This window comes from Channa argus, chromosome 9, assembly GCF_033026475.1.
Source record: "Channa argus isolate prfri chromosome 9, Channa argus male v1.0, whole genome shotgun sequence".
Classification (NCBI taxonomy): Eukaryota; Metazoa; Chordata; class Actinopteri; order Anabantiformes; family Channidae; genus Channa; species Channa argus.
The window spans coordinates 6625880-6770058 of record NC_090205.1 but is presented as its reverse complement, the minus strand read 5'-3'; the positions used below and the strand labels follow the sequence as shown (position 1 = coordinate 6770058).

Genomic DNA, 144179 nt, shown 5'->3' with positions numbered 1-144179 from the left:
GTTAGATTCCTGCTGTATTTTTCTCCCTGGGCTTTTTTTCCCGGCCGCCCTTAGTCACCACCACCGCTCTGCACTCTGGCAAAGTAAGATTCTAGTTACGCCCCAATCTTTCCTCATGTCATAGATGGTTTTGCTCACCTCTGTTTTCTCTTCCCCCCTCAGATCGCTCTACCACTTCCTGGCCATCTCCTTCACTCACTCCTGCCCCGAGTCACCACCCCGGCTACCCCATCCATTACTCATTCTCTTAATAAATTAACATTGCCTACCACTCCTCTGTGTTCTGCTCCTTTTGGGTCCTGCTGATTTCTAATCCTGATACCTTAGCTGTTCCTAGGACTGCACTCTTCAGCACAGAGATCTCAGATGTTGTTCCTGGAATCTGCTGGAGCCCCTCTCTGTTTCGGGGGGTCACAGCCCCCAATGTTTTTATTATCACAGGGACCACTTGTGCCTTCACCTTCCATATCTTCCAGTCTGTCCTTGGCACAGATGTTTCTGTATACTACGTTAGTCACTTGGTCATGGCGTTCCATGTATGCCCTGCCTGCTAGTATCTTGCACTCCGTTGTTATGTGCTGGATTGTCTCAGGGGCATCTTTGCACAGCCTGAAACTGGAGTCCTGCTTGATATGGTAGACTTCTGCCTCTATTGACCTTGTATTTAGAGCCTGTTTCTGAATTCCAAGGATTAGTGCCTCTGTGCTGTATTTCAGTCCATCTTAGTCCAGCCACTGATTTTTATTTATATCAGCCACTTTCTCTATCTGATGCTGACACATACCATGCAGGGGATTTGTCCTTCCAGGAGGGTTCCCGCTCCTCTGGTTTCTGCTGCATGAGGTATTCACTAAGCACGTCATCACTTGGGGCCATCTTCTGGATGTAATCGCAGATCTTTGTTTCATCCTGGATAATGGTTCTAATGCTCACTAATCTAACCCTGATCATCACCTGTCGGCCAGTGAAGCCTGTCCCCCTGGTTGTACTTACTGGAAGAAGACGAGCACTGGCCATGATGGTGACCTGGTGGTAATGCACTTTAATGAAATGAAAGTGTCTCCTTGCCACTACTGGACTTTCTAAACCACACACAGCACTTTGATCTCCCCCCACACACCAGAGGGCTCCCTCTAAACACTTCTGTCATCACAGAGTCATGACCTTGATGTGTTCAGTCATAAAGTAATTTCTCTGCAACAGCCATTTTTGTCTCCCCATTCTAAGCTAAAACACCGAATTCAGTTTCAGAATCTTACAAATATATACCTAGACCTCAGATCTCCAGCGTTTCACCTCTGAGAACTTCTCATCAGTCAGAGAATCCATGGACTTTTATAACAAATCTCTCTGCAGCCTTCTAGATAGTCACAGCTCCATCAAAACTAGAACACTTACAATCACTCGCTCAGCCCCGTAGTAAACATGTGAGTTGTGAGGCTGTGCCCTCGAGCAGAGTTTCAAAACATCTGAGTGCTCTGTGTTCAAGCTTGCTTACCAGGGACACCAAAAGACCTACGCAAAATCACTTAAAGATGCACGAACACAGTACTATTCCAAAAACATAAGCAACAGCCCTGGAAACTCTCAGCAGTTGTTTTCCACAATAAACCATCTCCTTAAACCCCAGTTTTAAATTTATAGCCTGGGCTCTCTGTTCTCTCTCTCTTCACAGCTTCTCTGACGTTTCACAGAGTGAATTTGAGGCCATCGTGAGAAAGAAATCATCCACCTGTGCCCGCTCAAAACGGCTGTTATCCATCCACTTCTCAAAAAACCCACTCTGGACCCAGACCTGCCTGCCAACTATAGACCCATCTCCAACCTCCCAAGTGCTGGATGAAGCTGTTGCCACTCAGCTTCAGGACCATCTACACCACAATCTACTTAAAAATTTGAGTCAGGCTTCCTCTTTACACACAGCACTGAATCAGCTCTGGTCAGGATCACAAATGACCTTTTGATGACTGCAGATGATGACTGTCCCTCTCAACTTATTCTCCTTGACCTAACTGCAGCCTTTGACACAGTGGATCACCACATCCTCCTCAGTCGACTCCACTGTGATGTTGGTCTGTCTGATACCGTCTTGGACTGGTTCACCTATCTTTCTGGGAGAACAGAATATGTCAGCCTAGTCAGTGCTAAGTCCCAGATATATCCTGTCACCTGTGGTGTCCCTCTAGGTTCCATTCTGGGGCTGATCCATTTATATTATATATTCTCCCACTCATTTGTGTCCTCCACCGACATGGAATCTTTTCATTCCTATGCTGATAACATACAGCTTTACATCACCACTGTCCATCCTGATCACCTGCCTGAACGAGATAAAGGCATGGATGAGCTAAAATTCCCCCAGTTAAACAGTTCCAAAAATGAAGCCACACTGGTTGGCACCCCACAGGACCAATGACAGGACCACTGACATGCTTATATTAAGCATGCACACACAGCATCCCCACTGCCACCAATGGGGAAGTCCGACCACAATCTGATTTGCCTGTCGCCCCAATTTGTACCTTTGGTTAAGAGACAGCCTATAAAAACTTTCTCTTTCAGGAAGCAGCAAAGTGGTGCTGAGCGAGATCCTCTGAGACTGTTTTGAAACAGTGACATGTACCGCTGGATTCAGATGGAGATGACATTAAAGGTTCTACTGCCTTACGGACTATTTACACTTTTGTCAAACCAGCAACCTTAATGACTACAGACCAGTAGCACTCACTGGAGCGGTTATTTCTGCACCTTAAGTGCAGCGGGCCCAGCATCCCCTCCACCTTGCCTATCGGAAAAAAGTAGGGGTGGAGGAAGCTGTTCTGTTCCTCCTGCACCGGGTTTAAATACACCTCGATTGTGAGGGTGGAGTTGAGAGGATTCCTTTAATAGATTTCTTCAGTACTTTTAACACTATACAGTCTCTCCGTCTAAAGGACAGACTCACCACCATGCAGGTCGACCCACCCCTCATGTCCTGGATTTATGATTATCTCACTGGCAGATCACAATTTGTCAGGTTGGGAACTATTACATTTGACACAGTGACCAGTAGCATGGGGACACCACAGGGGACCATACTGGCCCTAATCCTTTTCACCCTTTACACAGCTGACTTCATGTATAGCACCAAACTATGTCAGGTGCAAAACTTTTCAGATGGCACTGTCATCATCGGGTGTATCAGAGGGGAGGTGAGAGGGATTATAGGTCACTTGTAAAAGACTTTTCCAAGTGGAGTTACCTGAACCACCTGCAGCTAAACACTTTAAGACAAAGGACATGGTCCTGGATTTTAGGAGGTGCCTCCCATCTCCTCTGCCTATCAACATCAACAGTGAGGAGACTGAGGTGGTTGCCTCCTATAAGTACCTTGGGTTCCAAGTCGATGAAAAGCTGGACTGTTCAGTTAACACTGACCATGTCTACAAGAAGTTGCTGAATAGATTGTTTTTTATAAGGGGGTTTGCATCCTTCAACATCAGACTGGGGCTGCTTTTAAAAAGTGCTTGAAGACGTACCTCTTCTAGAAAACAACTGCTACTTGTTTGTTTAGTTATAAAAGTTATATGTTTTTATGCTCTTTTTATGTTTTTATACTCCTTTTTCCTGTAGCACAATTTCTTTTGTGTACCTCTTAAGCCGAGTAGGTTTTGCTTGGCAGTCTCCAGGGTTTCAGCTATGGACAGTTTGTTGTACTTCTTTGCTAATTCTTTCTTCATCTTGCCTTTCTGCAATTTTGACTAACTTCTCTCCATGTTTTCTTGATCTTAGCCTCCAACGCCTTCTTCAAGAAGGATACTGCTCCTTATGGCTTATGTTGAACTTATAGGGAAGCATCTCAAGGATCACAGTGGCTGTGGTGTAAATCTGCTTGTTGGTCTCAGTGATTGTCATAGTAGGGATTCTTCGTAGTGCTGCATTTACTTCCTCAAGTAAACTTTCAGAAGACCCTTCACTTTTTCTTGGTAACAGGCCACGGAGGTTCCATCTTAGTCAGCTGCTCTTGCATTATGCTCATTTGGGCTTGTTATTGGGTGATGTTGATATCTCCCCCCTGACCATTCATCCTGGCTCCCCCTTGCTGTGTCATTTGTGCTGTACCTTGTCAATCTCTCGTCTCTAGTCAAGGTGTTGCTTGTGGATACTAGAACACTGAGATACAAGTGGTTTCGATGTTAGTCTAGATGTTGGTTTTCGAAGCATCCATAGGTCCCACATGGTCTGAATGTAACCCGTCCCACTGGTGTTACTTGTATAGTATGATTTTAATAGTTCCTTATTCTCATCTCTCATCCATGAATGTCTTGTTATTTCTCTCTCTCTCTCTCTCTCTCTCTCTCTCTTTCTCTCTCTCTCTCTCTCTCGAAATAAATATAGATATAAATATACACACACACCTGTTTTTTACTGGTTCCATAGTATGATAGAAAGTTAAGCAAATAAACATAACTGTCATAGAAAAAAAAAACACCACTGCTATAGTGACTTTAATGTCATAGTCCACATTTACATGCATAAAATAGTTTGAATATGTTGGTAAAATTTTAGTGCAGAGGAAATTCTTGTTTGTCCGTTGCTGAAAAGCTGCATGAATTATTCCTGATTAAGTTTGAAATGTATCTTTTTAGTCAATGTTGCAATTTCTAAAACCTTATACAGTATATTTTCGAAAATAAAGTAGCAATAACAAACAAGAAGATTTGAATCTTTAAAACTAAATATGAAAACGTTTGTTTCAGTTTGTCTTATTATATTTTATAGTTGATTATTTGTTTTTACATTTAAAACAACATTTGTGCCAGATTTTAAATCTAAAAACAACACATGTTAAACTTAAACCAGATTTTTAAAGCTCTTTCAATTTGGGAAAATGGTTGTGAAAATCAGTTGATTCAGATTTTAACTAATGAAAACCAGACTCACAGTGGACACCGAGGCTGATGAGTCCAACCAGCAGGAAAACACTGAGCAGCCCCAGACAGAGAACAGCAGCTCTATAAAACCTCCTCTCTGAGCTCCTGGGACCTGAACAGAGACAAGACCAGTGAACACAGTCAATGATGTGACAGTAAGACAAGATGATCATGTATATTTAGGCTCAGCTCAGTCTGCCACCCTGTGTCCTACCAAACAAACAGTCAATGATTCATTAGTAATAACAGATGATAACAGATTTATTTTTCACTCCGTGTGTCAGCATCAATTCTGATTGAACATTCTCACCTGTCTGATTTGTTGAAGATCTTGGGTGAACGGACTTGTCATATTCAACATTGACATATATTTCCTCCATTAATCATAGAGCAGACGACTGTCTCCTGGAAGGCAAACTCTGCATTTCACGTAAACGATGAAGGTTTAGCTGCTTTTAGTGTCTCAGAGGAAGTGACAAGTTTCAATTCTCCACCCACCAGCATTATTTTAGGACATAACATATTTAGTTCATTCTTTGTCTTGTGATCTTCGCTCAAACATTATTCATCAGTCAAAAGAATAGAAAAGCTGCCTACTTTGATGCAGCATCAGTAGGTTGGTAGCATTGATATTTCCTTCAGACTAATGATTCCTGAATAATGCACAACTTGAAACTCAGATATACTTTGATGACGTGAAGCCACAATAATTAATTTGTTTTAAAATGTGTGGCCACATGTCCTGCAGAGGACACACAGCTTCATGGTGACTTTGCAGCTCTGAATGACTGAAGTTTATTAAAATTCTGAAATTAAGTTTCGGTTGTAGAAGATGATCTTTTGAGGACGTTTTTATGCTCATTTTTCTTTCAAGAAACATTATTTTTAGACACACCCCATTACAAACATACTATAAATTATGGTTAGTTCAGGCAGTTGAGAAAACACTTAATTCAGACCAACACACATCAGAAAAAAGCAACAAGACAACAAAAAATACAGCAAATTCAAAACAAGCATCTAACAAACCCTATAGAATTTACAGAGGATTATGTGCCTACAAATTACTAGTTAACTCTAAATATTAATTTACAAAACTACAAGTAAAGCTGTCACATCATTTTCATCTCTTTTTAATCCTTTTTGTTTGTTTTAATTGGGAGTGTGCCCATTTTCTCTTAAGGGGAATTTTCATCTTATTTCATCACATCCCTCTATAACCATTGTGATCATTTAATGGTAATTTGAGTTTATTGAGGTATTTTTTTCCCCAAGACGTGTAATAGATTATTGTTTACCATCATGTCTCATTTCTCTGATCTGATTCAGTTCTGCAAATTTGTGTCATTTGAGATTTAAGCAATTATATTAAGAATAATAAATATAAAATCAGTCAAATTGTTTTGCTGTTCTTCACTTTCCATTGGTCACTCGTCTTTTTGCGGAGTTTCTAATAAAATGAAAGATTTGTCTGACTTTACTCCTCTGTCCTCTTTACACTATAAGGAGCATTTTTAAGTTGCCTCTGCATATTGTAATATTTCTTCTTCATAAGACCAAAGAAAAACATTCAACAAGATTATAATCATCCAAAACTATTTAATGGTATATTCTGAATCTTTTAGAGTTCATACACTACTTCTCCTGCTCTTCTACAGCAGTTTAATCTGTTTGTCAAGTATTCTCACAAATGTGAGACAAGGCAAAGAGCACACAGAGTAACACTTTATTCAAGAGTTAACAGAGGAAACAAAGAAGGTTCCATATATAATTAACACAAAAGCAAACAACCATTAGGAATAAGAGCAAAACACTAACTGGGGGAAGTTTGCTGAAAATATAACTAAAGCAGAGCAGCACACAGCTATGAAATCATCAGCAACACGTACATGTGGCCAAATGCTTGCTGAACATAACCAAGGAAACTAGGAAACACAAGAAACTATGACACAAAAGTCTTTAACAGGTTTAAAAGTGATAGAGATGGAAATGCAGCCCCAGCAGCAGGGTAACAAGGAAAGAGCATGAACAGAAGCTGCTCAGGGGGCAGATAGGAGTTTAACATGAGGCAGCTGATAACAACCTTTGTGGTACCAGTTATCCAGGATGATCTATGTCAGGGTTGTCGGGCTTCACTGAGACTAAGAAACCCAGACCAAGCAGAACTGGCCCCTGTTCTGTAATTTTAAAAGTTGGTCTTTTGTGTCTTTTACTGTGTTTTGCATCTACAGAAACAAATTATCACGTGATGTTACCACAGAGAGATAAGTCTATAAATACCATGACAGAGGCCACACACACGCAAACACACACAGATTGTATGACATCAGCACATTTGTTTCTCGCAGATCCATCGCAGAGAAGTTTCACAGGGCAGGTCATTCCACTTTGCAGTGTTAGCTTTGATATGTGCACAGTCCTCTTCAATCCGTGGATTTCCCCCATTATCAGGCTGATTCTCACTCCAGTACCTGAACGAAACAGGACAATATTGTAATTTTTGGACAAACACTGTTCCTCTGTGACACTTGATTGTCTCTAGGTTGATGACTGGTGTTGTCAGCAGTAAAAATGACAGCAGTGGTACAGTCTGAGTGAAACAAAGAAAAACTTTACAACACAGAAATGCAGCAAATGTAAAAGCCCCTGTAAAGGAACTGAACTGGCCGTCATCTCAACAGCTCGCAGCCTGAGACCTGAAGTGACCCGGTCAGTGTTGCATCCTCTCATCACTTCCCCAAGCGAAACATGCTTTTGCTTTAAGTTGTGCTGATGATTCTACATGCACATTATGAACTGGGATCCATGAATGAGAGCTCAGATCTGTCTTACTCTAAAGTCACTGTGGTTCCATTGATCCATTTCCAGGTCCCCTCTTCATCTCTGTCACTCAAACCAATCCACGCTGCCAAATTGGTGAATTCAGAGATGAAATTCTGTTCAATACAAACAAAGGTTTAGACTTCTTTATAGGTAATATTTCTTAGGTTAGAGATAGTTTTAATCACATTACAGTTTGATAATAATTATAACCACTTTATTATGGTGTCCCTGAGAGATCACAGCACTGCAAACTGAGAAAACACATGCAAATACATAAAACACAAGCTAATTTAACAAAACAACAAAGGCACAGCATTAAGAAACACGCTACAAACACGACAACACAGTGGAAATTAACAGTTAACAGTGCAATAAAAACTTTTGAACAATAAAAGAATGAACCACCTCACTAATAAAAAAAAACCACAATAAATATAAAGCCAACAAAAAGTATTAAAACAATTTACACAGTAATGACTGTAAATGTGACGAACAAAAATACTTTGTGTTCAATTTCTGTCTGATATAAACATAGATGAAAACTCTGCACCTGTTCATCAGCACTGTCTATAACCACCAGAACTGCTTCTCTGCTTCTGCAGTCCTCACTACACTTTGTCCAAGAACCAGACTCACTGGAGAGGAGATAAAAGTCTGATCTGAAAAGTGTCCATCCTCCAGGACAAGTTTAATGTAAAACAAAAGAAGTTAGAAATAATTTAAGACACAGCTCCAATTTGAATTTTGAACTTTTGTAGGGAATTATTACAACAAGAATACCAACTGCTGGTTTAAAATGTTATGGTGACCGGGGGTCAGCATGGACACTTTCAGCGGTCTTTGATGTAGAAACGTTTTCCAGGAGGATGTTGGCGGGGTCAACAAAGCAAAGCAGAAATGTATTCTGGTCTACACTTACTCTGACTGGACAAATGCTGAAACCTCTCCCTGTCTTTAGTCATTTCAATAAGTGTGGCATTCAGCTGGTCCTTCTGTGCAGTCAGTGAAGACACTCTGGCATTCAGCTGGTCCTTCTCTGCAGTCAGCGTAGACATTTTGTTCTTACTGTCCTGGAGAAGTTCAGTCAGGTTGGCTTTGATAGTGAAGAGTTCTGCAGCTGAATCACTTACTGAGTAATGATCTGAAACAACCGAGAGTCACATTGAGTGAGACCAAGATTCTGACACTGGTGGTTCAGTGGGAGGGTTGCGGCAGGAAGGAAATCCGATAAACATGTTCCGCTGTGGAGATCCCTGAAGGGACAAACTGAAAGCTGTTGGGTTTTTTTTTTGACATGCAATGTCATTGTATGATATTACACCTTCAGTCAGTGAATTCTCCTACTTCCTGAATCGTGTTAAAGCATCAGACCATCAGCATCAAACTTAGATTGAATGTGAATGTGATACAGAAATTTAGTTCCTCTTTGTCTAATTTTACAATACCTACAAGCATTGTAGGGTTAGGAAGTCAACTATGCAGCTTGGACTGCAGTTCATGTAAGTGAGAATAAGTGGTTTTAGTCTTTCGAGGAAGCTGAGCTTCAGAGAAAGTAACATGTTTTGATGATGATTTCTCTGAATTAATGCTCTTGTGCCAACAGTCTTTCAAACAGCACAAAGGAGATTTCTTAGCCACAGGGATGATGAAGGTTAACTTGAATGTGGGGATGACATCTCCGGCCAGAGATGAGATGTTGCAGATGTCAAGAAAGACTTGCTGAGTCAGTTTAGGTTTCTGGAAGCTGTTCTGGTCACTAAAAATCATATTTGAAGTATGAAGAATTTCCTCTTTCTGTTTGCTCTTGTGCAACAAATTTAGCAACTCACCAGGTTCCTCAGAAGTTAAAATTCAAATGCAGAACTTAAAATTTTTTTGTTTACTTGTGAAGCTTGTTCCAAAGAGCATTTTTAATATCTGTGTGAGCAATGGAAGATGTATATGTTAATGTTGAATATGCCATGTCTGGTGACTCAGTTTCAACTAACAAGACAGGTAACAATCCTAATCTAGAACGAGTATGAGTTGGGCCCAACTATATACAGTATTATCATGTTGTCCTGGTGTCATGATTCTACGTTCAGGCCCAAGAATCCCAGAGAAGAGGTTTTATGAAGCTGTTGTTTTCTGTCTGGGCCTGTTGAGTGTTTTCCTGCTGGCTGGACTCATCAGCCTCAGTATCTACTGTAAGTCTGGTTTTCATAAGTTATTTTTTCCAAAATCGTATCTTCTGTAATCTGAAATTTGTGTTAGATGTTCAAAACGATCCGTGTTGCTGTACAGGCTTGACCAAATGCCCAAATGACAATGACCAAAACATCAATTGAGACAATTAATTTAGACATCATCCAATTCAACTTTTCTGACCTTTTCTGCCTCTTGAGTCAGCAAAAGCTTCTATGGATGCAATGATATTCACTCACATGACTTACTGTTAAACAACTTGGTCACATTGAACTGATAGCACTTTAAAACTCATCAAGTCTCTCTTTAAGTAAACATTCATAATTTTAAATAGGAAGTCTCTACATTTTCATGATTTAATATCCTGAGTAAGTATAACATTTTAGACTGAACCAGTTATCAGACGTTATTTTGTGTCTGTATTGTTTTTAAGGTTTTGAATGCTCTTGCTCTTCCACCCTAACAGGATTCATACTGTAATAACTATGGACACTGTATAATACCATGGTGTAGGACTAAATTTAGCCAAATGGTGGTGTCGGTCAGACGCACAGATTTATGAATTACACTTCCAGCTCATACCAGGAATTCTGACAACTATTCAATCTTTTATAAAATTGTTAAACATTGGTTGAATCAGTCATGTACCCACATATAAATTACTTACTTTTGTGTTCATGGTGGCCTTTTGACCTGTTGACTTTTATGTATTTATCATTTATTGTAGCTGGTTCAGTGTAATATGTCTGCACATGTAATGTTATGTCTGTAAGTGTTTAGTATGATATGATATGGTACCTATTCCTGTCTTAGGACAATGGAAGACATTTAGCTATTGTGCTAGTTCTGGCATATTTACATTGATGCTCACTGCCGATATATTGATTAAGATAGATAAAGCCTCTTATGAACATACCAGTTAACTAGTGTGGCTAAAAGTGTCTACCAGCTGAACTAGTGAAGACCAAAATCCCCACTATCTTCACAAAACGCTAATGACGAGGTGAGGAACGTGTGTGGATTGAGGCATCCTATTGGCTCTCACCTTTAAAAATACAAAAGAGAAACCAATCAGCACTCAGCATTTTCTCATCGACCCACCCATCCATTTGCATGCTGGCCACTAAAATTGTTACCCTGAGAAACGTCAGCTAGTGACACTAGTGGCTGCTGTTGCCGCTTACATGCTAACGAGTTAAAGAAAAAATGGAGACTAGTTCACAAACTCAGGCCTCTTTGGTCTTATTAGTTTGTTAGTAGGGGCGTACAAGTTTTAAATGGTAAATAGTTGCTTATATAGTGCTTTTATCCAAAGCGCTTTACAATGTTGCTTCCCATTCACCCATTCACACACACGCACACACACACACAGATGGTGGTGGCTGCCATACAAGGTGCTCACCTGACCCACCGGGAGCAACTTGGGGTTCAGTGTCTTGCCCAAGGACACTTTGACTTGTAGCCAGGAGCGGGGATTGAACCACTGACCCTGTAGTCGACTGCCTTACCAACTGAGCTACAGCCGCCCCAGTTTTACTGATAGTCACAGTGAGATCCCAAACATTGTACTGGTGAGGTGCAAAATTGTTTTACCAGCATGTCACAATGTGAACAAGTTAACTTGAGAGGTATAAAAAGTTCACCAGTTAACAAAGGCCAAAATGCCCACTAGTCTCACTACTCCAGGGAATTAAGGCCTTACTAATTAACTAGTAAGAGCCTCGCTTGTTAACTTAGTGCATGGTGGCCTTGATAAGCATGTCTACATGAAGCTTGTACAAGAAAGTTTTCATGTGGAAGCTGCAGAACGTCAGGAGCCCCGTTGTCATCGGGTTAACAACACTTCTCTTGTCTTGGTCAGGTTTTTTATTGGAGTGAGAACCATCTGGAAGTCCAGCCCCCCCCCGCCCCCCTACATAGGGGCACAAAACAGTCCTGTGGGTCATATGAGAGGGTAGGAGCAAGGGATCTATATGGACATTAAGGTTGGAGGACTTGTTGAACATACAGAGAATATGTTGAAGTACAGAGAATCTGATTTTGTATTTGAGGACATTTAAGTGTACCGTGCAAACACAAGCGTGACTCAGATTAATGAGTCTGGTTTTCAGCTGGTTCTTTGTTCTTACTGTCCTGGAGAAGCTCAGTCAGGTTGTTTCTGATGGAGGAGACTTCTGCAGCTGCAAGAAGTTCCCCCAATTTAATCTCGATACATGTAATATCATTGTACAACATTAAACCTTCAGTCAGTGCATTTTTCTATGTCCTGGATTGTGTGAAGCAACAGACCATCAGCATCCACTGTCACACTTGCGAAGTGCAGTCGATGGTAGTGGACCCAGAAAGAGAGACAGAACCAGGTTATTTAGGAAGGTGAGAATGGTTTATTGGGGGGAGGGTAGGTAGCACGGGTGTAGACAGGGATAAGGAGAGGGCCGATGGGGAGAAATGTCCGGGGGAGGAGAGCCTGATTGGAGGAGCTTGAACCCAGTGCAGGGAAGAGGCGTAAAGGTGGTGACCGTGGAATTAGGTGCCCTGGAGACGAGGAGTTGAAGGGAATTGTTTGGACGCGGCAGGGCGGCCGGAGGTTCATGGCAGTTACTGAGATGATCTGGCGACTTGTGGTGTGAAGGAGACTGGTATAAGAGCTGCTGTCATTAAGGCGGATGATTGCATGCAGGTGTGGCCGCTGCCGCAGTCCAGGTGCACTGGGGAGAAACAAACACACAAAACAGACAGAGAGAGAGAGAAAGAGGGGAGTGGAGGATGGGAGAGCAGGTGCTGTGACAGTACCCCCCCCCTCAAGGGTCGACCGGCCAGGCTTATCAGGATGAGCTTGGTGGAAGCGCCTGACATGTTCGGGGTCCAGGATCCAAGCCCGCGGGACCCAGGAGCGTTTCTCTGGGCCGTAACCTTCCCAGTCAACTAAATATTGGAGACCCCGGCCCCGGCGGCGAACGTCCAAGATGCAGCACATCGTGTAGGCGGGATGATTGTCGATGAGCCGGGCGGGAGGCGGGGGGTCGGCCGGAGGGCACAGAGGACTGGAAGAGACTGGTTTTAACTGGGACACGTGGAACACGGGATGCACCTTCATATTCCCGGGGAGTTTGAGCTTAACTGCGGATAGGTTAATGATCTTTTCAATAGGGAAGGGGCCAGTATACCGGGGGGGCCCAAATTACTGCCACTGGCCGGGGTTCTCTGACGGTCGGCAAGCCGCTTGTTTCTCTGTGCAGTCCAGAGGAGGGCTGCCCGGGCCTCTCTCCACAGCCTATGGCAGCGGCGGATGTGTGCATGGACAGACGGAACTGCGATCTCCGTCTCCTGGTTTGGAAACATAGGTGGCTGGTACCCTAGGGAGCACATAAAGGGCGAGAGACCTGTGGCAGAGGAAGTGAGAGAGTTATGAGCATATTCAATCCAGGGTATAAATGAGCTCCAGGTAGAGGGGTTAGATGAGGTGACGCATCTGAGGGTGGTTTCCAGACTCTGATTTGCACGCTCAGTTTGACTGCTGGACTGGGGATGGAAACCAGAGGACAAACTGACGGTTGCCCCCAGAGCGTTACAGAATGCTTTCCAAACCTGGGAGACAAACTGTGGGCCTCTATCCGAGACACTATCATGGGGAATACCATGGAGACGGAGAACATGCTGGGTGAGAAGCTGAGCAGTTTCCGTGGCCGTAGGTAATTTTGGCAGGGGGACAAAATGGACAGCTTTTGAGAAGCGGTCAACGATTGTGAGAATAGTGGTATTTTCATGAGATGGTGGGAGTCCAGTGACGAAGTCCAGGGCAATGTGCGACCATGGGCGACTAGGTATGGGAAGGGGTTTGAGGAGGCCATTTTGGGGTGTCTTGGGGGTTTTTCCTCGGGCGCAGGTGGCACAAGCAGCCACAAATTCCCGGGTGTCCTTAACTAGAGACGGCCACAAGAAGTGTCTCCGGAGGAGGTTTATGGAACGGTCAGCCCCAGGATGAAAAGAGAACTTGGAGCAATGGGCCCACTGGAGGACCTGGGAGCGACCTGGGGCAAATAGGAGACCAGGGGGTCCGGTGCCGGGGTCAGGTTCCTGCTGCTGGGCTGTTCGCACCGTCTGTTCAATCTCCCAGGTGAGGGCCCCCAGCACACATGACGGGCGGAGGATGGGTTCGGGGTCATTGGAAGATGTATCAGGGGCGTGGATGCGAGACAAAGCGTCAGGTTTGACGTTCTTTGACCCGGGGCGATAGGTAAGGGAAAAATCGAAATGGTCAAAGAAAAGGGACCATCGGGCTTGGGGGGAGTTGAGTCGTTTGGCAGTCCTGAGGTGAGCGAGATTTTTATGGTCGGTCCAAATGATAAATGGTTGCGGCGCCCCTTCGAGCCAATGGCGCCACTCCTCCAGTGCCAGCTTGATCGCCAGGAGCTCGCGATCACCCACAGAATAGTTCCTCTCCACAGGGGATAATTGACGTGAGAAGAAGGCGCAGGGCCGCAGCTTCTGGTCGCCCTTCACTGCGTTCAGAGAGAACGGCACCCACGCCGATTTCTGAGGCATCCACCTCGACTATGAACTGGCGAGAAGTGTCAGGCTGAGACAAGATGGGTGGAGAGGTGAACAGTTCATTCAGTCGGGTGAAAGCCCCCTCTGCTTTCTCAGTCCAGTGGAACGGGGCGACAGGGGACGTTAGTTTGGTCAGGGGGGCGGCGACTGTGCTGTAGTTTTTAATGAATCGGCGATAGAAGTTGGCGAAGCCCAGGAAACGTTGCAGCTGTTTCCTGGTTCCAGGTCTTGGCCACTCTGTGACAGTGGGCGTTTTCTCGGGGTCGGGCCTCACCTCTCCCTCACCTATAATGAATCCTAAGAATGACACGGTTTTGACATGAAACTCGCATTTTTCAAAGAGTCTGTTTTCCAGTAGCCTCTGTAAAACCTGACAGACGTGCTGTTGGTGTTCATGGAGATTGCGTGAGAAAATCAGTATGTCATCTAAGTAAACAAAAACAAACCTGTAGATGAAGTCTCGAAGCACACTGTTGATTAGGGACTGAAAAACAGCTGGGGCATTAGTCAGACCAAAAGGAATTACCAAATACTCGAACTGACCCAGTGGTGTGTTGAACGCTGTCTTCCACTTATCCCCCTCGCGGATTTGGACCAGATGGTAGGCATTGCGGAGGTCTAGCTTAGTGAATATGGCTGCATCCTGCAGGGACTCAAAGTTAAGCAGAGGGAGAGGGTATTTGTTCTTGATTGTTATGTTGTTTAATCCCCCGTAATCTATGCACAGGCGGAGGGTCTTATCCTTCTTACTAACAAAGAAAAACCCAGCTGGACCAGGGGAGGAAGAGGGGCGGATGAGGCCGGCCTGTAGAGACTCCCTTATGTATTTCTCCATGGCTTCCCTTTCGGGGCGAGAGAGGTTATACAGGCGACCGGTGGGTAATGGCGCTCCAGCCAGGAGATCGATAGCACAGTTGAATGGGCGGTGGGGAGGAAGTGACAGGGCTTTTTCTTTATTGAAGACTGGGGCGATGTCATGATAGGCAGGGGGAATGAGAGACATGTCCAGTGTGGGGGAGGTGTCCGTGGGAGGAGAGCGGCATTTGGGGAATGGAGCTGAGAGGAGACACGAGTTGTGGCAAGAGGTTCCCCAGCCAATTATTTTATTGGAGGACCAGTCAATGTGGGGGTTGTGGTGACAGTCAGCTGGGTCTGGGAACCGCTGGTGGAAGCTGCCCCGCTCATCAGGGCAACCAGGCGCCCTGATGAGCCCCTCTTTGTCCGTAAAGGACATAGTGTGATAAAGTGTCTGGAGGAACCACAATAAATGCACTCACCAGCTTGAAACCGCCGTTGTCGCTCGGTGGGGGACAGGCGAGCACGAGCCAGCTCCATAGGCTCCGCGGGAGCCTCCGGAGGCACTGAAGAGCTGATCCCAGGGGAAACGGGGTTCTCGAGAAGAGGGGGAGTGCGAAAGGTTCTGGGGAGCGGGTGCTGGTTTCTGTTCTCTCTCTCTCCGCCGCTCATGGATACGGTTGTCCACATGGATGGCTCGGGAGAGGCAGCAGAGAGGGTTACGTGAGAGCACAGAGCTTTAAGTGTGTCACCCACCTGGGAGAGCTGTTGAGTGTAGCATACATCCCCCTTCTCGATCCGCCACAACTGCTGGTCATGCTGGCCCAGAAGAGCACCCTGGCTGGAGACCGCGCGTTGCAGGTGGTTCTTGTCTGCTGGATCCATTTTAGGGGCCAGATCGTTTTGTCACACCTGCGAAGTGCAGTCGATGGTAGTGGACCCAGAAAGAGAGACAGAACCAGGTTATTTAGGAAGGTGAGAATGGTTTATTGGGGGGAGGGTAGGTAGCACGGGTGGAGACAGGGATAAGGATAGGGCCGATGGGGAGCGATGTCCGGGGGAGGAGAGCCTGATCGGAGGAGCTTGAACCCAGTGCGGGTAAGAGGCGTAAAGGAAGACAAATGGTGACCTTGGAATTAGGTGCCGTGGAGACAAGGAGTTGAAGGGAATTGTTTGGACGCGGCAGGGCGGCTGGAGGTTCATGGCAGGTACTGAGACGATCAGGCGACTTGTGGTGTGAAGGAGACTGGTATAAGAGCTGCTGTCATTAAGGCGGATGAGTGCATGCAGGTGTGGCCTCTACCGCAGTCCAGGTGCACTGGGGAGAAACAAACACACAAAACAGACAGAGAGAGAGAGAAAGAGGGGAGTGGAGGATGGGAGAGCAGGTGCTGTGACATCCACCTTAGATTACATCTGAGTGTGAGACAGAATTTCAGTTCCTCTTTGTCTAATTTTATACGCACTACATGCATTTTTCTGTTCTGTATGTTGTGGTCAATGTTGTGTTTTTACAATAGTTTAAAAACTAGGAAAAACTCTTATACAGATATAACATTAAAACCACATAAGACTAAGACACAGCAGAATAAATCCACGGCAACAGAGAAAAAATGAAACTCTTAAATAAACATGTGATACATTTTTTACAGTCTAAAAAGGAAAATGTTCTTGAAAATCATTCTTACCGCTGATGTTGACTGAAGAAAACCAGACTCACAGTGGACACCGAGGCTGATGAGTCCAACCAACAGGACAACACTCAGCAGCCCCAGACAGAGAACAACAGCTCCGTGAAATCTCCTCTCAGAACTTCTGGGAGCTGGAAAGTAAAATGATCAGTGAATCTTACAACAGAAATAACAGATTAACAGAAAAACAAATCAGCATCTAAATCTGACTGAAGAGTTTCACCTGTCTGATCAGTTGAAGGTTTTAAGTTAACTGACTTGTCATATTCAATATTGACAGATATTTCCTCTATTTATTAATTGTAGAGTGGACGAGAGAAACTCTGCACAATGAAGGTTTATTTGGTTTCAGTCTCTTTGTGCTTTAGCTTCAGAGGAAGTGACACATTTCAGGGGTTGTAACTGTGGGCAATTCTCCACCAAACAGCATTATTTAAGACATGACACACAAGGTTCAGTCTGTGTCTTTTTTTCAGACATTTATTCATAAATAAAAAGAAAACAAAGTCACATTAAGAGGCTTTGTAGCATTGAAATTTCCATCAGATTTTCAGTATTAGTAAGTACAGTGAGGTCATTTTTATGCTGCTTTCATTTCAGCTGTTCCCTCTCAGGGGTCGTCACAGTGAATTATGTAAATGACTAATAACACAACTTCATTGTTTGGTTCATCAGCTTTATTCCTCTGTAGTTGCCACAGCTCTTCACATCTCCCTTGTTCTTAAAAATGGGCACCAGTACACTTCTCCTCCAGTCCTCAGCATCCTCTCACTCTCCAAGATCTTGTTAAACAAACTAGTCAGAAACTCTACTGCCACCTCTCCTAGACACTTCCATACCTCCACAGGTATGTCATCAGGACCAACTGCCTTTCCACTCTTCATCCTCTTCAACGTCCTCCTCACTTCACTCTTACTAATCTTTGCTACTTCCTGCTCCACACCAGTCACCTCTTCTACTTCCATCTTCCCATCACACTCCTGGCACCTGTCAATACATTTCCATGCTTATCTATAATTAGTCTAAATTGTGAGTGGAAATGATTGTCTGTCTGTGTATGTGTCTCTGTCTTGGAGCTGAGACAGACTGGAGACCTGTACAGGATGTAGCCTGCCTCTCGCCCTATGATAATTGGGATTCGCTTTGTCTTTCCCAACTCCAAACTCTTTTGAGATGGTATCTTCCAGCTTCCGATTGACTGAACACACCTGAACGAAACAATCACCAACAAGTATGATTTCATGTAAGGAGAAAGGATGGTAGGGAATTAGGGAAACGTATAGTCTCTAGGTAGATTTCCTTTGGAGAACTTTAATTTCTTTGCCATATATACACATAAACTCTCGTCTTCACTTCTGCACATATAACCAAAGAAAACGGCGAGTTGTCACAGAAGTTGTCATCGACATAAACAGTTACGATTTTCAAAATGATGAACCAGCACCTACTGAAAGAATTTCAGTGTGAATCATATGAATAGAGAAAAACAAACATATCTTTGCTCTGCAGTAGCTACAGTGTCCTGCAATGGTGGCAGACGTACAGTAGCATCTGTAAACTCAATATTCAAGTAGCCTGAAGATGCACTTGTGTAAAAGTAAAAATTTCACTAAGAAATACATTTTTGTGATTATCAGTCTGAGTTACTGACAGAGAAAAAAAAAGAATCTGTTTGTATTTTAAACACTTCAGTAAAAGTGCTAATAAACAAATATACTTAAAGTACCAAAAGTAAAATAACTCATGCAGAAAGAGATGACTAAATTATAATTATTCATGTATTAACAGAAAAAATGACTAATGTTTCAGCGGGTAAAGATGATTTTAACCACTTTATGTGCTGAAAACTCTCTCATCCATAATAACACATCAGCTTTCATAGGTCATTTAATTCGGTTTTACCAATTTGCATCTGCAATGTGACTATGACCACATCCATCCAATGTTTTTTAAGTCATAATTTTACTCTCTATTGTTGTGACATATCACTACAGCAGTGTAAAACATTTCATATTTCATAAAACATATTACATTTCAAGAATAAAATCAGGAAAAAGTGTTTGGGCACAAGAGATGAATGAACCCCTACCTCTGATTTACACTAACTTACAGACTGAGTACAGAAAATTCTTTATGTTATTAGACCTGTTCTTTTATTATATTTGATTTACTAGATAAATGTCATGTTTGCAGCTAATGCTGCAGATAATTAAGAGACAAACAAAAAACAATATTTAAGTGCTTAAATTAAAAATGTAGAGATGGAGTTCAGGACATATTCTGTTTAGTCACAGCTAGTAATTACACTTAGAAATGTAGCTAGGGAATTTTTTTAAACGTGCTTTAAAGATATTGTCAGATTAACAGTGTTTAGCTGTGCTAACAATGAGTTTATTAGTAGTTAAAATCACTAAAATGATATATGAGCATGTTCTGTTGGGTTTGAATGTTCATGTTGGACTTTATGTGAATGCTAATAAAACCGTGGACGTGCAGTGATTCTACAAAACATTATCACCACAACACTATTTGTGTCAATATTATTAGAGAAACTTTGGACCTATTCTGTATGTACTAAATATTTTATTACATAGTTTTTATTATATTAAGTTATTAAAATTGTGTATTTAAATATATTTCAGTGCACTTTAATGGTGTCGCAGAATAGCAAAGTAAAGTCCAGTTAAGTGTATTTTAGTAGATTTATATTTGCATTTATTGTAATTATGTCAAAACTACAACATTCAAAATCCATTTATCATAATTGAATGGAAGAACATATGTGTTTTAATTTACAAAAGTACACTAAACTTGTTTTTAATTAGGTACTGTACCTTTAGCCAGACAGAAGTCAAGTGATAAGCAACAGTTACTTACAGTTTGCTTCATTTTAAGGCAGCAGTCATTACAGTGTTGTGATTCTCTTGTTTTATCTGTTAGTAACTGGGAAAAACAGCAGCCTGACAATGGTAGTGGAGATGTACAGTGGGGTGAGGAAGACTGTGCACAGATCAGAACTGGAAGGTAACCAGAAGAAAACTGGAACGACCGGTCATGTGACGCATCTATGAACTGGATCTGTGAGAAAAAGGCTCAGCAGTAGGTTATGTATAATGCTTTATCATTCAAAATGATATTATTCATGCATTAACAGTGAACATCACTAATGTAGCAGCGGGTAAAGATGATTTTAACCACATTATGTGCTCAAAAAGCTTCATCCACAAAAACACATCAGCATTTAAAAGATCATTAAATTTAGTTAAAATAAGACTAAATACAGAAGTAAAGTCCATCAAATTTGTTGGCTGTATTTGAGTAAAGTAAGTGAAGAGAAAGATTATTTGCAGAAGGCTGCAGGTTTGAATCCAGCCATCAAGGGCTGAGCCCTGATAAAATGGGAGGGATGTGGCAGGAAGACCATCCAGTGTAAAAACGTGCAGAACACCTTTCACTGTGTCAGCGACTGAAGGGAAAAGCCGGAAGCACTTTTTGTGATGTCATGCTAAAGAAATGATGCAGCATTGGAAGCAAGACATAAACTATGTTTTTGGAACTCGGCCTTTTGTGCAGCAATTTTTCTAAACTTTCTGATAGTCTACCAAACATTGAGTCACCAATAAACACCATAATTAACTGTCTAATTTTGTGTTCTCACGTCTTTATTACGTATCTTTTATCTCGTAAATGAAACAACAGCAGTGTTTGTTCTAAAAACTGTTTGTCTGTAACAGGGACCTCTTGTGACCATGTGAATTCTGACTTGTGTGTCAGAAGAAAAGTCTTTTATAATGATGCCACAAAACATTTTAAGGAGAATGTCAAACTATGTTTAATGTGAATGAAACTGTGTGAAGCCTTGATGTGTAGTAAAGAACTGCCCACAGCTGAAACTTCCTCAAAAGCTAAAGAAGTTTCAGACTGAAACCAAAAACCAACAAGCCCTTCATCACTTACAGGAAGTCCAGTCAATGCTGCAGAGCTGATCTGCCAGACACAAAAAAAAGTCCTGACATGCTTTGCATTTGTCCAGACTTGGGACTGGCACAAGAAGACGCTGGCTTATGTTATACTGTCACTATGTGGCAGATGGAGTTTTATCTTGTCTGACTGATGTCTGTTTTCTCTTATAGATGAAACGTGTTTTACAGGATGGACAATGTTGCATTTTTCCTGTTACTTCATCCCCCGTGAGTTTGGTCCTTTGGAAAGAGGCAGACAGGACTGCAAAGACAGAAATGGATCTAGTTGTGATAGACAGTGCTGCAGAACAGGTACAATGTGAACATTATAGGAAACTGAGGTCAATGACAAAGCTAAACACTGAATTTTGATTATTTATTTGTATTGATGCAGAAATTCCTCTCAGGCATCATGTCATGATCTGACACTCTCATTCACTTCCTGTTCTGGACTTTTATTTTATTCTCCTTTTTCTCCACTTCCTGTCCCCAGTTTATTTCTTCAACTTTACCACTTGTCATCACCGCTCTCAATTGTTTTCACCTGTTCCTCTGCCCTTTTTAAACCCGTCTCTCCCCCTGTTTCTGGTTGGATCGTGGTCTTTGTTTGTCCTTGTCATCAGTTTAACATGGTGCCTTCTGAGTTACCTGACTCATGGTTCTTGGATTCCTGACTCTGTTCAAATGGACTCTGTTCCCTGTATCTTTGGTTTGAGGTTCGATTTGTTTTTGATGCCCGTGTCTCAGTCGTTTCCTCTATTGTCGCTTAACATTTGGATATTATTTGTCTTCTAATGTGAGTTAGTCTGGTTTTGATTTTACGTTCAAGTCTTGCTCTTCCCAGTGTTTGTTTTCCTGGTGTCTTCATTTAGTTTCACTGTCCCGGGTCTTTAGGTTACCACTTGTTTAACCCATGTTTATCTTATGTTCTGCCTCCTAGTTTGTCATTTACTGCCCTTGTTAAATTCCTTTGTGATTATGTCTCAGTTAATTCCTTGTTTCCTGAGTTTATGTTGGTTGTTTTTCCCTGTCCTGTGTTAAAATCTTTAATAAAACATATTTCATCTAACCGAACCCGTCTCGCCTTGTTGCTCTTGGGTCCACCTAAGAAAAACTATCTCCGATACATCACAACAGCAGAAGCCTGGATTTGTTTGACTGACACGAAGGAAGAAGGCACCTGGAAATGGCTTAATGGATCTTCACTGACTCTGAGGTTTGACCTTTTAATCGGCTAACGTTATCTGCTGTAGTACAGAAACACTAGAAACACTGTTTGGCTGAGCAGGACAAAGTCAAAGGTAAAGGTGAGACTCACCTGAGGGACTGTGGAGGCGGTTTGGCTCTCCTCAGTACTGAAGCCTGAATGCAGACTGTAAGGCAAACTGTGAGCTGAACCGTATTCTGCCTGTAAGGCTGAGCCTGGGAGCCCGAGCTGAGGGCAAGAGAAACCTTCCAATACTGATAAAACTCGCAGACGGGGGACAATAGCAAAAATCCACCGGTAAAAAGAGCCAATTGTGAGGCTTTTCAGCACTTTTAGTTAAAACTTAAGCATTTTATCAGATAATTAGACATTTACTTTTAGTTCTTTGAGGGAATACATTTACACATTATTTTACAGACACATACATAATATTTACCATTACAGATTTGTATACAGACAATGCAACCGCAAGGGGGCACAAGCCAGTGTCTTCTTGTGCCAGTCCCAAGTCTGGATAAATGCAGAGGGTTGTGGCAGGAAGGGCATCCGACGTAAAACACATGCCAAACCAAACATGCGAATCGTGGCAAAGACTTCCATACCGGATCGGTCGGGGCCCGGGTTAACAACGACCGCCACCGGTGCTGTTGACCTACAGGGTACCGGTGGAAATTGGACTACTGTTGGTCGAAGACGAAGAAGAAGAGGAGGAAGGTGTGTTCGTAGGCAGAGAGAGAAGAGGAAAGCTAAGAATGTAGGAATGACAGTAGGGACTTTGAATGTTGGTACTATGACAGGGAAGGCTAGGGAGTTGATCGACATGATGCAGAGAAGGAAGGTGGACATACTGTGTGTCCAGGAGACCAGGTGGAAAGGTAGCAAGGCTAGAAGCTTAGGAGCAGGGTTTAAGTTGTTTTACCATGGGTCAGATAGGAAGAGAAATGGAGTTGGAGTTATATTGAAAGAGGATTTTGTGAGGAATGTTCTAGAGGTGAAAAGAGTATCAGACAGGTTGATGAGTCTGAAGCTGGAAGTTGAAGGGGTGATGTTCAATGTTGTGAGTGGTTATGCCCCGCAGGTAGGATGTGAGTTAGAAGAGAAGGAGAAATTCTGGAGTGAGTTAGATGAAGTGATGCAGAGCATCCCCAGAGGTGAGAGAGTTGTCATTGGTGCAGATTTCAATGGGCATGTAGGTGAAGGGAACAGAGGTGATGAGACAGTTATGGGCAGGTTTGGTGTTCAGGACAGGAACGCAGAAGGTCAGATGGTGGTTGACTTTGCAAAGAGGATGGAAATGGCTGTAGTAAACACTTTCTTTCAGAAGAGGCAGGAACATAGGGTGACGTACAAGAGCGGAGGGAGAAGCACTCAGGTAGACTACATCTTGTGTAGACGTTGTAATCTGAAAGAGATCAGTGACTGTAAAGCATTGGTAGGGGAGAGTGTAGCCAGACAACACAGGATGGTGGTGTGTAAAATGATGCTGGTGGTGAGGAAGATAAGGAGGACTAAGGCAGAGCAGAGGACAAAGTGGTGGAAGTTGAAAAAGGAAGAATGTCGTTTAGTTTTCAGGGAGGAGCTGAGACAGACTCTGGGTGGTTTGGAGGTGCTTCCAGATGACTGGACTACTACAGCTAATTTGATCAGGGAGACAGGTAGGAGGGTACTCGGTGTGTCATCTGGAAAGAGGAAAGCGGACAAGGAGACTTGGTGGTGGAACGAGGAAGTTCAGGAGTGTATACAGAGAAAGAGGTTAGCTAAGAAGAAGTGGGACACTGAGAGGACTGAAGAGAGTAGACAGGAGTACAGGGAGATACAGCGTAAGGTGAAGATAGAGGTGGCAAAGGCCAAACAAAGAGCATATGAGGACTTGTATGCTAGGTTGGACACTAAAGAGGGAGAGGTGGATTTGTACAGGTTGGCCAGACAAAGAGATAGAGATGGGAAGGATGTGCAGCAGGTTAGTGTGATTAAAGATAAGGATGGAAATGTATTGACAGGTGCCAGGAGTGTGATGGGAAGATGGAAGGAGAACTTTGAAGAGTTGATGAACGAGGAAAATGAAAGGGAACGAAGAGTAGAAGAGGTGACTGGTGTGGAGCAGGAAGTAGCAAAGATTAGTAAGAGTGAAGTGAGGAGGACATTGAAGAGGATGAAGAGCGGAAAGGCAGTTGGTCCTGATGACATACCTGTGGAGGTATGGAAGTGTCTAGGAGAGGTGGCAGTAGAGTTTTTGACTAGTTTGTTTAACAAGATCTTGGAGAGTGAGAGGATGCCAGAGGACTGGAGGAAAAGTGTACTGGTACCAATTTTTAAGAACAAGGGAGATGTGCAGAGCTGTGGCAACTACAGAGGAATAAAGCTGATGAGTCACACAATGAAGTTGTGTGAAAGAGTAGTGGAAGCTCGGCTAAGGGCAGAGGTGAACATTTGTGAGCAGCAATGTGGTTTCATGCCTAGAAAGAGTACAACAGATGCAGTATTTGCTTTGAGGACGCTGATGGAGAAGTACAGAGAAGGTCATAGGGAGTTGCATTGTGTCTTCGTAGATTTAGAAAAAGCGTATGACAGGGTGCCGAGAGAGGAGCTGTGGTATTGTATGAGGACGTCTGGAGTGGCAGAGAAGTATGTTAGAGTGGTGCAGGACATGTATGAGAGCTGTAAGACAGTGGTGAGGTGCTGTAGGTGTGACAGAGGAGTTCAAGGTGGAGGTGGGTCTGCATCAAGGATCGGCTCTGAGCCCCTTCTTGTTTGCTCTGGTGATGGACAGACTGACAGATGAGGTTAGACAAGAATCTCCCTGGACTATGATGTTTGCAGATGACATTGTTATTTGTAGTGAGAGCAGGGAGCAGGTGGAGGAAAATCTAGAGAGGTGGAGGTCTGCTCTGGAAAACAGAGGAATGAAGCTTAGCCGCAGCAAGACAGAATACATGTGTGTCAATGAGAGGGACCCAGGTGGAACAGTGAGGTTACAGGGAGCAGAGGTGAAGAAGGTGCAGGACTTTAAGTACTTAGGGTCAATGGTTCAGAGCAACGGCGAGTGTGGAAAAGAGGTGAAGAGGCGAGTGCAGGCAGGTTGGAACGGGTGGAGAAAAGTGTCAGGTGTGTTGTGTGATAAAAGAATATCAGCGAGAATGAAAGGAAAGGTGTTCAAGACGGTGGTGAGACCAGCAATGTTGTTCGGCTTAGAGACAGTGGCACTGAAGAAAAGACAGGAGGCAGAGCTGGAGGTAGGAGAGCTTAAGATGTTGAGGTTCTCTTTGGGAGTGACGAGGATGGACAGGATCAGGAATGAGGACATCAGAGGGACAGCTCATGTTAGATGTTTTGGAGATAAAGTCAGAGAGGCCAGATTGAGGTGGTTTGGACACGTTCAGAGGAGAAACTGTGAATATATCGGTAGAAGGATGCTGAGGTTGGAGCTGCCAGGCAGGAGGTCTAGAGGAAGACCAAAGAGGAGATTTATGGATGTAGTGAGGGAGGACATGAAGTTAGTTGGTGTGAGTGAAGAGGATGCAGAGGATAGAGTTAGATGGAGGCACATGATTCGCTGTGGCGACTCCTGAAAGGGAGCAGCCGAAAGGAAAAGAAGAAGACAGATTTGTATACAGACACACAAGCAGACTGAAATACAAATTCCAGCATGAATGCACGCACAAATCCCTGTACATATAAAAGAATTAAGCTGCTATTCTACTCCCATACACTGTTGCACGTGATGATTTAATGATTTGCATAATGACTGGGATTAGAGTGGGTGCAACTGCTTAAAGGACCCTGGAGGAGACGGGATCCAGAGAACAGAAAAGATATAAGAAGTGGGGGAAGGATAAACATTACTCAGGCACCTGACTACAGAGAAATCTAAAATGAAATGTTTTATATAATATTGCTAAGAAACATGCAGAAATGGAGGACAGCAGCCTGATTTCTGATTAGTCTATTGTTTGTATATATGTTAAGAACCTTTTGCCAGCTGTGTTATAATGCTGCACCTAATATAATAATGTGTTCTATTTTTCCTTTCTAGTCCTTTGTATGTGGCAGATTGAGCTGAATATGTTCTGTTAAAAAATGAATCTTATTTCCCAACTATTTGACTTCTAATTTAACAATAGACATAATTGCTGGGTTGTATTATTAGACATTACCATGTATTCAAAGTATCATCAATGTGGAAGAAATCACAAAACTAGAAGTGTTGTTTTTATGGAGTTTATACTTTGCATGAAATGATTTTTCAACAGAGAACATGTTTGTAAATAAATGAAACATAAATGACAGAGGTGGTGGACAGAGACAAGTCATATTCGTGTTTTACATAAAACATTTCTATATGTATGATGTCAAAACATTTATCAGTTTTCCACTTTTTTCTCACAGATCCATTTCATAGAATATCTACATGACACGTCATTCCACTTGTGACCTTTTTGAACATTAATTTCTGCACAGTCCTCTCCAATAAATGAATACCTAGCCACATTATTGGGTTCTCCCTCATCCCAGTAAGAGGTGAATGAACAAAACAAAAAACAATCGTGAAATTGTGAATATCTGACATAAAAAGACTCTTGATGGTCTCTATGTTGATAACTTATTAAATGTTATGACAGCAGTGGTGCAGTCAGAGCCAACAGTACTGAAACAGACATGAAGTGTGTCAGCAGTCATTCTAGCAGCTCTGAGAGTCTCCAGTCAGTGGTGTTCAGAGCCAAATCCTAACTGACACTGTGCAGTGTGAAAGTCAGAAGGTGGCGACAGATACTGTTGTATTAGAGTCACTAAGTAAGTAACAGTAAGAGCAGCAGAATGTACTGCAATACTCTCAGTGAAGTAAATACGTTTAAGAATCTTCACAGATGGTGTCAGACTCAAATTAACCAATGGATGATAATGAACATCAGAAATCACCATCATTAGTAAAAAACATAATACTAATTGAAATAATAGTTTATTTACATAGGACATTTGAAACAGCAAGAGGCTGCACTAAAGTGCTTCACAAACAGATACAAATAGTAATTAAACATCAAAAATGTAAAAGTCACAAAAAAGGATAAAAAGGCCAATTTTTTAACAAGCAAAAATAAAATTTGAAGGACACCAATAAAAGAAGACAATACTGATAAACTGTCCATTTACTGCTGAAGGGTGAATGCAACTTTAAATAGCTGTGTACTGAGCATAGATTTAAAAGACTATTAATGTGTAGAACAAGTGGATCCTCACACTGGTTTACACAGTTACACAGCACAGAAACTGGTGAGAAAGAGCCGTACGCTACACTTACTGTCTCAGACACAAGATACCAAAGACTTTTTGTGGAATAATATCTGACTTTCTAAAAGAACATGTTACTGCTGCTGAAGCTTTTTCTCACAGATCCAGTGATGAGAAGCATCACATGACTGATCGTTCCAATTAATTTCCAAATCCCTGCCACCTCGGATGTGTGCACAGTCTTCCTCACCCCACTTTATGTCTCCACCACCGTTGTCAGGCTGATTTGGCTCCCACTGTCTAAACGACAAGAGAATCACAGTACTTATACACATGACTACTGCCTTAAAATGAAGCAAAAGTAGCTGTTTCTTATTTCTTTACATCTGTCTGACCAAAGGCACCTAATTAAAAACAGAAAACTTCTACTAAAGTGCAATTTAGATATATCTAGTATACTTCCATTCATTCATGATAAATGTATTTCAAGTGAGCTACTGTCAGTGGTGTTCAGAGCCAAATCCTAACTCTGACACTGTGCAGGTGAAACAGTGTGAAAAGGTTGTCGGCTTCTATTTCTGTCATTTTTGTTCCTCAGTAAAACCACGAAGGCCTTTATGAGCTCTTTCTAGAAACCTCTTTGTTTCAGTTGTGTTGGTCCAAACATACATTTACAGAGATATTTGGATTTAAAGAAGGTGAAGCACATTTCTGTCTTACTTAAAAGTCAGTGGAGATCCATCGACCCATTTCCAGGTTCCCTCTTCAGCTCTGTCACTTAAACCGATCCATGCTGACTGATTGGTGAATCCAGAGACAAATTCCTGTTCAATACAGAGAAAGAATTTCACAGTTTTTTTGTTCTAGTTTTAACCACACTACACCTACAGTATGTGTGTTAGGGCAGAAGTACAGAGATGGATAACACACACTTTCAATATTAGAAAAAATTAAATATAACAAATTGAGATCCACAACAGACCAATAGGTTAAAAAGTTAGAGTTATTCCATTTATGTTATGATGGATTCAGAGAACAATCAAATGCTAAAATATCTTCCTAATATAAAATTACAATTATTAAATTGGCTTATTGCCAAGAACAACAACTTAGGAGCTGGAACTGAAACCTTTTGACTATAACTAGATTCAGGCAGAAAAAATATCCATCCATTATCTGTAACCACCTCTTCTGCGTAAGGCTGCAGGGGGCTGGAGCCCATCCCAGCTTTCATAGGGTGAGAGGTGGGTAAACTCTGGACAGGTCTCCAGCCGACCTCCTTCCTATTAAAACTTCACTAGTCACCTTTAAATTGTGTCAGCAAATGCAGCTCCACTGCTGAGTTCCCTAGTCTCAGTCATGGTCCATGGTTGTAGGTGGCTATAAATGCACTGGTTTCAACATCAGATTTGGCCCTTTATGTCCTTTAATCTCATTCCTTGTTCAGTCACATAAATGTGGACACTAACACTCTACCTGTTCTTCTGCACTGTTTATTATCACCAGATCTGCTCCTTTATTTTGGCAGTTGCTGCTTCCATTTGTCCAAGAGTCCGACCTACTCGAGAGAATATAGCAGGACCAGCTGAACTGTGTCCATCCTGCAGGACAAGTTTTCTCTGTAACATATAAGACAGAAGACAATAGAAGTCAGTCAAGACAAAATAAAGACACCATGAGGTAAAACATGCAAATGTGGCACCGAGGTGATTTGTAGTGTCTGACTCCTGTTTAGAATTACATAACAATAACCTCAACATGTTAACATTAGTTTATTAACTTGCACTTAGAATCTGAACAATGCTTTCAAAGTCTTTGGGAAACATTATTTGTGCAAACATAAGTGTCTAAACTGTCTTATATGGACGATTGTACTGTGTACTATTGTGTACAGCTGTGTATAGTTTTTTTGGCATCAGTTAGGTGTCATGTGCCTTGTCCCTTACTGCCCATACTCACTGGACAAACTGTCAAGCCTGTCTCTGTCTTTAGTCATTTCACTGAGTTTGGCAGTCAGGGAAGACACAATGGAATTCAGCTGGTCTTTGTCTTTAGTCAAGGAAGACACTCTGGAATTTAGCTGGTCTTTGTCTTTAGTCAGGGAGGACACTCTGGAATTCAGCTGGTCTTTGTCTTTAGTCAGGGAGGACACTCTGGAATTCAGCTGGTCTTTGTCTTTAGTCAGGGAGGACACTCTGGAATTCAGCTGGTCTTTCTCTTTAGTCAGGGAGGACACTCTGGAATCCAGCAGGTCTTTCTCTTTAGTCAGGGAAGACACTCTGGAATTCAGGCGGTCTCTCTCTGCAGTCAGGGAAGACACTTTGGTATTAAGCTGATCTCTCTCTGCAGTCAGGGAGGACACTCTGGAATTCAGCCGGTCTTTTTCTTTAGTCAGGGAGGACACTCTGGAATTTGCCTGGTCTTTGTCTTTAGTCAGGGAAGACACTCGGGAATTCAGCCGGTCTCTCTCTGCAGTCAGGGAAGACACTCTGGTATTAAGCTGATCTCTCTCTGCAGTCAGGGAGGACACTCTGGAATTCAGCTGGTCTGTCTCTGCATTTAGGGAAGACACTCTAGAATTCAGCTGGTCTTTCTCTTTTGTCAGGGAAGACACTCTGGAATTCAGCTGGTCTCTCTCTGCATTCAGGAAAGACAGACTGGAATTCAGCTGGTCTCTCTCTGCAGTTAGGGAAGACACTCTGGAAGTCAGCTGGTCTCTCTCTGCTGTCAGGGAAGACACTCTGGAAGTCAGCTGGTCTCTCTCTGCATTCAGGAAAGACAGACTGGAATTCAGCTGGTCTCTCTCTGCAGTTAGGGAAGACACTCTGGAAGTCAGCTGGTCTCTCTCTGCATTCAGGAAAGACAGACTGGAATTCAGCTGGTCTCTCTCTGCAGTTAGGGAAGACACTCTGGAAGTCAGCTGGTCTCTCTCTGCATTCAGGAAAGACAGACTGGAATTCAGCTGGTCTCTCTCTGCAGTTAGGGAAGACACTCTGGAAGTCAGCTGGTCTCTCTCTGCTGTCAGGGAAGACAGACTGGAATTCAGCTGGTCTCTCTCTGCAGTCAGGGAAGGCACTTTGGAATTCAGCTGGTCTCTCTCTGCATTCAGGAAAGACAGACTGGAATTCAGCTGGTCTCTCTCTGCAGTCAGGGAAGACACTCTGGAAGTCAGCTGGTCTCTCTCTGCAGTCAGGGAAGACAGACTGGAATTCAGACGATCCTTCTTTGTAGTTAGGGAAGACAGTTTGGCATTCAGCTGGTCCTTCTCTGCAGTCAGCAAAGACACTCTGAAATTCAGCTGGTCTCTCTCTGCAGTCAGGGAAGACAGAGTGGAATTCAGCTGGTCTCTCTCTGCAGTCAGGGAAGACACTCTGGAATTTAACTGGTCCTTATCTGTAGACAGGGAAGACAGACTGGAATTCAGCCGGTGTCTCTCTGAAGTCAGGGAAGACAGACTGGAATTCAGACGATCCTTCTTTGTAGTTAGGGAAGACAGTTTGGCATTCAGCTGGTCCTTCTCTGCAGTCAGCAAAGACACTCTGAAATTCAGCGAGTCTCTCTCTGCATTCAGGAAAGACAGACTGGAATTCAGCCGGTCTCTCTCTGCAGTCAGGGAAGGCACTTTGGAATTCAGCTGGTCTCTCTCTGCAGTCAGGGAAGACAGACTGGAATTCAGACGATCCTTCTTTGTAGTTAGGGAAGACAGTTTGGCATTCAGCTGGTCCTTCTCTGCAGTCAGCAAAGACACTCTGAAATTCAGCTGGTCTCTCTCTGCAGTCAGGGAAGACAGAGTGGAATTCAGCTGGTCTCTCTCTGCAGTCAGGGAAGACACTCTGGAATTTAACTGGTCCTTATCTGTAGACAGGGAAGACAGACTGGAATTCAGCCGGTGTCTCTCTGAAGTCAGGGAAGACAGACTGGAATTCAGACGATCCTTCTTTGTAGTTAGGGAAGACAGTTTGGCATTCAGCTGGTCCTTCTCTGCAGTCAGCAAAGACACTCTGGAATTCAGCTGGTCTCTCTCTGCAGTCAGGGAAGACAGAGTGGAATTCAGCTGGTCTCTCTCTGCAGTCAGGAAGGACACTTCTTTCTCACTGTCCTGGAGAAGCTTGGTCATGTTGGCTTTGATAGTGGAGAGTTCTCCTGCTGCACCATGTGCTGTGCTATGATCTGAAATAAAGCATGAGTGGGTGAAACACAGGTACCATTATTAGACTATTCAGTTATATTTTCCCCATGAATACAATACTACAATAAACCAATGCTCACAATTTAAGTACCATGGATGAAATATCATTACTATTACCTAATGAGTGAGAGAGAGTAATAGACACATACACACACACACACACACACACACACACACACACACACACACACACACACACACACACACACACACACACACACACACACACACAACTGCTATAGTGACTTTAATGTCATAGTCCACATTTACATGCATAAAAATAGTTTAAACATGTTGGTAAAATTTAAGTGCAGATGAAATTCCTGTTTATCTTATTGTATTTTAACTTTGTATTTTATAGTCGATTATTTGTTTTTATATTTAAAACAACATTTGTGCCAGATTTTCTAAATGTAAAAATAACATATTGAACGTAAACAAGATTTTTAAAGCTCTTTCAATTTGGGAAAATGGTTGTGAAAATTGGTTGATTCAGATTTTAACTAATGAAAACCAGACTCACAGTGGACACCGAGGATGATGAGTCCAACGAGCAGGAAAACACTGAGCAGCCCCAGACAGAGAACAGCAGCTCTATAAAACCTCCTCTCTGAGCTCCTGGGACCTGAACAGAGACAAGACCAGTGAACACAGTCAATGATGTGACAGTAAGACCAGATGATCATGTATATTTAGACACAGCTCAGTCTGCCACCCTGTGTCCTACCAAACATACAGTCAATGATTCATTAGTAATAACAGATGATAACAGATTCATTCTTCACTCTGTGTGTCAGCATCAATTCTGATTGAACATTCTCACCTGTCTGATTTGTTGAAGATCTCGAATGAACAGACTTGTCATTTTTAACATTCATACATATTTCCTCCATTGATCATAAGGTGGTCAGCTCTCACTTGAAAGTCAGCTCTGCAGCTGGGACTGAGGTTCATTAAGTGAGAAAAATGGTTTTACTTCCTCTGAGGCTTCACAGGAAGTGACGAGTTCTGATGATTAATTCTCTACCAAGCAAGATTATCATTAGACAAATTACAGTAAATGTATGAAAAACTGAATCGGTAAGTTTCGTCTGTCTCTAATGACAAGAAGTCACTATTAGAGACAAACAAACAAATCAATAAAATTCATCCATCCATCATCTGTTCACACCTAACCTGTGAAAGGTCACAGGGGGGATGGGGATATCCCAGCTGTCAAAGGGTGAGACGTGAAAATAAATGTACATGATGCACCAAAGTGCACTTTTCCACATGTTGACGGACAACGAGGAGGGAGGCACCTGGAAGCTGGAGGAACATGGAGCTTTATGGACTTAAATGTGTTTTTGCTGCTCAAACTGCCACTGAAATGAGCCGCTTGTTGAATGAAGACCTTACTGAAACAATTTCAGAAACGTGAATTATAGGCATATTTTCAACTGAATTCAATTTATTGAAGACTGATGAAGTGTTGAGATCATTTAAAACTGAATTTTCAAGCAACTGACTCTAAGAGAATAGAAATGCAGTTGGCTGCAAAAGTTTACTTCCCTTTATTTTGGAAAGATCTCTCATGTGATGCTTCTCTGAATCTTGGAGAAAAAGGATTAGCACTGTTGTACATTATGCATATATGTTTTTAGAAAGATAAGATTCAATTAAAGGTATTTGGTGGCCGTGTAAATATTCATCTATATGGTTAAATAAAAATGACATGGTCGATTAAAGAAGACCCATGAAAATAGCAAATTACACAGTTAATTATGAGGTTAAATTGTGACTGGATGCTTGAATATCATGAGATTTACATTTTCACTGCAAAAAAAAAAAAAAAACAGTGCCAGAAAAAAAGACAATAGCACTTCAGTAGAAACAGTGTGAGTGCTGTTGTGCCAACAGCCTTTCAAACAGCACAAAGGAGATTTCTTAGCCATGAAGGTTAACTTGAATGTGGGGATGACATCTCGGGCCAGAGATGAGATGTTGCAGATGTCAACAACTACATTGGCTGAGTCAGTTTAGGTTTCTGGAAGCTGTTGTGGTTGTGAGAGAAATTTTCCTTCAAGTGCAAAATGCCTGTTTATGGTGACCAAATGGTACATTCACACCGCAGCCGACCTACTGTCTTTAGACTAGAGCTTCATCAGGAAGCTGTCCTAGCAGGGAACACATAGGAGACGAGTGGTCTCAGATACTTGCTAATTAGATTCCTGACCACTGTGTGTATTTTCTGTAAGGTTGATTTGCATTGAGTCATTCCTTTGTGCTTTTATGTAAATTCAGCTGCAGAGCTGAGAGGTTAAAAGAAACTAATAACCTGTAAAACCTGGTCAATCTGATTGACCCACTCATGAGTGTAGTTCTGTTCTGCTCTGCATGTTTCTCCATTTTGCTGATTAAATTCACCATTATCATTCACTTGTGAGTTGCCTTTTGCCTCCTAACTTGCCTTACAGTTTTGCCACATCAGTGGTCACAAAAATGAATCACAATTGAAGTATGAGGAATTTCCTCTTTCTGTTTTCTCTTGTGTAAAAGGATTTAACAACTCAGCAGGTTCATCAGAAGTTAAAATTCAAATGCAGAACTTACACTTTTTTAGTTTACTTGTGAAGCTTGTGCCAAAGAGCACAATTAATACCTGTGTGAGCAATGGAAGATGTATATGTTAATGTTGAATATTCCAAGTCTGGTGACTCAGTTTCAACTAACAAGACAGGTAACAATCCTAATCTAGAACGAGTATGAGTTGTGCCCAACTATATATAGTATTATCATGTTGTCCTGGTGTCATGATTCTATGTTCAGGCCCAAGAATCCCAGAGAAGGGGTTTTATAAAGCTGTTGTTTTCTGTCTGGGCCTGTTGAGTGTTTTCCTGCTGGCTAGACTCATCAGCCTCAGTATCTACTGTAAGTCTGGTTTTCATAAGTAATTTTTTTTTTCAGAAATCTTATCTTCTACAATCTGAAATTTGTCTTAAATGTCCAAAACTATCTGTGTTTCGGTACAGGCTTAATTGAGATGTGCAGGTCTTAATTTAATGTATTTGTCCAATTTACTGAATACAGATGTAGGTTTTCAAAGCCTCATAATTTTCACTGTGGAATGAAAAGTATTATTAAACCCAAGAGTGTGCAGAAACAGGAGGTGATGCGCAGAATTTCCAAAGGTAGAATGGGAGGCAGAGCCTTTAGCTATCAAGCTCCTCTACTGTGGAACCAGCTCCCAGTTCAGATACTAGAAGCAGACACCCTCTCTACTATTAAGTCTAGGCTCAAAACCTTCCTCTTTGATAAAGCATATAGTTAGTTATAGTTATGCTGCTATAGACTTAGACTGCTGGGGGACCCACCCCCCGATGCACTGAGCTGCTTTCCTCCTCTTGACCCTCTCTCTTCTCCTCTCACCCCAAAATTGTCAAACAATCCCTATGTAACTGCAAATCACTGTAATTCCAAAAAGGAAATTCTTTTTATGGGTGACCTAAACATCAAATGGGTCAATTAATTTAGACATCATCTAATTCAACTTTTTAGACTTTTCTTCCTCTTGAGTCAGCAAAAACTTCTATGGATGCAATGATATTCACTCACATGACTTACTGTCATACAACTTGGTCACATTGAACTGACAGCACTTTAAAACTCATCAAGTCTTTCTTTAAGAAAACATTCACTAATATGTATAACATTTTAGACTTAACCAGTTATCAGACGTTATTTTGTATCTGTTTTGTTTTTAAGGTTTTGAATGCTCTTGCCCTTCCACCCAACAGGATTTATACATAAAAACTAACAATGGATTAAATATTAGAGGATTAACTATGGAGACTGTATAATGTAATAAAATGTAGTAGAAGTACTGATAAGGTCCAAACCATCCACTTGTTAAAGAGTTAAAACCACTTATGAACATACCAGTTAACTAGTGTGGCTAAAAGTGTCTACCAGCTGAACTAGTGAAGACCAAAATCCCCACTATCTTCACAAAACGCTAATGACGAGGTGAGGAACGTGTGTGGATTGAGGCATCCTATTTGCTCTCCGCTTTAAAAATACAAAAGAGAACCTCGTTGGCCTCTTTGGTCTTACTAGTTTGTTAGTAGGGGCGTACAAGTTTTACTGAAAGTCATAGTGAGATCCAAAACATTGTACTGGTGAGGTGCAAAATTGTTTTACTTGCTGGTAAGAGTCAAAAATTTCATGTCCCAATTTGAACAAGTTAACTTGAGAGGCATAAAAAGTTCACCAGTAAACAAAGGCCAAAATGCCCACTAGTCTCACTACTCCAGGGAATTAAGGCCTTACTAATTAACTAGTAAGAGCCTCGCTTGTTAACTTAAAGTGCATGGTGGCCTTGACTAGAGAACTATCAAGCATTTTGGACTTCACTAGTTAACTAGTAGGAAAAAATGTCTCTTACTAGTTAATAAGTGGATTATTTTGACCTTACTAAGTTAAGATCAAACTTTATCGATTATTACTAACACCACTAATAAAGATGTTGAGCCTCACTAATTAATAAGGTCAAAGAGGCTAAAACTAGTTAACAAGTCCTGCATTTTGCTCTAACTAGTGAACTAGTAAGAAAAATACACGTAATTGTTGGAATTGTGTGCAGTGGAGTAGTGTGTGTAAATACGTTTTCTTAATGTTACAGGAGTTGCTTGGATTTGCTGAGTAACATAGGTTAGTTATATAGTCATAAGCTGACTGAGGTACAGACCTCATATATTTTTCATTGTTACCCCTACCCTGGAGATAACTATATATCCAAACAATAAAAGGTGGATTACTAAGGACATGAAAACTTGCTTGATTCAAACGAAAAAGGCTTTTTTATTAAGGGAAAAATTAAGGGTGAGTCAAATGGAGAAAGAGTTCAGGAGGAACACCAAGCTGGCTAAGGTTAATTTTAAGAACAGGGTGGTGCAGAAATTAACATCAGGTAATGTGAGGGAGGCATGGCAGGAGTTAAATATCATGATGGGCAGAGCCACTAAAGTTGCAAAGGCTGACTGCCCAGATCCTGCCTCCTTCACAGAGCAGTTAAATAATTACTTCACCAGGTTCAATAGCCAAAGCAGACCTCATACTTGGGCCTCTGTAACCCCTAGCTCCTCCATCCAAGCCTTCACTATCAGCAAACAACTTGTCACATCCATCTTAGGCAAAGTCAACCCCAACAAGGCTGCTGGACCAGAAGGTCTCAGAGGCTGAGTGCTTAAAGGGCTGGGTGGGGTTCTTACCAGGCTCTTTCAGCACCTTCTGGATTCCAGCTGTTTAGCAACACAGTGGAAGGAATCCATAATAATTCCAATCCCTAGGAAGACACCTGCTACGGACTTCTAGGACTATAGACCAGTTGCTTTGACATCGTTGCTCTGCAAGTGTATGGAAAGATTGGTGTGTCAGCAGCTGTCAAATATGCTGCAAGACAAATTGGACCCACTTCAGTTTGCCTACAAGGCAGGGCGTGGTGTAGAGGATGCATGTCTCCCACTTCTAGATACCGTTACCAAACAGCTGGATGCTGCACATCTGCATACCAACCTTCATGTACACCCTACATTGATTTTATGGATAGAGGAGTTCTTACAGGACAGGCCCCAACATGTGCGTTTTAATGGTTTTAAATCCAGTACATTGGTTTTAAACACAGGACTGTGTTTTGTCTCCTACGCTCTTCTCTTTCTACACAAACAGCATCTGTTGCAACAGGGGAGAAATGAAACTTCTAAAGTATGCAGACGACATAGCCCCGGTGGCTCACGTGACTGACACCCTTACTTGTCTCCATACCAGCAGGAAGTCAACAGGATGGCTCAGATATTTTCTGAGAACTCATTGGAGCTGAATATTAAAAAAACAAAAAAAATGTGTTTTAGGGTTAGAGGAAAAACCTCCCCATTCCTGACCCAACCATAGAGTATTCAGGGCCAGTGGGTGGAGCAAGTACAATCTTTTAAGTACTTAGAGATTGACATGTGCTTGTAAGTCTGGTTTACAGCTCACTCATCGATTCCATTCTCATTTTCAATATTACAACTTGGAATAATTTTCTTACCATTAAACACAAAACAAACTTTCACGCATAATTAATCAGGCCAGCAAGATAACTGGATCACTACAGACTCCTCTATCTGAACTTTCTAGCTGATCAGTGGATAAGAAAGCCTCCCAGATTATTAAAGACCCCTCACATCCTCTACATAGTTCCTTCACACTGCTGCCATCAGGAAGGCGTTGGCCCCGAAAAACATCTACAAGAAATCATTCTTCACAGTGCAATAACTATTCTAAATAGTAAAAAATAGACATTTTTATTATGTTGCTGCTGTTGTTGTTGTTTTCAACTGTCAACTGTATTGGTTATTGTACGTAGTACGTGTGATTTGTGGAGCCTGTCAAAGATGAATTTCTGTCACTGATGGGGACAAACAATAAAGTTAATCTTAATCTTAATCTTATTAAATTAGTTTTTATTTATCATAGACTGCTGCCATGTTTTCCGCACGAGTGAATGGTTTTGGTGTCAGATCAGCTTCTCTGCAGCCTCTCTCAGCTTAACACTGACCATACTGACTTCCATGCAATGAGAAATGATTAATTAAAAAATTGTTATAAATTATTTTTATTATAACACTAGAGGGGGGCTGTAGCTTTTCCTGAAGTGTGTCCTGGTTCCCGTTGTAGGCTAACACGTTGTTTCTGCCTCTTTTCTCTCTCTGATTTCCTACTGTACTGTTTCCTCCCCCAGTGTGTCAGTGTCATGGTTCTGACTTTTTGTTTTGAGAATGCAGCTTCCTGTTTTCATGGCAGATAAACCTTTAACTGCTTCTTACTGCTGTTGCTCTGTTGGTTCATTGCCAGTCACTTGCACCTCTGGCTCAGTGCTGTGCTTCCCCTCAGTGCCACATTGTCAACTGCTTCTGTCTTGTTTTTCTAGCCTTTGTTTCTGGTCTCAATTGTCTGTTTGATCTATTTTTTAAGTGCATAGGAACAGAAAACACTGCTTCCCAACTTTTCCTTGTGTATGTGTGTGTGTGTGTGTGTGTGTGTGTGTGTGTGTGTCTGTGTGTCTGTGTGTTAGAGCAGAGTGACAGCACAGACAGAGAAAGGGGAAAATAAGGGGAGACACATGCAGCTGACCCACAACAGGAACTGTCTGAATTCAAAAAATCGGCAGGGGAAAGTGACTGATTTAGATTTCTGCAAGGCACTTTGTGCTGGTTCCATTTCCTGTCAGGTTGTCGGTGGACTTTAGGTGGCCCCATTAATGATCTCTCCATTCATTCATTCTTTCACTCCTCCTGTCTGTAGCCTTTTGATACGCACATGCACAGTTGGAGAAAGCCATTAGAAACCTGGCTGCACGTACACATGGCAAAGTAGTCAGCATACTCTGACAGAAATCTACCTGGGGAACCAGGTTACTCTGATTTTCCCAAGAAAGTCCATGTAAACACACACATTGTCCTACTTTCTAGGGGGTTGAAATACACCTGGATGATTGGCTGCTTTGCAAACTTGTGACTCTGCCATAGAAAGAGTCGCTATGAGCTCCTGAGCTTCTGCTTGCAAGAGACAAGCAGTATGTGCAAGTACAATACACTGAGGGTGGAAATGTCTGTGCCCCACATCACACAGCCTGTGTTTGTTTACACCAGCTTTTATCTTCCAAATTAATTACAGCATTTTCAAATGCTATGAACACGGATCAGCAGTAAATTATCACGTTTGCTGAAATAAATGTAGTTGAAGTCGGGTCTCTGAAACTTGCCTTACAGTGATTGGTGCTGAAACAGTTTATGTTGATGTTAGAAAAATTGTTACTCAAACATGACAGAGTCACTGGAGTCTCGTTAAAAGTTTTTTACTTGCAGCAAGTACAGGATTTACTGCCGAATGAAATAATAATAGTAAAATGAAATAATAATGAATTATTTATTATATTAATAATAAGTAAAATAATAAAATACATTCAGGTGAACACACCTGAGTGTAGAGGACAAGTAGGGACGTGACAAAGAGATGTATAAGATGTATTAGGCAAAGTCAACTTATCCGGGCTGACAGTGAACAGACACTCACTGACACATATTTCCTCAACTGCTCGTAAAGTGACCAACTGTCTCCTGGAAGATCAGCTCTGCAGCATTGACTGGACTTCCTGTAAGTGATGAAGGGCTTGTTGGTTTTTGGTTTCAGTCTGAAACTTCTTTAGCTTTTGAGGAAGTTTCAGCTGTGGACAGTTCTTTACTACACAACAAGGCTTCACACAGTTTCATTCTCATTAAACATAGTTTGACATTCTCCTTAAAATGGTTTGTGGCATCATTATAAAAGACTTTTCTTCTGACACACAAGTCAGAATCCACATGGTAACAAGAGGTCCCTGTTACACACAAACAGTTTTTAGACATTTGAACAAACACTGCTGTTGTTTCATTTACAAGATAAAAGATACGTAATAAAGACGTGAGAACATAAAATTAGACAGTTAATTATGCTGTTTATTGGTGACCCAATGTTTGGTAGACTATCAGAAAGTTTAGAAAAATTGCTGCACAAAAGGCCGAGTTCCAAAAACATAGTTTATGTCTTGCTTCCAATGCTGCATCATTTCTTTAGCATGACATCACAAAAAGTGCTAGAAAGTCTGCACAAGTACCACAGCAAATGTTTTACTCAAGTACTAAGCAGAATATTTATATTTTACTCACAGTACAAACATATGTCAATGTTAAGTATGTCAATACCCGACGGTGGTCTGGGAACTTATGTAACCATGACACTTTGTGTTGACAGTACAAACATACCATTACTGTGTGTATATACTGCCATTAAGAAACAAGGCCAGAAAGCATGAACTTTATCCACATATATTATTCAACAGTGATATGAGGTTATAGTGACACAATGAAAAAGAATGAACAAGAAGAAGTCATATTTCATTATTTTAAATGATTTATTCTTATTTGTTGCATTATTATTCATTACATTGCTGGTTTTCTTAGAATTTTCACAAGACAACTTTAATGCATTATGTCACTGATAAAAATAGGTTGACAAACAGATAAACATCACCAGCCATCAGCCAGTCTGTGCACTGTTCACTTAACCAACCAAGATGTGGACTCACCAGGCACAAGGCTACAGAGAAATCTAGAATGAAGCCTTGTTCCCTGCAAATCAAACATGCAGAAATGGAGCCTGCTCTCTGATTAGTCCATGGTGTTTGTATATATGTCAAGGACCTATTGCTAGCAGTTTGTTCAACACAGAAAATGTTTGTATGTAAATGAAATATAAATGACAGAGGTGGTGGACAGAGACAGGACATATTCATGTCTTATATAAAATATTTCCATATGTATGATGTCAAAACATTTAGCAGTGTTAGATGTTTTTCTCACAGATCCATTGCAGAGACTGTTCACAGGACAGATCATTCCACCAATGACCTTTTTGAACTTTAATTTCTGCACAGTCCTTTCCAATAACCAAATACCCAGTGTCATCATTGTGTTCTCGGTCATCTGAGTACCTAACGGGTGAATGAACAAAACAAAAAACAATCGTGAAATTGTGAATATCTGACATAAAAATACTCTTGATGGTCTCTATGCTGATAACTTATTAAATGTTATGACAGCAGTGGTGCAGTCAGAGCCAACAGTACTGAAACAGACAGGAAGTGTGTCAGCAGTCATTCTAGCAGCTCTGAGAGTCTCCAGTCAGTGGTGTTCAGAGCCAAATCCTAACTGACACTGTGCAGGTCAAACAGTGTCAAAAGGTTGTTGGCTTCAATTTCTGTTATTTTTGTTCCTCAGTAAAACCACGAGCTCTTTCTAGAAACCTCTTTGTTTCAGTTGTGTTGGTCCAAACATACATTTACAGAGATATTTGGATTTAAAGAAGGTGAAGCACATTTCTGTCTTACTTAAAAGTCAGTGGAGATCCATCGATCCATTTCCAGGTTCCCTCTTCAGCTCTGTCACTTAAACCGATCCATGCTGACTGATTGGTGAATCCAGAGAGAAATTCCTGTTCAATACAGAGACAGAATTCCACAGTTTCTATGTTCTAGTTTTAACCACATTACACCTACAGTATGTGTGTTAGGGCAGAGGTACAGAGATGGATAACACACACTTTCAATCTTAGAAAAAATAAAGCATAAATATAACAAATTGAGATCCACAACAACCACATAAGGTAAAAAGTTGGAGTTATTCCATTTATGTTATGATGGATTCAGAGAACAATCAAATGCTAAAATATCTTCCTAATATAAAATTACAATTATTAAATTGGCTTATAGCCAAGAACAACAACTTAGGAGCTGGAACTGAAACCTTTTGACTATAACTAGATTCAGGCAGAAAAAATATCCATCCATTATCTGTAACCACCTCTTCTGCGTAAGGCTGCAGGGGGCTGGAGCCTATCCCAGCTTTCATAGGGTGAGAGGTGGGTAAACTCTGGACAGGTCTCCAGCCGACCTCCTTCCTATTAAAACTTCACTAGTCACCTTTAAATTGTGTCAGCAAATGCAGCTCCACTGCTGAGTTCCCTAGTCTCAGTCATGGTCCATGGTTGTAGGTGGCTATAAATGCACTGGTTTCAACATCAGATTTGGCCCTTTATGTCCTTTAATCTCATTCCTTGTTCAGTCACATAAATGTGGACACTAACACTCTACCTGTTCTTCTTTGCTGTTTATTATCACCAGATCTGCTCCTTTATTTTGGCAGTTGCTGCTTCCATTTGTCCAAGAGTCCGACCTACTCGAGAGAATATAGCAGGACCAGCTGAACTGTGTCCATCCTGCAGGACAAGTTTTCTCTGTAACATATAAGACAGAAGACAATAGAAATCGACACCATGAGGTAAAACATGCAAATGTGGCACAGAGGTGATTTGTAGTGTCTGACTCCTGTTTAGAATTACATAACAATAACCTCAACATGTTAACATTAGTTTATTAACTTGCACTTAGAATCTGACCAATGCTTTCAAAGTCTTTGGGAAACATTATTTGTGCAAACATAAGTGTCTAAACTGTCTTATATGGACGATTGTACTGTGTACTATTGTGTACAGCTGTGTATGGTATTGTTTGGCATCAGTTAGGTGTCATGTGCCTTGTCCCTTACTGCCCATACTCACTGGACAAACTGTCAAGCCTGTCTCTGTCTTTAGTCATTTCACTGAGTTTGGCAGTCAGGGAGGACACTCTGGAATTCAGCTGGTCTTTGTCTTTAGTCAGGGAGGACACTCTGGAATTCAGCTGGTCTCTCTCTGCCGTCAGGAAGGACACTTCTTTCTCACTGTCCTGGAGAAGCTCGTCATTTTGGCTTTGATAGTGGAGAGTTCTCCTGCTGCACCATGTGCTGTGCTATGATCTGAAATAAAGAATGAGTGGGTGAAACACAGGTACCATTATTAGACTATTCAGTTATATTTTCCCCATGAATACAATACTACAATAAACCAATGCTGACAATTTAAGTACCATGGATGAAATATCACTACAATTAACTAATGAGTGAATGAGACAGTAATAGACACACACACACACACACACACACACACACACACACACACACACACACACACACACACACACACACACACACACACACACACACACACACACACACACACACACACACACACACACACACACACACACACACACACACACACACACACTTTTTTCTCACTGGTTCCATAGTATCATAGAAAGTTAAGCAAATAAACTCTCATAGAAACAAAAACAACAACTGCTATAGTGACTTTAATGTCATAGTCCACATTTACATGCATAGTAAATAGTTTGAATATGTTGGTAAAATTTGAGTGCAGATGAAATTGCTTTGTCTTATTGTATTTTAACTTTGTATTTTATAGTCGATTATTTGTTTTTATATTTAAAACAACATTTGTGCCAGATTTTCTAAATCGAAAAATAACATATTGAACGTAAAAAAGATTTTTAAAGCTCTTTCAATTTGGGAAAATGTTTGTGAAAATCAGTTGATTCAGATTTTAACTAATGAAAACCAGACTCACAGTGGACACCGAGGCTGATGAGTCCAACCAACAGGACAACACTCAGCAGCCCCAGACAGAGAACAACAGCTCCGTGAAATCTCCTCTCAGAACTTCTGGGAGCTGGAAAGTAAAATGATCAGTGAATCTTATAACAGAAATAACAGATTAACAGAAAAACAAATCAGCATCTAAATCTGACTGAAGAGTTTCACCTGTCTGATCAGTTGAAGGTTTTGAGTTAACAGACTTGTCATATTCAACATTGGCATATATTTCCTCTATTAATTGTAGAGTGGACGAGAGAAACTCTGCACAATGAAGGTTTATTTGGTTTCAGTCTCTTTGTGCTTTAGCTTCAGAGGAAGTGACACATTTCAGGGGTTGTAACTGTGGGCAATTCTCCACCAAACAGCATTATTTAAGACATGACACACAAGGTTCAGTCTGTGTCTTTTTTCAGACATTTATTCATAAATAAAAAGAAAACAAAGTCACATTAAGAGGTTTGTAGCATTGAAATTTCCATCAGATTTTCAGTATTCGTTAGTACAGTGAGGTCATTTTTATGCTGCTTTCATTTCAGCTGTTCCCTCTCAGGGGTCGTCACAGTGAATTATGTAAATGACTAATGACACAACTTCATTGTTTGGTTCATCAGCTTTATTCCTCTGTAGTTGCCACAGCTCTGCACATCTCCCTTGTTCTGAAAAATGGGCACCAGTACACTTCTCCTCCAGTCCTCAGCATCCTCTCACTCTCCAAGATCTTGTTAAACAAACTAGTCAGAAACTCTACTGCCACCTCTCCTAGACACTTCCATACCTCCACAGGTATGTCATCAGGACCAACTGCCTTTCCACTCTTCATCCTCTTCAACGTCCTCCTCACTTCACTCTTACTAATCTTTGCTACTTCCTGCTCCACACCAGTCACCTCTTCTACTTCCATCTATGGTATGATTTCATATAAGCAGAAAGGATGGTAGGGAATTAGAGAAACCTATAGTCTCTAGGTAGATTTCTTTCAAAGAACTTTAATTTCTTTGCCATATATACACATAAACTCTCGTCTTCACTTCTGCACATATAACCAGAGAAAACAGCGAGTTGTCACAGAAGTTGTCATCGACATAAACAGTTACGATTTTCAACATGGTGAACCAGCACCTTACTGAAAGAATTTCAGTGTGAATCATATGAATAGAGAAAAACAAACATATCTTTGCTCTGCAGTAGCTACATTTTCTTGCAATGGTGGCAGATGTACAGTAGCATCTGTAAACTATATTACAGATGATATATATTTACTACTATAAATATTCAAGTAGCCTGAAGATGCACTTGTGTAAAAGTAGTAATTTCATTTCAGAAATACATTTGTGTGGCCCTTAGTCTGAGTTACTGACAGAAAAAAAAAAATCTGTTTGTATTTTAAACACTTTAGTAAAAGTGCTGATAAACAAAATATACTTATTATATACTTAACTCATGCAGAAAGAGATGATTAAATTCTAATTATTCATGCATTAACAGTGAACATCACTACATCACATTTCTGTATCAGTCCTACAGCAGCAGGTTCAATATCTGATTATTTTTCAATTACTGCTAAGCCTCCAAAACAGGATGGAGGCCTCCTTCAGAGACCCTGAGGCCTGCTGTGCCATAGCTCAGCAAATGGAGGAGATAATACGGTCTAGATCTTGGCTACTGGACTGGGAGCCTGTACCTGAAGTACTGGCCTCCTTAGTTAGGGGCCTTCAGGGCCAAGTATGGATGGGAACAACCTCCCTTAGCCCAGGACTGACCTGTCCACAAATCGTGGTCCCCTATGAGCCTGCCTTTGGTCCTGGGTCAAGTAACACTCCCTCTTCCCTTGCTCCTGTCTCTGAGCAGGTCAACACACCTCCGGTTCGGGCCCCGGCCCACTTCCTGCACCTGCTTCTGCTCCTGCTCGCCCAGCTCCTGCTCCTGCACACGCTCCTGCTCCTAGCAGAGGTTCAGGGTCGGCTGAGGTCTGGCCTGGTTCTGATCCTGTTCCTGTCGCTGGGCCCGACGTGGTTGCCAACCCCTCTCCTGGAGATGGTCATCGCATCCCCTCTTTTCCAGCTGACCAGCGCAGCAACTGTTCCTGTTCATGGGTCCAGCTCCTGGTCCTCCATTACTGGGGTCCAGCCGCCATCGCAGGCCTCCCAACCAGCTCCCGGAGGGCTTCAGCCTCTGTTGCCGACCTCCTGCCAGACCTCCTGCCAGGCCCCCGGAGGGCTTCAGCTGTCGTCGTCTGTCTCCTGCCCAGTCTCCTGCTTAACCTAATCTATATTTTACAATCATCTAGATCAACATATTGGTTGGGAAAACGCTACTGTGTGTAAAACACTTCTGCTAAATCTCTAATTGATTTTACAATGAGAGATTTATGAGTTTAAAATGTGAGACTGTGTGAATGACCTACATCAAATAAACACTCGTCAAAAGATAAAATGGAAAAATAAGTTCTTAGTCAGAGACTGTGTAGAAAAACCAATTCTGTGCTGATTAAGTGCATTTTTACTTTGGCACAGACGGACTAACTTTTTATGTATGTTTCAGAGAAAATGTGTGCTGCAAGATGGAGCATGTTCAGTTTCACTGGTAGTAGAGTTTCTATTATGAAAGTCTTCTAAAGATCTGAAACTCGAGTTTGAAGGGTTAACAGTGAGGGAGAGGTAGATTAAATTCACTTTCTGGGGTTGAAACTCTAATCTGCTGTAGCTGTTGTTGCTCTTGGACTTTTCCCAAGACATTAGAACATTGAAACATTAGTTCTCGTAGATTTTCTGAAACCCCAGATGTGAGAAATCAGCATAATCTGTGAATTTGTTTCGTATCATGTTTAAAACTTAATTTGAAATGTAAGTATGGTAATGTTCTCCCCTTAGATTCTATTTTTTTGACAATTTAGGAATATGTTTCATAATTTTCTAGACCAATGAGATTAAGCACTTCTGCTATCAAAACAATTATATAACTGCTCAAATAAAAGATTAAAAACATGAAGCTTAAGATAAAATCTTTGTATTTGAATTGATGGGGGAACTGGGGAAAGATAAATGGGGAAGTACAACTCAGACCAGATTGGGCAGATAGATGGTTTCCAATAAACATCTACCACAGTGTGTTTGCAGTATTTCTGTGGACGATGACTTGCAGTGACTCAGTTAAGAGGGAACAGCACGCTGTGCTTCACTGGTGTCTGTTAGTGTAGAGTCCTTGCTCTTTATGTATGTTTATGTAATAGTTAAGGTTCTAACTTTGGAGGTTTGTTATAATAGATGGTTATTAGGATAAGAAAACTGCCAAATCATTTCCCATGTTGTCATTTAAAGTTTTCACTTTTCTCCCACTGTTGTCAATGTATGTACACGCTACAAGTTAGTTTTAAAGGAAATGCATCAGCTGTACGTAGCTCCTTAACCTGTTAAGGTGGATGATTCACGTGGTTGGCAACTAGTACTTCTGCAGGTACAGACACTGACAGGGAAGCACAGGTCCAGGTGGAGCAGAGCATTCAGGCAGCAGAGGGATCGTGCAGGGAGGGAAAAACACAGGCGATAAACCCACAGTTCACAAAAATCAAACAGGTTAGCTGGGATACTCACTGACGAGGACAACAGAGAGATGATTCAATTCAATTCAATTCAACTTTATTTATATAGCGCCAATTCACAACAAAGTCATCTCAGGGCACTTTACAGAATAAAGTCAAGATTTTAAAGATGTATAAAGAGAACCCAACAATTCCCCCTGGAGCAAGCCATAGGCAACAGTGGAGAGGAAAAACTCCCTTTAACGGAAGAAACCTCCAGCAGAACCAGGCTCAGGATGGACGGCCATCTGCCTCGACCGGTTGGGGTGAGTGGAAAGGGGAGAGAGAAAAGAACAGAGCAACAAAAAGCAACAACAAAACATCGGGCAGATTGGTAGGACCAGTAGCTGCACGCTGGAAGACACACAGCAGAAAGGGACAGAGAGAGGGGGACAGAGGAGGACAAAGACATCTAAGGGAGAGAACACACAGAGTTAATGACATACAGTGGTGACAATTGTGGGGTGAGAGGAGAGGAGAGATGGTCAAGAGGAGGAAAGGAGCTCAGTGCATCGGGGGGTGGGTCCCCCAGCAGTCTAAGCCTATGGCAGCATAACTATAACTAACTATATGCTTTATTAAAAAGGAAGGTTTTAAGCCTGGACTTAAAAGTAGAGAGGGTGTCTGCTTCCCGAATCTGTACTGGGAGCTGGTTCCACAAGAGAGGAGCTTGATAGCTAAAGGCTCTACCTCCCATTCTACCTTTGAAAATTCTGGGAACCACAAGTAGGCCTGCATTCTGAGATCGAAGTGGTCTACTGGGATGATATGGTGCTATGAGATCTTCTATATATGATGGAGCCTGAACATTCAGAGCTTTATATGTAAGAAGCAGGGTTTAAAATTCTATTCTAAATTTAATGGGAAGCCAATGGAGAGAAGCTAGTGAAGGTGAAATATGATCTCTCTTGCTAGTTCCAGTCAGCACTCTTGCTGCAGCATTTTGGATTAATTGCAGGCTCTTTAGGGAGTTACTGGGACATCCTGAAAGTAGGGAATTACAGTAGTCCAACCTAGAAGTAACAAATGCATGGACCAGTTTTTCGGCATCACTTTGAGACAGGATGCTCCTAATTTTGGCAATGTTCTGTAGGTGGAAGAAGGCTGTTCTAGAGATTTGTTTTATATGTGACTTAAAGGACAGATCCTGATCAAAAATAACTCCAAGGTTCCTTGCAGTAGTACTGGAGGCCAGACTTATGCCATCTAGAGTAACAATATGGTTGGACATCATATCTCTGAGATTTTTGGGCCCAAATACTATGACTTCAGTTTTGTCTCAGTTTAAAAGTAAAAAATTGTGGGACATCCAGGCCTTTATGTGTTGTGGGCTTGAAGCTTTATTAACTGATTATTTTCATCTGGTTCCATAGATAAATATAGCTGGGTATCATCAGCATAACAGTGGAAATTTATGGAGTGTTTTCTAATAATGTTGCCTAAAGGAGACATATATAAAGTAAAATGTATTGGTCCTAATGATCTGGCAGTGTGGGGAGAGCTGGGTATAAATAGGCAGGTGAACAGGTAAAAGTAATCAGGCTTGAAGATCAGAAGTAAAGTTGCTGGAGAAGAGTTTGGAAACAGGAAGTGAACCACAGGGATTACAAAATAAAAAACAAGTACAGGATGTGAAGCTGGTGGTTGTGACAGTGGAAGAGTGGACCACATCCTTACCCTTGCAAGTCTACTGGAGGGGTCACGGGAGCCTGACTATCCAGTCAACATGTCTTTTGGGAACTTGGAGAAGGCTCATGACTGTGCTCCTCAGTAGGGTTTTGTGAGGGATACTGCAGAGAAAAGATGGTGGCCAGCTGTTGTTAATATATAACATGTCCTGAGATGATGCTGGTCTCCATCAGAGTTGTCCTTTGTCACGATCCTGTTTGTGATTTTCATGTAGAGGCTTTCACATAAAATATGTGCCAGTCTTATTTATATTGTAATTGATTTGTTTTTTCATTCATATGATCACTGATTCTGAGGTTGGACTTTAATGTGTTTTGTAGAAAATGTTACAGCTTCTGAAATTAGCATACTGTGTCATCACCTTACTCAAACAGTTCAAGAAAAAAACTCAACATGTGTGAATTATAGATATAAATTTTCTACTAAATTATAACAGACTTTGACTTCTTCAGACAATTTAAAACCACAAGGCCAAGCCTCTGAGAATGAATTGAAGAAGAGGTCAAAGTTAACTGTATGAATAAATTAACCCGGTTTAGCTTCGAGCTCTATAAGTAGGACACATGAATATTTGGGTAGTCTGGAGTCCACCACTGGAGGTGACATTATGTAGTTAACCAGTTCTAAAAAGCATGAGAAGCGTGTACAGATATGTATCTGATAAGTACTTTGGTAACTGGGCCTTCATCATTTTTCTTTAAGTTAGACTAAATTATAGTTAATGGACACAAAAGTAACTTAAAACTATGACGTTACTGTCATAGAAACTAACAGTGTCCTTAGTTTGAGTGAACTCCCTGAACTGCTGGGTGGCTGCTGATACACAACCTTTGTGGTTGACTCCGTTTGAGGAACTGTAATGAAGTCAGCTACTATTAGATACTTAGATAGTCACTTTGTCATACACAAAGCAAAGAACAACAGTGGTCAACACAACACAGTGCAAATTTCCATGAGAAACCGCAATAAAAAAATACAACTTTTATAAAAATCAACTTTTTATGTGTATATGTAATAATAAGGATGTGACCAGGGTCACTGTGGATGGTTGTTACTCATGTGCACAACATCCACTCTTGTTTTCATCTAGAAGACCCTCTAGAAAATCTGGACTGCTCTAATTTGGAAGGCAAAGTGTCTTTATCATTTACATGTACTGTGCTGCAAAGCTGACCAGAGCTCTGAGGCAGTTAACAAACCTGTGATCAATGGAGGAAATGTATGTCAATGTTGAACATGACAAATCTGTTCACTCAAGTCCTTCAACAAATCAGACAGGTAAGAATGTTTAATTAGTTGCTGAGTGGAGATTAAATCTGTTTTAATCATATGTTATTTCTGATCTAAGACTGTGTTTACTGGTCTTTTTCTGTTCAGGTCCCAGGAGCTCAGACAGCAGATGTCATGGAGCTGTTGTTCTCTGTCTGGGCCTGCTGAGTGTTTTCCTGTTGGCTGGACTCATCGTCCTCGGTGTCCACCGTGAGTCTATGTTTTATAAGTTAATACCAGAGTCACTTTATGAGTTTCAGAAGTATTGTCATATAGTTTGACTAATTTTACTTCTCAAGTTTCTTACTTAAGTTTTTCTAACTAAAAAATTGAATTATTTTTAGAATAGTTAGTTTTGAGAAAAAAAGTTTAGCAGGAAAAGTGGATGTAGCTATTCAGCACCAAACAAACAGCAACTTCACTATCACTTATTCTCTATTATTAGATTAGCATTATGTCTGTATGCAAATGTGTTTTATTACATCATATTTTTTGCACATGGAACTTAAATTATGGGCATCAGTTCATTGTAAAGATTGGGGTGAAAATAGGAAATAATCTGATCTGGCTAAATAGTATGTGGTATTACATTATATGAAATCATGTGGTTTCAGATTATAACTCAGCACATGGTGCAGCTGCAGAACTCTCCAGCATCAAAGACAAGCTGACTGAGCTTCTCCAGGACAGAATACCAGAGCAGAGTGAGTGAGTGTTGGCAGTGAGGGACAGGACATTTGATCTTGTCAAGGATTTAGACTTGTGAACTCTTTACTATATGTTTAGGATTAAGGACACGTTCACATTCTGTGAGCACATTAAAATGTTAAGATGTGAAGACACTTAAAACTCCTCTGTTTGCATGTTTTACTTCATACCATCTTTCTCTGGCAGTAGATGGAGTTGTGTCTTGATACATTTCTAATATCTATTGTTTTACGTTGCAGAGAAAACTTGTCCTGCAGGATGGATGATGTTCAGCTACTCCTGTTATCTCCTGTCCACTGAGTCTGGTTCATGGACAAAAGGCAGAGAGGACTGCAGAAAGAGAGGAGCAGACCTGGTGGTCATTAACAGTGCTGAAGAACAGGTGCAGTGTGTCCAGACAAAGAATGATGAACATGATCAGGATTTTTTACATATGTTTTATTAAAGTGACAACATGTAAAGTGATAGTTTTGCACAAAAATGATTTCTGAAATTTAGATGATGCTTTAATAGTTTCTTCTGCTAATTTCAGATCTAAAATAATCTTCAATCATAATTAAATGAATCTGTACTTTATATTTTATACATTGTTGATGTTGCAGGCCAATCTAATAGTTATGCCACTATTATAATAAATGTGGATAATATGGACATGAGGAAGACATATGAGCATGTGATTGCTTTCTGAATCCACTGTATCATGAATGGAAGTGTTTCAGCTTTTTTTGTGGATATGAATGTGTGTGTGCTGTGTCTTTGTGTCTCACTCCTGCTGGTTACAACTAAAATATAATTGCAGCGATTGTCTTTTGTTTCAATTGAACAGACATTTCTCTCTCCATTCACCAGAATGAGATCTTGGATTGGTTTGAGTGACAGAGATGAAGAGGGGACCTGGAGATGGATCGATGGAACTCTGCTGACTCTTACGTAAGACAGAAATATGCTTCATTTTGTTTAAATCTAAATACATCTGGAAATAATGTGTGTTTGGTTCAATACAACTGAAACATGTGAGTGAAAAGAGACAAACAGATAAAAGAGATTAAATAGAACATAGTAAGCATAAAAGGGAAATAAGACATAAAAGCTGAAGTTAGGATTTGGCTCTGAACACCACTGACTGGAGACTCTCAGAGCTGCTAGAATGACTGCTGACACACTTCCTGTCTGTTTCAGTACTGTTGGCTCTGACTGCACCACTGCTGTCATAACATTTAATAAGTTATCAACATAGAGACCATCAAGAGTCTTTTTATGTCAGATATTCACAATTTCACCATTGTTTTTTTGTTTTGTTCATTCACCTGTTAGGAACTGGGATGAGGGAGAACCCAATGATAATGGGGCTAGTGGAGAGGACTGTGCAGAAATTAACTTTCAAAAACGTTATAGGTGGAATGATCTGTCCTGTGAAGTATCTCTTCAATGGATCTGTGAGAAAAAAGTGCAATACTTTTAAATGTTTTGACATCATACATATAAGACATATATAAGACATGAATATGTCCTGTCTCTGTCCACCACCTCTGTCATTTATATTTCAGTTACATACAAACATTTTCTGTGTTGAACAAACTGCTAGCAATAGGTCCTTGACATATATACAAACACCATGGACTAATCAGAGAGCAGGCTCCATTTCTGCATGTTTGATTTGCAGGGAACAATGCTTCATTCTAGATTTCTCTGTAGCCTTGTGCCTGGTGAGTCCACATCTTGGTTGGTTAAGTGAACAGTGCACAGACTGGCTGATGGCTGGTGATGTTTATCTGTTTGTCAACCTATTTTTATCAGTGACATAATGCATTAAAGTTGTCTTGTGAAAATTCTAAGAAAACCAGCAATGTAATGAATAATAATGCAACAAATAAGAATAAATCATTTAAAATAATGAAATATGACTTCTTCTTGTTCATTCTTTTTCATTGTGTCACTATAACCTCATATCACTGTTGAATAATATATGTGGATAAAGTTCATGCTTTCTGGCCTTGTTTCTTAATGGCAGTATATACACACAGTAATGCTATGTTTGTACTGTCAACACAAAGTGTCCAGTTCAATCTAGTCAGTTGTAGACATGGTTACCTAAGTTCCCAGACCACCGTCGGGTATTGACATACTTAACATTGACATATGTTTGTACTGTGAGTAAAATATAAATATTCTGCTTAGTACTTGAGTAAAACATTTGCTGTGGTACTTGTGCAGACTTTCTAGCACTTTTTGTGATGTCATGCTAAAGAAATGATGCAGCATTGGAAGCAAGACATAAACTATGTTTTTGGAACTCGGCCTTTTGTGCAGCAATTTTTCTAAACTTTCTGATAGTCTACCAAACATTGGGTCACCAATAAACAGCATAATTAACTGTCTAATTTTATGTTCTCACGTCTTTATTACGTATCTTTTATCTCGTAAATGAAACAACAGCAGTGTTTGTTCAAATGTCTAAAAACTGTTTGTGTGTAACAGGGACCTCTTGTTACCATGTGGATTCTGACTTGTGTGTCAGAAGAAAAGTCTTTTATAATGATGCCACAAACCATTTTAAGGAGAATGTCAAACTATGTTTAATGAGAATGAAACTGTGTGAAGCCTTGTTGTGTAGTAAAGAACTGTCCACAGCTGAAACTTCCTCAAAAGCTAAAGAAGTGTCAGACTGAAACCAAAAACCAACAAGCCCTTCATCACTTACAGGAAGTCCAGTCAATGCTGCAGAGCTGATCTTCCAGGAGACAGTTGGTCACTTTACGAGCAGTTGAGGAAATATGTGTCAGTGAGTTTCTGTTCACTGTCAGCCCGGATAAGTTGACTTTGCCTAATACATCTTATACATCTCTTTGTCACGTCCCTACTTGTCCTCTACACTCAGGTGTGTTCACCTGAATGTATTTTATTATTTTACTTATTTTTAATATAATAAATAATTCATTATTATTTCATTTTACTATTATTATTTCATTCGGCAGTAAATCCTGTACTTGCTGCAAGTAAAAAACTTTTAACGAGACTCCAGTGACTCTGTCATGTTTGAGTAACAATTTTTCTAACATCAACATAAACTGTTTCAGCACCAATCACTGTAAGGCAAGTTTCAGAGACCCGACTTCAACTACATTTATTTCAGCAAACGTGATAATTTACTGCTGATCCGTGTTCATAGCATTTGAAAATGCTGTAATTAATTTGGAAGATAAAAGCTGGTGTAAACAAACACAGGCTGTGTGATGTGGGGCACAGACATTTCCACCCTCAGTGTATTGTACTTGCACATACTGCTTGTCTCTTGCAAGCAGAAGCTCAGGAGCTCATAGCGACTCTTTCTATGGCAGAGTCACAAGTTTGCAAAGCAGCCAATCATCCAGGTGTATTTCAACCCCCTAGAAAGTAGGACAATGTGTGTGTTTACATGGACTTTCTTGGGAAAATCAGAGTAACCTGGTTCCCCAGGTAGATTTCTGTCAGAGTATGCTGACTACTTTGCCATGTGTACGTGCAGCCAGGTTTCTAATGGCTTTCTCCAACTGTGCATGTGCGTATCAAAAGGCTACAGACAGGAGGAGTGAAAGAATGAATGAATGGAGAGATCATTAATGGGGCCACCTAAAGTCCACCGAGAACCTGACAGGAAATGGAACCAGCACAAAGTGCCTTGCAGAAATCTAAATCAGTCACTTTCCCCTGCCGATTTTTTGAATTCAGACAGTTCCTGTTGTGGGTCAGCTGCATGTGTCTCCCCTTATTTTCCCCTTTCTCTGTCTGTGCTGTCACTCTGCTCTAACACACACACACACACACACACACACACACACACACACACACATACACAAGGAAAAGTTGGGAAGCAGTGTTTTCTGTTCCTATGCACTTAAAAAATAGATCAAACAGACAATTGAGACCAGAAACAAAGGCTAGAAAAACAAGACAGAAGCAGTTGACAATGTGGCACTGAGGGGAAGCACAGCACTGAGCCAGAGGTGCAAGTGACTGGCAATGAACCAACAGAGCAACAGCAACTGCCATGAAAACAGGAAGCTGCATTCTCAAAACAGAAAGTCAGAATCATGACACTGACACACTGGGGGAGGAAACAGTACAGCAGGAAATCAGAGAGAGAAAAGAGGCAGAAACAACGTGTTAGCCTACAACGGGAACCAGGACACACTTCAGGAAAAGCTACAGCCCCCTCTAGTGTTATAATAAAAATAATTTATAACAATTTTTTAATTAATCATTTCTCATTGCATGGAAGTCAGTATGGTCAGTGTTAAGCTGAGAGAGGCTGCAGAGAAGCTGATCTGACACCAAAACCATTCACTCGTGCGGAAAACATGGCAGCAGTCTATGATAAATAAAAACTAATTTAATAAGATTAAGATTAAGATTAACTTTATTGTTTGTCCCCATCAGTGACAGAAATTCATCTTTGACAGGCTCCACAAATCACACGTACTACGTACAATAACCAATACAGTTGACAGTTGAAAACAACAACAACAGCAGCAACATAATAAAAATGTCTATTTTTTACTATTTAGAATAGTTATTGCACTGTGAAGAATGATTTCTTGTAGATGTTTTTCGGGGCCAACGCCTTCCTGATGGCAGCAGTGTGAAGGAACTATGTAGAGGATGTGAGGGGTCTTTAATAATCTGGGAGGCTTTCTTATCCACTGATCAGCTAGAAAGTTCAGATAGAGGAGTCTGTAGTGATCCAGTTATCTTGCTGGCCTGATTAATTATGCGTGAAAGTTTGTTTTGTGTTTAATGGTAAGAAAATTATTCCAAGTTGTAATATTGAAAATGAGAATGGAATCGATGAGTGACCTGTAAACCAGACTTACAAGCACATGTCAATCTCTAAGTACTTAAAAGATTGTACTTGCTCCACCCACTGGCCCTGAATACTCTATGGTTGGGTCAGGAATGGGGAGGTTTTTCCTCTAACCCTAAAACACATTTTTTTTGTTTTTTTAATATTCAGCTCCAATGAGTTCTCAGAAAATATCTGAGCCATCCTGTTGACTTCCTGCTGGTATGGAGACAAGTAAGGGTGTCAGTCACGTGAGCCACCGGGGCTATGTCGTCTGCATACTTTAGAAGTTTCATTTCTCCCCTGTTGCAACAGATGCTGTTTGTGTAGAAAGAGAAGAGCGTAGGAGACAAAACACAGTCCTGTGTTTAAAACCAATGTACTGGATTTAAAACCATTAAAACGCACATGTTGGGGCCTGTCCTGTAAGAACTCCTCTATCCATAAAATCAATGTAGGGTGTACATGAAGGTTGGTATGCAGATGTGCAGCATCCAGCTGTTTGGTAACGGTATCTAGAAGTGGGAGACATGCATCCTCTACACCACGCCCTGCCTTGTAGGCAAACTGAAGTGGGTCCAATTTGTCTTGCAGCATATTTGACAGCTGCTGACACACCAATCTTTCCATACACTTGCAGAGCAACGATGTCAAAGCAACTGGTCTATAGTCCTAGAAGTCCGTAGCAGGTGTCTTCCTAGGGATTGGAATTATTATGGATTCCTTCCACTGTGTTGCTAAACAGCTGGAATCCAGAAGGTGCTGAAAGAGCCTGGTAAGAACCCCACCCAGCCCTTTAAGCACTCAGCCTCTGAGACCTTCTGGTCCAGCAGCCTTGTTGGGGTTGACTTTGCCTAAGATGGATGTGACAAGTTGTTTGCTGATAGTGAAGGCTTGGATGGAGGAGCTAGGGGTTACAGAGGCCCAAGTATGAGGTCTGCTTTGGCTATTGAACCTGGTGAAGTAATTATTTAACTGCTCTGTGAAGGAGGCAGGATCTGGGCAGTCAGCCTTTGCAACTTTAGTGGCTCTGCCCATCATGATATTTAACTCCTGCCATGCCTCCCTCACATTACCTGATGTTAATTTCTGCACCACCCTGTTCTTAAAATTAACCTTAGCCAGCTTGGTGTTCCTCCTGAACTCTTTCTCCATTTGACTCACCCTTAATTTTTCCCTTAATAAAAAAGCCTTTTTCGTTTGAATCAAGCAAGTTTTCATGTCCTTAGTAATCCACCTTTTATTGTTTGGATATATAGTTATCTCCAGGGTAGGGGTAACAATGAAAAATATATGAGGTCTGTACCTCAGTCAGCTTATGACTATATAACTAACCTATGTTACTCAGCAAATCCAAGCAACTCCTGTAACATTAAGAAAACGTATTTACACACACTACTCCACTGCACACAATTCCAACAATTACGTGTATTTTTCTTACTAGTTCACTAGTTAGAGCAAAATGCAGGACTTGTTAACTAGTTTTAGCCTCTTTGACCTTATTAATTAGTGAGGCTCAACATCTTTATTAGTGGTGTTAGTAATAATCGATAAAGTTTGATCTTAACTTAGTAAGGTCAAAATAATCCACTTATTAACTAGTAAGAGACATTTTTTCCTACTAGTTAACCAGTGAAGTCCAAAATGCTTGATAGTTCTCTAGTCAAGGCCACCATGCACTAAGTTAACAAGCGAGGCTCTTACTAGTTAATTAGTAAGGCCTTAATTCCCTGGAGTAGTGAGACTAGTGGGCATTTTGGCCTTTGTTTACTGGTGAACTTTTTATGCCTCTCAAGTTAACTTGTTCACATTGTGACATGAAATTTTTGACTCTTACCAGCTAGTAAAACAATTTTGCACCTCACCAGTACAATGTTTTGGATCTCACTATGACTTTCAGTAAAACTTGTACGCCCCTACTAACAAACTAGTAAGACCAAAGAGGCCAACGAGGTTCTCTTTTGTATTTTTAAAGCGGAGAGCAAATAGGATGCCTCAATCCACACACGTTCCTCACCTCGTCATTAGCGTTTTGTGAAGATAGTGGGGATTTTGGTCTTCACTGGTTCAGCTGGTAGACACTTTTAGCCACACTAGTTAACTGGTATGTTCATAAGTGGTTTTAACTCTTTAACAAGTGGATGGTTTGGACCTTATCAGTACTTCTACTACATTTTATTACATTATACAGTCTCCATAGTTAATCCTCTAATATTTAATCCATTGTTAGTTTTTATGTATAAATCCTGTTGGGTGGAAGGGCAAGAGCACTCAAAACCTCAAAAACAATACAGATACAAAATAATGTCTGATAACTGGTTAAGTCTAAAATGTTATACATATTAAATCATGAAAATGTAGAGGCTTCCTATTTAAAATTGTGAATGTTTTCTTAAAGAGAGACTTGATGAGTTTTAAAGTGCTGTCAGTTCAATGTGACCAAGTTGTATGACAGTAAGTCATGTGAGTGAATATCATTGCATCCATAGAAGTTTTTGCTGACTCAAGAGGCAGAAAAGGTCAGAAAAGTTGAATTAGATGATGTCTAAATTAATTGACCCATTTGATGTTTAGGTCACCCATAAACAGTGATTTGCAGTTACATAGGGATTGTTTGACAATTTTGGGGTGAGAGGAGAAGAGAGAGGGTCAAGAGGAGGAAAGCAGCTCAGTGCATTGGGGGGTGGGTCCCCCAGCAGTCTAAGTCTATAGCAGCATAACTATAACTAACTATATGCTTTATCAAAGAGGAAGGTTTTGAGCCTAGACTTAATAGTAGAGAGGGTGTCTGCTTCTAGTATCTGAACTGGAGCTGGTGCCACAGTAGAGGAGCTTGATAGCTAAAGGCTCTGCCTCCCATTCTACCTTTGGAAATTCTGCGCATCACCTCCTGTTTCTGCACACTCTTGGGTTTAATAATACTTTTCATTCCACAGTGAAAATTATGAGGCTTTGAAAACCTACATCTGTATTCAGTAAATTGGACAAATACATTGAATTAAGACCTGCACATCCCAATTAAGCCTGTACCAAAACACAGATAGTTTTGGACATTTAAGACAAATTTCAGATTGTAGAAGATAAGATTTCTGAAAAAAAATAACTTATGAAAACCAAACTTACAGTAGATACTGAGGCTGATGAGACCAGCCAGCAGGAAAACACTTAACAGGCCCAAACAGAAAACAAAAGCTTGATAAAACCTCTTCTCTGGGATTCTTGGGCCTGAACATAGAATCATGACACCAGGACAACATGATAATACTGTATATAGTTGGGCACAACTCATACTCGTTCTAGATTAGGATTGTTACCTGTCTTGTTAGTTGAAACTGAGTCACCAGACATGGGATATTCAACATTAACATATACATCTTCCATTGCTCACACAGGTATTAATTGTGCTCTTTGGCACAAGCTTCACAAGTAAACTAAAAAAGTGTAAGTTCTGCATTTGAATTTTAACTTCTGATGAACCTGCTGAGTTGTTAAATCCTTTTACACAAGAGAAAACAGAAAGAGGAAATTCCTCATACTTCAATTGTGATTCATTTTTGTGACCACTGATGTGGCAAAACTGTAAGGCAAGTTAGGAGGCAAAAGGCAACTCACAAGTGAATGATAATGGTGAATTTAATCAGCAAAATGGAGAAACATGCAGAGCAGAACAGAACTACACTCATGAGTGGGTCAATCAGATTGACCAGGTTTTACAGGTTATTAGTTTCTTTTAACCTCTCAGCTCTGCAGCTGAATTTACATAAAAGCACAAAGGAATGACTCAATGCAAATCAACCTTACAGAAAATACACACAGTGGTCAGGAATCTAATTAGCAAGTATCTGAGACCACTCGTCTCCTATGTGTTCCCTGCTAGGACAGCTTCCTGATGAAGCTCTAGTCTAAAGACAGTAGGTCGGCTGCGGTGTGAATGTACCATTTGGTCACCATAAACAGGCATTTTGCACTTGAAGGAAAATTTCTCTCACAACCACAACAGCTTCCAGAAACCTAAACTGACTCAGCCAATGTAGTTGTTGACATCTGCAACATCTCATCTCTGGCCCGAGATGTCATCCCCACATTCAAGTTAACCTTCATGGCTAAGAAATCTCCTTTGTGCTGTTTGAAAGGCTGTTGGCACAACAGCACTCACACTGTTTCTACTGAAGTGCTATTGTCTTTTTTTCTGGCACTGTTTTTTTTTTTTTTTGCAGTGAAAATGTAAATCTCATGATATTCAAGCATCCAGTCACAATTTAACCTCATAATTAACTGTGTAATTTGCTATTTTCATGGGTCTTCTTTAATCGACCATGTCATTTTTATTTAACCATATAGATGAATATTTACACGGCCACCAAATACCTTTAATTGAATCTTATCTTTCTAAAAACATATATGCATAATGTACAACAGTGCTAATCCTTTTTCTCCAAGATTCAGAGAAGCATCACATGAGAGATCTTTCCAAAATAAAGGGAAGTAAACTTTTGCAGCCAACTGCATTTCTATTCTCTTAGAGTCAGTTGCTTGAAAATTCAGTTTTAAATGATCTCAACACTTCATCAGTCTTCAATAAATTGAATTCAGTTGAAAATATGCCTATAATTCACGTTTCTGAAATTGTTTCAGTAAGGTCTTCATTCAACAAGCGGCTCATTTCAGTGGCAGTTTGAGCAGCAAAAACACATTTAAGTCCATAAAGCTCCATGTTCCTCCAGCTTCCAGGTGCCTCCCTCCTCGTTGTCCGTCAACATGTGGAAAAGTGCACTTTGGTGCATCATGTACATTTATTTTCACGTCTCACCCTTTGACAGCTGGGATATCCCCATCCCCCCTGTGACCTTTCACAGGTTAGGTGTGAACAGATGATGGATGGATGAATTTTATTGATTTGTTTGTTTGTCTCTAATAGTGACTTCTTGTCATTAGAGACAGACGAAACTTACCGATTCAGTTTTTCATACATTTACTGTAATTTGTCTAATGATAATCTTGCTTGGTAGAGAATTAATCACCAGAACTCGTCACTTCCTGTGAAGCCTCAGAGGAAGTAAAACCATTTTTCTCACTTAATGAACCTCAGTCCCAGCTGCAGAGCTGACTTTCAAGTGAGAGCTGACCACCTTATGATCAATGGAGGAAATATGTATGAATGTTAAAAATGACAAGTCTGTTCATTCGAGATCTTCAACAAATCAGACAGGTGAGAATGTTCAATCAGAATTGATGCTGACACACAGAGTGAAGAATGAATCTGTTATCATCTGTTATTACTAATGAATCATTGACTGTATGTTTGGTAGGACACAGGGTGGCAGACTGAGCTGTGTCTAAATATACATGATCATCTGGTCTTACTGTCACATCATTGACTGTGTTCACTGGTCTTGTCTCTGTTCAGGTCCCAGGAGCTCAGAGAGGAGGTTTTATGGAGCTGCTGTTCTCTGTCTGGGGCTGCTCAGTGTTTTCCTGCTCGTTGGACTCATCAGCCTCGGTGTCCACTGTGAGTCTGGTTTTCATTAGTTAAAATCTGAATCAACCAATTTTCACAACCATTTTCCCAAATTGAAAGAGCTTTAAAAATCTTGTTTACGTTCAATATGTTATTTTTACATTTAGAAAATCTGGCACAAATGTTGTTTTAAATATAAAAACAAATAATCGACTATAAAATACAAAGTTAAAATACAATAAGATAAACAGGAATTTCATCTGCACTTAAATTTTACCAACATGTTTAAACTATTTTTATGCATGTAAATGTGGACTATGACATTAAAGTCACTATAGCAGTTGTGTGTGTGTGTGTGTGTGTGTGTGTGTGTGTGTATGTGTCTATTACTCTCTCTCACTCATTAGGTAATAGTAATGATATTTCATCCATGGTACTTAAATTGTGAGCATTGGTTTATTGTAGTATTGTATTCATGGGGAAAATATAACTGAATAGTCTAATAATGGTACCTGTGTTTCACCCACTCATTCTTTATTTCAGATCATAGCACAGCACATGGTGCAGCAGGAGAACTCTCCACTATCAAAGCCAACATGACCAAGCTTCTCCAGGACAGTGAGAAAGAAGTGTCCTTCCTGACTGCAGAGAGAGACCAGCTGAATTCCACTCTGTCTTCCCTGACTGCAGAGAGAGACCAGCTGAATTCCAGAGTGTCTTTGCTGACTGCAGAGAAGGACCAGCTGAATGCCAAACTGTCTTCCCTAACTACAAAGAAGGATCGTCTGAATTCCAGTCTGTCTTCCCTGACTTCAGAGAGACACCGGCTGAATTCCAGTCTGTCTTCCCTGTCTACAGATAAGGACCAGTTAAATTCCAGAGTGTCTTCCCTGACTGCAGAGAGAGACCAGCTGAATTCCACTCTGTCTTCCCTGACTGCAGAGAGAGACCAGCTGAATTTCAGAGTGTCTTTGCTGACTGCAGAGAAGGACCAGCTGAATGCCAAACTGTCTTCCCTAACTACAAAGAAGGATCGTCTGAATTCCAGTCTGTCTTCCCTGACTGCAGAGAGAGACCAGCTGAATTCCAAAGTGCCTTCCCTGACTGCAGAGAGAGACCGGCTGAATTCCAGTCTGTCTTTCCTGAATGCAGAGAGAGACTCGCTGAATTTCAGAGTGTCTTTGCTGACTGCAGAGAAGGACCAGCTGAATGCCAAACTGTCTTCCCTAACTACAAAGAAGGATCATCTGAATTCCAGTCTGTCTTCCCTGACTGCAGAGAGAGATCAGCTGAATTCCAAAGTGCCTTCCCTGACTGCAGAGAGAGACCAGCTGAATTCCAGTCTGTCTTCCCTGACAGCAGAGAGAGACCAGCTGACTTCCAGAGTGTCTTCCCTAACTGCAGAGAGAGACCAGCTGAATTCCAGTCTGTCTTTCCTGAATGCAGAGAGAGACCAGCTGACTTCCAGAGTGTCTTCCCTAACTGCAGAGAGAGACCAGCTGAATTCCAGTCTGTCTTTCCTGAATGCAGAGAGAGACCAGCTGAATTCCAGAGTGTCTTCCCTGACAAAAGAGAAAGACCAGCTGAATTCTAGAGTGTCTTCCCTAAATGCAGAGACAGACCAGCTGAATTCCAGAGTGTCCTCCCTGACTGCAGAGAGAGATCAGCTTAATACCAGAGTGTCTTCCCTGACTGCAGAGAGAGACCGGCTGAATTCCCGAGTGTCTTCCCTGACTAAAGACAAAGACCAGGCAAATTCCAGAGTGTCCTCCCTGACTAAAGAAAAAGACCGGCTGAATTCCAGAGTGTCCTCCCTGACTGCAGAGAGAGATCAGCTTAATACCAAAGTGTCTTCCCTGACTGCAGAGAGAGACCGCCTGAATTCCAGAGTGTCTTCCCTGACTAAAGAGAAAGACCTGCTGGATTCCAGAGTGTCCTCCCTGACTAAAGAGAAAGACCAGCTGAATTCCAGAGTGTCCTCCCTGACTAAAGACAAAGACCAGCTGAATTCCAGAGTGTCCTCCCTGACTAAAGACAAAGACCAGCTGAATTCCATTGTGTCTTCCCTGACTGCCAAACTCAGTGAAATGACTAAAGACAGAGACAGGCTTGACAGTTTGTCCAGTGAGTATGGGCAGTAAGGGACAAGGCACATGACACCTAACTGATGCCAAAAAACTATACACAGCTGTACACAATAGTACACAGTACAATCGTCCATATAAGACAGTTTAGACACTTATGTTTGCATAAATAATGTTTCCCAAAGACTTTGAAAGCATTGGTCAGATTCTAAGTGCAAGTTAATAAACTAATGTTAACATGTTGAGGTTATTGTTATGTAATTCTAAACAGGAGTCAGACACTACAAATCACCTCTGTGCCACATTTGCATGTTTTACCTCATGGTGTCGATTTCTATTGTCTTCTGTCTTATATGTTACAGAGAAAACTTGTCCTGCAGGATGGACACAGTTCAGCTGGTCCTGCTATATTCTCTCGAGTAGGTCGGACTCTTGGACAAATGGAAGCAGCAACTGCCAAAATAAAGGAGCAGATCTGGTGATAATAAACAGTGCAGAAGAACAGGTAGAGTGTTAGTGTCCACATTTATGTGACTGAACAAGGAATGAGATTAAAGGACATAAAGGGCCAAATCTGATGTTGAAACCCGTGCATTTATAGCCACCTACAACCATGGACCATGACTGAGACTAGGGAACTCAGCAGTGGAGCTGCATTTGCTGACACAATTTAAAGGTGACTAGTGAAGTTTTAATAGGAAGGAGGTCGGCTGGAGACCTGTCCAGAGTTTACCCACCTCTCACCCTATGAAAGCTGGGATGGGCTCCAGCCCCCTGCAGCCTTACGCAGAAGAGGTGGTTACAGATAATGGATGGATATTTTTTCTGACTGAATCTAGTTATAGTCAAAAGGTTTCAGTTCCAGCTCCTAAGTTGTTGTTCTTGGCTATAAGCCAATTTAATAATTGTAATTTTATATTAGGAAGATATTTTAGCATTTGATTGTTCTCTGAATCCATCATAACATAAATGGAATAACTCCAACTTTTTAACCTATTGGTCTGTTGTGGATCTCAATTTGTTATATTTAATTTTTTCTAATATTGAAAGTGTGTGTTATCCATCTCTGTACTTCTGCCCTAACACACATACTGTAGGTGTAATGTGGTTAAAACTAGAACAAAAAAACTGTGAAATTCTTTCTCTGTATTGAACAGGAATTTGTCTCTGGATTCACCAATCAGTCAGCATGGATCGGTTTAAGTGACAGAGCTGAAGAGGGAACCTGGAAATGGGTCGATGGATCTCCACTGACTTTTAAGTAAGAAATGTGCTTCACCTTCTTTAAATCCAAATATCTCTGTAAATGTATGTTTGGACCAACACAACTGAAACAAAGAGGTTTCTAGAAAGAGCTCATAAAGGCCTTCGTGGTTTTACTGAGGAACAAAAATGACAGAAATAGAAGCCGACAACCTTTTCACACTGTTTCACCTGCACAGTGTCAGAGTTAGGATTTGGCTCTGAACACCACTGACTGTAGCTCACTTGAAATACATTTATCATGAATGAATGGAAGTATACTAGATATATCTAAATTGCACTTTAGTAGAAGTTTTCTGTTTTTAATTAGGTGCCTTTGTTCAGACAGATGTAAAGCAATAAGAAACAGCTACTTTTGCTTCATTTTAAGGCAGTAGTCATGTGTATAAGTACTGTGATTCTCTTGTTGTTTAGACAGTGGGCGAAAAATCAACCTGACAACGGTGGTGAAGACAGACAGTGGGGTGAGGAAGACTGTGCACACATCCGAGGTGGCAGGGAATTGGAAAATAATTGGAACGATCTGTCATGTGATGCTTCTCATCACTGGATCTGTGAGAAAAAGCTTCAGCAGTAGTAACATGTGCTTTTAGAAAGTCAGATATTATTCCACAAAAAGTCTTTGGTATCTTGTGTCTGAGACAGTAAGTGTAGCGTACGGCTCTTTCTCACCAGTTTCTGTGCTGTGTAACTGTGTAAACCAGTGTGAGGATCCACTTGTTCTACACATTAATAGTCTTTTAAATCTATGCTCAGTACACAGCTATTTAAAGTTGCATTCACCCTTCAGCAGTAAATGGACAGTTTATCAGTATTGTCTTCTTTCATTGGTGTCCTTCAAATTTTATTTTTGCTTGTTAAAAAATTGGCCTTTTTATCTTTTTTGTGACTTTTACATTTTTGATGTTTAATTACTATTTGTATCTGTTTGTGAAGCACTTTAGTGCAGCCTCTTGCTGTTTCAAATGTCCTATGTAAATAAACTATTATTTCAATTAGTATTATGTTTTTTACTAATGATGGTGATTTCTGATGTTCATTATCATCCATTGGTTAATTTGAGTCTGACACCATCTGTGAAGATTCTTAAACGTATTTACTTCACTGAGAGTATTGCAGTACATTCTGCTGCTCTTACTGTTACTTACTTAGTGACTCTAATACAACAGTATCTGTCGCCACCTTCTGACTTTCACACTGCACAGTGTCAGTTAGGATTTGGCTCTGAACACCACTGACTGGAGACTCTCAGAGCTGCTAGAATGACTGCTGACACACTTCCTGTCTGTTTCAGTACTGTTGGCTCTGACTGCACCACTGCTGTCATAACATTTAATAAGTTATCAACATAGAGACCATCAAGAGTCTTTTTATGTCAGATATTCACAATTTCACGATTGTTTTTTGTTTTGTTCATTCACCTCTTACTGGGATGAGGGAGAACCCAATAATGTGGCTAGGTATTCATTTATTGGAGAGGACTGTGCAGAAATTAATGTTCAAAAAGGTCACAAGTGGAATGACGTGTCATGTAGATATTCTATGAAATGGATCTGTGAGAAAAAAGTGGAAAACTGATAAATGTTTTGACATCATACATATGGAAATGTTTTATGTAAAACACGAATATGACTTGTCTCTGTCCACCACCTCTGTCATTTATGTTTCATTTATTTACAAACATGTTCTCTGTTGAAAAATCATTTCATGCAAAGTATAAACTCCATAAAAACAACACTTCTAGTTTTGTGATTTCTTCCACATTGATGATACTTTGAATACATGGTAATGTCTAATAATACAACCCAGCAATTATGTCTATTGTTAAATTAGAAGTCAAATAGTTGGGAAATAAGAGTCATTGATTAACAGAACATATTCAGCTCAATCTGCCACATACAAAGGACTAGAAAGGAAAAATAGAACATATTATTATATTAGGTGCAGCATTATAACACAGCTGGCAAAAGGTTCTTAACATATATACAAACAATAGACTAATCAGAAGTCAGGCTGCTGTCCTCCATTTCTGCATGTTTCTTAGCAATATTATATATAACATTTCATTTTAGATTTCTCTGTAGTCAGGTGCCTGAGTAATGTTTATCCTTCCCCCACTTCTTATATCTTTTCTGTTCTCTGGATCCCGTCTCCTCCAGGGTCCTTTAAGCAGTTGCACCCACTCTAATCCCAGCCATTATGCAAATCATTAAATCATCACGTGCAACAGTGTATGGGAGTAGAATAGCAGCTTAATTCTTTTATATGTACAGGGATTTGTGCGTGCATTCATGCTGGAATTTGTATTTCAGTCTGCTTGTGTGTCTGTATACAAATCTGTCTTCTTCTTTTCCTTTCGGCTGCTCCCTTTCAGGGGTCGCCACAGCGAATCATGTGCCTCCATCTAACTCTATCCTCTGCATCCTCTTCACTCACACCAACTAACTTCATGTCCTCCCTCACTACATCCATAAATCTCCTCTTTGGTCTTCCTCTAGACCTCCTGCCTGGCAGCTCCAACCTCAGCATCCTTCTACCGATATATTCACAGTTTCTCCTCTGAACATGTCCAAACCACCTCAATCTGGCCTCTCTGACTTTATCTCCAAAACATCTAACATGAGCTGTCCCTCTGATGTACTCATTCCTGATCCTGTCCATCCTCGTCACTCCCAAAGAGAACCTCAACATCTTAAGCTCTGCTACCTCCAGCTCTGCCTCCTGTCTTTTCTTCAGTGCCACTGTCTCTAAGCCGAACAACATTGCTGGTCTCACCACCGTCTTGAACACCTTTCCTTTCATTCTCGCTTATACTCTTTTATCACACAACACACCTGACACTTTTCTCCACCCGTTCCAACCTGCCTGCACTCGCCTCTTCACCTCTTTTCCACACTCGCCGTTGCTCTGAACCGTTGACCCTAAGTACTTAAAGTCCTGCACCTTCTTCACCTCTGCTCCCTGTAACCTCACCATTCCACCTGGGTCCCTCTCATTGACACACATGTATTCTGTCTTGCTGCGGCTAAGCTTCATTCCTCTGTTTTCCAGAGCAGACCTCCACCTCTCTAGATTTTCCTCCACCTGCTCCCTGCTCTCACTACAAATAACAATGTCATCTGCAAACATCATAGTCCAGGGAGATTCTTGTCTAACCTCATCTGTCAGTCTGTCCATCACCAGAGCAAACAAGAAGGGGCTCAAAGCCGATCCTTGATGCAGACCCACCTCCACCTTGAACTCCTCTGTCACACCTACAGCACACCTCACCACTGTCTTACAGCTCTCATACATGTCCTGCACCACTCTAACATACTTCTCTGCCACTCCAGACGTCCTCATACAATACCACAGCTCCTCTCTCGGCACCCTGTCATACGCTTTTTCTAAATCTACGAAGACACAATGCAACTCCCTCTGACCTTCTCTGTACTTCTCCATCAGCGTCCTCAAAGCAAATACTGCATCTGTTGTACTCTTTCTAGGCATGAAACCACATTGCTGCTCACAAATGTTCACCTCTGCCCTTAGCCGAGCTTCCGCTACTCTTTCCCACAACTTCATTGTTTGGCTCATCAGCTTTATTCCTCTGTAGTTGCCACAGCTCTGCACATCTCCCTTGTTCTTAAAAATTGGTACCAGTACACTTTTCCTCCAGTCCTCTGGCATCCTCTCACTCTCCAAGATCTTGTTAAACAAACTAGTCAAAAACTCTACTGCCACCTCTCCTAGACACTTCCATACCTCCACAGGTATGTCATCAGGACCAACTGCCTTTCCGCTCTTCATCCTCTTCAATGTCCTCCTCACTTCACTCTTACTAATCTTTGCTACTTCCTGCTCCACACCAGTCACCTCTTCTACTCTTCGTTCCCTTTCATTTTCCTCGTTCATCAACTCTTCAAAGTTCTCCTTCCATCTTCCCATCACACTCCTGGCACCTGTCAATACATTTCCATCCTTATCTTTAATCACACTAACCTGCTGCACATCCTTCCCATCTCTATCTCTTTGTCTGGCCAACCTGTACAAGTCCACCTCTCCCTCTTTAGTGTCCAACCTAGCATACAAGTCCTCATATGCTCTTTGTTTGGCCTTTGCCACCTCTATCTTCACCTTACGCTGTATCTCCCTGTACTCCTGTCTACTCTCTTCAGTCCTCTCAGTGTCCCACTTCTTCTTAGCTAACCTCTTTCTCTGTATACACTCCTGAACTTCCTCGTTCCACCACCAAGTCTCCTTGTCCGCTTTCCTCTTTCCAGATGACACACCGAGTACCCTCCTACCTGTCTCCCTGATCAAATTAGCTGTAGTAGTCCAGTCATCTGGAAGCACCTTGAAACCACCCAGAGTCTGTCTCAGCTCCTCTCTGAAAACTAAACGACATTCTTCCTTTTTCAACTTCCACCACTTTGTCCTCTGCTCTGCCTTAGTCCTCCTTATCTTCCTCACCACCAGTATCATTTTACACACCACCATCCTGTGTTGTCTGGCTACACTCTCCCCTACCAATGCTTTACAGTCACTGATCTCTTTCAGATTACAACGTCTACACAAGATGTAGTCTACCTGAGTGCTTCTCCCTCCGCTCTTGTACGTCACCCTATGTTCCTGCCTCTTCTGAAAGAAAGTGTTTACTACAGCCATTTCCATCCTCTTTGCAAAGTCAACCACCATCTGACCTTCTGCGTTCCTGTCCTGAACACCAAACCTGCCCATAACTGTCTCATCACCTCTGTTCCCTTCACCTACATGCCCATTGAAATCTGCACCAATGACAACTCTCTCACCTCTGGGGATGCTCTGCATCACTTCATCTAACTCACTCCAGAATTTCTCCTTCTCTTCTAACTCACATCCTACCTGTGGGGCATAACCACTCACAACATTGAACATCACCCCTTCAACTTCCAGCTTCAGACTCATCAACCTGTCTGATACTCTTTTCACCTCTAGAACATTCCTCACAAAATCCTCTTTCAATATAACTCCAACTCCATTTCTCTTCCTATCTGACCCATGGTAAAACAACTTAAACCCTGCTCCTAAGCTTCTAGCCTTGCTACCTTTCCACCTGGTCTCCTGGACACACAGTATGTCCACCTTCCTTCTCTGCATCATGTCGATCAACTCCCTAGCCTTCCCTGTCATAGTACCAACATTCAAAGTCCCTACTGTCATTCCTACATTCTTAGCTTTCCTCTTCTCTCTCTGCCTACGAACACACCTTCCTCCTCTTCTTCTTCGTCTTCGACCAACAGTAGTCCAATTTCCACCGGTACCCTGTAGGTCAACAGCACCGGTGGCGGTCGTTGTTAACCCGGGCCCCGACCGATCCGGTATGGAAGTCTTTGTCACGATTCGCATGTTTGGTTTGGCATGTGTTTTACGTCGGATGCCCTTCCTGCCACAACCCTCTGCATTTATCCAGACTTGGGACTGGCACAAGAAGACACTGGCTTGTGCCCCCTTGCGGTTGCATTGCCTGTATACAAATCTGTAATGGTAAATATTATGTATGTGTCTGTAAAATAATGTGTAAATGTATTCCCTCAAAGAACTAAAAGTAAATGTCTAATTATATGATAAAATGCTTAAGTTTTAACTAAAAGTGCTGAAAAGCCTCACAATTGGCTCTTTTTACCGGTGGATTTTTGCTATTGTCCCCCGTCTGCGAGTTTTATCAGTATTGGAAGGTTTCACTTGCCCTCAGCTCGGGCTCCCAGGCTCAGCCTTACAGGCAGAATACGGTTCAGCTCACAGTTTGCCTTACAGTCTGCATTCAGGCTTCAGTACTGAGGAGAGCCAAACCGCCTCCACAGTCCCTCAGGTGAGTCTCACCTTTACCTTTGACTTTGTCCTGCTCAGCCAAACAGTGTTTCTAGTGTTTCTGTACTACAGCAGATAACGTTAGCCGATGCAGGCAGGTCAACAGCTACAGCTAGTGTAGCTAACAGCTAACAAACAGTGGGAGCTAACTTTACACTAAAAGTGCTGTTCAGTGGGAACTGGACTGCTGCTTGGACAAGACTTTCAGAGGACAGAGGACACGGGAAAAAAGGTTATGATCAATGACGTAAGGTTTGTTCAGACGTTCTGGTTTTTTTAGTGTTTTTTTGACCATCTGTCATTTATAGTTAATTTATATACTAATATTTTCTATGTTGAAAAAAGTCTTATAAATAATTTCATGCAATAAATTAACTGCATAACAGCAACACTTCCCATTTTTGTAGTTTTTCTCAACATCTAATACATTGATGATACCCTGAATACATAGAAACAAACATTTAATACAACCTGCCAATATTGGGACAAATCTTTGGGAAATAGTTCCTGCAGCTCATATAATAATTAAACTACTTCTCAATTTTAATTTCTGGCTTTATTTTTGTAATTTAATCTTAAAATTTCTTCTTTGAGCTTTTTTTATTCTTTATACTTTGTAATAAAACTGCTCAGACATTCCATTGATTTCACTAACAATCATATTTTTAATTACTTGGTATTCGTCAAGGTAAAATTACGCAGACTTGTTTATTTCACAACAGAAAGAGGTCGCAGACAACGATACAAATACTTATGGTTAAATCTGTTAATTTGTCCAAAGGAAAAGAGCTAAAAACAATCTTGACGTTTGTGTAAAAATGAGGCTAAAGGGGTGGATACACTGGGAAGCCATTTGGCCATTTTAGAGAAGAAAATGTGAGAAACTTGGAAGCTCTTCCTGCCACAACCCTCCCATTTTCTTTGTCCAGGCTCAGGACCGGCACCAAGGTTACCCTGGATGGCTAGGTGGGGCCACACCTGGTGGGGTGGGATTCAAAGATGCTGCCGTCTGCATCCTAACCAGGGTTGGGATGCATATTAACAAAAAATTAGCTATAATAAACTTTTCAACTAGACAGTCTTTAATTTCATTGTGATATTTCTTCTCCAAACTAGTAACTTTCTGCATCTGGTTTGTACTTTCCATTCACAGAAACAGCTGCTCAGCTTTGAGCTTTAAAATTATCAACCTAAATTTTCATATGAGTCACACTAATGCCCAGTTTTCGCTTTAACTGTTAGATGTTGTATAGGCTGTAGTTTGTGCTTTAAAAGCTCAAACCTCAGAGTCAGTGAAGATCGTTAAGCCATTTCCAGGTGCCTTCTTCCTTCGTGTCAGTCAAACAAATCCAGGCTTCTGCTGTTGTGATGTATCGGAGATAGTTTTTCTTAGGTGGACCCAAGAGCAACAAGGCGAGACGGGTTCGGTTAGATGAAATACGTTTTATTAAAGATTTTAACACAGGACAGGGAAAAACAACCAACATAAACTCAGGAAACAAGGAATTAACTGAGACATAATCACAAAGGAATTTAACAAGGGCAGTAAATGACAAACTAGGAGGCAGAACATAAGATAAACATGGGTTAAACAAGTGGTAACCTAAAGACCCGGGACAGTGAAACTAAATGAAGACACCAGGAAAACAAACACTGGGAAGAGCAAGACTTGAACGTAAAATCAAAACCAGACTAACTCACATTAGAAGACAAATAATATCCAAACATTAAGCGACAATAGAGGAAACGACTGAGACACGGGCATCAAAAACAAATCGAACCTCAAACCAAAGATACAGGGAACAGAGTCCATTTGAACAGAGTCAGGAATCCAAGAACCATGAGTCAGGTAACTCAGAAGGCACCATGTTAAACTGATGACAAGGACAAACAAAGACCACGATCCAACCAGAAACAGGGGGAGAGCTGGGTTTAAAAAGGGCAGAGGAACATGTGAAAACAATTGAGAGCGGTGATGACAAGTGGTAAAGTTGAAGAAATAAACTGGGGACAGGAAGTGGAGAAAAAGGAGAATAAAATAAAAGTCCAGAACAGGAAGTGAATGAGAGTGTCAGATCATGACATGATGCCTGAAAGGAATTTCTGCATCAATACAAATAAATAATCAAAATTCAGTGTTTAGCTTTGTCATTGACCTCAGTTTCCTATAATGTTCACATTGTACCTGTTCTGCAGCACTGTCTATCACAACTAGATCCATTTCTGTCTTTGCAGTCCTGTCTGCCTCTTTCCAAAGGACCAAACTCACGGGGGATGAAGTAACAGGAAAAATGCAACATTGTCCATCCTGTAAAACACGTTTCATCTATAAGAGAAAACAGACATCAGTCAGACAAGATAAAACTCCATCTGCCACATAGTGACAGTATAACATAAGCCAGCGTCTTCTTGTGCCAGTCCCAAGTCTGGACAAATGCAAAGCATGTCAGGATTTTTTTTTGTGTCTGGCAGATCAGCTCTGCAGCATTGACTGGACTTCCTGTAAGTGATGAAGGGCTTGTTGGTTTTTGGTTTCAGTCTGACACTTCTTTAGCTTTTGAGGAAGTTTCAGCTGTGGGCAGTTCTTTACTACACATCAAGGCTTCACACAGTTTCATTCACATTAAACATAGTTTGACATTCTCCTTAAAATGTTTTGTGGCATCATTATAAAAGACTTTTCTTCTGACACACAAGTCAGAATTCACATGGTCACAAAAGGTCCCTGTTACACACAAACAGTTTTTAGTACAAACACTGCTGTTGTTTCATTTACAAGATAAAAGATACGTAATAAAGACGTGAGAACACAAAATTAGACAGTTAAGTATGGTGTTTATTGGTGACCCAATGTTTGGTAGACTATCAGAAAGTTTAGAAAAATTGCTGCACAAAAGGCAGAGTTCCAAAAACATAGTTTATGTCTTGCTTCCAATGCTGCATCATTTCTTTAGCATGACATCACAAAAAGTGCTTCCGGCTTTTCCCTTCAGTCGCTGACACAGTGAAAGGTGTTCTGCACGTTTTTACACTGGATGGTCTTCCTGCCACATCCCTCCCATTTTATCAGGGCTCAGCCCTTGATGGCTGGATTCAAACCTGCAGCCTTCTGCAAATAATCTTTCTCTTCACTTACTTTACTCAAATACAGCCAACAAATTTGATGGACTTTACTTCTGTATTTAGTCTTATTTTAACTAAATTTAATGATCTTTTAAATGCTGATGTGTTTTTGTGGATGAAGCTTTTTGAGCACATAATGTGGTTAAAATCATCTTTACCCGCTGCTACATTAGTGATGTTCACTGTTAATGCATGAATAATATCATTTTGAATGATAAAGCATTATACATAACCTACTGCTGAGCCTTTTTCTCACAGATCCAGTTCATAGATGCGTCACATGACCGGTCGTTCCAGTTTTCTTCTGGGTACCTTCCAGTTCTGATCTGTGCACAGTCTTCCTCACCCCACTGTACATCTCCACTACCATTGTCAGGCTGCTGTTTTTCCCAGTTACTAACAGATAAAACAAGAGAATCACAACACTGTAATGACTGCTGCCTTAAAATGAAGCAAACTGTAAGTAACTGTTGCTTATCACTTGACTTCTGTCTGGCTAAAGGTACAGTACCTAATTAAAAACAAGTTTAGTGTACTTTTGTAAATTAAAACACATATGTTCTTCCATTCAATTATGATAAATGGATTTTGAATGTTGTAGTTTTGACATAATTACAATAAATGCAAATATAAATCTACTAAAATACACTTAACTGGACTTTACTTTGCTATTCTGCGACACCATTAAAGTGCACTGAAATATATTTAAATACACAATTTTAATAACTTAATATAATAAAAACTATGTAATAAAATATTTAGTACATACAGAATAGGTCCAAAGTTTCTCTAATAATATTGACACAAATAGTGTTGTGGTGATAATGTTTTGTAGAATCACTGCACGTCCACGGTTTTATTAGCATTCACATAAAGTCCAACATGAACATTCAAACCCAACAGAACATGCTCATATATCATTTTAGTGATTTTAACTACTAATAAACTCATTGTTAGCACAGCTAAACACTGTTAATCTGACAATATCTTCAAAGCACGTTTAAAAAATTCCCTAACTACATTTCTAAGTGTAATTACTAGCTGGTACTAAACAGAATATGTCCTGAACTCCATCTCTACATTTTTAATTTAAGCACTTAAATATTGTTTTTTGTTTGTCTCTTAATTATCTGCAGCATTAGCTGCAAACATGACATGTATCTAGTAAATCAAATATAATAAAAGAACAGGTCTAATAACATAAAGAATTTTCTGTACTCAGTCTGTAAGTTAGTGTAAATCAGAGGTAGGGGTTCATTCATCTCTTGTGCCCAAACACTTTTTCCTGATTTTATTCTTGAAATGTAATATGTTTTATGAAATATGAAATGTTTTACACTGCTGTAGTGATATGTCACAACAATAGAGAGTAAAATTATGACTTAAAAAACATTGGATGGATGTGGTCATAGTCACATTGCAGATGCAAATTGGTAAAACCGAATTAAATGACCTATGAAAGCTGATGTGTTATTATGGATGAGAGAGTTTTCAGCACATAAAGTGGTTAAAATCATCTTTACCCGCTGAAACATTAGTCATTTTTTCTGTTAATACATGAATAATTATAATTTAGTCATCTCTTTCTGCATGAGTTATTTTACTTTTGGTACTTTAAGTATATTTGTTTATTAGCACTTTTACTGAAGTGTTTAAAATACAAACAGATTCTTTTTTTTCTCTGTCAGTAACTCAGACTGATAATCACAAAAATGTATTTCTTAGTGAAATTTTTACTTTTACACAAGTGCATCTTCAGGCTACTTGAATATTGAGTTTACAGATGCTACTGTACATCTGCCACCATTGCAGGACACTGTAGCTACTGCAGAGCAAAGATATGTTTGTTTTTCTCTATTCATATGATTCACACTGAAATACTTTCAGTAGGTGCTGGTTCATCATTTTGAAAATCGTAACTGTTTATGTCGATGACAACTTCTGTGACAACTCGCCGTTTTCTCTGGTTATATGTGCAGAAGTGAAGACGAGAGTTTATGTGTATATATGGCAAAGAAATTAAAGTTCTCCAAAGGAAATCTACCTAGAGACTATACGTTTCCCTAATTCCCTACCATCCTTTCTCCTTACATGAAATCATACTTGTTGGTGATTGTTTCGTTCAGGTGTGTTCAGTCAATCGGAAGCTGGAAGATACCATCTCAAAAGAGTTTGGAGTTGGGAAAGACAAAGCGAATCCCAATTATCATAGGGCGAGAGGCAGGCTACATCCTGTACAGGTCTCCAGTCTGTCTCAGCTCCAAGACAGAGACACATACACAGACAGACAATCATTTCCACTCACAATTTAGACTAATTATAGATAAGCATGGAAATGTATTGACAGGTGCCAGGAGTGTGATGGGAAGATGGAAGTAGAAGAGGTGACTGCTGTGGAGCAGGAAGTAGCAAAGATTAGTAAGAGTGAAGTGAGGAGGACATTGAAGAGGATGAAGAGTGGAAAGGCAGTTGGTCCTGATGACATACCTGTGGAGGTATGGAAGTGTCTAGGAGAGGTGGCAGTAGAGTTTCTGACTAGTTTGTCTAACAAGATCTTGGAGAGTGAGAGGATGCTGAGGACTGGAGGAGAAGTGTACTGGTGCCCATTTTTCAGAATAAGGGAGATGAGCAGAGCTGTAGCAACTACAGAGGAATAAAGCTGATGAACCAAACAATGAAGTTGTTTCATTAGTCATTTACATAATTCACTGTGACGACCCCTGAGAGGGAACAGCTGAAATGAAAGCAGCATAAAAATATGACCTCACTGTACTAACGAATAATGAAAATCTGATGGAAATTTCAATGCTACAAACCTCTTAATGTGACTTTGTTTTCTTTTTATTTATGAATAAATGTCTGAGAAAAAGACACAGACTGAACTTTGTGTGTCATGTCTTAAATAATGCTGTTTGGTGGAGAATTGCCCGCAGTTACAACCCCTGAAATGTGTCACTTCCTCTACACTGTACTAACGAATAATGAAAATCTGATGGAAATTTCAATGCTACAAACCTCTTAATGTGACTTTGTTTTCTTTTTATTTATGAATAAATGTCTGAGAAAAAGACACAGACTGAACTTTGTGTGTCATGTCTTAAATAATGCTGTTTGGTGGAGAATTGCCCACAGTTACAACCCCTGAAATGTGTCACTTCCTCTGAAGCTAAAGCACAAAGAGACTGAAACCAAATAAACCTTCATTGTGCAGAGTTTCTCTCGTCCACTCTACAATTAATAAATAGAGGAAATATCTGTCAATATTGAATATGACAAGTCAGTTAACTTAAAACCTTCAACTGATCAGACAGGTGAAACTCTTCAGTCAGATTTAGATGCTGATTTGTTTTTCTGTTAATCTGTTATTTCTGTTGTAAGATTCACTGATCATTTTACTTTCCAGCTCCCAGAAGTTCTGAGAGGAGATTTCACGGAGCTGTTGTTCTCTGTCTGGGGCTGCTGAGTGTTGTCCTGTTGGCTGGACTCATCAGCCTCGGTGTCCACTGTGAGTCTGGTTTTCTTCAGTCAACATCAGTGTTAAGAATGTTTTTCAGGAACATTTTCCTTTTTAGACTCTGAAAAATGTGTCACAGGTTTATTTAAGAGTTTCATTTTTTCTCTGTTGCCGTGGATTTATTCTGCTGTGTCTTAGTCTTATGTGGTTTTAATGTTATATCTGTATAAGAGTTTTTCCTAGTTTTTAAACTATTGTAAAAACACAACATTGACCACAACATACAGAACAGAAAAATGCATGTAGTGCGTATAAAATTAGACAAAGAGGAACTGAAATTCTGTCTCACACTCAGATGTAATCTAAGGTGGATGTCACAGCACCTGCTCTCCCATCCTCCACTCCCCTCTTTCTCTCTCTCTCTGTCTGTTTTGTGTGTTTGTTTCTCCCCAGTGCACCTGGACTGCGGTAGAGGCCACACCTGCATGCAATCATCCGCCTTAATGACAGCAGCTCTTATACCAGTCTCCTTCACACCACAAGTCGCCTGATCGTCTCAGTACCTGCCATGAACCTCCAGCCGCCCTGCCGCGTCCAAAAAATTCCCTTCAACTCCTTGTCTCCACGGCACCTAATTCCAAGGTCACCATTTGTCTTCCTTTACGCCTCTTACCCGCACTGGGTTCAAGCTCCTCCGATCAGGCTCTCCTCCCCCGGACATCGCTCCCCATCGGCCCTATCCTTATCCCTGTCTCCACCCGTGCTACCTACCCTCCCCCCAATAAACCATTCTCACCTTCCTAAATAACCTGGTTCTGTCTCTCTTTCTGGGTCCACTACCATCGACTGCACTTCGCAGGTGTGACAAAACGATCTGGCCCCTAAAATGGATCCAGCAGACAAGAACCACCTGCAACGCGCGGTCTCCAGCCAGGGTGCTCTTCTGGGCCAGCATGACCAGCAGTTGCGGCGGATCGAGAAGGGGGATGTATGCTACACTCAACAGCTCTCCCAGGTGGGTGACACACTTAAAGCTCTGTGCTCTCACGTAACCCTCTCTGCTGCCTCTCCCGAGCCATCCATGTGGACAACCGTATCCGTGAGCGGCGGAGAGAGAGAGAACAGAAACCAGCACCCGCTCCCCAGAACCTTTCGCACTCCCCCTCTTCTCGAGAGCCCCGTTTCCCCTGGGATCAGCTCTTCAGTGCCTCCGGAGGCTCCCGCGGAGCCTATGGAGCTGGCTCGTGCTCGCCTGTCCCCCACCGAGCGACAACGGCGGTTTCAAGCTGGTGAGTGCATTTATTGTGGTTCCTCCAGACACTTTATCACACTATGTCCTTTACGGACAAAGAGGGGCTCATCAGGGCGCCTGATTGCCCGGATGAGCGGGGCAGCTTCCACCAGCGGTTCCCAGACCCAGCTGACTGTCACCACAACCCCCACATTGACTGGTCCTCCAATAAAATAATTGGCTGGGGAACCTCTTGCCACAACTCGTGTCTCCTCTCAGCTCCATTCCCCAAATGCCGCTCTCCTCCCACGGACACCTCCCCCACACTGGACATGTCTCTCATTCCCCCTGCCTATCATGACATCGCCCCAGTCTTCAATAAAGAAAAAGCCCTGTCACTTCCTCCCCACCGCCCATTCAACTGTGCTATCGATCTCCTGGCTGGAGCGCCATTACCCACCGGTCGCCTGTATAACCTCTCTCGCCCCGAAAGGGAAGCCATGGAGAAATACATAAGGGAGTCTCTACAGGCCGGCCTCATCCGCCCCTCTTCCTCCCCTGGTCCAGCTGGGTTTTTCTTTGTTAGTAAGAAGGATAAGACCCTCCGCCTGTGCATAGATTACGGGGGATTAAACAACATAACAATCAAGAACAAATACCCTCTCCCTCTGCTTAACTTTGAGTCCCTGCAGGATGCAGCCATATTCACTAAGCTAGACCTCCGCAATGCCTACCATCTGGTCCAAATCCGCGAGGGGGATAAGTGGAAGACAGCGTTCAACACACCACTGGGTCAGTTCGAGTATTTGGTAATTCCTTTTGGTCTGACTAATGCCCCAGCTGTTTTTCAGTCCCTAATCAACAGTGTGCTTCGAGACTTCATCTACAGGTTTGTTTTTGTTTACTTAGATGACATACTGATTTTCTCACGCAATCTCCATGAACACCAACAGCACGTCTGGCAGGTTTTACAGAGGCTACTGGAAAACAGACTCTTTGTCAAAGCAGAAAAATGCGAGTTTCACGTCAAAACCGTGTCATTCTTAGGATTCATTATAGGTGAGGGAGAGGTGAGGCCCGACCCCGAGAAAACGCGCGCTGTCACAGAGTGGCCAAGACCTGGAACCAGGAAACAGCTGCAACGTTTCCTGGGCTTCACCAACTTCTATCGCCGATTCATTAAAAACTACAGCACAGTCGCCGCCCCCCTGACCAAACTAACGTCCCCTGTCGCCCCGTTCCACTGGACTGAGAAAGCAGAGGGGGCTTTCACCCGACTGAATGAACTGTTCACCTCTCCACCCATCTTGTCTCAGCCTGACACTTCTCGCCAGTTCATAGTCGAGGTGGATGCCTCAGAAATCGGCGTGGGTGCCGTTCTCTCTGAACGCAGTGAAGGGCGACCAGAAGCTGCGGCCCTGCGCCTTCTTCTCACGTCAATTATCCCCTGCGGAGAGGAACTATTCTGTGGGTGATCGCGAGCTCCTGGCGATCAAGCTGGCACTGGAGGAGTGGCGCCATTGGCTCGAAGGGGCGCCGCAACCATTTATTATTTGGACCGACCATAAAAATCTCGCTCACCTCAGGACTGCCAAACGACTCAACTCCCCCCAAGCCCGATGGTCCCTTTTCTTTGACCATTTCCTGACTGAGCTTCTCCAGGACAGTAAGAACAAAGAACCAGCTGAAAACCAGACTCATTAATCTGAGTCACGCTTGTGTTTGCACGGTACACTTAAATGTCCTCAAATACAAAATCAGATTCTCTGTACTTCAACATATTCTCTGTATGTTCAACAAGTCCTCCAACCTTAATGTCCATATAGATCCCTTGCTCCTACCCTCTCATATGACCCACAGGATTGTTTTGTGCCCCTATGTAGGGGGGCAGGGGGGGGGCTGGACTTCCAGATGGTTCTCACTCCAATAAAAAACCTGACCAAGACAAGAGAAGTGTTGTTAACCCGATGACAACGGGGCTCCTGACGTTCTGCAGCTTCCACATGAAAACTTTCTTGTACAAGCTTCATGTAGACATGCTCATCAAGGCCACCATGCACTAAGTTAACAAGCGAGGCTCTTACTAGTTAATTAGTAAGGCCTTAATTCCCTGGAGTAGTGAGACTAGTGGGCATTTTGGCCTTTGTTAACTGGTGAACTTTTTATGCCTCTCAAGTTAACTTGTTCACATTGTGACATGCTAGTAAAACAATTTTGCACCTCACCAGTACAATGTTTGGGATCTAACTGTGACTATCAGTAAAACTGGGGCGGCTGTAGCTCAGTTGGTAAGGCAGTCGACTACAGGGTCAGTGGTTCAATCCCCGCTCCTGGCTACAAGTCAAAGTGTCCTTGGGCAAGACACTGAACCCCAAGTTGCTCCCGGTGGGTCAGGTGAGCACCTTGTATGGCAGCCACCACCATCTGTGTGTGTGTGTGTGTGTGTGTGCGTGTGTGTGAATGGGTGAATGGGAAGCAACATTGTAAAGCGCTTTGGATAAAAGCACTATATAAGCAACTATTTACCATTTAAAACTTGTACGCCCCTACTAACAAACTAGTAAGACCAAAGAGGCCTGAGTTTGTGAACTAGTCTCCATTTTTTCTTTAACTCGTTAGCACGTAAGCGGCAACAGCAGCCACTAGTGTCACTAGCTGACGTTTCTCAGGGTAACAATTTTAGTGGCCAGCATGCAAATGGATGGGTGGGTCGATGAGAAAATGCTGAGTGCTGATTGGTTTCTCTTTTGTATTTTTAAAGGTGAGACCCAATAGGATGCCTCAATCCACACACGTTCCTCACCTCGTCATTAGCGTTTTGTGAAGATAGTGGGGATTTTGGTCTTCACTAGTTCAGCTGGTAGACACTTTTAGCCACACTAGTTAACTGGTATGTTCATAAGAGGCTTTATCTAGGTAACTAGTAAGAATTTTAGGCCTATTCATAAGGTCAAAGAGGTATTAACTAGATAAGAAGTGGATGCTTTGGACCTTATCAGTACTACGACTACATTGTGAGCCTCACTAGTTAACTAGTAATGTGAAAAAGGCTTCAGCTAATCAGATAATGAGCTTTCTGGCTTTAAACTAGTTTGCAACTTTGGCTCTTACTAATAAACCACTAAGCATTTTTTTGGCTATTACTTTATTAACATATGAATTTCCAATAATTTATTTAATTTTATTTGACATTTATTGAAGTATGACGGTGCACCTTAATCAATATATCGGCAGTGAGCATCAATGTAAATATGCCAGAACTAGCACAATAGCTAAATGTCTTCCATTGTCCTAAGACAGGAATAGGTACCATATCATATCATACTAAACACTTACAGACATAACATTACATGTGCAGACATATTACACTGAACCACCTACAATAAACGATAAATACATAAAAGTAAACAGGTCAAAAGGCCACCATGAACACAAAAGAAAGTAATTTACATGTGGGTACATGACTGATTCAACCAATGTTTAACAATTTTATAAAAGATTGAATAGTTGTCAGAATTCCTGGTATGAGCTGGAAGTGTAATTCATAAATCTGTGCGTCTGACCGACACCACCATTTGGCTAAATTTAGTCCTACACCATGGTATTATACAGTGTCCATAGTTATTACAGTATGAATCCTGTTAGGGTGGAAGACCAAGAGCATTCAAAACCTTAAAAACAATACAGACACAAAATAACGTCTGATAACTGGTTAAGTCTAAAATGTTATACTTACTCAGGATATTAAATCATGAAAATGTAGAGACTTCCTGTCTAAAATTGTGAATGTTTTCTTAAAGAGAGACTTGATGAGTTGTAAAGTGCTGTCAGTTCAATGTGACCAAGTTGTTTAACAGTAAGTCATGTGAGTGAATATCATTGCATCCATAGAAGCTTTTGCTGTCTCAAGAGGCAGAAAAGGTCAGAAATGTTGAATTAGATGATGTCTAAATTAATTGTCTCAATTGATGTTTTGGTCATTGTCATTTGGGCATTTGGTCAAGCCTGTACAGCAACACGGATCATTTTGAACTTCTAACACAAATTTCAGATTACAGAAGATACGATTTTGGAAAAAATAACTTATGAAAACCAGACTTACAGTAGATACTGAGGCTGATGAGTCCAGCCAGCAGGAAAACACTCAACAGGCCCAGACAGAAAACAACAGCTTCATAAAACCTCTTCTCTGGGATTCTTGGGCCTGAACGTAGAATCATGACACCAGGACAACATGATAATACTGTATATAGTTGGGCCCAACTCATACTCGTTCTAGATTAGGATTGTTACCTGTCTTGTTAGTTGAAACTGAGTCACCAGACATGGCATATTCAACATTAACATATACATCTTCCATTGCTCACACAGATATTAAAAATGCTCTTTGGAACAAGCTTCACAAGTAAACAAAAAAATTTTAAGTTCTGCATTTGAATTTTAACTTCTGAGGAACCTGGTGAGTTGCTAAATTTGTTGCACAAGAGCAAACAGAAAGAGGAAATTCTTCATACTTCAAATATGATTTTTAGTGACCAGAACAGCTTCCAGAAACCTAAACTGACTCAGCCAGTCTTTCTTGACATCTGCAACATCTCATCTCTGGCCGGAGATGTCATCCCCACATTCAAGTTAACCTTCATCATCCCTGTGGCTAAGAAATCTCCTTTGTGCTGTTTGAATGACTGTTGGCACAAGAGCATTAATTCAGAGAAATCATCATCAAAACATGTTACTTTCTCTGAAGCTCAGCTTCCTCGAAAGACTAAAACCACTTTTTCTCACTTACATGAACTGCAGTCCAAGCTGCATAGTTGACTTCCTAACCCTACAATGCTTGTAGGTATTGTAAAATTAGACAAAGAGGAACTAAATTTCTGTATCACATTCACATTCAATCTAAGTTTGATGCTGATGGTCTGATGCTTTAACACGATTCAGGAAGTAGGAGAATTCACTGACTGAAGGTGTAATATCGTACAATGACATTGCATGTCAAAAAAAAAAACCCAACAGCTTTCAGTTTGTCCCTTCAGGGATCTCCACAGCGGAACATGTTTATCGGATTTCCTTCCTGCCGCAACCCTCCCACTGAACCACCAGTGTCAGAATCTTGGTCTCACTCAATGTGACTCTCGGTTGTTTCAGATCATTACTCAGTAAGTGATTCAGCTGCAGAACTCTTCACTATCAAAGCCAACCTGACTGAACTTCTCCAGGACAGTAAGAACAAAATGTCTACGCTGACTGCAGAGAAGGACCAGCTGAATGCCAGAGTGTCTTCACTGACTGCACAGAAGGACCAGCTGAATGCCACACTTATTGAAATGACTAAAGACAGGGACAGGCTTCAGCATTTGTCCAGTCAGAGTAAGTGTAGACCAGAATACATTTCTGCTTTGCTTTGTTGACCCATCCAACATCCTCCTGGAAAACGTTTCTACATCAAAGACCGCTGAAAGTGTCCATGCTGACCCCCGGTCACCATAACATTTTAAACCAGCAGTTGGTATTCTTGTTGTAATAATTCCCTACAAAAGTTCAAAATTCAAATTGGAGCTGTGTCTTAAATTATTTCTAACTTCTTTTGTTTTACATTAAACTTGTCCTGGAGGATGGAGACTTTTCAGATCAGACTTTTTTCTCCTCTCCGGTGAGTCTGGTTCTTGGACAAAGGGTAGTGAGAACTGCAGAAACAGAGAAGCAGTTCTGGTGGTTATAGACAGTGCTGATGAACAGGTGCAGAGTTTTCATCTATGTTTATATCAGACAGAAATTGAACACAAAGTATTTTTGTTCGTCACATTTACAGTCATTACTGTGTATAAATTGTTTTAATACTTTTTGTTGGCTTTATATTTATTGTGTTTTTTTTTATTAGTGAGGTGGTTCATTCTTTTATTGTTCAAAAGTTTTTATTGCACTGTTAACTGTTAATTTCCACTGTGTTGTCGTGTTTGTAGCGTGTTTCTTAATGCTGTGCCTTTGTTGTTTTGTTAAATTAGCTTGTGTTTTATGTATTTGCATGTGTTTTCTCAGTTTGCAGTGCTGTGAGCTCTCAGGGACACCATAATAAAGTGGTTATTATTATCAAACTGTAATGTGATTAAAACTATCTTTAACCTAAGAAATATTACCTATAAAGAAGTCTAAACCTTTGTTTGTATTGAACAGAATTTCATCTCTGAATTCACCAATTTGGCAGCGTGGATTGGTTTGAGTGACAGAGATGAAGAGGGGACCTGGAAATGGATCAATGGAACCACAGTGACTTTAGAGTAAGACAGATCTGTGCTCTCATTCATGGATCCCTGTTCATAATGTGCATGTAGAATCATCAGCACAACTTAAAGCCAAAGCATGTTTCGCTTGGGGAAGTGATGAGAAGATGCAACACTGACCGGGTCACTTCAAGTCTCAGGCTGCGAGCTGTTGAGATGACGGCCAGTTCAGTTCCTTTACAGGGGCTTTTACATTTGCTGCATTTCTGTGTTGTAAAGTGTTTCTTTGTTTCACTCAGACTGTACCACTGCTGTCATTTTTACTGCTGACAACACCAGTCATCAACCTAGAGACAATCAAGTGTCACAGAGGAACAGTGTTTGTCCAAAAATTACAATATTGTCCTTTTTGTTTCGTTCAGGTACTGGAGTGAGAATCAGCCTGATAATGGGGGAATTCCACGGATTGAAGAAGACTGTGCACATATCAAAGCTAACACTGCAAAGTGGAATGACCTGCCCTGTGAAACTTCTCTGCGATGGATCTGCGAGAAACAAATGTGCTGATGTCATACAGTGTGTGTGTGTTTGCGTGTGTGTGGCCTCTGTCATGGTATTTATAGACTTATCTCTCTGTGGTAACATCACGTGATAATTTGTTTCTGTAGATGCAAAACACAGTAAAAGACACAAAAGACCAACTTTTAAAATTACAGAACAGGGGCCAGTTCTGCTTGGTCTGGGTTTCTTAGTCTCAGTGAAGCCCGACAACCCTGACATAGATCATCCTGGATAACTGGTACCACAAAGGTTGTTATCAGCTGCCTCATGTTAAACTCCTATCTGCCCCCTGAGCAGCTTCTGTTCATGCTCTTTCCTTGTTACCCTGCTGCTGGGGCTGCATTTCCATCTCTATCACTTTTAAACCTGTTAAAGACTTTTGTGTCATAGTTTCTTGTGTTTCCTAGTTTCCCTGGTTATGTTTAGCAAGCATTTGGCCACATGTACGTGTTGCTGATGATTTCATAGCTGTGTGCTGCTCTGCTTTAGTTATATTTTCAGCAAACTTCCCCCAGTTAGTGTTTTGCTCTTATTCCTAATGGTTGTTTGCTTTTGTGTTAATTATATATGGAACCTTCTTTGTTTTCTCTGTTAACTCTTGAATAAAGTGTTACTCTGTGCTCTTTGCCTTGTCTCACATTTGTGAGAATACTTGACAAACAGATTAAACTGCTGTAGAAGAGCAGGAGAAGTAGTGTATGAACTCTAAAAGATTCAGAATATACCATCAAATAGTTTTGGATGATTATAATCTTGTTGAATGTTTTTCTTTGGTCTTATGAAGAAGAAATATTACAATATGCAGAGGCAACTTAAAAATGCACCTTATAGTGTAAAGAGGACAGAGGAGTAAAGTCAGACAAATCTTTCATTTTATTAGAAACTCCGCAAAAAGACGAGTGACCAATGGAAAGTGAAGAACAGCAAAACAATTTGACTGATTTTATATTTATTATTCTTAATATAATTGCTTAAATCTCAAATGACACAAATTTGCAGAACTGAATCAGATCAGAGAAATAGGATCATCAGACATGATGGTAAACATTAACCTATTACACGTCTTGGGGAAAAAATACCTCACCTTTGTTACAATAAACTCAAATTACCATTAAATGATCACAATGGTTATAGAGGGATGTGATGAAATAAGATGAAAATTCCCCTTAAGAGAAAATGGGCACACTCCCAATTAAAACAAACAAAAAGGATTAAAAAGAGATGAAAATGATGTGACAGCTTTACTTGTAGTTTTGTAAATTAATATTTAGAGTTAACTAGTAATTTGTAGGCACATAATCCTCTGTAAATTCTATAGGGTTTGTTAGATGCTTGTTTTGAATTTGCTGTATTTTTTGTTGTCTTGTTGCTTTTTTCTGATGTGTGTTGGTCTGAATTAAGTGTTTTCTCAACTGCCTGAACTAACCATAATTTATAGTATGTTTGTAATGGGGTGTGTCTAAAAATAATGTTTCTTGAAAGAAAAGTGAGCATAAAAACGTCCTCAAAAGATCATCTTCTACAACCGAAACTTAATTTCAGAATTTTAATAAACTTCAGTCATTCAGAGCTGCAAAGTCACCATGAAGCTGTGTGTCCTCTGCAGGACATGTGGCCACACATTTTAAAACAAATTAATTATTGTGGCTTCACGTCATCAAAGTATATCTGAGTTTCAAGTTGTGCATTATTCAGGAATCATTAGTCTGAAGGAAATATCAATGCTACCAACCTACTGATGCTGCATCAAAGTAGGCAGCTTTTCTATTCTTTTGACTGATGAATAATGTTTGAGCGAAGATCACAAGACAAAGAATGAACTAAATATGTTATGTCCTAAAATAATGCTGGTGGGTGGAGAGTTGAAACTTGTCACTTCCTCTGAGAGACTAAAAGCAGCTAAACCTTCATCGTTTACGTGAAATGCAGAGTTTGCCTTCCAGGAGACAGTCGTCTGCTCTATGATTAATGGAGGAAATATATGTCAATGTTGAATATGACAAGTCCGTTCACCCAAGATCTTCAACAAATCAGACAGGTGAGAATGTTCAATCAGAATTGATGCTGACACACAGAGTGAAGAATGAATCTGTTATCATCTGTTATTACTAATGAATCATTGACTGTATGTTTGGTAGGACACAGGGTGGCAGACTGAGCTGAGCCTAAATATACATGATCATCTTGTCTTACTGTCACATCATTGACTGTGTTCACTGGTCTTGTCTCTGTTCAGGTCCCAGGAGCTCAGAGAGGAGGTTTTATAGAGCTGCTGTTCTCTGTCTGGGGCTGCTCAGTGTTTTCCTGCTGGTTGGACTCATCAGCCTCGGTGTCCACTGTGAGTCTGGTTTTCATTAGTTAAAATCTGAATCAACTGATTTTCACAACCATTTTCCCAAATTGAAAGAGCTTTAAAAATCTGGTTTAAGTTTAACATGTGTTGTTTTTAGATTTAAAATCTGGCACAAATGTTGTTTTAAATGTAAAAACAAATAATCGACTATAAAATATAATAAGACAAACTGCAACAAACGTTTTCATATTTAGTTTTAAAGATTCAAATCTTCTTGTTTGTTATTGCTACTTTATTTTCGAACATATACTGTATAAGGTTTTAGAAATTGCAACATTGACTAAAAAGATACATTTCAAACTTAATCAGGAATAATTCATGCAGCTTTTCAGCAACGGACAAACAAGAATTTCCTCTGCACTAAAATTTTACCAACATATTCAAACTATTTTATGCATGTAAATGTGGACTATGACATTAAAGTCACTATAGCAGTGGTGTTTTTTTTTCTATGACAGTTATGTTTATTTGCTTAACTTTCTATCATACTATGGAACCAGTAAAAAACAGGTGTGTGTGTATATTTATATCTATATTTATTTCGAGAGAGAGAGAGAGAGAGAAAGAGAGAGAGAGAGAGAGAGAGAAATAACAAGACATTCATGGATGAGAGATGAGAATAAGGAACTATTAAAATCATACTATACAAGTAACACCAGTGGGACGGGTTACATTCAGACCATGTGGGACCTATGGATGCTTCGAAAACCAACATCTAGACTAACATCGAAACCACTTGTATCTCAGTGTTCTAGTATCCACAAGCAACACCTTGACTAGAGACGAGAGATTGACAAGGTACAGCACAAATGACACAGCAAGGGGGAGCCAGGATGAATGGTCAGGGGGGAGATATCAACATCACCCAATAACAAGCCCAAATGAGCATAATGCAAGAGCAGCTGACTAAGATGGAACCTCCGTGGCCTGTTACCAAGAAAAAGTGAAGGGTCTTCTGAAAGTTTACTTGAGGAAGTAAATGCAGCACTACGAAGAATCCCTACTATGACAATCACTGAGACCAACAAGCTGATTTACACCACAGCCACTGTGATCCTTGAGATGCTTCCCTATAAGTTCAACATAAGCCATAAGGAGCAGTATCCTTCTTGAAGAAGGCGTTGGAGGCTAAGATCAAGAAAACATGGAGAGAAGTTAGTCAAAATTGCAGAAAGGCAAGATGAAGAAAGAATTAGCAAAGAAGTACAACAAACTGTCCATACCTGAAACCCTGGAGACTGCCAAGCAAAACCTACTCGGCTTAAGAGGTACACAAAAGAAATTGTGCTACAGGAAAAAGGAGTATAAAAACATAAAAAGAGCATAAAAACATATAACTTTTATAACTAAACAAACAAGTAGCAGTTGTTTTCTAGAAGAGGTAAGTCTTCAAGCACTTTTTAAAAGCAGCCCCAGTCTGATGTTGAAGGATGCAAACCCCCTTATAAAAAACAATCTATTCAGCAACTTCTTGTAGACATGGTCAGTGTTAACTGAACAGTCCAGCTTTTCATCGACTTGGAACCCAAGGTACTTATAGGAGGCAACCACCTCAGTCTCCTCACTGTTGATGTTGATAGGCAGAGGAGATGGGAGGCACCTCCTAAAATCCAGGACCATGTCCTTTGTCTTAAAGTGTTTAGCTGCAGGTGGTTCAGGTAACTCCACTTGGAAAAGTCTTTTACAAGTGACCTATAATCCCTCTCACCTCCCCTCTGATACACCCGATGATGACAGTGCCATCTGAAAAGTTTTGCACCTGACATAGTTTGGTGCTATACATGAAGTCAGCTGTGTAAAAGGTGAACAGGATTAGGGCCAGTATGGTCCCCTGTGGTGTCCCCATGCTACTGGTCACTGTGTCAAATGTAATAGTTCCCAACCTGACAAATTGTGATCTGCCAGTGAGATAATCATAAATCCAGGACATGAGGGGTGGGTCGACCTGCATGGTGGTGAGTCTGTCCTTTAGACGGAGAGACTGTATAGTGTTAAAAGTACTGAAGAAATCTATTAAAGGAATCCTCTCAACTCCACCCTCACAATCGAGGTGTATTTAAACCCGGTGCAGGAGGAACAGAACAGCTTCCTCCACCCCTACTTTTTTCCGATAGGCAAGGTGGAGGGGATGCTGGGCCCGCTGCACTTAAGGTGCAGAAATAACCGCTCCAGTAGATGCTACTGGTCTGTAGTCATTAAGGTTGCTGGTTTGACAAAAGTTTAAATAGTCCGTAAGGCAGTAGAACCTTTAATGTCATCTCCATCTGAATCCAGCGGTACATGTCACTGTTTCAAAACAGTCTCAGAGGATCTCGCTCAGCACCACTTTGCTGCTTCCTGAAAGAGAAAGTTTTTATAGGCTGTCTCTTAACCAAAGGTACAAATTGGGGCGACAGGCAAATCAGATTGTGGTCGGACTTCCCCATTGGTGGCAGTGGGGATGCTGTGTGTGCATGCTTAATATAAGCATGTCAGTGGTCCTGTCATTGGTCCTGTGGGGTGCCAACCAGTGTGGCTTCATTTTTGGAACTGTTTAACTGGGGGAATTTTAGCTCATCCATGCCTTTATCTCGTTCAGGCAGGTGATCAGGATGGACAGTGGTGATGTAAAGCTGTATGTTATCAGCATAGGAATGAAAAGATTCCATGTCGGTGGAGGACACAAATGAGTGGGAGAATATATAATATAAATGGATCAGCCCCAGAATGGAACCTAGAGGGACACCACAGGTGACAGGATATATCTGGGACTTAGCACTGACTAGGCTGACATATTCTGTTCTCCCAGAAAGATAGGTGAACCAGTCCAAGACGGTATCAGACAGACCAACATCACAGTGGAGTCGACTGAGGAGGATGTGGTGATCCACTGTGTCAAAGGCTGCAGTTAGGTCAAGGAGAATAAGTTGAGAGGGACAGTCATCATCTGCAGTCATCAAAAGGTCATTTGTGATCCTGACCAGAGCTGATTCAGTGCTGTGTGTAAAGAGGAAGCCTGACTCAAATTTTTAAGTAGATTGTGGTGTAGATGGTCCTGAAGCTGAGTGGCAACAGCTTCATCCAGCACTTGGGAGGTTGGAGATGGGTCTATAGTTGGCAGGCAGGTCTGGGTCCAAAGTGGGTTTTTTGAGAAGTGGATGGATAACAGCCGTTTTGAGCGGGCACAGGTGGATGATTTCTTTCTCATGATGGCCTCAAATTCACTCTGTGAAACGTCAGAGAAGCTGTGAAGAGAGAGAGAACAGAGAGCCCAGGCTATAAATTTAAAACTGGGGTTTAAGGAGATGGTTTATTGTGGAAAACAACTGCTGAGAGTTTCCAAGGCTGTTGCTTATGTTTTTGGAATAGTACTGTGTTCGTGCATCTTTAAGTGATTTTGCGTAGGTCTTTTGGTGTCCCTGGTAAGCAAGCTTGAACACAGAGCACTCAGATGTTTTGAAACTCTGCTCGAGGGCACAGCCCGCTGCCTTAATTTGTCACAACTCACATGTTTACTACGGGGCTGAGCGAGTGATTGTAAGTGTTCTAGTTTTGATGGAGCTGTGACTATCTAGAAGGCTGCAGAGAGATTTGTTATAAAAGTCCATGGATTCTCTGACTGATGAGAAGTTCTCAGAGGTGAAACGCTGGAGATCTGAGGTCTAGGTATATATTTGTAAGATTCTGAAACTGAATTCGGTGTTTTAGCTTAGAATGGGGAGACAAAAATGGCTGTTGCAGAGAAATTACTTTATGACTGAACACATCAAGGTCATGACTCTGTGATGACAGAAGTGTTTAGAGGGAGCCCTCTGGTGTGTGGGGGGAGATCAAAGTGCTGTGTGTGGTTTAGAAAGTCCAGTAGTGGCAAGGAGACACTTTCATTTCATTAAAGTGCATTACCACCAGGTCACCATCATGGCCAGTGCTCGTCTTCTTCCAGTAAGTACAACCAGGGGGACAGGCTTCACTGGCCGACAGGTGATGATCAGGGTTAGATTAGTGAGCATTAGAACCATTATCCAGGATGAAACAAAGATCTGCGATTACATCCAGAAGATGGCCCCAAGTGATGACGTGCTTAGTGAATACCTCATGCAGCAGAAACCAGAGGAGCGGGAACCCTCCTGGAAGGACAAATCCCCTGCATGGTATGTGTCAGCATCAGATAGAGAAAGTGGCTGATATAAATAAAAATCAGTGGCTGGACTAAGATGGACTGAAATACAGCACAGAGGCACTAATCCTTGGAATTCAGAAGCAGGCTCTAAATACAAGGTCAATAGAGGCAGAAGTCTACCATATCAGGCAGGACTCCAGTTTCAGGCTGTGCAAAGGTGGTAACTAAGGGCGGCCGGGAAAAAAAGCCCAGGGAGAAAAATACAGCAGGAATCTAACAAAGTAACAACTAAACATACAAAGTATCAAATCAACAGAAAATATCAACAAAAACAACTCTTATCTTCTGGCTTGCGCAAAACTCCTCTTCTAAGAATAATCCGCGGTGCTTAAGTCAAAACTTAAAACGTAAAGTCACTTACTGCTCTGAAAGCCAGCAGGGCATCTGAGGTACACTGTCCAAGAGCAGGAATTCCTCAAGGTATCAACATGACAAAAAAAACAAACATACTTGGATAGAAAAAACACAAGAAATCCTCAAAGGCATCGGCTGAGCAGGTAACATAGAAACCTTAGGTAAACACGGAGACTGGTCACTCGGGGAAACAGGAAGATAATCTGGCGGAGTACAACAGGTGACCAGGGTTTAAGAAAGGGAGGTAACAGGTGTAGGGACTCTAAGCTGATAGGCAGTGCAGCGGGGAGGGAAGAGACGGTGATGCTCACCAGGACAACACTGAGCGGAGTCACGGTCGTGACATAAGGTACTTTGCAGGCCCCTCAAAAAAGACCTGAGTTTCAAATAAGGGAGAGTTAAGATTTAAAATATAATTTATTTAATAATATAATTTAATATAATTTGTTTAATTAGGTAATTGTAGTGATATTTCATCTATGGTACTTAAATTGTGAGCATTGGTTTATTGTAGTATTGTATTCATGGGGAAAATATAACTGAATAGTCTAATAATGGTACCTGTGTTTCACCCACTCATTCTTTATTTCAGATCATAGCACAGCACATGGTGCAGCAGGAGAACTCTCCACTATCAAAGCCAACATGACCGAGCTTCTCCAGGACAGTGACAAAGAACTGTCCTCCCTGACTAAAGACAAAGACCAGCTGAATTCCAGAGTGTCCTCCCTGACTGCCAAACTCAGTGAAATGACTAAAGACAGAGACAGGCTTGACAGTTTGTCCAGTGAGTATGGGCAGTAAGGGACAAGGCACATGACACCTAACTGATGCCAAAAATACTATACACAGCTGTACACAATAGTACACAGTACAATCGTCCATATAAGACAGTTTAGACACTTATGTTTGCACAAATAATGTTTCCCAAAGACTTTGAAAGCATTGGTCAGATTCTAAGTGCAAGTTAATAAACTAATGTTAACATGTTGAGGTTATTGTTATGTAATTCTAAACAGGAGTCAGACACTACAAATCACCTCTGTGCCACATTTGCATGTTTTACCTCATCGTGTCTTTATTTTGTCTTGACTGACTTCTATTGTCTGCTGTCTTATATGTTACAGAGAAAACTTGTCCTGCAGGATGGACACAGTTCAGCTGGTCCTGCTATATTCTCTCGAATAGGTCGGACTCTTGGACAAATGGAAGCAGCAACTGCCAAAATAAAGGAGCAGATCTGGTGATAATAAACAGCAAAGAAGAACAGGTAGAGTGTTAGTGTCCACATTTATGTGACTGAACAAGGAATGAGATTAAAGGACATAAAGGGCCAAATCTGATGTTGAAACCAGTGCATTTATAGCCACCTACAACCATGGACCATGACTGAGACTAGGGAACTCAGCAGTGGAGCTGCATTTGCTGACACAATTTAAAGGTGACTAGTGAAGTTTTAATAGGAAGGAGGTCGGCTGGAGACCTGTCCAGAGTTTACCCACCTCTCACCCTATGAAAGCTGGGATAGGCTCCAGCCCCCTGCAGCCTTACGCAGAAGAGGTGGTTACAGATAATGGATGGATATTTTTTCTGCCTGAATCTAGTTATAGTCAAAAGGTTTCAGTTCTAGCTCCTAAGTTGTTGTTCTTGGCTATAAGCCAATTTAATAATTGTAATTTTATATTAGGAAGATATTTTAGCATTTGATTGTTCTCTGAATCCATCATAACATAAATGGAATAACTCTAACTTTTTAGCTTATGTGGTTGTTGTGGATCTCAATTTGTTATATTTATGCTGTATTTTTTCTAAGATTGAAAGTGTGTGTTATCCATCTCTGTACTTCTGCCCTAACACACATACTGTAGGTGTAATGTGGTTAAAACTAGAACAAAAAAACTGTGGAATTCTGTCTCTGTATTGAACAGGAATTTCTCTCTGGATTCACCAATCAGTCAGCATGGATCGGTTTAACTGACATAGCTGAAGAGGGAACCTGGAAATGGGTCGATGGATCTCCACTGACTTTTAAGTAAGAAATGTGCTTCACCTTCTTTAAATCCAAATATCTCTGTAAATGTATGTTTGGACCAACACAACTGAAACAAAGAGGTTTCTAGAAAGAGCTCATAAAGGCCTTCGTGGTTTTACTGAGGAACAAAAATGACAGAAATAGAAGCCGACAACCTTTTCACACTGTTTCACCTGCACAGTGTCAGAGTTAGGATTTGGCTCTGAACACCACTGACAGTAGCTCACTTGAAATACATTTATCATGAATGAATGGAAGTATACTAGATATATCTAAATTGCACTTTAGTAGAAGTTTTCTGTTTTTAATTAGGTGCCTTTGGTCAGACAGATGTAAAGCAATAAGAAACAGCTACTTTTGCTTCATTTTAAGGCAGTAGTCATGTGTATAAGTACTGTGATTCTCTTGTTGTTTAGACAGTGGGCGAAAAATCAACCTGACAACGGTAGTGGAGACATAAAGTGGGGTGAGGAAGACTGTGCACACATCCGAAGTGGCAGGAAATTGGAAAATAATTGGAACGATCAGTCATGTGATGCTTCTCATCACTGGATCTGTGAGAAAAAGCTTCAGCAGTAGTAACATGTGTTTTTAGAAAGTCAGATATTATTCCACAAAAAGTCTTTGGTATCTTGTGTCTGAGACAGTAAGTGTAGCGTACGGCTCTTTCTCACCAGTTTCTGTGCTGTGTAACTGTGTAAACCAGTGTGAGGATCCACTTGTTCTACACATTAATAGTCTTTTAAATCTATGCTCAGTACACAGCTATTTAAAGTTGCATTCACCCTTCAGCAGTAAATGGACAGTTTATCAGTATTGTCTTCTTTTATTGGTGTCCTTCACATTTTATTTTTGCTTGTTAAAAAATTGGCCTTTTTATCCTTTTTTGTGACTTTTACATTTTTGATGTTTAATTACTATTTGTATCTGTTTGTGAAGCACTTTAGTGCAGCCTCTTGCTGTTTCAAATGTCCTATGTAAATAAACTATTATTTCAATTATTATGTTTTCTACTAATTAGTGATGGAGATTTCTGATGTTCATTATCATCCATTGGTTAATTTGAGTCTGACACCATCTGTGAAGATTCTTAAACGTATTTACTTCACTGAGAGTATTGCAGTACATTCTGCTGCTCTTACTGTTACTTACTTAGTGACTCTAATACAACAGTATCTGTCGCCACCTTCTGACTTTCACACTGCACAGTGTCAGAGTTAGGATTTGGCTCTGAACACCACTGACTGGAGACTCTCAGAGCTGCTAGAATGACTGCTGACACACTTCCTGTCTGTTTCAGTACTGTTGGCTCTGACTGCACCACTGCTGTCATAACATTTAATAAGTTATCAACATAGAGACCATCAAGAGTCTTTTTATGTTGATATTCACAATTTCATGATTGTTTTTTGTTTTGTTCATTCACCTCTTAGGTACTGGGATGAGGGAGAACCCAATAATGTGGCTAGGTATTTATTTATTGGAGAGGACTGTGCAGAAATTAATGTTCAAAAAGGATTGATTGATTACATTGATGATACTTTGAATACATGGTAATATCTAATAATACAACCCAGCAAATATGTCTATTGTTAAATTAGAAGTCAAATAGTTGGGAAATAAGAGTCATTGATTAACAGAACATATTCAGCTCAATCTGCCACATACAAAGGACTAGAAAGGAAAAATAGAACACATTATTATATTAGGTGCAGCATTATAACACAGCTGGCAAAAGGTTCTTAACATATATACAAACAATAGACTAATCAGAAATCAGGCTGCTGTCCTCCATTTCTGCATGTTTCTTAGCAATATTATATATAACACTTCATTTTAGATTTCTCTGTAGTCAGGTGCCTGAGTAATGTTTATCCTTCCCCCACTTCTTATATCTTTTCTGTTCTCTGGATCCCGTCTCCTCCAGGGTCCTTTAAGCAGTTGCACCCACTCTAATCCCAGTCATTATGCAAATCATTAAATCATCACGTGCAACAGTGTATGGGAGTAGAATAGCAGCTTAATTCTTTTATATGTACAGGGATTTGTGCGTGCATTCATGCTGGAATTTGTATTTCAGTCTGCTTGTGTGTCTGTATACAAATCTGTAATGGTAAATATTATGTATGTGTCTGTAAAATAATGTGTAAATGTATTCCCTCAAAGAACTAAAAGTAAATGTCTAATTATCTGATAAAATGCATAAGTTTTAACTAAAAGTGCTGAAAAGCCTCCCAATTGGATCTTTTTACCGGTGGATTTTTGCTATTATCCCCGTCTGCGAGTTTTATCAGTATTGGAAGGTTTCACTTGCCCTCAACTCGGGCTCCCAGGCTCAGCCTTACAGGCAGAATACGGTTCAGCTCACAGTTTGCCTTACAGTCTGCGTTCAGGCTTCAGTACTGAGGAGCGCAGAACCGCCTCCACAGTCCCTCGGGTGAGTCTCACCTTTACCTGTCTTTGAGTCACTGTGGTGTTTTGCTCTTGACTTTGTCCTGCTCAGCCAAACAGTGTTTCTAGTGTTTCTGTACTGTTAGCTACAGCAGATAACGTTAGCCGATGCAGGCAGGTCAACAGCTACAGCTAGTGTAGCTAACAGCTAACAAACAGTGGGAGCTAACTTTACACTAAAAGTGCTGTTCAGTGGGAACTGGACTGGTGCTTGGACAAGACTTTCAGAGGACAGAGGACACGGGAAAAAAGGTAAAAGCCATGTAAATAGTTCTGTGTGTAAAGTGTTTAATGTGCGTGATTTGTGTTATGATCAATGACGTAAGGTGTGTTTAGACGTTCTGGTTTTTTTAACCATCTGTCATTTATAGTTAATTTATATACTAATATTTTCTATGTTGAAAAAAGTCTTATAAATAATTTCATGCAATAAATTAACTGCATAACAGCAATACTTCCCATTTTTGTAGTTTTTGTCAACATCTAATACATTGATGATACCCTGAATACATAGAAACAAACATTTAATACAACCTGCCAATATTGGGACAAATCTTTGGGAAATAGTTCCTGCAGCTTATGTAATAATTAAACACTACTTCTCAATTTTAATTTGTCTTTATTTTTGTAATTTAATCTTAAAATTTCTTCCTTGAGCTTTTTTTTAATTCTTTATACTTTGTAATAAAACTGCTCAGACATTCCACTGATTTCACTAACAATCATATTTTTAATTGCTTGGTATTCGTGGAGGTAAAATTACGCAGACTTGTTTATTTCACAACAGAAAGAGGTCACAGACAACGGTACAAATACTTACGGTTAAATCTGTAAATTTGTCCAAAGGAAAAGAGCTAAAAACAATCTTGACGTTTGTGTAAACATGAGGCTAAAGGGGTGGATACACTGGGAAGCCATTTGGCCATTTTAGAGAAGAAAATGTGAAAAACTTGGAAGCCCTTCCTGCCACAACCCTCCCATTTTCTTTGTCCAGGCTCAGGACCGGCACCAAGGTTACCCTGGATGGCTAGGTGGGGCCACACCTGGTGGGGTGGGATTCGAAGCTGCTGTCTTCTGCATCCTAACCAAGGTTGGGATGCATATTAACAAATATTAGCTATAATAAACTTTTCAACTAGAAAGACTAATTTCATTGTGATTTTTCTTCTCCAAACATCACAGAAACTAGTAACTTTCTGCATCTGGTTTGTACTTTTTCCATTCACAGAAACAGCTGCTCAGCTTTGAGCTTTAAAATTATCAACCTAAATTTTCATATGAGTCACACTAATGCCAAGTTTTCGCTTTAACTGTTAGATGTTGTATAGGCTGTAGTTTGTGCTTTAAAAGCTCAAACCTCAGAGTCAGTGAAGATCCATTAAGCCATTTCCAGGTGCCTTCTTCCTTCATGTCAGTCAAACAAATCCAGGCTTCTGCTGTTGTGATTTATCAGGGATAAGTTTTCTTACGTGGACCCAAGAGCAACAAGGCGAGATGGGTTCAGTTAGATGAAATACGTTTTATTAAATATTTTAACACAGGACAGGGAAAAACAACCAACATAAACTCACTCCTATGAAGGAGGACAAATCTAGCAAATCCCAGAGGGATGAATACAAAACTAGAAACAAGGAATTAACTGAGACATAACCACAAAGGAAAATGACAAACTAGGAGGCAGAACATAAGATAAACATGGGTTAAACAAGTGGTAACCTAAAGACCCGGGACAGTGAAACTAAATGAAGACACCAGGAAAACAAACACTGGGAAGAGCAAGACTTGAACGGAAAATCAAAACCAGACTAACTCACATTAGAAGACAAATAATATCCAAATGTTAAGCAACAATAGAGGGAACGACTGAGACACGGGCATCAAAAACAAATCGAACCTCAAATCAAAGATACAGGGAACAGAGTCCATTTGAACAGAGTCAGGAGTCCAAGAATCATGAGTCAGGTAACTCAGAAGGCACCATGTTAAACTGATGACAAGGACAAACAAAGACAACAACCCAACCAGAAACAGGGGTAGAGACGGGTTTAAAAAGGGCAGAGGAACAGGTGAAAACAATTGAGAGCGGTGATGACAAGTGGTAAAGTTGAAGAAATAAACTGGGGACAGGAAGTGGAGAAAAAGGAGAATAAAATAAAAGTCCAGGGCAGGAAGTGAATGAGAGTGTCAGATCATGACATGATGCCTGAGAGGAATTTCTGCATCAATACAAATAAATAATCAAAATTCAGTGTTTAGCTTTGTCATTGACCTCAGTTTCCTAAAATGTTCACATTGTACCTGTTCTGCAGCACTGTCTATCACAACTAGATCCATTTCTGTCTTTGCAGTCCTGTCTGCCTCTTTCCAAAGAACCAAACTCAATGGGGATGAAGTAACAGGAAAAATGTAACATTGTCCATCCTGTAAAACACGTTTCATCTATAAGAGAAAACAGACATCAGTCAGACAAGATAAAACTCCATCTGCCACATAGTGACAGTATAACTTAACTTTGACACAGAGGTTTTTATTGTGCATGAATCAAATGACACACTCACTCTGTAGCCTGTACAGTTCTTCAAATGTTTGTATGAGACTGGTAATCAGCTGGTTACTCTCTTCAGTCAGTGAAGACATTTTGTTCTAACTGTCCTGGAGAAGCTCAGTCAGGTTGAATTCTGCAGCTGCACCAAATACTATGTTGTGGTGTGAAATTATAAAGATACAAGTCTGTGAAACATATTACTATATTAATGAATAAACTGCAATAATGCAACTGCAAGGGGACACAAGCCAACGTCTTCTTGTGCCAGTCCCAAGACTGGACAAATGCAGAGCATGTCAGGACTTTTTTTTGTGTCAGGACTTTTTTAATTTTAAAATTAAAAATGCAAGTCATAACTTTCACAGACTTCACATGACTTTTCACATACCGGATCAGTACTAAATTGGACTACTATTGGTTCAAGAAGGAGAGGAGGAAGGTGTGTTTGGCAGAGAGAGAAGAGGAAAACTAAGAATGTAGGACTGACAGCAGGGACTCTGAATGATGGAAATATGACAGGGAAGGCTAGAGAGTGGATTGACATGATGCAGAGAAAGAAGGTGGACATACTGTGTGTGCAGGAGACCAGGTGGAAAGGTAGCAAGGCTTGAAGCTCAGGAGCAGAGTTCAGTAACCAAAAAAGTGAAATGAAGTAAAAATGAAAAAAGTATAATAGTGACTTTCCAATAGCTGGTGGTGATACAAACAGATGATGAGGGCAGAATAAAATAGTAACTAATGAAGTTCGGGTGAACACAGCTGAGTGTAGAGGACAAGTAGGGACGTGACAAAGAGATGTATAAGATGTATTAGGCAAAGTCAACTTATCCGGGCTGACAGTGAACAGAAACTCACTGACACATATTTCCTCAACTGCTCGTAAAGTGACCAACTGTCTCCTGGAAGATCAGCTCTGCAGCATTGACTGGACTTCCTGTAAGTGATGAAGGGCTTGTTGGTTTTTGGTATCAGTCTGAAACTTCTTTAGCGTTTGAGGAAGTTTCAGCTGTGGGCAGTTCTTTACTACACAACAAGCCTTCACACAGTTTCATTGTCATTAAACATAGTTTGACATTCTGCTTAAAATGGTTTGTGGCATCATTAAAAAAGACTTTTCTTCTGACACACAAGTCAGAATTCACATGGTCACAAAAGGTCCCTGTTACACACAAACAGTTTTTAGAACAAACACTGCTGTTGTTTCATTTACAAGATAAAAGATACGTAATAAAGACGTGAGAACACAAAATTAGACAGTTAATTATGGTGTTTATTGGTGACCCAATGTTTGGTAGTCTATCAGAAAGTTTAGAAAAATTGCTGCACAAAAGGCCGAGTTCCAAAAACATAGTTTATGTCTTGCTTCCAATGCTGCATCATTTCTTTAGCATGACATCACAAATTCTAAGCAGATTATTTATATTTTACACCAAGTACATACGTATGTCAATGTTAAGTATGTCAATTACCAAAGTTTAACCTAACAGTGACATATAGTTGTATGCTGTCTGCGACAAATTATAGGGATGTACAGGGTGTTTATTATTATTATTGATATTATTATCAAGTTGACAATAAGTGTGAGTTTCTTTGTAAAGAAAGGAAGATGTAATACAGAGGTATGACAGAGGTGGTGGACAGGAACAGAGCATATTCATGTCTTATATAAAACATTTCCATATGTATGATGTCAAAAAATTTAGCAGTGTTACACATTTTTCTCACAGATCCATTGCAGAGACCGTTCACATGGCACGTCATCAAACGTATTACCTTTTTGAATTATATCTCCACAGTCCTCTCCACTAGCCTCCACTAGTTCTCGGTCATCCCAATTCCTAACAGGTCAATGAACAAAACCAAAAACAATCGTGAAATTGTGAATATCTGACATAAAAAGACTCTTGATGGTCTCTATGTTGATAACTTATTAAATGTTATGACAGCAGTGGTGCAGTCAGAGCCAACAGTACTGAAACAGACAGGAAGTGTGTCAGCAGTCATTCTAGCAGCTCTGAGAGTCTCCAGTCAGTGGTGTTCAGAGCCAAATCCTAACTTCAGCTTTTATGTCTTATTTCCCTTTTATGCCTACTATGTTCTATTTAATCTCTTTTATCTGTTTGTCTCTTTTCACTCACATGTTTCAGTTGTATTGGACCAAACACACATCATTTCCAGATGTATTTAGATTTAAACAAAGTGAAGCATATTTCTGTCTTACTTAAAAGTCAGTGTAGTTCCATCGATCCATCTCCAGGTCCCCTCTTCATCACTGTCACTCAAACCAATCCAAGTTCCCATTGTGGTGAATGCAGAGAGAAATGTCTGTTCAATTGAAACAAAAGACAATCGCTGCAATTATATTTTAGTTGTAACCAGCAGGAGTGAGACACAAAGACACAGCACACACACATTCATATCCACAAAAAAAGCTGAAATACTTCCATTCATGATACAGTGGATTCAGAAAGCAGTCACATGCTCATATTTCTTCCTCATGTTCATATTATCTACATTTATTATAATAGTGGCATAACTATTAGATTGGCCTGCAACATCAACAATGTATAAAAATATAAAGTACAGATTCATTTAATTATGATTGAAGCTTATTTTAAATCTGAAATTAGAAGAAGAAACTATTAAAGCATCATGTGAATTTCAGAAAGCATTTTTATGCAAAACTATCACTTTACATGTTGTCACTTTAATAAAAGATATGTAAAAATTCCTGATCATGTTCATCATTCTTTGTCTGGACACACTGCACCTGTTCTTCAGCACTGTTAATGACCACCAGGTCTGCTCCTCTCTTTCTGCAGTCCTCTCTGCCTTTTGTCCATGAACCAGACTCAGTGGACAGGAGATAACAGGAGTAGCTGAACTTCTTCCATCCTGCAGGACAAGTTTTCTCTGCAACGTAAAACAATAGATATTAGAAATGTATCAAGACACAACTCCATCTACTGCCAGAGAAAGATGGTATGAAGTAAAACGTGCAAACAGAGGAGTTTTAAGTGTCTTCACATCTTAACATTTTAATGTGCTCACAGAATGTGAACGTGTCCTTAATCCTAAACATATAGTGAACAGTTCACAAGTCTAAATCCTTGACAAGATCAAATGTCCTGTCCCTCACTGCCCACACTCACTCACTCTGCTCTGGTATTCTGTCCTGGAGAAGCTCAGTCAGCTTGTCTTTGATGCTGGAGAGTTCTGCAGCTGCACCATGTGCTGAGTTATAATCTGAAACCACATGAATTCATATAATGTAATACCACATACTATTTAGCCAGATCAGATTATTTCCTATTTTGCCCCCAATATTTACAATGAACTGATGCCCATAATTTAAGTTCCATGTGCAAAAAATATGATGTAATAAAACACATTTGTATACAGACATAATGCTAATCTAATATTAGAGAATAAGTGAAATTGCTGTTTGTCTGGTGCTGAATAGCTACATCCACTTTTCCTGCTAAACTTTTTTTCTCAAAACTAACTATTCTAAAAATAATTCAATTTTTACATTTTAAAATGCCATAAAAGTTAGAAAAACTTAAGTAAGAAACTTGAGAAGTAAAATTAGTCAAACTATATGATCATAAAGTGACACAGACTCACGGTGGATGCCGCGAATGATGAGTCCAGCCAACAGAAAAACAATCATCAGCCCCAGACAGAGACCAACAGCTTTATAAAGTCTCCTGTCTGAGCTCCTGGGACCTGAACAGAAAAAGACCAGTAAACACAGTCTTAGATCAGAAATAACATATGATTAAAACAGATTTAATCTCCACTCAGCAACTAATTAAACATTCTTACGTGTCTGATTTGTTGAAGGACTTGAGTAAACAGACTTGTCATATTCTACACTGACATTCATTTCCTCCATTGATCACAGGTTTGTTAACTGCCTCAGAGCTCTGGTCAGCTTTGCAGCACAGTTCATGTAAATGATAAAGACACTTTGGTTTCAGATACTAAGAACCCTGAGCTTTAGAGGAAGTTTGTGTGGTTTTGATGGTCAGCAATAAGAAGTGTGCTCATGAGAAGACGCACCAGAATGTGTGATTAAGACAACCCAGCTACAAAAATAAAACTGTGTGTGTTGCTGCACTTGAGACATTTCTATTGAGTCTTTCTGTCTCTCCTGAATTTGAACTCTTGGGCAAAGAGAAGAGCACGATTGATTTGAACTATTGTTAATTAATCAACTGTTTCTTTAAATGTCTCAATTGTTTTGTACTTACGTAGACACAACTTAAATGCTTAATAGCTCTACTTCATTCCCTTGTGCTTGTTCTTCTTCTTCTCTGTGTCTTTCAGCAGGTGTCCTCAGCTTTGCAGCTGTGTGTTTCCAATGTGCAGTTACTGACTCTGTCAAAGCTGTAAAAGATCCAAACCAATTCCAGACCACCGACATTTTTTCTGTAAAAAGCTTCACTCGTCTTATCCTTACGTATGCTCACGTTCATTTTATTGATTTTAATTCTGCATTTGATACAATACGACCTTATCTAATACTATTAGATATTATATAAGGAATTAGGACAGATGAGTGTAAATCATTTTATTATTAATTTGTGTTTCTGTTTTCTAACCTGATCAGTACTGGTGTTGCTCAGGGGTGTTTGAGCTCTACATTGCATAAAAACAGATGTGTGAACAGAAATGCTTTCAACCACATACTCAAGATAACACTGCTATTTTCAGGCTCTGACACAGAGAGGAAGATATGTCGATACACCACGTTATTAACAAAAGAGTTTATGAAATGGTGCAGCTCCCACCATCTCATGGTCAGAGATCCTTGTAAAGTCAGGGGTTTCCAGGTAATATTGTGTTATATGTATGCTTTTGTATACATATAACACAAAAATCATCAAAGTAATAAAAATCTGTCACCTCCCTAAGAGGTGCAACCTGACACCGGATGTTTGCCATAAATGACAGTTTAACTTTTTCTTATTCAGATTAGGAAGAACAACAACCTTTATTGTCATTGAGCACATATATGTATTGCACATCCATAAATGTCTTTAAGTTTGTACAATGACATGTAAACAGCAACAACTGCTGTAGTGACTTATGTGATAATCTGTGTTTACACCTGTATATATAGTTGAAGTTTATACATTTATATACACATTAAAAAGCAATTTTAAAAGTTGGATTTTTAATACAAATAATATAAACTTTTTCTAGTTAATGTTTAGTTTTTACAATAATTTAAAAACTAAATGTTAAACTCTTTAAATTGGTTGATATATTCGTATACTAATAATAAAACTGAAATAACAAAACACATATTAGGTGTAAACAAAAATATAACACACAATTCAAAGAAAGATAATAAAAATTTAACTTGGATGTAAACTTATAAAAACCAGACTCATGGTGGACAGAGAGACCGATGAGTCCAGTCAACAGGAAAACACTCAGCAGCCCCAGACAGAGACCAACTCTATAAAACCCCTCTCTGAGCTCCTGGGACCTAAGCAGAGAAAACAATCCACTTAATCCAGTCCTCTATCAGAAATAACAGATGAAAGAGCAGATTTATTCCCACTTAGTCTGTCAGCGTCTGATTGAACATTCTTACCTGTCTGATTTGTTGAAGGTCTTGAGTGAACAGCCTTGTCTTATTAAACATTGACATACATTTCATCCATGATCATAAATTTGTCAGGTCAGTAATTGCAAATGATAAAGACTTGTTGGTTTCAGATGCTAAGAACACAGGGTTTAAAGTGACAGGTTTTTGTGGTTTTAATGTTGGACAATACAAACCATCATCATTAGAAGACACGGCAAACTACACTAATAGAGGACTGAAGCACATAGTTCAGTCTCTTCACACTTCTGACATTTACTGTAGTAAAGTGACATTAGTTTAGGACACGGTTGTGGAAATGAATAGAAAACACAGTCCCATTTATTCTACCCAACCTGATGCAGCTTTGTAATTTCCTTCTTAGTTCCTGGAAAGAACAGTGGCACAAAGGTTTCACAGTTCAGAATAAATGTAAGTTGAGGGGCCGGGGTGGGTTGGGCTGTTACACAGCTACAAAAATAAAACAGACTGTGACTGTGTGTGTGTGTTGTAAATATAAATCCTGCACTTGAGATATTGTGACTTCCTGTCTCTGCTGTGTATGTGTCTGACAAAGTGAACTGACTGAGTTTCAGTACAAGGTTAAATTAACTGAGGTCTCTTAAATTAAATTCCTCTTAATCCTTGAACATTTGTCTTCCTCCACTTTTACAATGGAAGTTTGACCCACTATTGTTACCTGCTAAATATTTTTCTGATATATTAGAAGTGTCGTGGTTATATAAGTAAGATTCTGTATAACCTTCATCCGCCGCCAGAAGCCCTGAGAGCGGACATGTGAGCATCAGAACTGGACCACAGAACGATGGATAAAGGGGGCCTGGTCTGGTTGTTTGCATGTGCATCACTTACTCAGGAAAAGATGCTACCAGGATGCACTATGGCAGAAAGGGAAGCTGGCAGAAGCAGTGTGATGCTCCTGACAATGTTCTGGAGGGAAACCTTACGTTCTGCCATTCTTGCAGATGTTACTTTGACAAGGTACCACCTACATAAATGCTGTTGCTGAGCTGAAGTACACGGAAACTGTATTTCCTAATGTCTGTGGTCTCTTTTAGTGGTCTCTGCCACACTGCAAAAAATGGTTCAACAATGGTTTGAGGAAAACACTGAGTTTGAGGTATTGAATTGGCCTCCAAGTTCTATAAATCTCAATGTAATCGAACATCTGTGGGATGTGCTGGAAAAACAAGTCGTACACAAGTGTACACAACTTAGCTCAAGCAGCACTGGCCCCACTGAAACAAGCAGCCTGTCTGATTTGTTGAATGTCTTGAGTGAACAGACTCACCACAGTCCACATTCATATATTTTGCTCCATTAATCATAAGCTCTTGAGCTCTTACTAGAAGCTCTCCAGCACTAACTGCATTAAAAGTTTGTTTCAATCCTCGAGGAAACTGAGCTTCAGAGGAAGTGACTAGTTGCAATGGTGAACAATCTTCTACAAGCAACATTATTGTAAGACACACTACAGCTATAAAGAAGTGAAACATGAGAACATGTTGTTACTGTTTATCCGTCTTTAATGAAGACAGTTATTCATAAATTATTCAGTTTATTCACTAGGAAGATAAATGAACAACAAAGTAAAATTCATTCTGCCACCACTGATGCACCTTTAGGAGGATTTAGAGAAAGAGTCATAACTAACGTGGCCACAAAATGTCACTGTTAGATTCAAGCAAACACACAATTTGAACAAACACTCACTGTTGTTTAAAATTTATGATAACAGATGAACAAAAATCTTTTGTCATGTTTTGTGTGACTTGAATTATTTATTTTTGTGTGCTGTCAATATGTAGATTATTTGAGATTTGGAACTTTTAGCAATTTACATTTTAAAATAAACATATTTCTGTCTTTTCTATAAGTGACATGTGTAGTGGTTAAAGATTACATATTAGAGTTAATATATAATAGATATTTATCATAATCCATGTATAATATAATATAAACTGTATTACATGTATGAATGAAGGAGTACTTGGAAGTTGTATTATTATATATGGTGTTTCTTCAGTACATGGGAAATGTGTGTGCATCAGTAACAATGGAACAGGTCAGGAGAACCTGGCGTTTGACCAAGAATTAAACATTTCCCGGCGAATCTGTCGAAAACATTAGGGGCATAGAATTTTTGGCAAGATAGAGGTTGAAAACAGGATATGATGTTTGTCCCTGAACTGTTGCTAAGGAGGAGAAAGATGGGAGAGTATTAGAGTCTTTTTGCCTGTCTGACTGATGCTTTATCCACGGCATTAACCATCTGCCTTCATACACCTGTACAGCTGGACTGAGGTCAGGTGACCCTGGAGGAGAAGGTCATCCCTGGTGGGCCGTAACAACCTCCCTGGCAGCATTAGCTGTGTGTATGAACCAGTGTGAATGTGAATTCAATAAAAGAGCCTAAAGCCAGTGCTTTAATCTCCTTTCATGTTAAATATGATAAACCACACAGGCAAAACCATTAAAGTGTGTGACTGGACAAGTTACAGGCTGTACTGTACTATACTGTCTAACCTGTTGCTGGTTGTATCCTGGTTGGTTATCACCAGTTTATAAGGTGCAGTTGTGCGCAGCCTCAGTAATTCGTCCTCCATGATGACGATGTCAGGGTGAGCAAGTTTCTGCATCAGCTTTCCCATGAAGGAACCGACGACACACAGGACACAAATCACTTCCGTTAAACATTTTGGTGCAATCTGCATCCACAAACCAAAGCTTAATACATTTATTAAAAAAAAAAAAACACAAGTCAACAAACCCTCCAGCTACACACACGTCTTTTTAGCCTGTCACATGTCCCTCTTGGACACAATGAATGATACATGTCTGTACATATATGTAAAAAGCCTGTTTCCCAGGTGGAATAGAGGAGCTACAGTCAGTAAACCAGTTTTGAAATGGAGAAAGGTTAACATTGGTGTATTTGTATCTGTGCCCATCACATACAAATACTATGAAAATATAATGGATATGTATAGTTGTGTATTGCAGTACTGTTACTCTATGCAGCAATGGCTAGAAAGCTAATTTAATCATATTACAGCATTTCTGATCTTTTGATGTGATACAACCCACACAGTAGTAAAGTGTCCCTATTTTCATTATAATGTTAACTTTATGCAAAATAAAACGAAATATCAGAGTCATAAAGTCACATGTTGTTAATATTTTTCAGTCGGTGACGTCTGAGTGACAGTTTTCTTGATGTTGTAATATGACGTTTTTTGATTACAGCATTTAGGATTTAAGGTTCATTGTGCTGAGCGACATGTTTGCAAAGACTCAGTGATGAGTTAACGGCCATAAAAGCTGCAATAAGCAGGTTGACTAAACACAGATCAGGTCACTGGACGTGACACTGTAGGAGTTAAAACCCGGTGAGCTGCACAACAGCTGACGATCATGTTGTAAAAACCAGTAAAGTAGCCGGTCTGTGAGGATCCTCAGTCATCCAGGTCATGGTTATCCCTAAGTGCTGTTCAGTGGAACCTGGACTTCAGCTTGTAGTTCTCCAATACGTGTCCTCTGTCCTCTGAAAGTCTTGTTCAAGCAGCAGTCCAGTTCCCACTGAACAACACTTTTAGTGTAAAGTTAGCTCCCACTGTTTGTTAGCTGTTAGCTACACTAGCTGTAGCTGTTGACCTGCCTGCATCGGCTAACGTTATCTGCTGTAGCTAACAGTACAGAAACACTAGAAACACTGTTTGGCTGAGCAGGACAAAGTCAAGAGCAAAACACTACGGCGACTCAAAGGCAGGTAAAGGTGAGACTCACCTGAGGGACTGTGGCGGCGGCTCTGTGCTCCTCCGTCCAGCACTGGCTTTACTGACCGGCCTCGGAGCTTCATGTGTTCTTCACTAAACCTGAGCGCGGACTGTAAGGCAAACTGTGAGCTGAACCGTACTCTGCCTGTAAGGCTGAGCCTGGGAGCCCGAGCTGAGGGCAAGTGAGACCTTCCAATACACTAATCTCCCACAAAAATCGTCACGTAATAAGACCAACACTTTGTTAAAAACTTACGGTTTACGCGCACATAAATCTTGCAGATGGAAGAACAGTAGCAAAATTCCACCGATAAAATTACAATTGTGAGGCTTTCCAGCACTTTCTCAGATTATTAGACATTTACAGTTAGTTTTTTGAGTGAATAAATTTTCATATTACACACACACAAATCCCTGTACACATGCACATAATTTTGCTACTATTCTACTTCCATATACAGAGAAATCTAAAATGAAGCAGTTTTCCCTGCAGAGGAAAATGCAGAAATGGATTCTCTGATTAGTCTATTGTGTTTGTATTTATGTTAAAGACCTGTGTCATAATACTACAATAATAATGTGTCTATTTTTTTAGTCCTTTGTATGTGGCAGATTGAGCTGAATATGTTCTGGTAAATAAATCCAGGTTGTATTATTGGGCATTACCATGTATTCAGAGTATCATCAATGTGGAAGAAATCACAAAACTAGAAGTGTTGTTCTTATGGAGTTTTTACTTTGCATGAGATGATTTTTCAACAGAGAACATGTTTGTATGTAAATGAAACAGGTGGTGCACAGGGACAAGACATATTACTGTAAGTCAGACCTCGACCCAGAAGCAGAATGTATGCACACGCTGATGTAAGGAAGTAAATTACGTTTAATTAGGACGACCGGAAAAAACAAAGGCTTGCTGCTCAAACTAAAAACAGCTCATGGAGAGGAATATTAATACAAAGGCCTCAGAGTGTGAGGGATAAAACTGACAAACTCAGGGGTCCAGTACTATACGAAAAAGTCAACTAAACAAGGCAGAGCACCTGGCAGGCCAGGTTTGTTTTTGTATTTTATTTCCATGATTGCAGTTTTTAAACCATCTGACAACATATGACAGCAACGTCAGTTTATTATTTTACAACTTAAATGTTTGTTAAAAGCTTTACCGGATTCCATTTCAGTAAAATCATTTGAAGTTATTTAAGGCTTTTCAGTTTCCTTTTTACATGTGCATTACTGCCTTGATTAGTCTGACAGTAACCATTTGCATTTTAGCTGAAATAAAGCATTTTCTCTCCTACAGCAACTGACACACTGGTCCAGTGTGTGCAAGGATTGGATGAGAAGAACATCACCCCAACGTGGGATCAGATCAGCCTCTGCTGACTCACTGGGGACGACTTAGAAATATGTCTGTGGGACTTGCACGGTGGCAAGGCTGTCGACAGGTTCTAAAGACTCAGTACACTCCCCAAGAAGTGTACTGAGTGTTGTCACTAGAAACTGACAACACGTCTGTGAGTACGAAACCAAACCAGTCAAAGCACAATGTGGGAAGGGGTCCAAGGTCCTGAACCAGGGGGAGTGGATGACCAGAGAAAATAAGAGAAGTACATGTAAAACTACATGTACTACTTCAGTAGATGTCAGAGGGAAATATTACACTTTTTACTCCACTACATTTCTTTCTTACTCAGTTGTGAGTGTTTCAGCTACACTAACTCAGTCCAACACAACTCCAATAAATCCTCCTTTATGTTTGAACAAAATAAAAGAGATACTATTACATTGTTAAATCGTGTTTACTGTTATGTTAACATAGTCAATCACATTGTTGCTATATGCATTGATAAACCCATATGTGCCAATATAACTATCTATTGCTTTAATTTAATATCCTTTTATCCAAATGTAGTGATACTGTAGTATTCAATCACAGACACTTAATGAGGTTTACATACATTACAGTTATTGTCTTTTTCTAATTAATAAATGGTTGAAAATAGAGTTCAGTATCTTTATTTATATAGCACATTTAAAACAGAAACTAAATAAATGCAATTTTAAAATGCAAGTAAATGTAACACATCACTGAAGACACTATTGATACTGTCCATTTACTGCTGAACTTTACTGCCAACTTAATTAAGTGTTTTGACCATAGTTTTAATAGATTTATTTGCCGCAGAGTAGGACCAAGAGGACCAGTTTTGGAGTAATGGATGCTCACACTGGTTTACACTGTTACACACAAACCGTGGTAGAAAGTGCCGTACACTACACTTACTGTCTCAGACACAAAATACCAAAGTTTAGAAAATAGCAAACATTTACAGAATGATAAAGCATTATACATAATGTAAACTACTGCTGAGCCTTTTTCTCACAGATCCAGTTCATGGAAGCGTTACATGACCGGTCGTTCCAGTTTTTTTCTCCAGAGTTCCATTCAAGGCTGATCTGTGCACAGTCTTCCTCACCCCACTGTACGTCTCCACCACCATTGTCGGGTTGCAGGTTTTCCCATTTACTAACAGATCAAACAAGAGAATCACAACACTGTCATGACCGCTGCCTTAAAATGAAGCATACTGTAAGTAACTGTTGCTTATCATTTAAAAAACATTTTTAAAAATTCCCTAACTACATTTCTAAAAGTAATTACTAGCTGGTACTAAACAGAATATGTCCTGATCTCCATATCTACATTTTTTAATTTACTTACTTACTTTAACTTTTAAATATTGTTTCCTCTGGATTTTTTTTTCTTTTTTCATGTGTGTAAAGCTTTGGGGAGATTTTTTGTTTTGTTTCTTAATTATCTGCAGCATTGCAAACATGACATTTATCTAGTAAATCAAATATAAAAAAAGAACAGGTCTAATAATATGAAGAATTTGCTGTACTCAGTCTGTAAGTTAGTGTAAATCAGAGTTGGGGTTCATTCATCTCTTGTGCTCAAACACTTTTTCCCAACTGATTTTATCCTTGAAATTTTTTACACTGCTATAGTGATATGTCACAACAATAGAGAGTAAAATTAAGACTTAAAAAACATTGGATGGATGTGGTCATAGTCACATTGCAGATGCAAATTGGTAAAACCGAATTAAATGACCTATAAAGGCTGATGTGTTATTATGGATGAGAGAGTTTTCAGCACATAAAGTGGTTAAAATCATCTTTACCCGCTGAAACATTAGTGATGTTTACGGTTAATGCTTGAAAAATTATAATTTAGTCATCTCTTTCTGCATAAGTTATTTAACTTTTGGTTTTAAATATATTATGTCAATAAAGTACTTTGAAGTGTTTAGAATCAGTGGTAACCTTGATAAACGAATGACACGAAAGGGGAGTTCTTCATGATAGATTTTGACTAAGAAACAGACTGGTTTAGTTTTACTGGGGCTGGAGTTAAGTAGATGACTGTCAAGTGCTTGGATGGATAAAGGCATAGAAAGCAGGAAGAAGATGAAGGCCAAGAGTCTTAGCGGTGTGTTCATCGAAGAACTCATTGTCTCTGAAGACTAGGAGAGAGAAATTGCAATTAGAAGAGTGGATATGGATCTGGAGAGAAAGGTGGGAAATGAAGGAGCTAATTAGTGAACGGACCAATAGTTGCCTGCTGTGCCTTGTCTTTTAAAAACAGTGCTGCACTGCATGATCACTGCATGATCCACTCCACCACAGTGCAGACATAGACTCTGGCGAAGACACCGCTAATGCTCTTTCAGAGGTTAGCTGGCACCTGCCTAATTGCATGGGTTCCCCTGGAACCCGTGAAGGTTTGCCCTGACCTGGAGGTCTTCATACAGGCAAATGGGTCTTTCTTAAGTACATTTTGAAAGTGAAAGCAGACAGATAGTTGGTGGGTGAGTGAGAGAAGTAGCAGCAAATAAGGCGACAGTGTCTTCATGATGATGCAGGGGAAACGGAGAAGCATGGAGACAGCAGGAATTAAAAAGTGACAAAATGGTGGCCAGCGTGAGGTGGTAAAGTCAGGGGGAGATACGTGCACAGGGGGAGATCCAACTAGTGATGAGAGTGTACTAATGTGGAGGTGCAGAATCAGAAGCATAATACTAAGTGCTGGATACAGTTTTTGGCGTAAAAAAACCAAACAAATAGTCCAGATCCAAAACCAAATAATTATCCAAGTTCAAGTTAAATATCCAAAACTATGGTTAATTATCATCAAATCCAATATATCACAATCCAAAGCAAGCGAGAAGCAGGAAGTGGAAGGGAAAACAGTATTTTTGAACATGTGCAGATTCTAACAGGACTTAGACCCTGAGACCAATGTTCAGTCCTATTTTCTTATTAAATAGAACATCCTGTTGAATTCTACTGAATTTCACAACAAATGCATATGTATATTCTCATTTTACAGGCTACAGTTTGTGCTGCCAAAAAACACATTTAGGTCCAACCTCAGAGTCAGTGAAGATCCATCAATCCATTTCCAGGTGCCTTCTTCTTCACTGTCAGTCAAACCAATCCAGGCTTCTACTTTGATGAAGCCTGAGATGATATTCTGTATCAATGCAAATAAATAATAAAATGTCAGTGTTGGCAATTTTGTTTTTGTCATTGACCTCAGTGTCCTAAAACATCCACACTGTACCTGTTCTTCAGCACTGTCTATCACAACTAGATCTGCTTCTCTGTCTTTGCAGTCCTGTCTGCCTGTTTTCCATTAAACAGAGTCACTGGAGAGGAAATAACAACTGGAGTTAAACGTTGTTTTACTTCATACCATCTTTCTCTGGCAGTAGATGGAGTTGTGTCTTGATACATTTCTAATATCTATTGTTTTACGTTGCAGAGAAAACTTGTCCTGCAGGATGGATGATGTTCAGCTACTCCTGTTATCTCCTGTCCACTGAGTCTGGTTCATGGACAAAAGGCAGAGAGGACTGCAGAAAGAGAGGAGCAGACCTGGTGGTCATTAACAGTGCTGAAGAACAGGTGCAGTGTGTCCAAAGAAAGAATGATGAACATGATCAGGAATTTTTACATATCTTTTATTAAAGTGACAACATGTAAAGTGATAGTTTTGCACAAAAATGCTTTCTGAAATTCAGATGATGCTTTAATAGTTTCTTCTTCTAATTTCAGATTTAAAAATAAGTTTCAATCATAATTAAATTAATCTGTACTTTATATTTTATACATTGTTGATGTTGCAGGCCAATCTAATAGTTATGCCACTATTATAATAAATGTGGATGATATGGACATGAGGAAGAAATATGAGCATGTGATTGCTTTCTGAATCCACTGTATCATGAATGGAAGTGTTTCAGCTTTTTTTGTGGATATGAATGTGTGTGTGCTGTGTCTTTGTGTCTCACTCCTGCTGGTAACAACTAAAATATAATTGCAGCGATTGTCTTTTGTTTAAATTTAACAAACATTCCTCTCTGCATTCACCAGAATGAGAGCTTGGATTGGTTTGAGTGACAGTGATGAAGAGGGGACCTGGAGATGGATCGATGGAACTACACTGACTTTTAAGTAAGACGGAATATTTTTTTTTTGTGTGTAGTATTTTAATAAAGTAAAGTATCCAGTTTGCTGTGTAAATCTCTGGTCATGCGGTTGGAGGAGTTTTTATCCTTGTTTTTTTAATCATTGCGGAACTTTTTCTGCTTCAAGCTGTGACCAGCGCGCTACAGCTGTACGGAGCTGGAGCCGCTCATTTGTTTACAGTCGGGAACATGTGATCGGGCTGCAGCAGATCGGCACCGTGGAGTTAAGTTCGGTTCAGACTTTAAACATTCCGGACGAAATAAGGAGGAGCAGAGCTGGTAAAAAGCGGAGGGGAGGGGGGAGAAAACCGGCGAGCGAGGGATCGAAGATTCAAGCCGCGTCGCTCCATCTCTGATCATGGGCAACGTGAGGTCTCTGGAGGACAAGGTGGACGAGTTGAGTGGAAGGAAAGTGTCTCTCGAGAGTGTAGACTAACGTGTTTCACGGAGACATAGCTGCAGGACAATATGCCCGACACATGCATCAGTACTGACGGCTTCAGCACAGTGCGGGCGGATCGGAGGAGGAAGAGGAAGAGGAAGAGGAACCCCCACCACCAAAACTGAAAAGATGGTCTGAGGGGGCGACAAATGCCCTGCAGAGATGTTCTGAGACCAAGGATTGGAAAACACTCCGTGAGATACATGCTGCGGACATTGATGGACTGATAGGCTGCATTACGGATTACGCCAACAAAAACTGTCCACTGCTTCCCAAACAATAAGCCAAGGGTCACCAAAGACATTAAAATAATCCTGAATGAGAAGAAGGGAGCGTTCAGGTCAGGTGGCAGGGAAGCAGTGAGGGAGGTCTAGAGACGGCTGTTGGTAAAGATCAAAGGGGGGAAGGAGGCTAACAGGAGAAAGGTTGAACAGAGGTGAAGGATACCAGAGAAGTCTGGAGTGGCATGAAAACAGAGGGGAGACAGAGGGGAGTGTGGATAGAACTAATGATTTTAACACCTTTTTCCATAGATTTGATGTGCCTCATATCCAGCCCCCAAGGAGCCTCAACACAGTTCCCCACGTCTCGCCCCTGCATGAATCAAACACCACTCCAATGACCATTTTAGCGGAGCAGGTGAGGAGAGAGCTATGCCCGACAAAGGCTGCAAGTCCCGATGGAGTCAGTGAGTCCTGGGTAGCCACCTCCATCTTCTATGCTGTGCTTTGCTGGGGCAGCAATATGAAGGTGGCAGACAGTAACAGACTGACCAAATAAGGAGGGCTGGTTCAGTTCTGGAGGAGAAGCTGGGCCCTCTGCATGTTGTGACTGAGAGGAGAATGTTGTCCAAAAATCCCTCCCAGCCACTTCACTGCTTGCTGGCTGCACAGAGGAGGAGCACTTTCAGCCAGAGACTGATCAGAGTCAAGGGCTCACAGGAGATCCTGTTCACTAAAACTGTTCAACTCATCCCCCTTCTGTAAAAAGGAGGGGGACTAAATGGTCTAAATGGACAGAGACTATTGTTTTTATTTCATTTATTATTTTTATTTCATTTATGTTGACTCCTCCAGATGTTTCTTTTCTTCTTACTTATTGATCACGAGTTTGTACTTGTCTTGAATCTTTTTCAAATCAGACACCTTTCTCACTTTGTCCAGTAAAGTTTATGGAACCATGTGGTCCAAGGATCAAAGTCAGGAAAAAATGAAAGGAATAGATTAAACGGAAAGTGACATTCTTGTTATAATAACTATGGATGAGTGAACAGCTTCAGTCTGCAGGGACTGGGTTTAAGAATGTGACCCTCAAATGCACAATTGTGACGTGGTTCAGGTAGCCGGCTAAAGTTGAGGGCTGTCTTCTGAGCAGAAGGAATTGGGGTCTGAAACAGGTATTGTAAGGAAATGAGTTCAACTGCGTGCAAAACATTTCATTTTTCTTTCTTTAATTCTACTATAAAGTCTAGTGGCCAACTTCATCAGGTCGTTAAAATTTTAGGGGAAATCACAGGTTGCCAGCTCATATTTTATGCGTATCACCGTAGATTTTAAAGTGTCCGCTTGTTCCAGGAGCTATCTGCAGTGCCCCTTCTACCTGGGTACTCCAATCACTCTATAGGGTCCATGGTGGCCTGTAGAACATTGTACTGGCCACCATGGACTTGGTGAGGGCATGGTAATTATAGCTCTGGTAAGAGGTGAAATTGATTAGGCTGATGACCATAGACCACAGTAGCGTCCACCTACCTGCTGAATCAATGTGAGGATAATGTTGCATTAAGACATACCTAGTTAGTTCTTAATATTTTCAAAAAAAGCCATGTAACATTTTTATATTAAAACAACCAGCTGGTGTTCATCGCTGGTCGATGTACATGGCTCTTCAGAAACTCAGACCTGTTTTTCTCCTTGTATTCGTTTTGGGCAACATTTCACCATTTTTATCTCAGGATATACGGGAGTTTCTGCAGCAAAAAGTTATCTTGTTATTTCATTTTGTTTCCTGTTCTGATAAAAAAGTACTGTAAAGCCTGTACTTTCTCGTGTCCAAAAGAATGTGGTACTAATCCTTAAAAGACTCCAAAAACACAATATCTTTTTTCCTGGCTCTCTATGTACTAAGCCTTGAAATAATAACAATCCATCATTAAAATATAAGACATACATGAACATATAAGCATTTCATATACTTCAAATATATTATAGATTTCCCCATTGAGACTTAACTCAACCCCTGCAAAAATATTAAAGTGAACAATGGTTAGCGTAAATAACTAAATAGCCATAAACAAAACAACCAGACAGTACACTGATGTATCAACACTAACCCCCATTTTCAAAATCACTTAATAACTTTCATAGTTTACAAGATTGTAATGTAACATAAGGCCCTTTGCCTTAAGAGATGACAACAAATATTTAACAATCTCAGGTGTATTAGTTCACGTTTCCTTTCCTCCATTGGGACATAGTGACAGTCTTTCCTGTTGTCCATATCATACAGCAAAATATTCTCCTAATTACTAACATCTGTGTTCAGATGTGTGATAGAAATTTTTCCTCTTGGAAGAATTGTAGACAGAAATCAGCGTGATGAACCATCTCATTTTAATACATGCCGGCATGGAGAAGAACACATGGATGTTGGTGTCTTCTTCTGACTTGTGTCTCTTAAACCCCTTCTATTTATACTCAAACCCAAGAAAGGAACCACCCTCACAAAACATGACTAAAGAAACCAGGTGCATACAGTTGACAGTCATCACTCTTGTTCCTATCTAGGTTATCTGAAGATGTCAGTTGAGAAGCAATAAAACCCTTTTCATTGCACCTTCTTGTAGATCTTGTGACCCCAGGACTCACTATCTGCTACATTGCTTTGGGCCTTGTAACAACAAAGTGCCTGCTGTGATCTCAAACATTCATCCAAACACGACCCAGCCTATGATCTCTTGTCCTCTTTGTGACCTCTTCAATAGCCCATCTTGGTTGACTGTTTGCCAATTATCTAACCATATGACTAAATTTACTTTCTTCCCCCACAGATGGAAGGACGAACTGATCAATCACATGACTGGAAGCATAGTTCCTCGAAGTTTAAAGGGTCTGTTGCATGGGGTATGGAGAATGCTGCGGGAGTTTTTAAGAGAAAGTTTGAAATAAACAATGTAAAATATTAGTTTTGAAGCGAAACTGTTATTGAGCCTGTGTCAGTGATCATTGTCATACTGCTGATCGTATGCTGATCCGCATAAATATTTAGTTGTTTTTTTAATTACCATCTTTCAAGTTAAATAATTTCTATTACTATTCAGTAATGTGATAATTTATTAGATGTCTAAGAAAATGTAGTCTGGGATAATCTTTTATTAATCAAATATAAATGAAAAAAGAGGTGGGTCATGGGGGGGCTGGAACTTATGCCATTTGTCATTGGGTAAGAGACCGGGTCCACCCTGGACAGATCTCCAGTCTGTCTCTGGTCCAACACAGTGAGACACACACAGACAGACAAGCATTCACACCCACATTCACACCTACTGGAATTTTAGAGTCACCAGTTAAGAAACATGGGAGGAGGAAACCAGAGTGGTAAAGATCATGGGGGGAACTCATTCTGACCTCCTCCCTACAAAGACAATGTCAACTTTAAATTACCCATTTCCCACTAGTCTTAGTCGTGCTAACGTGCTTGTAGGTGGTTCTGCAGAAATGGCCCTTTATGTCCTTTAATCAGTCCTCATTCCTTGTTCAGCCACACACACATGGACACAGACACATGCTGTACCTGTTCTTCTGCACTGTTTATGATCACCAGATCTGCTCCTTTATTCTGGCAGTCCTCTCTGGCCTTTGTCCATGAACCAGACTCAGTGGAGAGAAAATAAAAGGAACAGTTGAACTTTGTCCAACCTGCAGGACTTTTGCCTGTAACATAAGACAGTAGACAATAGAAGTCAGTCAAGACAAACTCCATCTGCTGCCAAAGAAAGACAGTGTGAGGTAAAACATGCAAATGTGGCACAGAGGTGTTTTTAGTGTCTGACTCGTGGTTAGAATCACAGAAACATGACCTCAACATGTTAACATTAGTTTGATAACTTACACAAACATTGTTTGTGCAAACATAAGTTTGTCTAAACTGACTTGAATCTAATATGGAAAATACAGTTGAATTCAATCTTTATTTATATAGAGCTTTAAAAAACCACCAGGAGTTTTAAAGCTCCAAAGTGCTTTACAGCAGATAAACTGTCATGTGCCTTACTGTCCCTTACTGTCCACACTCACTGGTCAAACACTCAAGTCTGTCTCGGTCTTTAGTCATTTCAATGAGTCTGGCATCCAGCTGCTCCATCTCTCGGTTCAAAGAAGACACTCTGGATATCAGCTGATCCTTCTCTTCAGTTAGGGAAGATATATTGGCATTCAGCTGGTCCTTCTTTGCAGTTAGAGAAGACATATCGTCATCCAGCTGGCCTCTCTTTTCAGTCAGGCGATCAATGCTAGCAGTCAGTCGGCGTCTCTCTTCAGTCAGGGAAGACAGTTTAGCATTCAGCTGGTCTCTCTCTACAGTCAGGGAAGACATATTGTTCCTGCTGTCCTGGAGACTCTTATTCATGTTGGCCTTCATAGCTTTCCCACTGTTTACTGTGTTATGGTCTAAAAGATAATAAAGAATGTGTGAATGACAAGCATCATATAATACAATTCACCTTATTTCCTATTTTTTTCCTCCATGGCTACAGTGAACTAATGCTTCCTATGTTCCATAGATTAGTTCTAGTAAAATCTTACACTTGTAAACATGTTCCTTAGTGTTTTATTAGTCTCATGAAACATCAAACAAATCAATGTGTTGTAGAAATGTATGACAAAACCTGAATAGCTACATGCATTTTTCCAGGTGAAATTTTAGCTTTGTCTGTTTAAATAAATGTTTTAATTTTACATTTTAAAAAGCAATTTTTAATCTATTCTAAAAGTTTTAATATAATTGTAATATTAGTTAATAAAATAAAAGTTAATAAAAGGTAATAAAAGTTGTAATAATAGTTGTAATATAATAAAAGCAATAAGTAACAATATTAACAGGAATATTTGTATTTTAAAACTTAATGTTAGAATTTGTATTTTAGGTTTGTGTATTTTATTCAGTGTTTTTACAATTTGTGCCAGATTTAATACATAAAAACACTAAGTTTAAAAATCTAACATATCATCAGTGCTCCTTATAATAAGTTACTCTGATGTTAACCAGACTCACAGTGGAGATTGAAGATGAAGAGTCCAGTCAACAGGAAAACACTCAGCAGCCCCAGACAGAAAACCACAGCTCTATAAATTTTCCTCTCTGAGCTCCAAAGATCTGAACAGAGAAAAGACCAGTGAATACAGTCAGTGGTTTCATAGTAAGACTAGATAATATCAGATTTATTCCCAATCAGTCTGTAAGCATCTATGTCTGACTGAACATTCTTACCTGTCTGAGTTGTTTTCCATCTTGAGAGAAAAGACCTGTCATTTTTAAAATTCATTTGTATTTCCTCCATTGATAAGGTGGTCAGCTCTTACTAGAAGCTCAGCTTTGCAGCTCAGACTGCAGTAAAATGTAAATGAAGAAAGTTGGTTTCAGTTTTTGAGGAAGCTGAAAATGATTCATTTCCTCTTAAGCTTTAGAGGAAATGAATAATTTTGAGGGTCAAATCTTTACAGAGCACCATTTTAAGAAATACGTCCCTACAGGCATTAGGACCCGAACCATAAGAAATTTAGGAAATTGTGGATGAGAATAAATAAACAAACCTGCCACCAGTGAAGCATTGTCAGGAGGATTTGGGAAATTTGTAATGGTTTTGTATTTGGACCCAGAAACACAGAACACAGGAGGAAGATTAAGAATGTTTATTGACAACACAAACTGTGAGTTGACAAAAGGTGATCTGAAGGTTGGCGGGTGTGATTTCAGGGTGGCAATATTCTGAATGATTGGAGAGATGACTGGACACTGTAAACAGAGAGAGGCAAGTGAATGATATTTCTTCAAAAGCAATAGATGCAGATAAGCCACAAATGGCTTATTTGCAGATGGGTATAGGAGCAGGGACAGGTGTAACACACCAGAGAGCAGGATGGTGGCACAAGTTCCAAAAAGACAATCCAAAGTCCAACATACACAATCCAATGTCAAACATTCCAAGTCCAGCATAAGTAATCCAACAAATAACAAGTAGCAGGGGACTTTAGATTCCTACATCTAAACTCAGGCAAGATGATGAATCAGCATGCAGGTCAGACATGTTGAAGATGGGTTAGCAGATTAGCAGGCATGTGAGGAGTAACCAGACAGATTACCAAGGTCCTACACACAGAGCAGAAAACAGCTGGATAACTCACTGTAAGCATGCAATGAGACAATCCTGCAGAGAAGTGTGGTGACAGCTGAAACAGGGAGGAGAACAGGTGAGAACAATCAGGACTGGTGACGACTGATGAAGTTCTTGAATTAACTATGGGACAGGAAATGATGCAGAAGGTCTACAAATTAAAAGCCGGGAACCGGAAGTGAGGCAGGAGAACTATAATGATGCCTTCTTTTCTGATGGAAAAGTCATAATTAACATGGTCACAAAATGTCATTGTTTGTCAATGTGGAGAGGTGGGGAGCAGACCCTGACCTGCAGAAGTCCACAATCGTCCACAATCGTCTCCCTGGTTTTGATGTTGAGGGTGAGCTTGTTCTGCTTGCACAACAGTCCCAGCCCATCCACCTCCTGCCTGTAGGCCGATTCATCCCCGGTGGTGGTGATGGTGAGACATACATACATAGTCTGTTTCTAAAGATAGATTGATAATATGCAAAAACCAACGTGTCGTTTAAGGGTAAAGCGTAATATACAAACTTAGTAAACATCATTAATCATTTCTAAAATAACAGATGATCACTATGTTAAAACCAGTTAATCACTGATTAACCAGAACAAATGAATCAGTCACATATCAAAGGTGGGCTCCTATACGGATAAGTGATCTGTTATCTGACAGAAACAACACATCACCTCATATATGTACATAAGTGAATATTTATTTATCTAATAACTACTAAAATAAATGCAGGTGAACTGATAATAGAACTAATATACTGATCAACAAATAACAGAATAATCATGTTTAAGGAGGAGTCTGAGCTGATGATGGAAGGAAATAGGATTAATCCTCATACTACACTACATGTTAAAGGTTTAAATTTGGTTATTTTCATAAGAGCTTGAAACCAAATGTATTATTATATTTAGTAAGTGAACTTTCAATTTATCTGAAGACATTGTTGGTTCCTTATTGTTAGTGTCACTGAGGATTCAGAACTGGGCTGGTTTCTGCGAGCTGGAGTTCAAACCTGAGTTGGATCGTGATAAAGAAACACAGTTTGGTCCTTTTGTGAAAATTGTTTGATAACCTACATTTATAATCTATGTGACCTACAAAAGACAGTTATTTGGATTTTGCTAAATTAAAGTTTGTTTTCCCGAAAATGTATCTCGTTATCTTGAGAAGACAAAGTTGTTTTCTTGAGATGATACAATTATCCAGTTACCACAAGATAACGGCATAGAAAAGATAACTGCATCCATGGCCTTCATGACACTGTATCAGTCCTGTGACAGACTAACAATCTGTCCAGGGTGGACGCCGCCTCTGCTTCAGGTCCCCTGCAACCATTAACAGGAAAGATATTATGCAGCCAAGGCCACTTTTAATGTAAGTCTCCAACGCTTTAATCACACACAAACCCATGCACACACACACACACACCTAGATGGAGATCAGTGAGGGTCATACAGTAAATATATCAACATTAGAACACATCTCTCTCTAAGCTGGTAGGGGAGTAACAGAGTGCTTCTTAGAAAAAAGGCCTTATTTTTATGTTTTGGATTTTTCAAAGAGTTACAAGTACAAGGTTTTTTAATGTTGGCATGTATTAGTAAAAGGAAATGTATCTTCTTCTTTTCCTTTCAGCTGTTCCCTTTCAGGAGTCGCCACAGTGAATCATGTGCCTCCATCTAACTCTATCCTCTGCATCCTCTTCTCTCACACCAACTAACTTCATGTCCTCCCTCACTACATCCATAAATCTCCTCTTTGCTCTTCCTCTAGACCTCCTGCCTGGCAGCTCCAACCTCAGCATCCTTCTACCGATATATTCACAATGTCTTCTCTGAACATGTCCAAACCACCTCAATCTGGCCTCTCTCACTTTATCTCCAACACATCTAACATGAGCTGTCCCTCTGATGTCCTCATTCCTGATCCTGTCCATCCTCGTCACTCCCAAAGAGAACCTCAACATCTTAAGCTCTCTAGATTTTCCTCCACCTGCTCCCTGCTCTCACTACCAATCACAATGTCATCTGCAAACATCATAGTCCATGGAGATTCTTGTCTAACCTCATCTGTAAGTCTGTCCATCACCAGAGCAAACAAGAAGGGGCTCAAAGCCGATCCTTGATGCAGACCCACCTCCACCTTGAACTCCTCTGTCACACCTACAGCTCACCTCACCACTGTCTTACAGCTCTCATACATGTCCTGCACCACTCTAACATACTTCTCTGCCACTGCAGACGTCCTCATACAATACCACAGCTCCTCTCTCGGCACCCTGTCATACACTTTCTCTAAACCTACGAAGACACAATGCAACTCCCTCTGACCTTCTCTGTACTTCTCCATCAGCATCCTCAAAGCAAATACTGCATCTGTTGTTCTCTTTCTAGGCATGAAACCACATTGCTGCTCACAAATGCTCACATCTGCCCTTAGCCGAGCTTCCACTACTCTTTCCCACAACTTCATTGTGTGACTCATCAGCTTTATTCCTCTGTAGTGGCCACAGCTCTGCACATCTCCCTTGTTCTTAAAAATTGGTACCAGTACACTTCTCTTCCAGTCCTCAGCATCCTCTCACTCTCCAAGATCTTGTTAAACAAACTAGTCAGAAACTCTACTGCCACCTCTCCTAGACACTTCCATACCTCCACAGGTATGTCATCAGGACCAACTGCCTTTCCGCTCTTCATCCTCTTCAACTTCCTCCTCACTTCACTCTTACTAATCTTTGCTACTTCCTGCTCCACACCAGTCACCTCTTCTACTCTTCGTTCCCTTTCATTTTCCTCGTTCCTCAACTCTTCAAAGTTCTCCTTCCATCTTCCCATCACACTCTTGGCACCTGTCAATACATTTCCATCCTTATCTTTAATCACACTAACCTGCTGCACATCCTTCCCATCTCTATCTCTTTGTCTGGCCAACCTGTACAAATCCACCTCTCCCTCTTTAGTGTCCAACCTAGCATACAAGTCCTCATATGCTCTTTGTTTGGCCTTTGCCACCTTTACCTTCACCTTATGCTGCATCTCCCTGTACTCCTGTCTACTCTCTTCAGTCCTCTCAGTGTCCCACTTCCTCTTAGCTAACCTCTTTCTCTGTATACACTCCTGAACTTCCTCGTTCCACCACCAAGTCTCCTTGTCCGCTTTCCTCTTTCCAGACGACACACCGAGTACCCTCCTACCTGTCTCCCTGATCACATTAGCTGTAGTGGTCCACCTCCAAACCACCCAGAGTCTGTCTCAGCTCCTCCCTGAAAACTACACAACATTCTTCCTTTTTCAACTTCTACCACTTCGTCCTCTGCTCTGCCTTAGTCCTCCTTATCTTCCTCACCTCCAGTATCATTTTACACACCACCATCCTGTGTTGTCTGGCTACACTCTCGCCTAACAACACTTTACAGTCACTGATCTCTTTCAGATTACAGCGTCTACACAAGATGTCGTCTACCTGAGTTCTTCTACCTCCGTACGTCACCCTTTGTTCCTGCCTCTTCTGGAAGAAAGTGTTCACTACAGCCATTTCCATCCTCTTTGCAAAGTCAACCACCATCTGACCTTCTGCATTCCTGTCCTGAAGACCAAACCTGCCCATAACAGTCTCATCACCTCTGTTCCCTTCACCTACATGCCCATTGAAATCTGCACCAATCACCACTCTCTCACCTCTGGAGATGCTCTGCATCACTTCATCTAACTCACTCCAGAATTTCTCCTTCTCTTCTAACTCACATCCTACCTGTGGGGCATAACCACTTACAACATTGAACATCACCCCTTCAACTTCCAGCTTCAGACTCATCAACCTGTCTGATACTCTTTTCACCTCTAGAACATTCCTCACCAACTCCTCTTTCAGGATAACTCCTACTCCATTTCTCTTCCTATCTGACCCATGGTAGAACAACTTGAACCCTGCTCCTAAGCTTCTAGCCTTGCTACCTTTCCACCTGGTCTCCTGGCCACACAGTATGTCCACCTTCCTTCTCTGCATCATGTCGATCAACTCTCTAGCCTTCCCTGTCATAGTACCAACGTTCAAAGTCCCTGCTGTCAGTCCTACATTCTTATCTTTCTGGTTCTCTCTCAGCCTACGAACACACCTTCTTCCTCTTCTTCTTCGTCTTCGACCAACAGTAGTCCAATTTCCACCGGTACCCTGTAGGTCAACAGCACCGGTGGCGGTTGTTGTTAACCCGGGCCCTGACCGATCCGGTATGGAAGTCATTGTCACGATTCGCATGTTTGATTTGGCATGTGTTTTACGTCGGATGCCCTTCCTGCCACAACCCTCTGCATTTATCCAGACTTGGGACTGGCACAAGAAGACACTGGCTTGTGCCCCCTTGCAGTTGCATTAGTAAAACTAAATGTATAAAAAATTCAAAATGAACAGTTTCTTAAATGTCTTACCACGAGGAGGCAGCTGTGGAGCAGCGTTCCACACAAAGAAACTGCTGATGATGAAGGCCTGTCTGAGTTGTGGTCTTGGTTTGTTGATTCAAAGTTGTCTGAACAAAACTCCAACAGTAGAATAAGCAAAGAAACAGTATAAAAAACTCAGACAACCTGAGAAGAATATAGCTAAGTTGCCATATTCAATTTTTTACTTTTCTAAAGGTTCCAGAGGAGCATTCTTGAACTTCTTCAAAGCCAGCATCCAGCCCCAGGTTCTCACACTTCTCAGTGGGCACTTCTCTTGTAGTCCCCCTCGGCCATGCAACCAGTCAACTTTAAAAAAATATCGCCATTTCGGTGCTTATGACCATCCAGACATTTAGGGTGTTTTAGTCTTTCATCAGGTTCAGCATTAATAAGGCCTCTTCATCTGTCCAGTAATGTTGGTTTTTGGTAATGTTGGTTGGATTGCTTGCGTTGCTGCTCACCATGTTGAAAATCGTAACTGTTTACGTCGATGACAACTTCTGTGACAACTCGTTATAAACAACTGATTATATGTGCACAAGTGAAGAGAAGAGAGTTTATGTGTATATATGGCAAAGAAATGAACATTTTCCAAAAGAAATCTACCTAGAGACTATAGGTTTCCCTAATACCCTAACCCTGATTTCAGAAACCAACCTTTCCGTTTACATGACATTCAAGAAATCGCCTATTGTGAGAAAGCCAACTGTAACCAGGTCCATCTATACACACTCACCGTTGTTTGATCAGTTCTCAATCCTGGTCTTCAAGATCCCTGCTCTGCTTGTTTTCCAACTAACCCTGCAATACCTGTTGCTGATTGTCTTGTTCAGGTGTGTTCAGGTTCAGAAACTGGAAGATACCATTTCAGATCCAGCGCATAGAAACATCACATGATCGATCGTTCCAGTTTTCTTCTGGGTTCCTGCCGGTTCTGATCTGTGCACAGTGTTCCTCACCCCACTTTACATCTCCACCACCATTGTCAGGCTGCTGTTTTTCCCAGTTACTAACAGATAAAACAAGAGAATCACAACACTGACATTTACCAACTGACATGTTTGCTGGGTTGTATTATTGGGCATTACCATGTATTCAGAGTATCATCAATGTGGAAGAAATCACAAAATTAGAAGTGTTGTTCTCATGGAGTTTTTAATTTGAATGAGATGATTTTTCAACAGAGAACATGTTTATATATAAATGAAACAGGTGGTGCACAGGGACAAGACATATTACGGTAAGACAGACCTCGACCCAGAAGCAGAATGTATGCACACGCTGATGTAAGGAAGTAAATTTAGTTTAATTAGGATGATCAGCAGGCAGACAAGTACAGGGAGAAAACAAAGGCTGACTGCTCAAACTAAAAACACCTCACAGAGAGAAATATTAATACAAAATACAACAAAAGGAGGGATGAGGGATAAAGCTGACAAACTCAGGGGTCCAGTACTATATGAAAGTCAACTAAACAAGGCAGAGCACACCAGAGGGTAAACAGATCAGGTCTGAGTACTGCAGAGGAAAGAGGATAAACCAGACAGTTCGGACTGTGGGAGCTGACAGAACAAAGACAGAGTCTGCTCTGAGGCAGGATTAAGAAGGTTCATACTAATCAGGAGCAAGTGCAGGCAGCTGTGCATCCATCCACAGCATCAGTCCAGGGTGAGACAATGACAGGGAGGAAGAGCAGCCGCCTACAGAGGGAGACAGAGTTACAACAATAATAAGCAAAGCACAAAAACACACAGGCCTGACAGAGCATATTCATGTTTTATATGAAACATTTCCATATGTATGATGTCAAAACATTTACCAGTGTTAGACGTTTTTCTCACAGATCCATTTCAGAGAATGTCCACATGGCAGGTCATTCCACTTGTGACCTCTTTGAACATCAATTTCTGCACAGTCTTCTCCATTACGATCATCGGGCTGCTTCATATCCCAGAATCTAACAAAGTCAATGAACAAAAAAACAATCGTGAAATTGTGAATATCTGACATAAAAAGACTCTTGATGGTCTCTATGTTGATAACTTATTAAATGTTATGACAGCAGTGGTGCAGTCAGAGCCAACAGTACTGAAACAGACAGGAAGTGTGTCAGCAGTCATTCTAGCAGCTCTGAGAGTCTCCAGTCAGTGGTGTTCAGAGCCAAATCCTAACTCTGACACTGTGCAGGTCAAACAGTGTGAAAAGGTTGTCGGCTTCTATTTCTGTCATTTTTGTTCCTCAGTAAAACCACAAAGGCCTTTATGAGCTCTTTCTAGAAACCTCTTTGTTTCAGTTGTGTTGGTCCAAACATACATTTACAGAGATTTTGGGATTTAAAGAAGGTGAAGCACATTTCTGTCTTACTTAAAAGTCTGTAGAGATCCATCGACCCATTTCCAGGTTCCCTCTTCAGCTATGTCAGTTAAACCGATCCATGCTGACTCCTTGGTGAGACAAATTCCTGTTCAATACAGAGACAGAATTCCACAGTTTTTATGTTCTAGTTTTAACCACATTACACCTTCACATGTGTGTTAGGGCAGAGACAGATTACACACACTTTTAAAATAAAAACTAGTGTAAACGTATCAGATAACAAATTGAGATCCACAACAACCACATAAGCTAAAAAGTTGGAGTTATTCCATTTATGTTACGATGGATTCAGAGAACAATCAAATGCTAAAATATCTTTCTAATATAAAATTACAATTATTAAATTGGCTTATTGCCAAGAACAACAACTTAGAAGCTAGAACTGAAACCTTTTGACTATAACTAGATTCAGGCACAAAAACAAGACAGTGACTGTAGGAAAATATCATCCATCCATTTTCTGTAAGCTTATCCTGTTTAGGGTCACAGGGGCTGGAGCCTATCCCAGCTATCAATGGGTAAGAGACAGGGTCCACCCTGGAAAGGTCTCCAGTCTGTCTCTGTTCCAACACAGTGAGACACATAGACGGACAAGCATTCACACTCATATTCACACCAAAGGAAATTTAGAGTCACCAGTTAAGCAAACATGTCAACACAATGTCAACTTTAAATTACCCATTTCCCACTAGTCTTAGTCGTGCTAACGTGCTTGTAGGTGGTTCTGCAGAAATGGCCTTTTATGTCCTTTAATCAGTCCTCATTCCTTGTTCAGTCACATAAATGTGGACACTAACACTCTACCTGTTCTTCTTTGCTGTTTATTATCACCAGATCTGCTCCTTTATTTTGGCAGTCGCTTCTTCTATTTGTCCAAGAGTCCGACCTACTCGAGAGAATATAGCAGGACCAGCTGAACTGTGTCCATCCTGCAGAACAAGTTTTTCCTGTAACATACGGCAGTAGACAATAGAAGTCAGTCAAGACAAACTCCACCTGTTGTCAAAGAAAGACAGTGTGAGGTAAAACATGCAAATGTGGCACAGAGGTGTTTTTAGTGTCTGACTCGTGGTTAGAATCACAGAAACATGACCTCAACATGTTAACATTAGTTTATTAACTTACACAAACATTGTTTGTGCAAACATAAGTTTGTCTAAATGGACTTGAATCTAATATGGAAAATACAGTTGAATTCAATCTTTATTTATATAGAGCTTTAAAAACCACCAGGAGTTTTAAAGCTCCAAAGTGCTTTACAGCAGATAAACTGTCATGTCCCTTACTGTCCACACTCACTGGTCAAACTCTCAAGTCTGTCTCAGTCTTTAGTCATTTCAATGAGTCTGGATTTCAGCTGATCCTTCTCTTCAGTTAGGGAAGATATTTTAGCATTCAGCTGGTTTCTCTCTTCAGACACATCAGACAGTTTGTTATCACTGGCCTGGAGACACTGGGTCAGGTTGTCTTTCATAACGGAAAAATTTGCAGCTGAACCAGGATCTAAGTTACGGTCTGAAACAGATGAAACAATGGAGTTCACATTATTTTGATATTTTTACATGACATTTATAATTTTCTCAATTTCTGTTTTCAGTTAGAATAAAAACATATACATTTCTATTTGTAAAGCAAAACCACATGTTAAAATTGCAGCATAGAAGCTCACGCACAGTTTGAGCCGAAGAATTTGGGCACCAGACGCAATTCTTACTGCTATACTGTAATAGTGCATCACTGAAACAAATATGTTTAACACAGTTTATATCATCAAATTATAACACAATGTTTTACATGAAATATTGTTGAACTTTTTTCATTGCTTAATATAAAAATAATATAAAGGGAATTTTAAAAACACAAAAGCAGTATAAGAGGAGAAAACGGCTGAGATCTAACAGTGAACCAGACTCACAGTAAACACCAAAGCCGAGTCGAACCAGCAGGAAAACAATCAGCAGCCCCAAACAGAGAACAACAGCTCTATAAAATCTTCTGTCTGAGCTCCTGGGACCTGAACAGAGAAAAGACCAGTGAATATGATACAACAGTAATAATGATAATTCAGTCTTTCAGCGTCTGTATAATATTAAATTACCTGTTTGTGACATTTTTGAATCAACAAACTTGTCATGTTCAGCATTTACATTCATCTCCTGCATGCTTGGAAGAAAGTAAATGGCAACTTAATTACGGAAGATCAGCTCTGCAGCAGAAGTGATGCTACGTGTAAATGAGGAAACTTCTGTTCTTTTGAAATTTTACAGGAAATCACATCAACATATAGTTTGTGTGTTAATTATCCATCATTCATCACATCAGTTGTTACACACACAAACACAAACAACCACACCTTGGTAGGTTATTTGCTTTAGAGACAATTTATCTAATCCAATCTAAAGCATTTTAATCTGTATCGACAGCAGAAGGCTTAGCAACATCCTGTTGAGTAATGTCCTGTAGACCATCGGTGTTGCTTTGAGCCTCCTGATTACTCACTTGGTGGCTTAGTTAAGGACTGCAACATAAAGGGTTGTCAGGACGAGGTATGTTCATATATGATATAAAGTGAACTGATGAGACCGACAAGGTGAGTAAGACACAGTCACAACTTAGTGGGTGTCTGAAGAAAATGGTTGTCTCAGCCCATTACAGGGTCTTGAACATATGACCACATAACCACGTAACTGTGTACTCACTCACTTTAGTATTTATCTTGGAAGTGAAATGAAACTCTAAAATTACTTGTTTAACCTCCACATCCTCTAATCACTTGTCCACATCATTTGAGAAATGTTGAATTCTTTTTAAAAAGTCGTTTCTTCTTGGCACTTTCCAAATGTATTGTGCTTGTTCTGTTTGAAATAGTCTTACTGTCATGATCCGACACCCGTTACACTTCCTGCCTTTGGACTTTTCCCCACGTCCTGTTCTTTAACTTTACCTTTCATTATCCCTCTTTATTGTTTCCGCTTTTTTCCCTCAGTATTTAAGTTCAGCCTTCCCCACAGTTCTCTGTCAGATCTTCATCATCTCACTCTCAGCCAATGCTCTGAACGCTCTTGGTTTACCTGATCGTAGCAATCCTGACCCCTGTATATTGGACTCTGTTTTCCTGCAACTTTCGGTCTGAGGTTTGGTTGGTGTGTTTCTGTTAATTAGTTTCTTTGGCTTTTTCCTGTGTGTTCATTTAAGTTTATGTTTCTCATCCTAGTCTTATTTCATTCCTGAGTCTTTGTAGGGTTTATTTTGCTTAACTATGTATCGCTCCTGTTGTCGACATTAGTTTTCTTAGTGTGTTACCTTCCGTGAGCCTGTTTTCTTTGTACCCTCCTGCTAGGAGTGATTTCTGTTTGTCATTACGTTCTTATCAATAGAAGCCTTTTGTTAGTTCAGTCCCTCTCACAGTTTCCTCACTTGGGTCCACTGTCACCCTAATTGTGACACTTGCCTACTAAAGAATTGCAGTCTTCCTCAATTGTGATGTTAATGGTTGCTGATGTCAGATAAAAATATTAAACATGTTAAAAACTTGAATGGCAGGGACTGAATCTTAAGACTGACTGAATCTAAGGACTAACCCACACACGTAAAGATTTTATCTGCCCACTGTCTGCGCTGAAACCAATCAGGAACAATTATTTCAGACCAGCCATCATAATGTAATTGGCTGTACAGTCTACATTAGTGTCTAACCACAACCATATTTGTCTCGAGATCCATCTTCTACCTAACTTAACATCTAACTTCTATCTATTTGTCTGCAACCAGATACTTTTGGGATTAAAGAGTGAGGAAGGATGTTTGAGGATGAGATCAAGCTTCACAGAAGCCTTTTAAAAAATAAATAAAACAAACCACTTTTTAAATTAATCAGAATATTCTCTTCAAGATCTGTTATTTTCTAATATGACTGTCAAGAACAGGAAAAGAGAGAACTTGCTATAAAACATACTCATTATTATTAATTACTAATTATCATTAGGCTACTGAACCATTCATTTAGACACCACCATAAATGCAGATAATCAACAGGAGATATAAATAAAACGTATGCTGGTATTCATGTCATATTTTCAGTGTCTAATCAGTAATTTTCACACTGTGGTTTGAGGCCTTTAATTTACAGATGTGAAATTGCTTTAAATACAGGCAGATTGGCAACATACTCATTATTATTAATTACTAATTATCATTAGGCTACTGAACCATTCATTTAGACACCACCATAAATGCAGATAATCAACAGGAGATATAAATAAAACGTATGCTGGTATTCATGTCATATTTTCAGTGTCTAATCAGTAATTTTCACACTGTGGTTTGAGGCCTTTAATTTACAGATGTGAAATTGCTTTAAATACAGGCAGATTGGCAACAATGTGAGGGTACAATACTAATGTCCTCACAGACAGTTGAACTTGTTCTATGCTGGACGGTGAAGTCCTCCAATAAGCACAAGGCCTAAATTTTCTTGGATGTTTAATGAAGACTCACTTTCCTTTTCTCTCTTTATCTTCTAACTCACTGTAGAACTGAACACATAACAACAGGAATCAAAATAAAATAAAAATTCAAAGAGTTAAATATTGAAAAAGAAATACACTGAGTCACAGCAGCACTGATCGCCACAATTTAACTGAGCTCTGAGTTAACAATTTTACATCTCTAATTTGATGAAAATAATAATACAGCAACCATCTAAACAGGTAATTAACTAAATGCTTACGGACAATTGATGTCCAAGGCAACAACGTAGTGAAGAAGATTAGCAGCAGGCGATCAGTCACGCTCTGTCCGCTACCATGCTTCAGTACCTCTCAGGGAATTCCCAGCTCTAAAACTACTGCTGCTAGCTGAGCAGAACAGGGCACAAACACTATGTATAACTATTTTCAGCAAATGTAAAGGCACTCAAACAGAGGGCAGAACAGTGATGGAAGAAGATGAGTAGTAAATTTGAGTTAGGTGGTGCTGAATGCAAGATGAATCCCTAAAAGAAGCTACATGCAGACATAACTACAACCAAAGTGAGTAACTGTGAACAGAAAAACAATAGATGCTGAATGCTGCAGGTGGCGCTACCTCAGACATCTGTACAATGTACAGGTAGAGTCAGAAAAGAAAGCTCGGGTTTGGATCTTCTCCCTTCCACTTTCCTGTGGGTCGTCCAGGTTCCTCCCACAGCCCAAAGACATGCATGTTAGGTTAGTTGGTGACTCTACATTACCTGTAGGTGTGAATGTGAGTGTGGACAGTTGTCTGTCTCTATGTTTGGCTCTTTGATGAAGTGCTGACCTGTGCAGAGTGAACCCTACCTCTCAGCATAAGCGGTTCAAATACTACATGGACAAAACGTATTACAATTACATTTTTATTTTTACATATTTATCCTTTGTGCAGCGTTGTAAAAAAATTTCTTTATCTAAATACACACAACAAATAGTAAACATTGCGTCCAATCTTTTGCAATCCATCTCCCACATACAGTAATGTGAAACTTTGGACTGTCAAAAGTGATCAATGTCATATAGATAAAGCATTGTCAATTTCAGTCATTGTCATCAACAATTAACTGTGAAGACAGTCTGGTTAATCAGTACATACAGTAATGGACTCAATAGTTTTAGTTCTTCCTAAACATCATGGCTGAGGAGATTTTTCTCACAGATCGAGGGCAGAGAGGTTTCACATGAAAGATCGTTCCACTTCGATGCTCCTTCCTCTCTGATGTGGACACAGTCCTCTTCAGCCCATTTTGGATCTCCATTTCCATTATCAGGCTGTTGTTCTGACCAGTACCTAGTGGCATAAACATAAGAAACAAAAATTTTACTGTTAAATTATTAATTTATCCCTTTATCTACATAATTGAGATAATGGCAACTGCAGTAAATGTTACTCTGCTGCTGGCTGCATCTTGGTTGTCAAAAACAATGTGCACTGAATAGACTACACTTAACACAAAGGCAAGTAAGACGTCCACTTAAAACATAAAAAGAGGAATTGCAGCATCAGGGAGAAGACTCATGGAACTTATGGTAGATGTGATTTCCTTTTCTTGTCATCTTATAGAGTTTCTAGAGCCACTGTACGACCTACAAGTAAATATGAAGAGAACCTATAGAAGACAAGTGTTAAGGTTGGGCTGCACTGCACACACACTTAAGATGGTTGTTCCCGAGAGGATCAACACTGCATCAGACACATCAGCAAGACAAATTATGAACACCACAGACAGATATTGCAACATCCAACAGCTTGAACTTATATTACAGCATTTTCTTTAATTTCAGTGTAGAAAAACAGTGTTGATAGCTGTTGGATATGGCTAACTGCCTAACAAGACAGCCATAGGGCAATACAAGGAACTCTGAATGCAGGGGATGGGAGCTGCCAGACAGGATGGACAGTACTTTGTTCAGTGGCTGCCTTTGATGGAGGTCAGAAAAGCTGCATAATTGAGCGCCAATATTTACTAATGAACTTTTGGTAAAACTGTTTTGTTAGAGACATTTTCAATGAAAGATCTGTCAACCATCTGACGCAGACTGAAAACATGTTGACTTTTCTTACACATTGTGTCTGAGCAGCAACGTTGTTCCTACGTGCCTCAAGGCAACGACCATCGTGCCTGTGCCTAAGAAGTCTACTGTCTCCTGCCTCAATGACTACCGTCCCGTCGCGCTCACACCCATCGTGATGAAGTGCTTCGAGAGGCTCGTCATGAGGCACATTAAGACCCAACTCCCAACCTCCCTGGACCCCATGCAGTTTGCGTATCGTCCAAATCGTCCCACGGACGATGCCATCTCCACGACCCTCCATCTGGCCCTCACCCACCTGGACAGTAAGGACTCATACGTACGAATGCTGTTCATTGACTTCAGCTCAGCATTCAACACAATCATCCCTCAGCACCTGATCGAGAAATTGAGCATACTGGGCCTGAACAACTCCCTCTGCAACTGGATTCTGGACTTCCTGACTGGGAGGCCCCAGTCAGTCCGGATCGGGAACAACATCTCCAGCACCACCACACTGAGCACTGGAGCCCCTCAGGGCTGTGTGCTCAGCCCTCTGCTGTTCACTCTGCTGACGCACGACTGTGTAGCAATGCACAGCTCAAACCACATAGTCAAGTTTGCTGATGACACGACCGTGGTGGGTCTAATCAGCAAGAACGACGAGTCAGCTTACAGAGAGGAGGTGCAACGATTAACAGCCTGGTGTGGAGCAAACAACCTGTCTCTGAACGTTGACAAAACTAAAGAGATGGTTGTGGACTTCAGGAGAGCACAGAGCGACCATTCTCCATTGATCATCGATGGATCCTCAGTGGAGATAGTCAAGAGCACCAAATTCCTTGGTGTTCATCTGGCGGACAACCTCACCTGGTCAGTCAACACCAGCTCCATCACCAAGAAGGCCCAGCAGCGTCTCTACTTCCTGAGAAGGCTGAGGAAAGCCCATCTCCCTCCCCCCATCCTGACCATGTTCTACAGTGGGACCATTGAGAGCATCCTGAGGAGCTGCATCACTGCCTGGTTTGGGAACTGCACCGTCGCGGATCGCAAGACCCTACAGAGGATAGTGGGGACAGCTGAGAAGATCATCGGAGTCTCTCTGTCCTCTATTATGCACATTTACACCACACGCTGCATCCGCAAAGCCAACAGCATTGTGGACGACCCCACACACCCATCACACACACTCTTCAATTCAATTCAATTCAATTCAATTCAACTTTATTTATATAGCGCCAATTTACAACAAAGTCATCTCAAGGCACTTTACAGAATAAAGTCCAGACTACACAAGTATGTAGAAGCAACCCAACAAATCCCCCTTGAGCAAGCCCTAGGCAACAGTGGAGAGGAAAAACTCCCTTTAATGGGAGAAACCTCCAGCAGAACCAGGCTCAGGGTGGGCGGCCATCTGCCTTGACCGGTTGGGGTGAGTGGAAAGTGGAGAAAGAAAAGAAAAGAGCAACGAAAAGCAACAACGAAAAGCAACAACAAAACAACAAAAAAGCAACAACAAAAAGCAACAACAAAACAACAAGAAAAGCAACAACAAAACAACAAAAAAGCAACAACAAAGCATCGTGCAGGTTGTAGGATATAGAATTAATGGTATACAGTAGTGACAGGTAAATGTATAGAGAAAAGCTAGTTCAGGTTGAGTGAGCAGTTTAACTATAAGCTTTATCAAAAAGGAAGGTTTTAAGCCTAGTCTTAAAAGTAGAGAGGGTGTCTGCTCCCCGAATTTGGATTGGAAGCTGGTTCCACAGGAGAGGAGCTTGATAGCTAAAGGCTCTGCCTCCCATTCTACTTTTGCAAACTCTGGGAACCACAAGTAGGCCTGTATTTTGGGATCGAAGTGGTCTAATCGGGCGATACAGAACTATGAGATCTTTTAAATATGATGGAGCTTGACCATTAAGAGCTTTGTATGTAAGGAGGAGGGTTTTGAACTCTATTCTAGATTTTATGGGAAGCCAATGAAGAGAAGCTAGTGAAGGTGAAATATGATCTCTCTTTCCTAATCCAGTCAGCACTCTTGCTGCAGCATTTTGGATTAATTGAAGGCTTTTTAGAGAGTTATTAGGACACCCCAGAAGTAGGGAATTACAGTAGTCCAACCTAGAAGTAACAAATGCATGGACCAGTTTTTCGGCATCACTTTGAGACAGGATGCTTCTAATTTTAGCAATGTTCCGTAGGTGGAAGAAGGCTGATCTAGAGATTTGTCTTATATGTGACGTAAATGCCAAATCCTGGTCAAAAATAACTCCAAGGTTCCTCACCGCAGTACTGGAGGCCAAAGTTATGTCATCTAAAGTAACTATATTGTTAGACAGCATATTTCTCATGTTTTTAGGCCCAAAGAGGATGATTTCAGTTTTGTCTGAATTTAGAAGTAGGAAATTGTAGGACATCCAGGTCTTTATGTCTTTTAGACATGCTTCAAGTTTGACTAATTGGTCACACTCCTGCCATCAGGAAAGAGGTTCCGAAGCATTCGGGCCACCACATCCAGACTATGCAACAGTTTTTTCCCACAAGCCATCAGGCTCCTCAACACACAGAACTGAAATAGAACTTAAACACACTGCAAACCGAACTCAGCACATTCTCATCACTCACTACTCATCTCATTCCACCACCACTTATTTATTATTTATTTACTTTTATCATTCTACATTTACTGCACTATACCGTTTACATGCTGCTCTTTTTTAACACCCCTAGCACACTTAACTGTACTGTACTGTACTGTAAAATAGTATACAGTAGGTTTACTGGTCGGCACTGTCTTGGGTCTTGTGTCCTGTCCTGTGTCACTTGTGTTGTCTGTCTACACTGTCTGTCTGTACTGTTTTTTCATCTGCACTGTTTGCACTTGGTTGCACTCGATGCACTTACTATAGCTTGTGTTGTTTGTAGCACCTTGGTTCTTGGAGGAACGTTATCTCGTTTCTACTGTGTACTGTGTACCACTGTGTATAGTAGAAATGACAATAAAAGCCACTTGACTTGACTTGACTTGACTTGACATAAACAAAAGACAATCACTGCACTGATATTTTTCTTTTAACCACGAGGAGCAAGGCACAAAGAAAGAGGACCCACGCTTTCAATCTATTACAAACTACAGTGGAAATATTTGTTGATACATTCAGAAAAGTTGAAATCATCCAATTCATAATACAGTGGATTCAGAACTGTCATGGCCTCCAGCTTTAGTTCCATTTTCTGACTTTTATTTTGACTTAATCACTTCCTATCTCACCCCTCCTCAGAGTTTCTAGTTCTACCTTCATAATCAGCATCATTGTATTCACCGGTGTTTCTCCTTCCCAAAAATTAGCCTGATTTGGTCCTCAGACCTGCTCTCATTGCCACTGCCTCTGTCTGGTTTACTCTGTCCTCACTGGTGACAAACTTCTGCTCTGTTTTTTGGATCTACCTGTGTCTCTATCTTGTGATAAATCTCTGTATCTTGTTTGAATTTTGGCTTGGTTTTGGATAGTCAGACTTAACAGATGTTAGTACGAAGAGGAGCAGTGTTTGTGAAACTACTCTGAAAACCGATTCTCTGTAATTATTAAATTGGCCTGCAACATCAACAATGTATAAAAATATAAAGTACAGATTAATTTAATAATGATTGAAGCTTATTTTACACAGATTTGGACACACTGCACCTGTTCTTCAGCACTGTTAATGACCACCAGGTCTGCTCCTCTCTTTCTGCAGTCCTCTCTGCCTTTTGTCCATGAATCAGACTCAGTGGACAGGAGATAACAGGAGTAGCTAAACATCGTCAATCCTGCAGGAAAAGTTTTCTCTGCAACGTAAAACAATAGATATTAGAAATGTATCAAGACACAACTCCATCTACTGCCAGAGAAAGATGGTATGAAGTAAAACATGCAAACAGTTAAACACTAAGTGTACAGTTGACAAGCAAATGAATGTCTAAATTCATCCACTAATTATCTTCCGCTTATAAACTGTCAGCAGCAGGTGAAGTTAGGTTTTCCGCTGTACCCCTCACAAAACCCTACTGAGACACCTAGTCATAAGCTGGGTGTTGAAGTCCCCCAGCAGAACTATGGAGTCCCAAAGTGGTACCTTCAAGGACCCGACCCAAAGTCTCCAAGATGGCTGGATACTCTGTAGTGCTTTTTGGTGCGTAAGCACACACAACAGCCAGAGCCTCCCCCTCACATATAGGTGACCCTCTCATTCACCAGGGAGTATTCCAACACAGCAGCACTCAGTGACTTGCAATTTTTTAATAAAATAAACTACTGTTCCAATTGTGTCCAGTGGTCGGCGCAATAGCAGTTGTGTTAAGCAAGCAAACTGTTTACCGACGCAGAGCAAGTAGGTAAAGCAAGTGCAGCCAGTCTGGATGAACTACTTTGTTTTGCCCGCAATATTTATTACGGCTTCTACTTTTAACATTATATGCTTTGGCACCCTCATTGCCCCAATATGTCTCTGTCAAAAAAGAGAAAAGTGGATGCAGAATGCAGACTGTTCCAAGAAAAATGATCATCCTCCTATTTATTCACGGAAGTGAATGGGAAAGCTGTATATTTGGTGTGTTCACAGCATGTTGCGGTGCTGAAAGAATATAACCTTCGTCGCCACTATGTGAGTCTTCATACCGACAAATATGACAACTTTCAAGGACAGCGGAGAAGAGAGAAGGTGAATGAACTTTTGGCAGGTCTGAAGAAACAGCAGTCTCTGTTTACTCACAGCCAAGACATCAGTGACACTTTACCTTCTCAGACCCTACCAGGACCTGTTGTCCCCAACAACAAAGCTCCAAGGAACATAAGGACCCCTACAGGCTTTTGCAAATATCAGCCTGACAAGAAACACACACACATTTCTTCACCACCCTCGCCGGCGCGCTGGACAGGGTCGGAGTGGACTGGTCCCGCACTGTAAGCCTGGCTACAAATGGTGCGCCTTCAATGATCAGTAAAAAAACAGGCGTTGTGACAAAGTTCAGATAGAAAGTGCAATCTGCAAATGGAGGACGTAATTTTTGGACTTTTCACTATATTTTGCACCAGGAGGCTTTGTGTTGCAAGTCATTAAAGATGGATAACGTCATGAAGGTTGTCATCCAAACTGTTAATTTCGTCCGATCCAGAAGCCTGAATCACCATCAGTTTGACGGCCTTCTCAGAGAGAAAGACCACATCTATGAGCTGCCATACCACACTGAGGTAAGATGGTTAAGCCGAGGTGCTGTGGCGTTTCTTTGATTTACGAGAAGAAATTGAACAGTTCATGGAAGAAAAGGGCAAACCAGTGTTAGAATTTCATTCCGCAGAGTGGATACAGGACCTTGCATTTATGGTGGATGTTACAGAGCACCTGAATAACTTGTCACGCGGTATCATGACAGCATACGTGCTTTCAAGTTGAAGCTGTCATTATGGGAGACCCTCTCATTCACCAGGGAGTATACCAACACAGCAGCACTCAGCCGGGGACTTGTGAGTATCCCCACATTTGCCTCACACCTCTCACTCTAGGCAACTCCAAAAAAAAGTCCAACTACTCTCTAGAAGTTTGGTTCCAGAGACAGTGCTATGTGTAGAGTTAAGCCCCACTATATCTAGTTGGTATCACTCATCCTCTCACAGCAACTCCAGTTCACTTCCCGGACAGAAAGGTGAAATTCCATGTTCCTAGATATACTGTAGCTTCCAAAGCACTGAATCAGCATGTCTAGACTCCCAACATTGCCTGCTGCCCAGCTTGCATTGTACCCAACCCTGACTTCTGTTCCTGCATATAGTGGGCCTACAGGATGGTGGCTCCCTTCCCAGGTCTGGCTACAGAATGGTGCACTGGTCTCCCTATTTTAGGCAAGTTACCAAGTTACTGAACTGCCATATCCTCAGGGTGTCTGTGAATTGCATTTAGTCTGGAAACACCTCTGGGACCACTTTGCCTTCTGAGACCCTACCAGGACCTGTTGCCCCCAACAACAAAGCTCCAAGGAACATAGGGACCCACAAGCCCCTACACAATGAGAAAACTGTTTATTGCTATTCACAGTTAAGAAAACTTAAGGTTACTAGGTGCAAACAAATAATCTAAAATGTGAAAGTGCAAAGGTGTGATACACAACGAATATGACGCATGTACACAAAATAAAATACAATAAAAATTAAATAAGAAACTATGTACAGAAAAAGTGAGCCCACAACAAGGGGGCGATTCTCAGAGGGGAAGCATGTCTCAATCCTTGAAACCATTAAAGGCCTTATCCCATACTGCCTACACCTACTCACTCTGACACTTGTTCAGTTCCTCTGCTGTTTTATTGAGTCTGGTATTCAGCTGGTCTCTCTCTTCAGTCAGTGAAGACACTTTGTTCTTACTGTCCTGGAGAAGCTCAGTCAGTTTGGTTTTGATGGTGGAAGGTTCTGCTACTGAGTTATAATCTGAAACCACATGAATTCATATAATGTAATACTACTTACTATTTAGCCAGGTCAGATGTTTTCCCCCAAACTTTACAAAAAATTGATGCCCATGATTTAAGTTTCATATTCTAAAAATCTCCAGCACAATCTTACACTTTTACTCCTACAGTACAATAAGTGGCTTTTTTAAAAAAGCATTAAAAACAGTGGTTAACCAGGGGGTCCTAGGCAAAGAAGTGTAATGACTCCTCAGTGGCAGTGGTGCACAGTATAGAGCCTTTACAGGAGGTTTAAGAGTATTTGTTGCTGACTTTGCTAAATGTGCCAAAATGAGGGGCCACTGGGGCCTTTTCCTCATTTTTGGTGGAGGCATCAAACATTTGCCTGTTCTGATGGTACAACTCTGTAAACATAGCAATATACTTATCAGCTATTCTGCTGTAGAACTGTTATAATGGCTTTTGATGTAATGTAGCATGTTTGCATACAGGCATAATGTGCATAATACAATGGACAAATGAAGAAAATGCCAGCTGCTGCAGCTGCTCGCAGCCTTCGCCGCCGCCAGATTAGAAGCCCTGAACATTTTAAATGTTGCCATGCGTAGCAGGTTTAAAGGCATTGAAAACTAGAGAAGTGAAAACAGACGCTACAAAATTCTGTTTACAATTGCTGCATCAAAACTCTTCCGCAGGTGGCGCTATGCTCCCATCGCCGCTTGCAGCCATTTCTGCTGACTAACTGAAGAACTGAATAATGTAGAAATGAAACTAATGCAAAATCTTTTCAAAAAATTAACTGCAGTTCCACGAATGGAACAGCACAGGCAGATAAAAAGCACTAAACAACTTTCTTTAATGGTGAAGGGTTTATTCCACAATATTTTAAAATAAACCTTTTTCAGGTTTCTGAGTATTCGTAACAGGGTTCCACCAAGGAGAGTGTACAACAAATAAAACACCTCATCAAAAGTGTAAAAGTATTGTCTGAGCTGGACAAATCAAATTGTTTAATGGTTAAATACCTATTTATTCTTAATTCAGAACAAAAAGCTAAAAAATAAAAAGTCAGTTTTTCAAAAGTGTTAATGCTCTGGAACAACACAAAACTATTCATAATAATTATTGTATGTTAGCTATCAGCACACAAAGTAAAAGCATCCCTCTCCTGACCAGGCTTAACATGTTAGAGTTGGAACCATGTTTGTAGCTGTTAGTGTTTAGGACTAGTAGCAGGCCAAAAAACATGTACAACAAGAGTGTGATTCACACTAATAATGTCAGAGAATAAGTGGAGGTGAAGTTCCTGTTTGTCTGGTGCTGAACAGCTGAAAGCACTTTTCCTGCTGAACTTTGTCATTTTAGTCAAAACAACGTGTTACAAACATTCAATTTTTACACTTGATGACAATGATAATACTTCTGGAACTCATAAAGTGACTCTGATATGAACTTATGTAACATGGACTCACAGTGGACACCGAGGACGATGAGTCCAGCCAACAGGAAGACACTCAGCAGCCCCAGACAGAGAACAACAGCTCCATGACATCTGCTGTCTGAGCTCCTGGGACCTGAACAGAAAAAGACCAGTAAACACAGTCTTAGATCAGAAATAACATGATTAAAACACATTTAATCTCCACTCAGCAACTAATTAAACATTCTTACCTGTCTGATTTGTTGAAGGACTTGAGTGAACAGACTTGTCATGTTCAACATTGATATATATTTCCTCCATTGATCACAGGTTTGTTAACTGCCTCAGAGCTCTGGTCAGCTTTGCAGCACAGTTCATGTAAATGATAAAGACACTTTGGTTTCAGATACTAAGAACCCTGGGCTTTAGAGGAAGTGATGGGCCTTGTGGTTTTGATAGTGGGCAATTCTCATAAGGAGACACAGCAAACTACACTAATAGAAGATTGAAGCACTTAGTTCCGTTTCTTCACAATTCTGACATTTGCTGTACTAAACTGACACCAGTCACATTTATTCTACTTCACCTGAAGCAGCAACAAGACACTTTGTGATGACACAGTATGTTAATTTCAGAGGCTGTAATATGTTCTGCAAAACACATTAATGTCCAACCTCAGAATCAGTAAAGTTTCATCAGTGCATTTCCAGTTGCCTCCTTCTTCCCTGTCAGTCAAACCAATCCAGTTGTGGGTTTCTGCTGTGGTGCCAGTTTTAGCACATAGTTGCTCTTCCCAACAAATATGTTGATCTAGATGATTTGTAAAATATAGATTAGCTCATCATTTTACCACAGAGATCTTACAGTGTGGGGCAGTAACCACAGAGCTGAGTGACTGTGGTCAAACTCTGAAATCTGTTCAGCTGCTCAGTCATTTCAGTGATGCTGCCATGCAACTGCTTTCTCTCTTCAGACACATAGAAAAGCTTGTTGTTGTTAAGTAATGCAGACTATTTTTTAGACTATTGTGCATATTTCTTTGAGTAGGTGTTTGAGGAAAGTTTTTTAATGGTGCTGCTTGTTATGAAATGTGACTAGTTTAAATATCATCTACAGAACATTTATTTCAGAGTTTTTACATGTGTGTTTGGCAACAAAGTTTTTTATACTGATGACTAAACTTTGTCACCAACCTAAAAGATGATGTATTTGAAGAAAACAAAAGAAAATCATGGTGATAATCTGAGACGGTGGACTGAAGGTGGTGAAAGCTGGAGGTGGTACAAACAGATGATAAGGGCAGAATAAAATAGTAAATAATGAAGTTCAGGTGAACACACCTGAGTGTAGAGGACAAGTAGGGACGTGACAAAGAGATGTATAAGATGTATTAGGCAAAGTCAACTTATCCGGGCTGACAGTGAACAGAAACTCACTGACACATATTTCCTCAACTGCTCGTAAAGTGACCAACTGTCTCCTGGAAGATCAGCTCTGCAGCATTGACTGGACTTCCTGTAAGTGATGAAGGGCTTGTTGGTTTTTGGTTTCAGTCTGAAACTTCTTTAGCTTTTGAGGAAGTTTCAGCTGTGGACAGTTCTTTACAACACAACAAGGCTTCACACAGTTTCTCTCACATTAAACATAGTTTGACATTCTCCTTAAAATGGTTTGTGGCATCATTATAAAAGACTTTTCTTCTGACACACAAGTCAGAATCCACATGGTAACAAGAGGTCCCTGTTACACACAAACAGTTTTTAGACATTTGAACAAACACTGCTGTTGTTTCATTTACGAGATAAAAGATACGTAATAAAGACGTGAGAACACAAAATTAGACAGTTAATTATGGTGTTTATTGGTGACCCAATGTTTGGTAGACTATCAGAAAGTTTAGAAAAATTGCTGCACAAAAGGCCGAGTTCCAAAAACATAGTTTATGTCTTGCTTCCAATGCTGCATCATTTCTTTAGCAAGACATGACAAATTCTAAGCAGATTATTTATATTTTACACCAAGTACATACGTATGTCAATGTTAAGTATGTCAATTACCAAAGTTTAACCTAACAGTGACATATAGTTGTATGCTGTCTGCGACAAATTATAGGGATGTACAGGGTGTTTATTATTATTATTGATATTATTATCAAGTTGATAATAAGTGTGAGTTTCTTTGTAAAGAAAGGAAGATGTAATACAGAGGTATGACAGAGGTGGTGGACAGGGACAGAGCATATTCATGTCTTTTATAAAACATTTCCATATGTATGATGTCAAAACATTTACCACTAATGCACTTTTTTCTCACAGATCCATTGCAGAGACAGTTCACATGGCACGTCATTCCACTTGTGACCTTTTTGAATTATTTCTGCACAGTC

The 144179-nt window shown here is 40.5% G+C and overlaps 7 protein-coding genes and 1 long non-coding RNA gene across 9 annotated transcripts in view; 4 read left to right on the top strand and 4 right to left on the bottom strand.

Annotated features, from left to right (window-relative positions):
* The window catches only part of LOC137132670 (CD209 antigen-like protein C), an 8620-nt gene extending 3273 nt beyond the window's left edge, over nucleotides 1–5347 (bottom strand). The window contains exons 1-2 of the mRNA XM_067515484.1: nucleotides 5224–5347; nucleotides 4924–5025 (exon numbers count right to left, since the gene is read on the bottom strand). Coding sequence (XP_067371585.1) covers nucleotides 4924–5025; nucleotides 5224–5293 — 172 coding nt within the window. The 5' untranslated portion in view covers nucleotides 5294–5347. The remainder of the gene's footprint in view (nucleotides 1–4923; nucleotides 5026–5223) is intronic.
* Nucleotides 5348–26349: 21002 nt separating this feature from the next.
* LOC137133451 (C-type lectin domain family 4 member F-like) lies at nucleotides 26350–31516 on the bottom strand. The gene is made up of 5 exons (XM_067517113.1): nucleotides 30099–31516; nucleotides 29312–30014; nucleotides 28829–28971; nucleotides 28073–28176; nucleotides 26350–27652 (listed from the first exon to the last, which is right to left on the bottom strand). Exons 1-5 carry the CDS (start codon nucleotides 31467–31469, stop codon nucleotides 27487–27489), a joined length of 2487 nt encoding a protein of 828 aa, XP_067373214.1. The 5' UTR covers nucleotides 31470–31516; the 3' UTR covers nucleotides 26350–27486.
* Nucleotides 31517–41443: 9927 nt separating this feature from the next.
* Nucleotides 41444–119809, bottom strand: LOC137132668 (CD209 antigen-like). Of its 2 annotated transcripts, XM_067515481.1 has the most exons (6): nucleotides 119694–119809; nucleotides 119478–119579; nucleotides 118502–118873; nucleotides 117999–118138; nucleotides 112664–112767; nucleotides 109822–110757 (listed from the first exon to the last, which is right to left on the bottom strand). In XM_067515481.1, the coding sequence occupies exons 1-6, from the start codon at nucleotides 119761–119763 to the stop codon at nucleotides 110592–110594; spliced, it is 954 nt and encodes a 317-aa protein (XP_067371582.1). In that variant the 5' UTR covers nucleotides 119764–119809; the 3' UTR covers nucleotides 109822–110591. The 2 variants fall into 2 exon arrangements, with proteins under 2 accessions (XP_067371583.1, XP_067371582.1); XM_067515482.1 differs by lacking the exons at nucleotides 109822–110757; nucleotides 112664–112767 and adding an exon at nucleotides 41444–41591.
* On the top strand, nucleotides 50135–52763 carry LOC137132804 (CD209 antigen-like protein C). Its single transcript, XM_067515793.1, has 6 exons — nucleotides 50135–50195; nucleotides 50295–50396; nucleotides 50801–50890; nucleotides 51134–51276; nucleotides 51721–51824; nucleotides 52209–52763. Exons 1-6 carry the CDS (start codon nucleotides 50135–50137, stop codon nucleotides 52354–52356), a joined length of 648 nt encoding a protein of 215 aa, XP_067371894.1. The 3' UTR covers nucleotides 52357–52763.
* On the top strand, nucleotides 60472–66238 carry LOC137132803 (C-type lectin domain family 4 member M-like). Its single transcript, XM_067515792.1, has 6 exons — nucleotides 60472–60481; nucleotides 61121–61222; nucleotides 61715–63295; nucleotides 63618–63760; nucleotides 64413–64516; nucleotides 64933–66238. The coding sequence occupies exons 1-6, from the start codon at nucleotides 60472–60474 to the stop codon at nucleotides 65093–65095; spliced, it is 2103 nt and encodes a 700-aa protein (XP_067371893.1). The 3' UTR covers nucleotides 65096–66238.
* Nucleotides 83799–85556, top strand: LOC137132678 (uncharacterized). Its single transcript, XR_010915170.1, has 3 exons — nucleotides 83799–83894; nucleotides 84330–84433; nucleotides 84799–85556. It is a non-coding gene; the product is annotated as an uncharacterized lncRNA (long non-coding RNA).
* Nucleotides 86842–94810, top strand: LOC137132802 (CD209 antigen-like protein A). The gene is made up of 6 exons (XM_067515790.1): nucleotides 86842–86975; nucleotides 87174–87275; nucleotides 92396–92590; nucleotides 92931–93073; nucleotides 93732–93835; nucleotides 94252–94810. The coding sequence occupies exons 1-6, from the start codon at nucleotides 86906–86908 to the stop codon at nucleotides 94412–94414; spliced, it is 777 nt and encodes a 258-aa protein (XP_067371891.1). The 5' UTR covers nucleotides 86842–86905; the 3' UTR covers nucleotides 94415–94810.
* On the bottom strand, nucleotides 100090–102769 carry LOC137132674 (CD209 antigen-like protein C). The gene is made up of 6 exons (XM_067515490.1): nucleotides 102660–102769; nucleotides 102459–102560; nucleotides 101988–102077; nucleotides 101602–101744; nucleotides 101053–101156; nucleotides 100090–100669 (listed from the first exon to the last, which is right to left on the bottom strand). The coding sequence occupies exons 1-6, from the start codon at nucleotides 102727–102729 to the stop codon at nucleotides 100540–100542; spliced, it is 639 nt and encodes a 212-aa protein (XP_067371591.1). The 5' UTR covers nucleotides 102730–102769; the 3' UTR covers nucleotides 100090–100539.
* Nucleotides 119810–144179: the final 24370 nt, after the last annotated feature.

Coding starts and splice junctions, on each gene's coding strand:
- LOC137133451 (XM_067517113.1), bottom strand. CDS start 31,469: ATGACCAAGCTTCTCCAGGACAGTGAGAAAGAAGTGTCCTTCCTGACT. Junction 28,972..29,311: donor CAGGCTTGACAGTTTGTCCA/GTGAGTATGGGC, acceptor TATATGTTACAG/AGAAAACTTGTCCTGCAGGA. Junction 27,653..28,072: donor GGATCTCCACTGACTTTTAA/GTAAGACAGAAA, acceptor CTTGTCGTTTAG/ACAGTGGGAGCCAAATCAGC.
- LOC137132804 (XM_067515793.1), top strand. CDS start 50,135: ATGTATGTCAATGTTGAACATGACAAATCTGTTCACTCAAGTCCTTCA. Junction 50,196..50,294: donor TCCTTCAACAAATCAGACAG/GTAAGAATGTTT, acceptor TTTTCTGTTCAG/GTCCCAGGAGCTCAGACAGC. Junction 51,277..51,720: donor TTAACAGTGCTGAAGAACAG/GTGCAGTGTGTC, acceptor TCAATTGAACAG/ACATTTCTCTCTCCATTCAC.
- LOC137132803 (XM_067515792.1), top strand. Junction 63,296..63,617: donor CAGGCTTGACAGTTTGTCCA/GTGAGTATGGGC, acceptor TATATGTTACAG/AGAAAACTTGTCCTGCAGGA. Junction 64,517..64,932: donor GGATCTCCACTGACTTTTAA/GTAAGAAATGTG, acceptor CTTGTTGTTTAG/ACAGTGGGCGAAAAATCAAC.
- LOC137132802 (XM_067515790.1), top strand. CDS start 86,906: ATGGAGGAAATATATGTCAATGTTGAATATGACAAGTCCGTTCACCCA. Junction 86,976..87,173: donor ATCTTCAACAAATCAGACAG/GTGAGAATGTTC, acceptor GTCTCTGTTCAG/GTCCCAGGAGCTCAGAGAGG. Junction 93,836..94,251: donor GGATCTCCACTGACTTTTAA/GTAAGAAATGTG, acceptor CTTGTTGTTTAG/ACAGTGGGCGAAAAATCAAC.
- LOC137132674 (XM_067515490.1), bottom strand. CDS start 102,729: ATGGAGGAAATGAATGTCAGTGTAGAATATGACAAGTCTGTTTACTCA. Junction 101,745..101,987: donor GGACAGAATACCAGAGCAGA/GTGAGTGAGTGT, acceptor TTTACGTTGCAG/AGAAAACTTGTCCTGCAGGA. Junction 101,157..101,601: donor TTAACAGTGCTGAAGAACAG/GTGCAGTGTGTC, acceptor TCAATTGAACAG/ACATTTCTCTCTGCATTCAC.
- LOC137132668 (XM_067515481.1), bottom strand. CDS start 119,763: ATGGAGGAAATACAAATGAATTTTAAAAATGACAGGTCTTTTCTCTCA. Junction 118,139..118,501: donor CAGACTTGAGTGTTTGACCA/GTGAGTGTGGAC, acceptor CTTATGTTACAG/GCAAAAGTCCTGCAGGTTGG. Junction 110,758..112,663: donor GGATCTTCACTGACTCTGAG/GTTGGACCTAAA, acceptor TTGATCTGTTAG/TAAATGGGAAAACCTGCAAC.